Source organism: Myodes glareolus, chromosome 6 (genome assembly GCF_982192425.1).
Source record: "Myodes glareolus chromosome 6, mMyoGla1.1, whole genome shotgun sequence".
NCBI lineage: Eukaryota > Metazoa > Chordata > Mammalia > Rodentia > Cricetidae > Myodes > Myodes glareolus.
Window position 1 is genome coordinate 98,768,492 of NC_142031.1, and position 144,179 is coordinate 98,912,670.

Genomic DNA, 144,179 nt, shown 5'->3' on the forward strand with positions numbered 1-144,179 from the left:
TGATGTCTGGACAGGACAAGTAGGATACAAAAAAAAAAAGACTGTTAAATCTTGCCAACACAGGATAAGATGGTTTTGAAATTTTTCCTGCCTCTGAAAATGGTCTGTCAGTTACTCTAGGCCTTAGCCAAAGTTGGTTGCTTCAATACTGCTAATAAGACTTTGGGTGATTGCCCGGGTAGCCAGTTGTCTCTGTCATTTGTTGCACATTTTGGAAGTTACTTGATTGCACTTCTTGCTTACTCAAGTAATAGTATTTCCCTTCTTGGGTCTTCAATGGGGTTGAAAACTAGATAGTTGTAGGAAACAATAATCATTGAAACATTTATCACATGTTTCTTGCTTCATATTGTTTGTGCTGGTTGTAATTCTAATTTTATACCGATATTTGTTCTTATTGTATATAATTTTGTATTATAGAACTTTCTTATTTAAACAGAAGGGGGAGGTGATGTAGGAATTCCTACTGCCAGCAGCCTTTAAGTTACCTGCTCACTTGGATGTAGCCTCTTATATTATAAATGCCAGTATAAAGCATGCAGCATTCGCTCTCTCTTCCGACTGTGGGATTCTGTTGCTGTTCCCCATTTGAGCAGAGGACTGTGATCTGTGAGTCTACCCCCCCCATAAATAACCCTTTATTATACTTAATTCTGAGATAATGTGGGGTTTCTTTTAAGTGTCCATCTTCAACCAGGCCTAGTTTCATTTCAAATACTAAAAGAGGTATAGAAGAGCTGGGGAGAATGCTTGCCTTGCAGTCATGAGCAACCTCGTTCAGTCCCTAGAATCCATATTAAAAGGCTAGGCATGGTGGCAGGCTTATAACTCCAGTCCTGAGAGGGCAGAGATACAAGAGTTCCTGGGGCTCACAAGACTACCCTAATTAGTGAGCTCCAGGCCAATGAGAGGCATGACCTCAAATGAGGTTTATGGTATTCCTCATACATAACACCACAGTTATAACATAACAGTGACAGCACCCCAGGCTGTTCTCTGACTTCCACGTGGGGACACACATGTGCACATCCCTGAACACACATACATAAAAAAAAACATCTTTTTAAAATAGCCTTTGGAAGTGTGTGTGTGTGTGTGTGTGTGTGTGTGTGTGTGTGTGTGTGAACACGAGCACTTGTGCCCTGGGAGGCCAGAAGCATTGGATCCACTGGAGCTGAAAATTTAGGAGGTTGTAAGCTGTCTGTGCAGGCACTGGGAGCTGATTGCAGAGCAGTATGAACTACTTTTTCCCCTTTGGAGATTGAGTCTCTCTATATGGAGCCCTACCTGTCCTGGAGCAGCATTAGTGCATTATTCAAGAAATCCTCCCAGAATTCCATTTTTTAAAAGGATGTTTTGGAGAAAATTAAAACTAAGGATTGAGATAAGGACTTCTGCAGCCCTAAGTCTGGCCGTGCAGACCCTACACTCTGAAGAATGGCATTGTGCAGAGTAATGTCTCCAGCACATGGACGGCATGCTCTCCCCAGATGACGTCGGATCAGAATCTTTCTGAAGCTCACTGCTCTCTGCATTCTCCTTACAGCACAGGCAAAGTGAAAGCTACTTTTCTTCCTTGTTGGGATAATAATGGATTATAGAAGATTTAAAAAAGAAAACAGAAAACATTTTCTAAAAAGATAATGCAATTGACACAGATGTGTCCACTTATGAAATATGAGGGCATAAATCTTGGGATCCTCTCGCGGGACTCTGAGCGGAGGAACTGTTGTGCCCAGTTGGTAAGTGACTTTGGAAAGCTCTTGGGCTCCCTGTCTCTGAGCATTGGTTTGTTTTCCCATTTCACGGCACGACACAAGTAAACGTATTTTGCAGGCAGATCACCTGGAGGAAGAAAATACGATGGCTTTGTTTTGCAACTTTCCCTCATCCATTCCTTCAGGACTCGTGCTAGGACCTCAGGGATACAATGTGGAATAAGGGAGATCTGCTCTCAGAACTCAAAAGCAGATTGAAGGGGGCTGGAGAGATGGATTGGTGGTTAAGAGCACTGGCTGTTCTTCCAGAGGACCTGGATTCAATTCCCAGCACCCACATGGCAGCTCACAACTGTAATCCCAGTTCCAGGAGATTCGACATCCTCACACAGACAAATGTCACATAAAATAAAATAAATAAAAATGTTAAAAAATATTTTAAAAAACATTGAAGCCTAGGAGAAGGACGCTGTTGCCGAACAATCTTACCTGTTAGTAACAGAAATGGGAAAAAGCCCAAGGCGAGCAGAAAGGAGACCGGACTGGGGGGACATCAAGGCAGTGCTCTCTGAGGAAATGTGGGGGGGACATTTTGAAGGACACTATTTCTGCTCACTAAGCATTTTGTGTGATTCGCCATTGTCGTCTTTTTTTTTTTTAAATTTACTTGCAAGGATAAATAACAAAATGAGAAGTAATGCAATCCACTGATGTTTACTGGATGATTTTATGCTCAAAGCAGAATATGACAAACACAAGAGAAATAGAAGCAGGGGATAGAGAGATGGTTCAGAGGTTAAGAGCACTTGCTGATCTTGGAGAGAACCCCAGTTCAGTTCCAGCGTCTCTACGGTGGCTCATAACTGCCTGTAACTTCACTTTCAGGGGATCTGATGCCCTCTTCTGGCCTCTGAATGCACCAGATACACATGTGGCAGACATGCATGCATACACGGCAAAACATTCATGTGTCTCAGTATCTCTCTCCTGATTTTTGTTTTTTTCGAGATAGGGTTTCTCTGTGTACCCCTGGCTGTCTTGAAACTCACTCTGTAGATCTAGACCAGGCTGTCCTGGAACTCAGATCCACCTGCCTCTGCCTTCCAAGTGCTGGGATCAAAGGTGTGGGCTGCCGCTACCTGGCAAACCTTTTTTTTTTTTTTCTAAACAGGAACATGAGAAGATTATTACATAAATTTAAAGTACAGTTTGTCAAATTCAGTTTTGAGACAAAATGAGGTAAACTTTAAAAATATGAATAGAATTTTCCCCCGTGGTGTTGAGGCTTGAACTCAAGACCTGATGCAAGCTAGGCATGCAATTAACTACTGAGCAGCTATACTCCCAGACTATGAATGGGGTTTATTTTTCATGTTTAAAAGACTTTTTATTTACTTTTATTTTTGTGTGCATGGGTCTGTGTACCACGTGCGTGCCTGGTGCCTGAGACAGGGTCTCATGTCCACTGGCCTGGAACTTGTCTGGTGAGCTAGAGGGCTTGGTCCCTGAGTGCTGGGGCATCTGCCTTTCTCTGTTTCCCTAGGATCAGAATTACATACCAACTTTGCTTTAAAAGAAGGGGGAGGGGAACACTTGCTTCAAAATATGTGTAGGTATCAGAGGAGAACCCAGGAAAGCATGTTCATCGTGTGGGTTCCTAGGATGGAAATCTAGTCACCAGTCTCTGGGTTGGGCACCTTTTCCTACAGAACCACCCTGCTGCTCACCTCTCATTTACATGTGGGTTCTGGAAATCAAGCGCGGACCCCCGTTCTTGCAAAGCAAGCATACTTTGCTTTTGCAAGTACATACTGAGCTATTGCCCCAGTTCTCGGTTAGTCTTTAAAAAAGGTTTATGATACAATTAACAAGGGCTATTGAATTTGGTTGGTGTAGTTAGAAATCTCACATCCCGCTTCTCAGCTCTCTTGTCGGGGACCTTGCGCTGGTCATTTAATCTTCCTCTTGTGAATTTTCAATATACATTCATGGCATTGCCTGATGCCCTGAGATCAAGCAGACACGCTAATGATATTTAACTTTGGGTGCAAAAGGTGACTTCAGTTTTAAGAAGTTGGAGCGGGGGTGCTAAAACAATTGTGGGTTTTTTTGTCTTGTTTTGTTTTTTTCTGATTTTTCGAGACAGTATTCTCTGTGTAACAGTTCTAGTTGTCCTGGAACTAGCTCTTGTAGACCAGGCTGGCCTTGTGCTTACAGACATCCGCCTACTTCTGCCTCCTGAGTGCTGGGATTAAAGGTGTGCGCCACCACCGCACGACTTGTTTGATTTTTGTAAAGAATTCTTTTGGATAAGAACGTAAGCGAAGTTTTAGTTTGTTCTTTCTATTATGTAGTTCTGGTCTTTGGCAGTCCTGGACCTTCTTATATAGACCTTAAAGCATGTGCCACCATAGTTTCCGTTGGTTTTCAAAAGTACAAGGTAAGGGGGCACCTGGATTTGAACCAGGGACCTCTTGATCTGCAGTCAAATGCTCTACCACTGAGCTATACCCCCATTGGCTACTCTGGTCTTCCTCCGCTCTGTGGACACTCTGGACTTCGGACTTCGGACGGACAGGCAGTCCCTACCCATTCGAAAAGGACTTGCCAGTCATGAACAAAGTGTGCGGGTCACCAAGCAGTGTAATCTACGATGCCTGACCAACGAATCTCAGGGCTAGTATACTTTTGCTTCTTGGGGGTGATAGGTGGCGTTCCCGTTCACCACCACTAGCGACTTAAACCTGGCAGAAGACTTTCCAGGTTCCACAATCTACATTTCGTCTTTCCTGGTACTCCTGGTCCCCGGGCGGCTGGAAGAGGTTGCTGAATGGTAAACTCTGTACTATCGCCACCCGAAGAAGCAGCAAGAATTTTTGCTGCGGAGACAATCCCCTTAGCCGCGAGGTCAACGAGCCCCAAGCTCCGCCCACCGTGTCTGCGGGACGCCGGTGCAGTGACGCTACTCTGCCTGAGACACCGGTGAGTCCGCCGCCTATGCTGCCGAGAAACAAGGCGCAGGGGCTGGAGCTGTGATTGCGTCGCATGTGTACCTCAGCACCTGCTCTGTTTTCAATTGCTGAGACTGCTGAGCTCCAGAGTCGGTCGAAGCTCGGAGCCGATTCGTTCTTAACATAACTTGGATTAGTGTCTTGAGAGGGAGCTCAGTTCCGGTGTTGCGAGTCCCCGCCTGGAGACGCGCGAGATGGAGAGCGCGTGCTCGGGTTGTCTCCCGTCCCGTGCTCCCGGTATCCGGAATGTAGGGACTCGGTGTCTCTAGTCTGTGGAGAACCTCAGGCTGTGGACTTCGCGGGAAGAGTCACCCCCTCGAGATCGGGAGGACTGGAGTGGAGAGTAGAGCCACTGTGACCCCTGGGATTGCGTGCTGTCCGCGGTGGCTCAGTTGGCGACCGAGAGAGTTTAACGCTTCCTCTTTTTGCTTCCCTTACAGAGAGGGACCCTTTTGGGCCAGGGAGCTTATTTTAGTTCAGACGGGGGAAAAGACAGCTGTGCAACGTCGGGCACTTTAATAGTAACTGGGGACAATCCCGTTCAGCAAGATGGTGGGCAAGTTCTCTGGCCAGATCCTGACGAGTTCCTCTAGTAAGAGTTTTCTGCTGCAGAGGTCAGGTTTGGGGACTATGTATTATTGATGAAACGAAGACTTACCGTTGGGCATTGCGATAGGGATTAGGTGGGTGTGGGTTCCAGGAAGGGCAAAGATGGGCGCAGTACCACACTCTGATGAATGTTCTCACCATATCACCAAGTGTTGGAGTTTCTCAACATGTTGGGTTTTTAAACATGTTCAGATACTGATAATTTTAAAAAGAAACTGAGTTTAAGTTTGATAGTCCCTACTCCCATATCTAAAATGAAGATTATGTCAGTTTTCTATTAAAGTGACGAGGACTTGCTAAACAGAGACGTACTTGTTCCCTACAGCTCTTAAGTGAGTTCAATACTTAAGAGAATGTTGAATGTTTGGGGGTAAATTTTGTAGTACCATTATAACGGTTTTGTTTTTTCTTTTTTTAATATTTGGTGTGTATGTTTCCCAAAGTCAGTTCTCTTCTGCCACCTTGTGGGATCCTGGAATCAAATTCAGGTTATCAGGCTTGTCCACAGTGTATCTACTTGGCTGGGCCATCTGCAGGCCCCATGGCGGTATTTTAATAATACTTAATAAAGTATGTTACTGGAAGTATATTTTATCACATGTATTTATATTAGGGTTAGGGATTTAACTCAGTTGTAGAGAGCTTGCCTGGAATGCATCAAAAATCCTGCGTTCTCTGCCGTTCTTTTTCTCTTGAGATGCACATAAGTGGTTATTCAGCCCAGGTAAGACACCAACAGACCAAGGAAACGATTCCATCCAAGTCCAATTTGGTGAGCCAGTGAGATTACCGGGATTAAGTACTGATGCGTGGGTATGCCAGCGAGCTACTTCCTGGAAAATCTCCATCCAAGCATGGGTGACTTCTAAAGCCACATCAATGGAGTCCCAACCCCAGTAAACCTTCCTATGTCACCCCTAATAACCACGTGAAACCGCAGCTGGGACATGGGGAAGTTGTGTTTTGGTGAGTGAGCAGGAGTGGATAAGCAGGTGAAACTCACCCCTGACCCATTTCAAGAACCGAATGGTAATAGGCCCATCCTTGGGATATTTTGAGGTCTCATTGGGTAACAAGAGATATGCTGATTTCAAGATTACAAAGGTCTTATCTATCTAGTAGATGGAGTTCCACTAGTCAGGCACCTAGCAGGCAGGGGCAGGAAAATCACTGTGAGTTTGGGCCAGCCTGGTCTACATAGCAAGGTTTCAAACTCTCTAGTATTATAATTCTAAATTAAACGTTAATCATTTCTTTCTTTTCTTTTTTGGGGTGGGAGTGGTTTTGAGACAGGGTTTCTCTGTGTAGCCCTGGCTGTCCTGGAACTCATTCTGTGTCTCAGACCCAGAGATCTGCCTGCCTCTGTCTCCCGAGTGCTGGGATTAAAGGCGCGCATCACTACCACCCAGACTGGCACATATAAAATGTTAAATAGGCATATGTAAAATGTTGAATAACTGTTGAACTTTGGATGGGATCCACACCTGTGAACTTGCTCTCTCAGGTGAACAGATAAGCGAGGTCAGTCAGAGATTGGCTGGTTTGCCTTACAAAGAAGAGAAGTAGAATTCTGCCTCTAAAAGTCAGACCAAGAATCAACACAAATTTACAATTACATTCTTAAAAGAAAATTGAAGCTGGAAATGAAGTGTTTCAAGAGGAGAACCATGGCGAGCTCCAGTTTTATTTGATGCTTGCATATTCAATAGTAAGTATTGTAGATTCTTGAGTATATTGGCCAACACAGTCACACAATAACACGCTCACATAACTGCTAGATACTCTTCATGGATTATCATTATTATTATAATTTTGGTACAGAAACTGAAATGTAGTGTTTTGCTATTCTGTTAAATTAATTGCAGAAGTCCTAAAGAGCTGCTGGAGCTCTTCCAGGAAGCAAGTTTAGGTCCTTGTATGTGCACATTATCTAGGCCGTGAAAAGGGTTTCAGATATATTTATTTATGAAGCAGGCTTATCCTTTTGGTCATAAGCTTATCTGTAAGGTTATTACTATGTGATCGCTGGCAAATGTTTCTGTATACTGACTAGCAGTATAGCTCCAATACAAATACAAAAAGAAGAGAAAGAGCTTACAAGAACAGGACAGTGTGAACAAATTATAAACACATATAGTGTAGAAAGCATTTTGTTCTGTTACACAAAGTCACATTCTGATTTTCTATACAGACCATATCTCTATATTCTAGATCTGCTCACTGGCAAACTGTCCACACACGAAATGTTTTCAGAACATACTAAATGTTTCTTTAACTAATACAGTGGTATGACCTTAATTGTTTTCTCTTTTAAACTGGTTTTTCTTGTCAGGTTGAGAAAGGTCAAACCACAGCTGAACTGAGATACCTGAGATGAGAGCTGTCAATTTGAAGGCAGAGAAGTATCAAATTAGAATTTCATATTATCAATCACTGTCATAAATTGGTATTTCTAGTTATTACTATGACTTGTATAACTTTTACATATGTTTGAGGAATAACAGAAGCTAAAGAATATTGTACAATTGGGTATCTGTCCCATTTTGACATTGTCTTGCATTTATTTTGATAATCTGTAGTTAATTCCAGGTTGCTTTAGTTGAGCCACGTCATTCTTCACTTCCTGTAAACCACTCCATAGCTCTGTCTTTCTTCATAAAATTAGTTTCCTTTTCTTTGTTTGATTGATGGTCATTGGCTACTGAAATAAAATACGCATCTTAAGGTAAATTGTATTTTAAGACAAAAATTTATATATTTCTAAATATTTTTAACTTTTTATTTTGAAACAGAGTCTCAATTTGAGAGTGGTGATCATGCTTTTAATTCGAGTTTGTTGAGGAAGAAGCAGGAGGATTAAGATACAAGAGGCCCTACCTCAAAAAAAAAAAAAAGACCAACAACAAAATGATTGAAATAGGATTTTTTTCGTTTTTTTTTATTATGTATACAATATTTTGTCTGTGTGTATGCCTGAAGGCTAGAAGAGGGCACCAGACCTCATTGCAGGTGGTTGTGAACCACCAAGTGGTTGCTGGGAATTGAACTCAAGACCTTTGGAAGAGCAATCAGTGCTCTTAACCACTGAGCCATCTCTCCAGCCCCTGTTTTCTTTGTTCTTTTGTTTTGTTTTGTTTTGTTTTCCAGACAGGGTTTCTCTGTGTAGCCCTGGCTATCTTGAACTTACTGTGTAGACCAGGCTGGCCTTGAACTCAGAGATCCAACTGCCTCTTCCTCCCAAGTGCTGGGATTAAAGGCCTAGTACATATTTTAATTGTTTGTTTGGAACTTTAAAGTAATAATAAGCCAAGCAGTGGTGGCATAAGCCTTTAATCCCAGCTCTTGGGAGGCAGAGGCAGGCAGATATTTTTGAGTTTCAGGCCAGCTCGGTCTGCAAAGTGAGTTCCAGGACAGCCAGGACTGTGGGAGATGGGGTGGTGGGTAGAAAAAGCTGGAAGCAGTAGTGGTGGACATCTGTAATACCAACACTCCTATAGCAATATGGGAGGTAGAAACAGTAGATTCACCTGGGAGCTTGCTGGTTGGTCAGCTAGCCTAGAGTATTTGGTGCAGCAGCAAAAACAATGGAAGAGCCCACCTCAAGAGGTGGAAGGCAATCTCCAAAAAGCCACAAAAACATAAACAAAAGGAAAACAGGACTGTAATAAATAGGAAGAGCTGAGGAAGAACCGATGAGAATGATATAATCATAATAAAGATGTAACAATGTTGCTTTTGTTTCTAGGAATTGACACCAGGACCTTGAGCCTGGTACATCTTAAACACACTATTAATGGGGTATACCCTCAAGACATAGTAATTCTCTTTGTTTGGTTTCTATTCCTCTGGGACTTAAAGACAAGGTCTCAAGTAGTCAGGGTGGCCTTGAACTCTGATCCTTCTGCCTTTTCCTCTAGAGAGATTTGGTTTGAGACAAGGTCTCATTCTATAACCTAGGCTGGCCTTACTATAGTTCAGGGTGTTCTGGAACTAATGGCAGTCCTCCTGCTCCAGTCTCCTAAACTCCAGAATAACAGATGTGAGCTACCATAGACAGAATTTTGCCTGTTTGTTTGTTTGTTTGTTTCTCAAGACAGTGTCAGACAGAATCTTTTAAACCAGGTTAAAATAAATCAGAATTAATATAACTGGTACCTACGAATAATCCCTATTCCTAATTCACATTCTTAAAGTTTATTTCTCCCATCATTGATGTATGTCATTAATTATGATGTCGAAGCAGAACTGCCATGGGCTCCAGGCCAGCTTGGGTTATATAGTACATTCATGCCTGTAGCTGAGGAGGCCATTAGCTTTAGGGGGGAACCTACTTCTGTTATTTTGCTAAGTGAACATGATGCCATGCTGCTTTCTAAATAATTAACATTATACCCCTAGATTAGTGCTGCTCTCAACCTTGGTCATAGAGGCCTTCTGTGGTGGGCAGTGGTTAATGCATAAATTCATAACTGGTCAAAGTGCTGAGAATCAGTGACTGGTGCTTAGCCCTAAACGGGACATCTGTGTATTACACACACAATTCAGACAGAGGGAAAGAATGTAAGAGCCAAAGGATAGAGAGAAGTGCTATAAAACATTAAGGAAATGTCACTGTGCTAAGAAACCCACAACAGCCATGTTTACCTGCATAAGATCAACCCCATCAACATTCTAGCATAGATGGGAGAGGGGAGTCCTTTTTCTTCAGTAGTGTAGCCACTGGTAAGGTGGCCTTGCTCTAGCAAACAGAACATGTAAGCAACCCTAATTAAACTTGGTGGGTTACTTTAACAACAACAACAAACAAAACTGAGTATGATGGAATATACCTTCACTCCTAGCACCAGGTGGCAGGGACAATTGGATCTCTGTGAGTTCAAAATCAGCATGTTCTATATAGCAAGCTTTAGGACACCTAGGGTAACATAGTAAGATCCTATCTCAGAAAAAAAAGTTTTTTTTAAAGGCATAGAATTAAGAGGTGGATATGTTCTAAAGAAGGGGTTCAGAGGGAGAAAGAGGGCTATAAAAGTGGGGAATGGGAAGGTAGAGGCAGGAGGATGAGAAAGAGCTTGGTGTCGGGATCAGGCTATATGGGATCTTAGAGAATTCTAAGGAGTTGGCCCAAGCTCAGTATGTAGCTGAGGTTGACACCTTGAACTTCTGATCCTCCTGCCTCTGCCTTCTAAGTGCTGATAATACTGGTGTGAATTATTATGCCTTTATTGTGTAATGCTGGGGATCAAATCCTATGGTCAGTGAAGGCTAACCAAGTACTCTGTCAACTGAGCTGTATCTCCAACCCAAATTTGGCTATCTTAAAAACAAAAAACTGAGGTGCCACTGCAGTAACTTAAGGGTAACATGCTTAGATTTTTGTGTGGAAAAGTCATCTGGCTGCATTAAAGTACTGACTGAGGTCTGTCTGTACTGTAACTAGAGTTTTGATGTCCAATAAGTGTAGGTCCTATGTGGCCACATGGAGAAGGAATTGGATTAAAGGCAAATGAACATCTTGTTGCTTAACCTATTTCATTTCAAACTAAGTGATCTTAGTTTCTGCTTAACATGTTAGCATATGTTCAGTGGATAATTGAACAATATCTCCTAGCATTGTATCCATCTTAATTTTGAATTGAATGATAAACAAATTAGCATTTGATTTCAAATAGTTCATCAAGCTCCAGTTTAAGATCTTTCTCCAACCCCCCTCTCTCATTATGTTTGCATTCTATTTATGGCCCAGATGCCATCCCCAACTGTCAGGATCTCACTCCCTGTGTAGCTCAGACTAGCCTTGAACACATGATTTTCATGTCTCGGCATCTAGGTAGTAGGATTATAAGCATGCTAGGACAAATACTAACTAATGTTAACTTTCCTTTTTTCTTTCCTTTTCATTTTTTTGAGACAGGCTCTCACGTAGCTCAGGCCGACCTCAAACTGATGATAACCTTGAATTCCTGATCCACTCCATGTCCAAAGTGCGGAGGTTATAAGTGTATGCCACCATGCCTGGCTTCATGATAGTTTTTTGTGTCTATGTCTGACCCTCATGTATCATGCTCAAATCTTAAGAGATCTGGTTCAGAACTGTCTTGCGGTTGATTTCTAGAGGCCTTGCCCTAACTTTCCTATCCAGTAAATGGTCAGTAAGTTTGCTGGTGGATTTAAGTTACACTGGATCATGCATCATTTCATCTAACTTAGTTACAGTAATGCATATGTGATTAGGAATTAAAGGGGACAGGTATAAAAAAATATAGTGAAGAAAGAACCAGATTAGCTAATGATTCAGTGTAAGACATACTGTATTTTCAAATTCCTATCTGTCATTCCACTCTGTCCCTTACGTTTGCCAGTCCCTGGAAAAACAGGACTAGGACTCATTCAATGTTCTGTTCATACGTTACTTGTCCTGAAAATCTTTTACCAACTTTCTCATTCTACAGAGAGAATTCTGTAGTCTATTATTATGTTTTTTTGAAGATAGGATTATCTAGAGCTTTGGCTAGCTTAGGACCTACAGTAATTCTCCTTCAGCCTCCAGAGTTTTGGGTTTATAATTCTGTAATATTTTGTGCTCCTAAATGTTGGACATATAGCATAGCCCTGATCACATTATTAATCCATGTGCCTTGCTCTGTTTATTTTTGGCCTGGGCCTTGAACCAAGTGTTCAGTGCCTGCCAAACATAGACTCATCCACTGAGCCATATCTTTATCCCTGATTATATCTTTGTTAAGTGCAAAGATTTTTGTTTCTTTGTCAAGATAGGGTTTCTCTGTGTAACAGCCCTAGCTGTCCTGAAACTTACTTTGTAGACCAGGCTGACCTCCTCGAACTCATAGAGATCTGCCAGCCTCTACTTCCCAAGTAGTGGGATTACAGGCGTGTGCCACCACTACCTGACACAGTGGAATGATTTTAAACATGGATGACTGTATCCAGAACACATATAACAATTTAACAAAAAAATGAAGTTCTAAAGTTGATTTTTTTTAATTTTATGTACATTGGTGTTTTGCTTGCAAGTATTCCTTTACTTGTGTATAGTCCAGATCTTGGAATTACAGACAGCTGTAAACTGCCATCTGGATGCTGGGAATTGAACCTGGGTCCTTTAGAAGAGCAATCAGTGCTCATAACCACTGAGCCATCTCTCCAGCCCCAAGTTGATTTATTTTTAAGAAAATTATTTGGTTATAGGTTATCTAACATAGAGATAACCTTAAGAGATGTCTTAAGATGGACATATTCCTGTTGGTGTCTAAGAAAAGGCTTGGTTATTTTTTTCCCCGCTGTTTTAATTTTAAAACCTCAAGTTTGCAGACAGTTCGTGTGCATTTTGGACTAGCTTAGATGTCTTGGGGCTTCAAGCCATGTAAACAGTAGCAGAGATAGTTTAATATAAAATGGGCTACAGGGTTTGGAGGTATAACCTAAATGTAAGAACATGAGTATAGCTTATATAAGGCCCTGGGTTCAAACAGCAACACTAAAAACAAAACCAGCAAAAACAGAAAAGTGGGGGCTGTAGAGATGACTCAGTGGTTACAAACCCTAGACCATTCTTCCAGAGGACGTGGGTTCAATTCCCAGCACCTACATGGTGGCTTACAAACATATGTAACTCCAGTTCTAAGGGATCCTATGTCTTCTTCCAGCATCCATGGGCACTATACTCACATGGTAAGGAGATACACATGCAAGCAAAACACTCATACGCATACGATTTTTTTTTCAAAAATTGCATGTTTAGATAGAGCTGAACCCCTTATTTCTGCTGCTTTAGCTGGTAATAGTGTGACTTTTCTGAGTTTTTCCAGCAGTAAAATGAATATTACAAAACCACTTCAAAACTTCTTGGGCAACTGGGCTTTTAAATGTGATTAGTATAAAGGACTAGTATATCATTGGTACTTTTCTGTGTTAAAATTGCTTTCTGGTACATGTTACTTAAAAATCAAACAAATTTAGCCATGGTATTGCATACTTGTAATCCCAGAGGCAGATGGATCTCTGTAAGTTCGAGGCCAGTCTGATCTATGCAATGAGTTTGGACACCCAGGGTTACACAATGAAACCATGTCTTAAAAGAAGAAAAAGAGAAAGGAAGAAAGGGGAAAAAAATGCAAGTTAGGATAGATGGAAGAAAGTTGCTTTCTTTTGTTTGAAAGGTGTACTGATCACTATCTACAATAAACCACAGCTTAAAAACCTGGAGTCAAAGTCAACTCCTTATATGTCTCTCTTGAAAGATTTTGTTGGTTTCAAGACAGGGTTTCTCTGTGTATCCTTCGCTGTCCTGGAACTCACTCTATAGACCAGGTTGGCCTCAAACTCAGATCCACCTGGCTCTACCTCCCAAGTGCTAGGATCAAAGGCGTGTCTGCCACCACTGCCCGACTTGGAATGAATATTTTATGACTATATATAAACCATCAAGTGATTCCAGCATTATGTAGACTGTAGGGGAAATGTTTTATTAGCAGAGGACACTATAAACTTGAGCAGTTGCTAAGGCAGGAGAGACCGACCCTACTCTAGGAGATGCTATGATTCCTTCTACAATACTGTATACTTCATCCCTAGTTACTTCACATTCTGTGAAGCCCGGAGAATGAATGTAGACTTTTTATTGATTAAATGTATATGTGATCATTATTTTATATCTTTCCATCTAATAGGGGTTTTTGTTGTTCCTAATGATTTGGTTTTTAAATTTTATTATTTACTTTGATGTATACAGGGGTTTTGCCTGCATGTACATGTGTCCTACATGTATGTGTGTGTATAACCAGTGTGGTATCGGTAAAGGCCAGAAAAAGGCATCAGGTACCCTGGGACTTGTGTTACAGTTATGAGCCACCTTGTGGGTGCTGGATTCAAATTGGAGGCCTCTGGAAGACTGGGAGGTGCTTTTCATCACTGAGACATTGCTTCAGTGCTCACCACCTCCCACCCCCCTAATAAGAAACCACTGTGGCTTCCAACTTGCAATCCTCCTACTTTTACCTCCTAAGTGCTGAGATCACAAGACATTGGCACCATACCCAGAAATATTTTTCTTTATATCACTTGTCCTCTGATAGTATCAAAGGATTTTAGAGTTAACCTTAAGATTCACAGCCAGACCATGGTGGCACACACCTTTAATTCCAGCACTCAGGAGGAAGAGGCAGGTGGATTTCTTGAGTTCAAGGCCAGCTTGGTCTACAGAGCATGGTTTACAGAGGGAGTTTCAGGACATCCAGAGTTACACAGAGAAACTCTGTCTCAAAAACCAAAACAAACCAACAAAGACCTATAAATCCTAAACTGGGATTTCATCAACAAACAAGATGAAAGCACAATCCTTCCACAACTCCCTGCCCTGTTTCGCCCACAATGTCTCAAAGACATGTTTTAAATATTTAAAAATTGGGGCTGGAGAGAGGGCTCAGTGGTTAAGAGTACTGACTGCTCTTCCAGAGGACCTGGGTTCAATTCCCAGCACCCACATGGCAGCTCACAACTGTCTGAAGATCCAGTTGCAGGGGGTCTGACACCTTCACACCAATGCACATAAAATAAAGTTAAATAAACCATAAAAAATATTTTACAAAATTTTAAAATTACATTCTCTCTCTCTCTCTCTCTCTCTCTCTCTCTCTCTCTCTCTCTCTCTCTCTCTCTCTCTTTCTCTCCTGAACTCGGGTAATCAGCTAGCAGTCTTTACCCACTGGCACATCCCTTGCCTCCAGCTTTTTGAGTACAGTGACTGGCAAAGTGCCTTTCTTCCTGCCTGTACTCCAGTTTCCTAGTGGGATTGTCAAGGTCTTAAGTATAGAGTATGCTCCAGTGAGATCTACAGGACTGATCTAAAAACACAGCAGTTCCTCTTCTGCTTTCTGTAGATACCTGTTCAAATTATTAGAATTTGCTCCCAACTCAATCCACAAGCATTTCAGAAGGAACTTGGTTCTTGATATTTCCACCTCTGCTTTAGCAATCTTCTTAAAGGCTTCTGCCACCAGCTTATTTTCACTGCTAAAAGCAAGATTTCATCAAAGGCCCATAGAGCATACTAGGTAGGAATTCAGGTGACTGGGGTTTCAAATATTACTCTACCAATCTTGGGCAAATTAACAAAAGCCTCGGTTTTCCTTATTTGCCAAGTGGAGATAACAATACTTAACCTCCAATGGTAGTGTATTATGAATATTAGGGGTTTTCTGTATTGCCTGGGACATTTAAGTATCCAATAAACCTTACCTATTCTGAGGATCAAAGAATGTAAAAGAGCCCTGAAAGATAGGAGAGGGATGATCAATTCTTACTTTATAATTGATCAGCCCTACTTACTGTCAAATATGGGTATGACAATAATGAATGTACTTGGAGATGTTGAAAAGCAAGAAACTATACTGTCAGTAAAATTTGTTAAGTAAATTCTGTGTCCAAAGAAAGGAACAGGAACTAAGGTTCAACCTCTACTGTCAAAGGACTAGAGTTTAGTTTCCTCTTTAGTAAAGAAAAGCTTCAGTAGTCATTGTCCTTCTCATAGAAATATGGTAAAAATAAACCAGTAAAATTCTGAGGTTGTATGTGTCTGTTTTTTTTTCCATGATAGAAGGGAAAACAAGAAATCTTTCAAACGAGAGAAACAGGATCCTATTACAGAGTATTCTAGTACTCTTTCAAATCTAGAAAAGAAATGCTACATATAAAAATAATTTGAGGGGCTGGAGAGATGGCTCAGTTGTTAACAGCGCTGCCTGCTTTTCTAAAGGTTGAGTTCAATTCCCAGCAACCACATGGTGGCTCACAACCATCTGTAATGAGATCTGGTGCCCTCTTCTGGCTTGAAGGCATGCTTGCAGGCAGAATATTGTATACACAATAAATAGATCTTTAAAAAAATAATTTGAAAGTTATGATATATTTCTGGCTAATATTTTCTAGTTGATATATCATTGTTCTAAGTAAGCATTAGATCTCAACAAAAATGAAATATGCAAATAAATTTGATCTGGGATTTCCATCCGTATGCTGTGAATATCATTGATTAATAAAGGAACTACTTTGGGCCACGTGGCGATATACAGATTAATATAAATGGGTTAAACTAAGATATAAGTGTTATCCAATAAGAAGCTAGAGCTAATGGGCCAAGCAGTGTTCTAAATAATATAGTTTCTGCATGATTATTTTGGATCTGAGCTGCCGAGCAGCCAGGAACCAACAAGTGGCCTCCTCACAACAAATATTAAGGCATAACATATCACAATAAGACTAAATGCCAATGGGAAAATGATTTATACTAAATAATAAAAGGATAGCCTTTATATAGTCTACTTTTGTTAGAAATAGAAAAGTATATAGAAGAAACCAATAATTAGGTGGGGATTACAAGTAAATTTATTTTCTTGAAATCATTTTTAAATAAAACATACATTTCATAGAAACCCTTCAAGTCCTAATACTTAGAGCGCTAATACCCTCACAACATACTGAGTTTCAGCTTAATATATGTCAAAATCCTTTTAGTGTTTATACACTACCACAAAACAGGTATAGACAGAATAAAAAGTGGTAACTCAAAGAGAGAAAACTTTCAATACTAATTTAGCTCAGTTATGAAACGTTTGCATCCCTGCCTGGAAGGTGTGACTAGATAAATAGCATGCATTGGTTTAATTCTATTTTACCATTAAAGCATACCTTGAGAATAGCTATTGGCTTGAGAAGGTTCACCTATCTTGTCCACTGTTAATGAATTGTGTAATTCCTGAGAGTGTTTTTCCATTAGCTCTACTGTGTCACTGGATGAAGATGACGATGAAGACAGTCCCAATCTCATGTATCTTCCTTTTTTACCACACAGTAAACAGTCTACTGGTGTGGCACTAGGACCCCGGGGCAGATGAACTTCATCTCTGTTGTAGTTCCTAACAGCTCCACTGTGATGCACAGAGCGCTCTCGTTGCCAGATGTAATGGGTTGGTGCAATGGCCATAACCTATAGTGAAATGGTTACTTTAGAATTTAATAAAAGTATAGAATTGAGTAAAGTACAGAAATTGTACTCCAAGAACAGCTTTTTCTAAAACAGATTAAAAAACAAAAGAAAGGAAAAAAGACTGTTGTAGAACCAGGCGGGGGTGGTTCACACCTTGAATCCCAGCACTTGGGTGGCAGATGCAGGCAGATCTCCGTGAGCTTGAGGCCAGCCTGGTCTACAGAGCAAAGGACAGCAAAGGCTTTGCAAAGAAACTCTGTATCAAAAAACAAACAATAAGAACATTTAGGTTACCAAGTTTAGAGTTTCTACAACGGCATTTCTGTAGAGTGGCTTCTTGGATCTTTAATAGTATAACTGGCAAGGATCTAAATTAGTTCAAGCAGATAATACAAATGAAGAAACCTTGGGCTAGAGAGATGGCTCAGTGGTTAAGAGCACTGGCAGCTCTTCCAGAGGTCCTGAGTTCAATTCCCAGCAAACACATGGTGGTTCACAACCATCTGTAATGAGATCTGGTGCCCTCTTCTGGCATGCAGGCATACATGGAGGCAGAATGTCGTATACATAATAAATAAGTAAATCTTTAAAAAAATGAAGAAAACTTTTAAGTTGATATTTATTTATTTAGTCAGTTTTTTGAGACAGCATCTCTCTATATAGTCCTGGCTGTCCTCAAACTTAGAGATCTGCCAGTTTGTGCCTCCTGAGTGCCAAGAAAAGGTGTATGCATCTGTCAATAATTAGACACCTGCTAGGACATTTATTTTTAAAATTCTGATTATTTCTAAGTGTATGAAAGATAATTTAGTTAATCTAAAACATTACATAATTCTTAACTTTTGAGTGTGTTAGGTTAAAAAATTAGGCTCCTATGTTTGTTAGGCTAATTTTTAAATATTTGCAATTATATCAAGGGTTGTGGTAAAAAAACAAAAACATAAATTCATTTCTTTGTTCTTTAGTTTCCTTATTTGTTACACAGAGATAACCCCAAGAGTATATAATAATTTAGAAGGTTGTGGTGAGGAAAGAATGCATTTTATAAAGCACTTTAGGCCTCACCATTGGGGCTGGAGAGATGGCTCAGTGGTTAAAAGCACTGGCCAGTCTTCCAGAGAACTTGAGTTCAATTCCCAGTACCCACATGGCAGCTCACAACTGTAACTTCAAGATTTGACACTGACATACAGGCAGACAAAACACCAATGCAAATAAAATAAAAATAAATTATTTAAAAAGACCTATCAGGCATTGTTGTAAGGTTTACTAAATAAAGCACGGACTTTATTTAGTAAACCTCTATTTAGTCATAGACTTTCTTGTCCTGGCTCTACCAATTACTGACTGTATGCTACAGAGCAAGTTATTTAACCTCTCTGAGGTTCACTTACTTCATTGATAAAAATGGGAGTGCTAATTATCCCAAAGATTGTTTTGAGATTCAATATTATATATGTAAAATCTTTACCACATAGTAAGCAGCTGGCAAGTGATAGTCATTTAAGACATCAAGATAAGGAAAAGATTACTATGCCAACTCCATGAAATTAAAAACATCAATGAGTTTTAATTCAAAACCTTTAGCTTCAGTTATCAATGACCCACAGTAAGTGAGAATTAGAATAATCCTAAAATGAGAGCCAGACTGAGCCACAGTAGTGGCTTAACCTAGTGATTTTTCTAAAATGTTTTAAAATTTCAGAGCTATATTGGGGGCCTAGGAAGGCCAAGGGAAGGCAGCAGCGGAGGAGCTCAGTTTCAGGGGTGTATATATAAGGTGTATATATAATTTTGTTTGATAAGAACTCTTGCTAGGAAAATAAAATATTACTAGATTAGTTTACTCAGCAAATGGTGGTGGTGTGGCTTTACCAAGCAAGTGCTGTACCACTGAGCCACTTCACAAATTTCTATGCAAGTTTCTTAAATTTTATGTGTGTATTTATATACACATATATAGATAAAATGTAATCAATCTATAAAATAAATACATATAAAATATATACACCCATGAAGATGGGAAGGACAGAAACTATGATTCATATAACTCAGGATGGCTTTGAACTCACATATGGCTAAAGATGACCTTATTCTTGAATTTCTGGTCTTCTTGTCCACCTTCTAAGTGATGGGTTTACAGGTGTATACTGCTATATCCTTCCTTTAAGTTTTCAACTAAAACTATTAATAAAGTGCCATACATAAAAGAAAACTGAAGCAAATGAGAATGTTAATTGTACAAAACTTCCTAAGGTGAGGAAGTAGAATATTAGATAACTATTACGATTGTATTTTTGGGGATTGAACCCAGTGCTTCATGCAAATTAAGCAGGCACAATACCACCGAGTGAGACTCCCCAAGAATTTTTTTTTTTTGAGACAGGGTTTCTCTGTGTAGTGTTGGAGCTGTCCTGGAACTCGTTCTGTAGACCAGGCTGGGGTCAAACTCACAGAGATCGTCCTCCTCTACCTCCTAATGCTGGGATTAAGTGTGAGCCACCACCACCCAGTTTATTTCTTTTGTTTTTAGTGAATGCCTTTTCCTCAGCACTTTTTCATGTCTAGAATATTCTCTTCTTTTGTCCTAGTATGACTTTTGATTTGTGTGTTCTCGGAGAAGCTAGGCGCCCTCATCTGCTACTTCCTAGCTGTGAGGTAATTCATGTGCAGTGATTAGAGCCATGACTGATGGGCTCTCAAAGACTGTGAGGATTGTTTTCACCTTAAATCTTTACAACATTTAACATAATTTTTTTACACTGGGTGACATGATGCCATTTTCATGCGAGTATGTAATGTACTTTAAGCATATTCCCCACACCTTGCTACCTTCACTCTTTTGTGCCTGACCCTCCCTTTTAGTTTCCTTTATACTTTTGCTATTTTTACTTTCTTTTTAAAATCCATTTTACTTATTATTAGTTATTATTTGAGACAGTGTCTCTTTATGTAGCCCTAACTGGCCTGGAGACCAGGCTTGGCCTCAAAGTCACAGAGATCCACCTGCCTCTGCCTCCCATGTACTGGCACTAAAGTTGTGTGTCACTATGCCCAGCCATACTTTCATGTCAGCTGTACATACATGGTTCAATGCATCTCTATAAAAACGTAAGATGCACAAAATAGAGAAAAATGTGGTATTGGTGTTTTTGAGGTCTACAGAATAGTAAAACAAGAAATGAAAGTAAAAAAGATACAAGTATGAAAAGAAGTCAAAGCATCCTTATTTTTAGACGATCTAGTTTCATACATAAAGTCCACAATCCCAAGATTCCATCAGAAAACCCTTGGATTTGATAAACAATTTCAGCAATTTGGCAGTATATATTAATAAAACATAGAAAAATCAGTAGTCTTATATACCAATAACAAACAAGTTGAGCAAGAAACAGAAAAATAATCTTATTCACAACTTCCTCAAAACAAACAAACAAACCTTGGAGGGGCTGGAGAGATGGCTCAGTGGTTAAGAATACTGAGTGCTCTTCTAGAGGAACTAGGTTCAATTCCCAGCAGCTCAGAACTGTCTATAACTCCAGTTCCAGACCTGACACCCTCACAGACATACATGTAGGCAAAACACCAATGTATATGAAATAAAATAAATAATTTTAAAAAACCGTGGAATAAACTTAACCAAGAAGATAAAAGACCTATATAATTAAAATGTATTCTAAGCTTTAAGCATCATTACTATGTGGTGATTCTCCTTAGCTTCTTTTTACCCAGTTATTACCCTAAATTCCTGTTTAAATACCAAATTCCTTAACTTTCCAATAAACCAGTTTGATTCTCTTTCCTTTCTTATTACATGAGAGAATCCAACATTCTTTCTGTTATACAGATCTGAAATCAATAATTTGCTTTCCCAAATATGCTCTAGCCAACTTATTACTATGTCATGACAATTATAATTTTGTAACATTCTAACACTGGCTTTACTTCCAGAGTACTTCTATCTAGTTCATAAACTATAGCAAGTGTTTAGCTCTTTACAGCAATTCCAATAGAGGGTCTCTTTTGCATACCATCATTGTATTATTCTGTCCAATACTATTGCTTCCTAAATTACAAATCTGAAACCAAGCAGTAGCTAACAGAAGTTAGCTATGATAATACTGTAGCAACTACACAGAATACATAAAGCAGCATAAAGAAAAGCTTTCTCTCCAGTCAACTGCCACCCTCTATGATATATGAAAGACGCTGGGATGGAATCTCTCAGTGGATAGGCAGCTACTCTGATATGTGAACCATATCAGTCTAGAAATTAAGCCATCATCAGTGTAAATTAATTTCACTTTAAAGGAACTATCTCTAAAAAGGCAAGAAAGTAAGAAACCAAGATCAGAGTCAGTAGGAAATAGTCTTAATTTTTTCTGGAAAAGCCATGTGTGTGTGTATGTGTGTGTATGTACATGTGTGTATTTGTATATATAGAGCATATTTTATTTGCATATAATTATGGTCCACCTTTCTTCAAACAAGTACGTAAGGGAGCTGAACACAAAATGGGGGAGCTGGAGAGATGATTCAGCTATTGAGAGCAGTTGTTGCTCATGCAGAGGACCTAGGCTGGATGCCAGCAGCACATGGTAGCTCACAACTATCCATATCTCAGAGAATTTAATTCTCTCTTATGATACGGGCACCAGGCACCCATGTGGTACACAAATACACATGCAGATAAAACACCTGTATGCATAAAATAAGTCTAAAAATTAAAATAAAAAGTAATTCATTAAATTGGACTCAAAGGGAAAGTTGAACTAAAGTGAGAAAAAGCAGACAGTTATAAAAATCAATGCAGTTAATATGGTTATAGATAATAGTTCCACAAATGTAGTTTTTAAAAGAAAAGGGGCTGGGTATGGTGGTGCATATCTTTAATCCCAGCATTCAGGAGATAAAGGCAGGAGATTCCTGTGCAGTCAAGGCCAGCCTGATCTATAGTTAAGTTCCAGAACAGCCAGTGCTATGTAGAAAGAGCCTATCAAAAAAAGAGAAGGAAATAAAGAAAGGAAGGAAATAAGGAAGCAAGAAAGGAAGAAAAGAAAAAAAAGAAAAGAGAGACAAATTACAAATCTCAATATTACCTAAAAGGGTAACACATGTTTTTTAAAGAAGTAACAGAAAGACAGGTCATAATTTAACCACACTTTTTAATCTGAGAAATGGAAAGAATAGTTGTACTTTTTAGTTCTCAAGATAATAAGATACAGATGAATCTTCTAAATTACCATTGAGAAGTTTATATGGTGGCTAGATGCCATAAAGAAAACAGAACATTGGGAAGTCATTACACATGACCTTTAGATCTTTATGTTAAAGTCTTCTAGAAAATATCTTAATTTGTATGCGTATCTGCATATGCACATGCCTATGGCACCAGAAGAGTGTGCCAGATTCCTAGGAGTCAAGAGCTGCAGGTGGTTGTGAGCTGCCAGATATGGGTGCTAGTAACTGAGCTCTGGTCTTCTGGATGATGAGGAAGTGGTTCTAACTGCTGAGCTATCTCTCCAGTTCTTCTGAGTTAACGACTTAGGAATAAACAAGATCATTTACTAAGTTAATTCCAATGGAGGCAAGAATAGGTCCCAGGACTGAGCTCTGAGGCACCTTAGTAAGGCTGATGAGAGAAGGGGAACTGACTCGGAAAACCACATGAACACAGTACATCAGAGAAGTAAGTGTGCCAAACACTGCTACTAAGTTGAGGACTAAAGTCTAAAATCTGACCTATGTCTTGGCAACATAAGGCTATCAGGAGGCTGTGACAAAGCCCCTGTTGGACAGAGGGAAGGTTTTATGTAATACTTTCAAAGAGAATGGAAGAGAACAGAATAGAAGCAGAGTAGTATATATGTGGAAATTATAGTGTTCAAATACGGCCTTCTGTCACTCCCAAGGTTGGCAAATAGCTATGCAGATTGCCATTTATTTCTTTTTTTGAGTCAGGGTCTCACTATGCAGTCCAGGTTGACATTGAATTTGAGATCCTCCTTCTTTAGCTCCCTGAGTACTGAGATTATAGGAACGGACCACAACATTTACTGTTTATCCACTTGACCCAAGTAGAGACATAAAAAAGACACGCAAGAAATAGAGACATAAAAATAAGTTACAGGATTCTTTTAATACCTTATAACTGGGTTGAGTTCAATTTGAATGACAATAACTTTATTTTAGAGGCCTCATATAAGTAACTTTTCATCTTTTCTCATTTAATTTAACCTTATAGAGTCTTAGCCTGCTATATAATCTTTCTGTTATTTCCTGTCCTCTTTTATTTCTGAATCCTTGCATATATACAGGGTTGGGCAGTGGTGGCGCATGCCTGTGATCCCAGCCTGGTATACAAATCAAATTCCAGGACAGCCAGGACTGTTATACAGAGAAACCATGTGTCAAAAAAAAAAAAAAAAACCAGGAAGAAACCTTTTTATAAATAAAACCATTTATCTTACTACAATACAATATTAAGAAAACAATATGCTAAGCACGGTGATGCATACTTTTAGTCCCATTTCTAGGACAAAGGTAGACTGATCTCTACATAGAATTTTCTAGGACAGCTAGAGCTATAGAGACCCTGTCTCAAATTAAATTTACAAATTTTCTTTGTGAAAAGAGGTATAATTTTAAATAAATTTAAATTATACACTGGTATGGGAGAATTGTCTGTATTCTGTCAATCATATTTTAAATAAATGCTGATTGGCCAGGCAGGAAGTATAGGCGGGAAAACCAGACAGAAAGTAGAGGTGGAGCAAAGAGAATGGGAGTATTCTGGGAAGCAGGAAACTCCCTCCGCCACTCTTGCCCAGATCACCGAAGAAGCAACATGTGAGCTGACAGCTGGAAAAGGTACTGAGCCACATGGCTAACACAAACAAGAATTATGGGTTACCGTAAGATGTAAGAATCAGTTAATAAGAAGATTGAGCTAATGGCCAATCAGTTTATAATCTTATGGAGTCCTGTGTGTGATTTTCTTTGGGGCTTGCCAGCTGTGTGGTACTGGGTGGGACAGAAACCCCAACAAGTCAGCCCTCATGTTACAATACACCATGCTGTTGGCCTCAGTGTTGAAAACTTGATCATATACTTTAGCAGAAATTATTATTCAGCTCTAGTTTCCTAATTTTATAATAATCTTGAATAAGATGCTTTAATATGTCCACAAACCCCTTGCTGGCATAGTGGTGATCTTTTAGACAGGAAGGGGACACTGCAGTAAGAACAGTATAGAAGTAGTCTGCTCTGAAAAATGGAAATGACAAATTTTAATAACTGATAAAATTCATACAGAAACAGAATATACTCATACATTCATAATAGTGACTGAGGTTAATGATCTCTGTACATGTACAAAGACAGAGAGAGAAAGAGCATTAAAAACCAAAGTGGGGTGGGCAGGACAGAGTGGCCCTATATACTTGTATTCTAAAACTGAGGAGGACAAAATAGGACTATGAATTCCAAGCCAGGCTGGGCTACTTTCTGGACTCTATCCCAAATAAGGAAGCAAAATAAAACCAAAAATAAAAATAAACCAAGGAAAATTAGGTAAACAAAGATTATAAATAGAAACTGTTCTTAAATCCTTACCTCTTCACAGCACCGCCTGCTCACAATAGCCCTATAGTCAATCCTGTCCCAGAGCTGGTCCCTTAACTTTAAGAAATTAGGGAACAGTTTTCTCCAGTTTTTCCCTAAAGCCCATGGAAAAATTTCATACTTGGCTTCTTCTTCATCTTCTTCAACTGTATTAGCCAGGTACCTAACAAAGAGGATCAACAACCCAAGAAAGAAATGGATAAGGGCAATAACAACAGAAAACGAAACAAAACAAAAAAGAAATACAAACGACTTATCAACACATGAAGGGTATTCATATCTAAAGTACATAATAAACATGGTGATATAATTGTTGCATCTTCTAGGTCTTTCTGTATTCCTATAAATTTTGACCTTTGTTCTGGGATGCAATAAGTTACCCTGAAACAGTCTGAATGTTTTCTGACTTCTAAGGTGAATCTGTGGTATGTTCAGCCGACCCCAGACAAGACTTTCTAAAGCATCCCCTTACTACTCCAGGGACTGTGGTGTTGCCTGCCTGAGAACAGCTATGTTTATTGTTCTAGATGAACGACTGTGACCCCCTCTTTGGTCTATCTTTGGATTATCTTTCTTTAGGTTATCTTCAGATAGCTCCTTCACACACATTTGGAAGTCGGTATTTTGCCAAATACTTGAGGGGAAGCAGACATACAAAGAAGCAGAAAAACAAAAATCATGATAAAGAGAAAAACTGACTAATCAAAACCAACCCAAAACTAAACTGATACACAAAAGGACATCAAAACAACTATAACTATTCTTTTTTTTTTATTTTTTATTTTTTATTTTTTGGTTCCCACCTACCCTCTGGATCTAAGACCATATTTGCCTCCTCTTTGGCCCTGGTATGTGTGAGTGCAGGCCACATCTATCCAGCAACAAAAAACTTTTACATTTTGGACAGGGTCTCTCTATGGAGGTCAGGCTAGCCTTGAACTCACAGAGATCTGCTTGCCTCTGTCTCCCAAATGCTGGAATTAAAGGTGTGTGCCACCATGCCAGTTAGTTGTACAAATTATATCTGTACTATAGGTATTTGGAGCTTATGGGTCATTTCATCTCTGTCTCATTTTAAGCCCTACCTTATTTGTCAAAGCTCTATCGAAGCCTGTAAGCGACCCAGTAGAATGTAGCTACAGGCAGGAGGAGAGCTAGCCCTGGTTACAAACTATAAGAAGGCATACTTTCTCAAGTCAAGCCAGGGCACAGAACAACTATAACTATTCTATATGCTCAAAAAAGAGATGCATGAAACTGTACTTCTAGAGATGAAAACCACAATGTGTAGGATGAAAAGCACTGAACTCGATTAATGGAAGATTGAGTACTGGAGAAGAGATTTGTCAATTAAAGGTACAGTAATAGAATCTACCCAAACTGGAATATAAAGATAAAAATTAAAAGTCAGAAATAGAACATTAGTTAAATGTGTGAAAACTTCAGGAGGTGAATTCAAAGTGAACTTGGGATCTGGAAAGTGGCAGGTAGACAAAAACTATTGATAAAATAGATGAATTTCCCCAAAGTTTGAAGAAAATGGGGCTAGAAATGTAAGGCTGTTACAATGCTCACACAGTGTGCAGGAGCCTCTGAGCTTGATCCCCAGCACTGCATAAATAGGTATGTGGCACATACCTATAATTACAGTCTTTGAGAGGTAGATGCAGAAAGATCAGAAGTTCAAGGATATCCTTAGTTATAGAGAAAGTTTGAGTCCAACCTGGACTATAGGAGACCCTTTATAAAAATTTGACAAAAATTATAAACCTGCAGCCAATGATGATACATACCTTTAATTCCAACACTTAGAAGGCCGAGGCAGGTGGATCTCTGAGTGCAAGGCCAGCCTGGTCTACAATGCACCAGATAGTCAGAGCCACACACACACATACACAAAAACCCTGTCTTGAAAAAGCAAAAAAGGAAACAATAACCCCTCACAAACCAACAACAAAACATCTCTTCAATAAAAACAAAACAAAAATCACCCAAAGCAAAACAGAAAACCTACAAATCTACAAAGAAATTTAATGAATAAGAAACAAGAAATCACAAGAAAGTTATACCATGGTAAATCCTAACCAAACTGTTCAAAAGCAATGATAATAACTTAAAAACAGACAAAAAGACACATTAAACTAGAATGTTGTCACACATCTGTAATCCTAGTACTTGAGAGGTTAAGACAGAAGAATCGGGAATCCAAAACTATCCTCAGCTATGCAGTAAGTCTGAGTCCAGCCTGGGCTACATGAGACCCTGGTCCACCCCCCCCCCAAAAAAAAAAGAAAGAAAAGAAAAAAGAATGAAAGGAAGGAAGAAAAGAGGAAAGGAAGAGTGGCAAGAAATTAATATTGGAATAAAGTTAAAATTTCCAATCAGAAACAATGTAGGCTCCACAGGCTTTAACAACAGAAACATTACAAAACACACAAGGAAACAAGATACCATGAGAAGCAAATCCCAAAGTCAAGATAGAATATAAAAACAAGTGTCTAGGAGCTGGAGAGGACCTGGCTTCAGTTCCCGGCACCTGCGATCTCAGCATTTGAAAGGCAAAGAAAGGAGGATCAGTTCAAGATCCTTGGCTACACAGGGAGTTTGGGGCCTGCCTAGGCTACAAATATCTTATCTCAAAAGATTTCAAAAGATAAGAAAAGAGGGCTGGAGAGATGGCTCATTTTTTATGAGCACTGGCAGTTCTTCCAGAGGTCCTGAGTTCAATTCCTGGCAACCACATGGTGGCTCACAATCACCTGTAACGAGATCTGGTGCCCTCTTCTGGCCTGCATGCATGCATGCAGGGCGAACACTATTCATAATAAATAAATACATCTTTAAAAATAGTAAGAAAAGAAAATGAAATTCAGGGTGTTACAAGACTGTAATAAGGAAACATTACATGACTACATACAAAATACAAGCTTTAAAACTGGCTAAAAACCATGCTTAATGAAAAGAAATACTGAGTTAGCCTACAGAAAACATGATCAGACACAAGATGGAAATTATAATTCATGCTACTTCAAATATAATACAATCTATAGTGCAATCTTAAAGATTACTACATAATAAAAGTTAATTGCCCTTTAATGGTTATTACCACAAAACAAGAGAAACATTCAATTTCAGACTTTTACTTAGATTTGCACTAAAGTCATTTTTGGTTTATCTTTAGTTGTCAGGTGAAGAAAACTACAGAATATGTATGATATTATATGAAAATAAAATACTGAAACATATAAATTGCAATTTAACAGTGTCAAGGCTGACTCTAGCTCTTGGAAATACCATATATACATGAATTTGCACCTCAGCAACTCTGCTCCTTTTTTTGTTTGTTTCTTTCTTCTTGAGGCCAGGCTGCTCTCAAACTCATGATTCTCTGGCCTTAGCTTCCTAAATGTTGGGAATACAGGTGTGTACTACAAAACCTGGCTTCCTTACTAACTTCTGCGATCTTGCAAAGTGCTTTATCTTCCTAAATTCTATTTCTACATCAGAAATAAGAAATGCATTTCATTTAACTCAGATGCAGAGGTCAGCCTGGTCTACAAAATGAATTCTAGGACAGCCAGGAAAATCCTGTCTGGAAAAAAAATCAAACAACAACAAAAAGAATACATTTCGTAAGAAAACTAAATGTATAAATATATAAGCTGTGGCGACTGACGAATAATACTCAATGTTAGCTATTACTATTAAATTCTTCCAGTTTAGCAACCATCACATTTCCTACATTCTGGAAGTGTCTTTCTAATAAATGCATAGATAATGCTCCTCTGGTTTGATTTCTTTAAAAACTCTGATTCTAAACGATTCTAAACAGACTTTGAGCACAAACTTCTTCCTCGGTGCTGAGAGCTATTGTGGCACGCCAATGTCTTTCTTTCAGATTTGTTTCTATGTGTTTTAGTGTTTTGCCTGCCTGTATGTGAGCCATGTGTGTGCCTAATGCCCAGAGGCCAGAAGAGAGTATCAGGCTCTCTGAAACTGGAGTTACAGGTGGTTGTGCTTAAACCACTGAGCCAATCTCTCCAGCCCCCACTACTGAAATGGCTTAGTATGCAGTTCCTAGTTTAACACTTAAAATTACGCATGTACATTTCAGCTGCATTGCTGTATCCATGGAGAGGGTAGAAAAAAAAGTCTTTGTCTTTTTTTTTCTTTTTTTTTTGCAGTGGGGGAGGTTTACTAGTAATTGAAACCAGGACATCCTGTATACCAGGGAAACCACGCTACTTCCTCGAATACCACAACTTTCAAACTATATTATGTATTATTTTATTAGTTTGTTTTGAGTCAGAATTTTGCTGTGTAACAGCCCTGACTGTCCTGGAGCCAAAATGTATTTTTTTTTTTAAATTCTTCTTCTTTATGGTTTTTCGAGACAGGGTTTCTCTGTGTAAGTCCTGGCTATTCTAGAACTCCCTTCCTCAAACTCATGGAGATCCACCTGCCTCTGCCTCCCAAGTGCTGGGATTAAAGGCATGTGCCACCACCACCCAACCCAAGATGTATTCTTAAATTTAACCTTTTCCTCTTTATTCTAAAGCACTGCTGAGGCCTGACCCCAGGGTTTTGTGCATACCAGACAAATATTCCACCATTAAGTTATATCTCCAGCCCTGAAATTGTACTTTTCCTTACTAAATTATGACCTATGAATTAGAAAACCACATCATTAAAGCAGCTTAACAGATAACAAGGCTATCATTAATTAATGTGCTATTACCAGAAAATCTGGAGAATAAACAATATTCAGTGTTTGATGAGACTATCAGTGAACACAAAAGTATTAAATATGAATAATTCCTATTTTTTAGATATAGACTTACAAGGAACATATCCACGCTGGACAGTGGTGGTGCATGCATGCCTTTACCAAACTTGGAAGAGAGAGGCAGATAGATCTCTTGAGTTCCAGGCCAGTCTGTCTATAGAGTGAGCTCCAGAACAGTCAGAGCTGTTGCACAAAGAAACCCTGTCTCAAAAATAAAATCCCCACGAAACCCAAAACCACAACCACAAAGCAACAACAAAAACCAGTGGGGGATGGGAGAGGAAGAGAAAGAGAATTGGGGACATTTATATGAGAGCATTGTGAAAAATGTAGAAGACACAATACAACCTGAAGTGGGGTAGTGAACAATAAATCTCTGGCATGTAATGTAAGAGAGGGAAAAGAACATAAAACTATCCTACTAAAGTAAAATATATGCAATTTTCATACACAAGAAGGCCTATTAACAATATCCATAAAAATTTAATGTTTCTGCTTTAAATTATAAATCACATATATTGTAAATAAGCAATAAAATTCATTTAAGTAGAAAGCATACTTACAGAGCAATAAAGAAATTTATCCTGGTATGCTCATTTATAGTAAATTTAGCTCTCTTGAAATAAACAAAGGTCATAGCCAAAAGATACTATAAGGAAAAATTAGAAATTAACATTAATGGTTTGCTTTCTGCAATACAACTGCTATAAAATAGTAAGCTAAAGTGTAAGGCACGATTAATCTTTATGCAATCACCTGAGCACTTATTTTTTTTTGTCTCCTGTAAGTAATCCACCTGAATAGTGTGAGAGTTACTGATAATTTATTATATTTATCTAGGTGTATTTCCAAATTTTATTATAGGTGATGCATTCTAAAATTAAAACTCCATTTTTTCTAACTTAAATTTCAATCTTATAGAGAAGCTGAAATAGTTCAATGAGTAACCAAATATCTTTCACCTAGATTCACCAATAGTTACTTTAAAAAATAATATGTAAGGATAACTTCTAAATAACTTCAGAAATTTGAATAGCAAGGCTTAGTTTCATTGAGAAAACACATTTTAAATGTATTATCACAAAGACACACAATTATCCTATTAGAACGTATGCCAAGATCTAATGGTGTAAATTTGAAACAAGTTAAAATATGAATTTTTATTTCTCATACTTATTTATTATCTAGTGAGGGCATTGTACAAGAAGATGATTGCAAGTGTTTCCCTAATTTCCAAGTAAAGAATTCCTGACATACTATTAAGTATTCCGGGTCTGTTATTTTTTCAAACACTGCCCCCTGCTGTCCACCAGCATTAAAGCACTCAAACTATACTGTTTACCACAACTCTAAAGAAACTGAGGATTTGTGCATATTACTGTTTATTTGGAAACTGACACTGAGATTGTTTTAAAGATTACATTTTGGAGACATATTTTATCTTTACACTTATTTATATATATTTATTTATCAGTGTTGTCATGTGTGAGGCCGCCATCCAGATGAGGCAATCAGAGAACAAATGACGGAAGCCCATTCCATTCTCTCTTCCACCATGAGAATCCCGGGATCAACTCAGGATTTGCATTAGGCACCTTTAGCAGTTGGTGTAGTGTGTATGTATCCTGCCAACCTCACATCAAATGTTTATGAGAAAATGTTAGCATATGCCAGGCAGTGGTGTCGCACACCTGTAATCCCAGTACTTGAGAGACAGAGGCAGGTAGATCTCAATGAGTTCAAAGCCAGCCTGGTCTACAGAGTGAGTTCCAGGACAGCCAGGGCTATAGAGAGAAACCCTGTCTCAAAAAACAATAACAACAAAAAAGTTAGCATGCCTCAGATTTACCTCAAAATAATCTACATTCCTGGGAAGAAGGGTTAAAAGAAAGAAGAATGGCCACGTTGATGATGGCTGTACTTTTAAGAGCCACATGGAAGGTCTTTGTCTTTAAGTTGTGTGTGCTTTAGTTTTTCTAAATTAGTTTCGAGAGGCTGCAGAGATGCCCCAGCCATTAACAACGCTGTCTGTTCTTCCAGAGGACCCGGAGTTTGATACCTAGCACCCACATGGGGGCTCACAACTGTCTGTAACTCCAGATCTTGGGGCTCTGACACAATTTTCTGACCCTCAAAGGCACCAGGTATGCAAATGGTGAACAGACATACAAACAAGCTGATTACCCAAACACATAAAGTTTCTAAAAAAAACTTTCCAAAATTAAATTTTAAAAAATATTTTAGCTTGTAATTGTGTGCGTGTGCTTGTGTGCATATAAGTGCAGATGCCTGAGAAGACCAGAAGTCATCAGATCACCTGGAACTGGAGCTACAATCAGTTATGAGTCACTCAGTACGGGTGCTGGAAACTGAACTCAGGTCCTCTGAAAGAACAGGAAGTCCTCTTAACCCACTCAACCATTTCTCCAGCCTCCCAAATTAAAAAAAAAAAAAAAAAACTTCTAAAACTTTTTATCTTTGGCAATTTAAGTATGAAACAAAGGCCTTCATTTCAATCCTTAGACTTAATCATAAACTAATCTTCTATACTTTCCTTGATTTATTGATTTATATTTTAACTGTTAATGAACTTAATATATGACTGCTCAGTCTAAATTGGTATTTACAAAAATAAAATGGCAATTCTTCAGCTTACTCAAAAATATAGAAACAAATATTGAAATGTATCCATAAAAGAACATTGATCATCGCTGTTCCTAATAAACTAAAGTTTATGGAATATTGATATCTAACTGAGGAACATGTTAAACTAAGGGGTGGGAAATGAGAGATATGAATAAGAATAAAGTAGATGGGCATCTGGGTACATGCCTTTAATCTTTGAGTTCAAGTCTACAAAGGAAGTTTTAGGACAGCTAGTGTTACATAGTTAAGTCCATGTCTCAGGGGGAAAAATGTATAATGATACACACATATGATAATATCACAATGAAACTGATTTCTTTGTATACTAACCCAAAAGAGAATGATCCATTATTTTAAAGATACTTTAATTGTGTCATGTTGGAATGGTTGCACGCACGTGTGTGTACACTCATGCACATGCCCAGAGCTGGAGTTACAGTAGTTGTAAGCAGCCAGATATGGGTAGAAGGAACCAAATTTGGATCCTCTGGAAGAGCACCAACTGCTTTTAATTGTTAAGCCATTTTTACACCCCACAAGCCATTTGCTCTATAGAATAATTCTCAATTTTCACTTGTCTAGTGTTTTTCAAAGTATGTGATAGTTGCTAATCTGTGGTTGTTACCCAGCAGTAAGAAAGCCAACATGGAATAAAGGTTATTTATGCTATTAGAAATTATTTTATATACAGTAATTTAATGCCTCTTGAATTATAGTAATAAAAGTTGATTAAAAGGATAATTAGAACTTTTGGTCTGAGTTACTTATAAAATAAACAAACTTATAGGAGATTGCTTTATGGAGTGAGTCTCAAGAACTTTTCTCCATACCAATTAAAGGTAGTAATTCTTCTTTTTGGTCTACTTAAAAAAAAAGTAGTAATTCTAACCAAATGAATTGAATCTAGCTGACCACAGTGATACATGTCTTAGGAGGCTGAGGTAAAGTGATTGTGAATTTACAAGTTTGAGGTTAGGCTGGGCTGGAATGAGAATGTATCCTTGCCTTCCACCCCCACTCCCTACCCCGAACCCTGTCACCAAAGTATTGAATATTGTTCCCAAATAGATTTGGTAAAAATTAAGTTTAGAAATTCTGCTTTGGGGACCAGTGGGATGGCTCAGTGGGTAAAGGCACATGCTGTCATGGTGGAAGAAGAGAAACAACTCTGTAAATTGTCTTCTGACCTCCACATAACGGTTATGGCATACATGTTGTCACTGACACACACACACACACACACACACACACACACACAATATGACCAAAGAATTCTGCTCTGAAGGAAAGACATAGGCTATTTTTCTAAACATAATGAAGGAGAAAATTCTTATTGGGTATCATAAAAATTTTAATGGTTTAGTAACACAATAATGATAGCTTATGATTATACTGTTTCCAGTTTACCTTGTCTGCAATTTTACAACAGCAGTCCATCCACAAGAAATCTTGAATTAAGTCGTCATCTAAAACAAAAAGTAACTATGACTTATTTTCTTTAAAATGTTTCCTTTTGAAGAGATAATTTCTGTATTGGGACATTATAAAGCTATGTTTGGAAATTAAGTAAAAATAGTTACTAGGTTTAGTTGTCAGTTTTTAAAGTAAATTTATTATTGCAATGACTATCTATTTCCCATCTAATTTGCCTCACTATATATATAATCAACTTTAAAAGTGAATAATGTATCATTTTTGAGCATCCAACAGCATGTTGGGAAACTCCAGCTCTTCCTTCTTTTGCAGAGTACATGGTAAGAGGCAGAAGTGGAATCTGAAGTAAGATAATTCATTTTCTAGGAAATGATAGCTTAATACTGTTCTAAGTGCATCACTTTTCTTAATTACTTCCTCCTTTTTTCATTTTGAGTATTATTCATTTGGGTATTTTTCATTTTGGACCCTTTCCCCTATTTCCTCTCTAGTTTACTTATTACTCAAATAAAAATATAGCTATGTCTACATAAATAACTTCAAGTTTTACTTGGATTTATAATTAACATTTAATTTTGAGAAAACCGATTTTTAGGATAAAACGATCAACAAAATCTTGAAGAATAACATCTCCCACAGAGTGGTGGTGCAAGCCTTTGATCCCAGCCCTTGGGAAACGGAGGCAGGCAAGTCTCTGTGAATTCAAGTTCTACTCCAGGCCAGCCAGAGTTACTTGACGAGACTCTGTCTCAAACAAAAACACAACAGAAAGCAAGCAACACCCAAAAGGTAAATTGTAAAAAAAACCTTGTTTTGATTTGAAAGCATTAAAATAGATAATCTCAAAATATGTTGAAAACTACCAGAATTTAATCTAGGAAAATCCCCTTTGTTTTAGTAACAAAGCAAAAAGTTCTTTTTATTCATTTTGTATGTTATGAATTGCATTATTGTAATTGATATTTGGAAACTTCTAAGAATAACTTTATTTTCTGAGAATTAATTTGTTTGTTAATTCTGTTTCTATTTCATAAGTTACCTAAAATGGTAGAATCAGGTGTTTTCTCATGACCAATTAGGCATACTCAAAAACCTTGTGGGGTGAGGACTGTAGATGACCAACAAAACGGGTATTTTGCTTGCCTCTAATCTGAGCATTTGGTAGATGAGGGCAGGAGGATTAAAAGCACAAGGTTATCCTTAAGTACATAAAAAGTTTAAGTCTAGCCTGGCATACATGAGACCCTTTCTAACACAAAGGTCTTGAGGAGGAGAGAGAGAGTAAAGAAAGGTTTGTGGGCAAACATTTTGCTCTCTTCTTACTAAGGAGCAATGGAACCATATTAACATTCTAGATTCTGGTTGGAGAAATCTTTATAACTTCTCTTTACATTCCTTATATATTTTATCTCATCTTTTAGCTCTGATATTCTTTACATCTTACCAAGTTTGCATGCACGCATATAGCCTTCCTCTATAGTCAAGGAGGGTCTGCTGTGCACCACTATTAGACTGTGCTGTGATCTGAGTCCTTATCAGGAAACATCTCTTATTCTATCTCTTATTTTATTGTCTACGCACTGCAAAAGCAGGGCTCCTTTTCTTGGCTGGTATAAACACTACATTGTAAAAACCTGACAAAAGAGATTTACACTAGGATTCTTCAGTACTTTGCACTATTAAAATGTCTTACACCTACCAAATAATTTAAAGAAAGCAGTCATTTCCTGACGTTGTATAATTAGACAGGGTCCTTTGGGCCGCTTAGATTTGTTATTATGTGCATTTTTTTCAGATGCTTGCCAACTATCTTTGAAAATAGGACGCTTCAGATTGATAGGCTTTTTAGTTTGATGTGACCGATTAGAACCTGATTTTACATGAACAGTGACAGTAGGTGGTGTCTCACAACACATCTGATTGTGCCGCATTGTGGCTTCCCGAGATTTCTATAAAAATAAAAATACAAAATTATTGACCACATCCACTCATTTATATATAAAAACTAGCTGGCTACTACCATATGCAATCATACAAAATGTTGATCTTGCTATTAAAATGTTATTTGTAATACCAAGTCATATTAGAAATTGTTCTTACAGTGCTCAGAAATGCTAGGCCTCCTTGGGTAATGGCATACTCCCTATTGTTCATTTTGCCTTGGTTATTCTGGAACTCAAAATTAAATCTGAAACTTGCTTATATATATTTTACATAGTGTTCCTTTTTCCTGGTAAGTCTTCCTTGGCCACAAAGTTTCCATATTCAATAAGCAATTATTGGTATTTTCTGAACAGTTTTAGCATATGTGCTTTGTATGATTTTCACTAATATGTGTGTGTGTGTGTGTGTGTGTGTGTGTGTGTGTGTGTGTGGTTTTTGTTGAGACAGGGTCTCACTATGTACTTCTTAGCTGGCCTAGAAATCACTAAGCAGATCAAGCTGGACCAACTTCAGGATTCTAATGCAAACCTCTGAATCTCCGACTCATAGTGACCCAAGCAGTCACACTTCCCTAGGCATTCAGCAAGTTATGTACAGATTCCTTTCTGCTCTCAGAAACTCTCCTTCTGAAGGTGAAACTACACCTAAACTAGCTGGATACTGCCAATACTGCTCAATCTGAGAGTCACATACATAGTTTTATATTTTTAAGCTGTATTTAAAAAGAAAACATGGCCAGGGCAGTGGTGGTGCATGTCTTTAATTCCAGTACTCGGAGGAAGAGGCAGGCGGATCCTGTGAGTTCGAGGCTAGCCTGGTCTACAGAGCGGGTTCCAGGGCAGGCTCCAAAACTACAGAGAAACCCTGTTTTGAAAAACAAAAAGATCGAGAGAGAGAGAGAGAGAGAGAGAGAGAGAGAGAGAGAGAGAGAGAGGAGACAGAGAGAGAATATGAGGGCTGGGCTATTGCTCAGTAGGAGGGGAAACTACTTGCCTAGCATGTGTGAGAGCAGAGCTCAAGTCTCAGTGCTAAAAACAAAGTTAACTTTAATAACAAAGTTAATTTTAATAAAGTCAAATAGATCAAACATGTAATTTTTAACATCTAATCAATATAAAATTAATAAAATATTTTACATCCGAAATCTTTTAAGTCTGGTACATTTTAAAACAATAACATTTTTTATTTCATGCACACTCGTGTTTTGCCTGTATCTGTGTGAACATGTCAGATCCCCTGAAACTGGAGGTACAGGCAGTTACAAGGTCCCACGTGGGTGCTAGGAATTGAACCCGGGACCTACTGGAAGAGCAATGCTCTTAACCTCTGATCCATCTCTCCAGCCCCAAGTCTGATACATTTTTGATACTTTATACATATCTCAATTTTATGTTAATTACTAAAATAACTCAAAATGTAGTCCTATAAAAATGTAGTGTATGAATGAATATTTTACACTCCTTCCATTTTATAATTAAATTAAGTAAAAAAATTTGCTGTTGCACCCTGTCAAATAAGTGTTTATGGTCACATGTGGCTAGTGGCTACAGTATTAAGCAGTGTAGGGTTAGATGATAAAGAAGTAGGCAGAGGGGACTGGAGAGATGGCTCAGCAGTTAAGAGCACTCACAGTTCGGTACTCACTGGGGCTCACAAGCATCTAACTCCAGGTCCAGGGAATTAGGTGCCTTCTTCTGGTCTCTGAGGGCACCAGGAAAACACATGCAGGCAAAATAATCGTGTGTGTGTATGTGTGAACAGAAAGGAGGGAGGGAGAGGGGGGGAGAGGGAGAGAACACTAGGCAGAGGATAGGAAAGGAGAAAAACAGTTGTAGCTGCAGCTATGTCTTTAGTCTGAGAGGAACTTGGACTCTATCTCAAAAGTAAACAAACAGAACCAATCAGCCAACAACAAAAATTAAACAGAAGAAATTATAATTAGTTCTACAGTAATTTCTTGCCTTTTATTTTGCTTCCTTCATCTGTCTTCTGGAAAAAACTAAGCAGTCATTGAGATTCGCCAATGGAGTGGGGGCAGGGCTAGGTTCAGTGGTAAAACATACCAGAATACAGAATATTGTGGCCCATTTTTCACGAGTTAAGTGTGACTCAGTGGTAAGTGACTTTCAAATAATATCTTTACCACTGAAACCAATGGTAAATAAGAAAAAGCAAACTTCGAGTATCAGACTATTTCATCTAAAACTTGAGAAAACAGGAAAAGGGAACGTCTGAAATTCCCAAACAGATATTCACTGAAGTTAAAAAAGAATGAAGAAAAGTCGTGGGGCAAGAACGTAAGGACAAGCTGTCTATGCCACTGAGTGTGTAAAATTCCACTTTGCGGGATCTCTTTGGCTAAGCTCTGCTCAGAGGAAAAGAATCAAAGGCAAGTTAAAATATGGGCATTTCTCTAGAGAAAAAGGGAGTGGTGGGTGGTGGGTAAGAAACTACGGCCAATAGGTATTGTGTAGTCATGTCTCCAAACACACACATTCCATCCTAGAGGGAAGCCGCCCAAGACTCACCTGCCCCCGGATCCACCTGCCCCCGACCCGCGGTTCCGAAGCAGCAGGACTGCAGCGGGAGGAAACGGATCGCCTGTGCCGCTTTCCCAGGCATCAGCCGCGCTGGGGTGGGCTCTGCAGGGATGCAGCTTGATTCATGCATGCTGCTCAACCTGGACTCGGGTGGAACCCCTACTTTTGTGCCATCAGCTCCCTATCTGGGAATAGTAGACGCTGGTTTGCGTCACTCAAGGCAAAGTCTCACAACATAAAAGGTAAGAATCCTTCAATTCGCCTGCATGCATTCTAGCGACATTTGAAAAGCCATAGTAGAATTCATAAAGACCATGTCTGAGTTTGTGAGGTTTGGGATTTTGTCCGTTTTTTGTAAATACACCTCAACTTTGTAGACATCTGAAGAAAGCTCTCTCTGGGCGTAGGATAAAGGGCATCTGGCGACAGAATCATAAAATATAAATCGTTTTTCTGTATGAAAATCCAATCCCTGGCAACTGGGGATAGGCAGGCGGGGGACCTATCCTACATCTGGGGTGTCGCGATGAGACAGGACAGCTCAGAACTCAATACTGCGATGCGATTCGGGGTGGGAGCGAGGGACACGGGACCAAGCGGCAGGACTCGCATCCCCTCAGCCCCACAGTGCAGCCCGCGCTACCTGCCGGGCGGCCCGGTCCCTCCAGGGGTTCCCTCCGCTCGCCCCGCGCCGCCAGCTCTGGTCCCCGCCTCCGGGAAGCTCACCCGCGTCTGGGCCCTCGGAGCCGGGGAGGGGGCTCGAGGCCGCGAGAAAGCCCGGATGCGCCGCTGAGGGCTGAGGGGCCTCCTCACGCCGGACTGCGGGAGAGAGCGGAGGGCACAGGCGCCGCCGACACTCGGGACTCGTCACCAAGGCCGTCCGCCCGCCCAGCGAGGGCGAAGGTACCTGCGCAGACCGGCGAAGAGCGAGTGGCCTCCGCTTCAACCCGCAGCCTCAGGCGGTTGCTGGCCCGTCGCTCGCACGGAGTAGCACCCGCTTTCCAGCCTCCAGCTGCCCAGCCGGGAGCACGCGGCCGCCGGAGCCAATCGGAGCGCGGGAACAGCTGGGGGCGGAGCAGGCTCTGTAGCTCCGCCCAGCCCCGCCCCCGCTTGGTCTTCTGCCGTTATTCGGCTCTAGCTCTATGGACCTCTTCGCTGGAATCGCGCTTTCCCGCGAACGTGTCAGTGTGGAACCGTTGAGGTGCCCGCCCCGGACGGGACAAAGACGACACCGTGCTGCCCTGCAGGCCCGGAGCCTCCCGTCGTACCCCCCCACCCGTTTTCCCGCACGCGCCTTGCACTTGTGAGCTTGAGAGAACGCTGCCGCCCCAGAACCGCGTGTGCACAAGTGTGTGAAAGGAGGAAGAGCCCGGCTAAGCTAGCTCAAAGGGTGTGAATAAAGTGACTTTTAGTGAGAGGACTGTGTGTTCTCCCGCTCACAGTTAAATCCTGTGTTTTCTTGAGAGATCTGGGATGTAGCAAGATGGTTAATAAATTCTCGCCTGTCCCATCCCTCTAATGCAGAATCTGCTTTTTTTTCTGCATCCGTTTCTCCATGCTGTTAGTCTCTTTCATGTCTTACTGCCTGCATATTACAGAAAAGAACGTGATTTAAATCATTTGGATGGCTGACATTGCGTCTATGATTTTCTTTTCCGATTATAGCATTTAAGAGCATCTTAGCCTTGCCTGTTGGCAGTACTTGCCAGTTATTAGTTTCTTGCTCAGCAACTCTGAACACCGAAAGCTTATTAACACACAAGTCAACCTACAAGGGAAACTTTTGAGTACTAAGCTTTCCTGAAGGAGGGAGGTCTTTGAGTTGGTTTTTTGTTGTATTTTCCGTAGGTTCTGGAACTCACTCTAGACCAGGCTGGCCTCGAACTCACAGGAGACCCTCCTGCCTCTGCCTCCTAAGTGCTGGGATTAAAGGAGTGCGAAACTACCGCCTAGCTCTTCACTTTTTTCCCCTTAAATCCATGGCCCTTGGGTGAATAAATGTGTCAAGAAAATCTTTAGGGAAGTGGCTGCTTCAGGTTTCATTCCTGTGGCTTTTCATAAGGATCCTTCTCTGCTGTCTTTTTCTTGGGTGTCAGGGATTCTTGTGATCACTAATTTCCAGCCATTAGTATAAAATGTTATTTACTGAGCAATGAATATTCAGCGCATGAACAGCGCTATGCTGCTGCAAAAACAGTTGTGGACAGAGCCTTTTCCATGAGAGGTACAGAAAGCACACACACAGCTGGGCGGTGGTGGCCTTTAAGCTCAGCACTCGGGAGACAGAAGCAGGAAAATTTCCATGAGTTTGAGGCCAGCCTGATCTAGAGTTCCAGGACAGGTTCCAAAGCTACACAGAGAAACGCTGTCTTGAAAACCATAAAAATGAAACACATACACACTTTTTTTTTTTGCAAGACTGGGTTTTGTGTAGTCAAGGATGTCCTCCGCTCAGTTCATACATAGCAGATAACCCTGAACTAACTTCACCTCTCAAGTGTACCACCATGTCTGACAGTGTTCTTCAAATAATCATAATCAAATTTACATTTTATTATATTTTTATATTAAGGTCAATTTATCAAAATAAAGGTATCAAAAAAGTAATTTATTGCTAATATTTTGTCTTAAAAGGTTACAACCAGTGAGGCCTTCATGAATGTTCCCACTACTTTGTGTATAATATGAACACGCCAGGTAGTTTGAGTTCTTGTTTCAGTTGAGCTCCGTAGAGACAGATGTGAGATTCAAGAGTCAGATGAGGCTCCGTTAACACTGGACCATGCTTGCCACTCACAAGACACCCCCCCACACCCGGCCGCCACCCCGTGACACTGCTGGAATTCCCTGCACGCAACACTCGCTGATGCAGCAGGGCCTTGACACATGGGCATTAGTAGGACATCTTTTACCAGCAGTGTAAATGCAGGCAGATGATGTGACCTCAGCATGTCAAAGGAAACATGAATGTGAGCTGGTACTTACTGTGTCATCCTGGGACAAACCTCATATGTTGGACAGGCACAGAGAAAGCATTCTTGGTTTCCTTCTTGTTTCATACCTGAGACTTGGATTTGACTAAGTATTTAGAGCAAGTCCCGGAGAGCTGGAGAGGTGACTGAAGGCAACGGCAGTTCTTTCAGAGAATCCAGGCTCCATTCCAGTTTTTACAAGATCTTGTGCCTCTGCCCTGCCCTGGATTGGCTGCTCCGGGACCTACTGCCCCCTGCCTGCGGGGGATCCCGCAGCAAGCTACTCGGGGATCCGCAGCAATTTTTAATAAATCCATTTCACTCACAATGAACCATTTACTTGGCAGTACAAACTCAAAACCTCCAGAGATAACGACAGTATTATTGAGACGTAAGAATAAAGGGCAATTGGAACTGTGTTGTAAATTTCTTTATAGGGTCAAAGTGCCAACAGCAATGTGAGCAGTCATTTTTGAAATCTGTGATCCATTAAATGTGTAGGTCTCTGACATGCCAAACATCACTCTAGGAAATACTTAAGTAATAAACAATAATCTCTGCCTCAGAGCTTGTTAGGCACCTAAAGGTTAAGGTCAAATTCTATATAGTCTTGAAGGAGCACCCAACACACGTGGCTCTCAGTGAGGAATAACTGACAATTCAAAGTATAGGAAATTCAAAAGCTGAAAGACTAGCTTTCTAATAAAACAGACATTACAGTATGGTAAGGAACTGTAACCTAGGCCTCTGGTGACTAGTTGAATTAACTTCAGTGAGGTCAACAGATCTGTTATAAGAGTCAGACTTTTATCCTGGTAGATTAAGTCTCAAAAATACTCACTGACAATTTATGAATGTGTTTACAATCATTTTCATCACATTACCCTCTCTCCTCCTGGACTCTTTGTCCCATGCCCATTTTTTTGTTTTGACTCGCTGACTTCAAGTCATGAATATGCATGTGGCCCTAATCACTGGCTCAGGGGCAACGGAGCACTGGCCACGCCACTAAAGGAAAGACCTAACCCCCAGGAGCCAGCAAGTTCAGTTAGGAGTGGGAATTTGTGAGTCCATCAACCATCCAGGCTGAAATGCTAACAGGCTCAATTCATGCAGATAACCAGAGTCCATGAGTATAACGTCATCTCATGTCCAGAGAAGACAGTGTTTAATAGCACTGTTCTCCATCCTTCTGCCCCTTTCACTATGTTCGAGACTTGGGTTGCTAAATGGGTTTAGAGTGGAGCACTAAATAGTCAGTTATTCTCAGTCCTGGTCTCTGCCCCTACCATACCCCTGGAACATGTGTGGTTATTTTAAGACAGGGTCTCTCTTAGCTCAGGCTGGCCTCAAACTTACTGTGTAGCTGAAACTTGGCCTTGAACTCCAGATCCTCCTGCCTCCAACTTCTAAGAATCAGATCGCAGGTCTCACTACATTTGGCTAAGAAGAGCTTATTTTGCTGTTAGTGATTTTTTAAAAAGATAGTGTCTTGATCTATAACCCAGTTTAGGCTCAAATGCCTCAGACTTGTGTGTCACTATGCCTAGGAAAGACTTCCTGCTGGAGTGGGACACTGGGTCTCACCATGAGACTTTAAAGGCAAGGACTGGAGAGATGATGCAGTGACCAAGAGCACCTTTGTTGTTTTTGCAGAGGATCCCGATTCCCAGTACCCATGTGGCTCACAACCACCTATAATTCCAGTTCTGGGGATCCAACACCTTTTGACTTCTATAGGCACCAGACACACATGTGGAACACACACATACACACAGGCAAAAGATTCACACACATTAAATAAGAAAATCTTAAAAAAGAACAAAAACAACCAAAACCACAAAACTTCTGAAGTAGCAAGTAGTTTGATTTGCTGTGCTTGAGTAGGTTCATGAGTTCTGTAAGAAACGAAGTTTCCAAGGCATTCTTGGTAGCTAGCACTTATCAGAGGGTTACATACTTAACATGGATGATTTAGCCTTGTAGGTCACACCTACAGTCAGGAAGCTAAGGCAGGAAGACTAGAGCTTAAGCCAATCTAGACTTAACTCTGTCTCAAAACAAACAAAAACAGTGACAACCCTCAATTAAAAACCTCATTGCATTTGCTCAGCACTTAAAACTTTTCATCTAGTGATCAGACCCCGCAATCCTCCCGCCCCTGACAGGTCTTAATATGTAGACCAGGCTTCAAATTCAGAAATCTTCCTGGCTGCATCACAAATTCTAGGATTTAAAGCAGCCTGTACTTTATTTTTTTGTCTTTGTGATTTTTTGCCAGTAAATTAGCATAATAACCTGTGATAGTTACATGTGTTCAGCTGTGATATACTGTTTAGGTACACATATGTACCAAGTATTTATTTGTCTATGAGATGCTGTAGTTTTAAGACATCTGAATAATTTTTCAGCATAGTAAATGTCTATTCTTTAACAACCAATACTAATTTGCTCACTTTTCTTTAGTTTTAATTTGAATAAGTTTTCATAAAAATCCAGTCTATAAGATACTGATTAATGTGGATTAATTAGCACTGAGATTAACGCTTATCTTCTTGAGCTACCTCAAATACTGACTACTGAGAAATGACATCTAAAAGCCTATTAGCAACCGTCTGACTTACATTTCAGTAGTTATCAAATCACATTAGATAAAGGTGTGTGTGACCTAATAGAGCATGGCTACAACCATGTCTCACTGTAAAACAAAACACAGAATAATCATTCAGACTTTGTATCAATTAGACAACTTTTACTAAATGAGAAAACTACATTTAAAATGTGCTTCAAAACAAAATGGAATTAGGAAAAAAAAGATGTATGCATTTTAAAGAACTTTTACACTGTGCTGAAAATCAAATGTTTCTTGCAGTAATAGAATATGCGCCAATCCATAAAATGTTAACAGAGTTCTCAATTTAACATTCTCAAAGACAATATAAGGTTTCACATCTATGGTAACACATAAGAAGGGCATTAATATAAATATTATGTCCATCCCTATGAAGCTTACAAATTTGACAATGTTCAATAAAAATACTTTAGAATCACATCCAATAGTGTCACTTCCAAAGAATCACAGATCTGTGCCTGTTGTTAAGTCCTCCTAAAATCTGTGTTGACTTTGCTACTCCTTGACATTTGTTAATGCTAACCCTTAAAAAAAGAGAACAGGAAAAGAATTGTTGCAATAAACTCTTGATCATGTACAGAAATTATTGCTACTATACTTCACTACAAAGCATGTCTATACATATTATGACCTTTGATTATGAAAACATGGAGTAAAAATCTTTAGTGACAAAGCCTTACAGCCAAAAACAACATTCACATGGCAATTATTAGACAGTGAAGCACCCCGATACTCAGAGCTGATAAATGTCCCCCTGACCAGCATTCATTTAAATACATCCTTCACATAGAGAGGGAAAGAAGAGCGTCAGCTTTTCAAGGCTTGTCAAAAAAGGATTCTCATGTTCTGTGGATCTAAAAACAAACAAACGAAAACAAACAACAACAAAAACCCCAAAAAACAAAACCAATGCAGGTGAGGGTAATATCTGAAAGTTAAGCATGCCAAAAGGTGTTTCGTGCGAATTAAAACCTAAAGCCAAGGTACCACATAATCACATTACCAACTAGTTTTGGGTAATACTATATGAGCCTTATCTTAAATGAAATGCTACTGCACAATAGAGCATCAATAAATTAAAAATTAGAGTGCACAAATCCAAATCAGTGGCAATTTTGTAAAAAGCAAAATATTCATTCATTATCAGCTGCAACATTTGCCCAGTCACACTGTTTGATAAAAATCATTGGATCAGATAGTTTGTATATTTTTAAAACCTATCAACCTCTAAAATTCCTTTTTACTATTATGAGGCATAAGTTTTCTTAGTAAGATCAAACAGCTACATAAGTAGATAAGTGAAGGAAAATAATAGTTGGTGAATGTCTTTAAAGCTCTTCCCATATTCCACTTTTTAAAATGTTTAGGGAAAAACAGGAAAAGTAGTTGCCATTATTCTAGCAAAAACAAACAAAACAAAACAAGTCCAAAGTAATTAAACAACCAAGCAACACTAAAACCATGTGACACAGGTGGAACACCATGCTTTCATCTGGGTAACTACCACAGCTAGTTAACTGGGATGCTTTTCAACTTTAAAAATTGTGATACCAGAAGATATAACTTTATGGATACTTTTGAATTTGGATTTAACTTTGTTGAATATTATAACAGAGTATACTTATTACAATACAGTGTAGCACATCTTTCTATTAGAAAAAAATTTAAGATCCTTTACCCGTCTCCTTAAATTAAGGTGTGACATCATAAAGGGTGTCAAATGGCTGGATGGTTTTACAGTGCACACTTATATATTATGAAGTATGTCCTTAACAAATCTGATGGTTTCTTTACAGAATTCCTTTCTTCACCTTTTCTTCGGTGGATTAGCTGTTCGAGGTGGAGTGACAGGACGCCCAGAATTCAATCCACCATACTGGTACTTAGCTTTCTTTTCAGATGGTTTCAGTATCTTGGAAAAAATAATTTATTAACAGTATTATTCTTTTAATAAATGACATAAATTGTTAAAGTTCAATGAAAATATAGAAATAGTTCAGCAACATTCCACAAACACTTCTTAGACTTAAGGACTGGGTAAGTTTGGCAGAGCAGCTCAGTAAGGGCTTAGCATGAAAAAGTGCCCGGATTCAGCCTCTAGCACCGCCCTTAGGAACACTTACTAGTTATATTTTAGTAACAAGAGCTTGGGTACACAGTCTCAGCAACTGCCAAGTCAATAAATTTAAGCTGAAATTTCCTCCATTAGTTCACCTCATTAGAGAAAAAAAAAAAAAACACTACTGGTCTGAGAAAAAAACCCTAGGTTCTTACCTTAATTCTGACCCCACCCCACCCCACTCCGGGTTTATCCATTCCGCAGCTGGGCTCTGGAGTTGTTTCAACTTTTAGTTATTATGAACAATGCTACAAGATTTTGGGTAGACCTAAGTCATCTGTTAACACTACATCTAACTTTTAATGACTTGCCAAACTGTATTCTTAGAGCAGCTGCAGCAATCTGCATTTCCACCATTAATGTATTAAGTTTTAAAGTGTTCTGAGTCCTTGCAAACATTTTGTTTCTTAAAGACAGGTTCTTGCTATGTTGCCCCGGCTGGCCTCAAACTCAAAGACAACTGCCTGCCTGTTTTCTGAGTACTAGGATTAAAGGCATATGCAACCATGTCCTGCATAAACATCTGTTACTTTCATTACACTCACTACAGGGCACAGCATAAATAGAGCACTACCTGTTAGAATTAGAAAATGCCATCATTTTACAAGACCAAATATGGAAAATATTTATGTAATGTTTCTTTTTTTAATATTTATTTATTTATTATAGAATATTCTGTCTGTGTATATGCCTGCAGGCCAGAAGAGGGCACCAGACCTCACTACAGATGGTTGGGAGCCACCATGTGGTTGTTGGGAATTGAACTCAGGACCTCTGGAGGAACAGGCAATGCTCTTAACCCCTGAGCCATCTCTCCAGCCCTTATGTAATGTTTCTTAAAACCACTCTGCATACTAGAGTATCCCAATAAAAGAAATGCATTAATCCAACTCCTCTATTAATCCAACAATCGCTGAAGGACAAGACTTGGTTAGAACTCTTAAAATGTAATGAAGACACCAAGCACTTAGCATTCATTTGTTGATAAAAATGGTCTAATACGACAAAGGAAAGAGCTATGGAAACTGTGGTAGTTTGAATGTAACTGGCCCCCACAATCTGACAGGGAGTGACACTATCACAAGATGTATAGCTTTGTTAGAGGAAGTGTGTCACTGTGGGGATGAGCTTTGAGACACTCTCAGGATACCTCCCAGGGTGTCTGTCAATTTCCTGATACCTGCAAAATTTAGGACTCTTTCAGTAATTACTCCAACACCATGTCTGCCTGCATGCTGTCATCATGATAATAGACTGAACCTCTTGAAAATATAAACAAGTCACCCAATTAAATGCTTTCTTTTTTTCTTTTTCTTTTTTTCCAAGACAGAGTTACTCCGTAGCTTTGAGCCTATCCTGGAACTAGTTTTTGTAGACCAGGCTGGCCTTAAACTCACAAAGATCCGTCTGCATCTACCTCCTGAGTACTGGGGATTAAAGGCATGCACCACCTGGCAAATGTTTTCATTTTTAAGAGCTGCCATGGTCATGATGTCTCTTCACAGCAATGGAGCCTTAGCTAACTTTCTACACTGTGTCAGTTCTACACACCAGAAACCCAGCTAATACTAAAGTGAAACTATTCACAAGAGACTTCTGGATTGAACATGCATGGAAAGTTCAGTTTCCTTATAGTGAAACTAAGGGCACACACTGTTCTCGATGGAGTCCAAACTCAGGCACTCATGCTAAATGGCAAGCAAGCACTTTTCTCACTGAGCCATCTTCCCAGCTTGCCCTTCCTATTCTTTTAGTAGTTATGCACTATCCATATGTCACAAAAAAATTATTTAAACACTTGGAACAAGAAAGGTGCAGCCTAAACGTTTCTAAAAATGTATTTGGTTATACAGATCCAACATTAGGAAGTTTATTACCCAAACCAGACAGAAAGTTTTAATCAGTGTGAATGGTAATGACTTTTTTCATTTTTTGGAGGGGGAGGGAGATCCACTTCCACTGATGTATTTGGAGATTGAACCAAAGGTCTTGCATGTGGTAAGAAAGCATTTTACCACACAACTGTATCTCTAGCCCTGAATGGTAACAAATTCTGAATTAAGCTGATTTTCAACACATTCTGCTCAGAGAGAGATTATTTAAAAAGAAAAATTACTCTGACAATAGTTTTAATGAATGTCTATAGTCATTAAAGACCTACCAAGCCAGACAGGGCAGCAAATGGCTATTATCTTGATATTCAGGAGGGACAGGCAGGAAGACTGTAAGGTCAGGGTCTGCCTGGGCTACATAGGAAGATCCTGTCTCGAAAGGAGAGGAGGGGAGGGGAGGGGAAGACATTTATATTTCATGTCTTACCTGAAACGAACACATCAAAGTCTCATCCACACTCATCATACCGCCAGCATTGTCAAACTCGCCACAGTAATTTGGGGCAGAAAATAAGGTTACCAATTGTCTTTTAGCAAAAAATTCATACCCATCTTCCACCACCTGTCAAAAGAAATAAAAAATAAAAATCCTCATCAGTAGGTAATTTTTAATCGTCTATGCTAATGCAGATTAATGAAGCAAAGGCCAAACAGCAGCAACTTTTTCAGGTGCCAAGGCTCTGGTTTTACGCCTGGAGACAATTAAGAAAACAAAACAAAATGAATCTTCCCGTTTGCGCAAACTCCCACACAGACATATAACTTCGTTTTTTAAACCCACAAAACCAAACCAGCAATGTAAAAAGAGGTCAAAGGGACTGAGGCAATGGCTCATTGGTTAGGAGCACTTGTTGCTCTTTCAGAGTACTTAAATTCAGTTCCCAAATACTAACATGGCAGCTCACAAACATCCATACTGCTACTTCCAGGGGTTCTCATGTTCTTTTCTGATCTGTTAGGCACCAGGCATGCTTGTGGTACAAGCACATACATGCAAGCAAAACATTCACACATAGAAAATGAAATATATACCTTAAAAACAAAATTAAGACAAAAATATTTCCAAAATGTATTACAAGCCAATTATGTTTTACAGATCATGAGCACTGTAAGTATGCATTCCTGAGAACAGTGGATCAATAAGGATTTGATCGTAGTTAAAATAATTAACAATGTATTATTAACCAGCTTACAATCACATTCTACAGCTGTCTCAAAAAATTTCCCATAGTGTCCCATAGTGTGGCATACGCCTTTAAACCCAGCACTTAGGGTGCAGAGGCAGGCAAATGGATCTCTGTGAGTTCAAAGCCAGCCCAGTCTATAGACAGAGCTAGTTCCAGGAGAGCTAGGGCTGTTACACACACAAAAAAAAACCCACCTTGAAACAAAAACACAAACAAAAATTTCTCACAGCACAGTTTGTTTTGTCAAAAAACAATACCCACACATTTGGGTAATAGACTATATGAGTTCTAGATGCTGGCCTCCTTATCTACTCTTCTTCCTACATAAACAACATTATCTTTTATTTTTAATGAATTATTCTATTTTATGTGTATAGGTGTTCTGCCTTCATGTATGTCTGTGCATCATTTGCATGCCTAGTGTCATCCATTGGAGGTCAGAAGAAGGTGTATGATTCCCTAGGACTGGAGTTTCAGTTTGGAGCTGTCATGGGTGCTGGGAATCAGATGTGGGTAGGCTCTTTGGAAGAACAGTCTGTAATCTTAATTACTGAGCCACCGTGTCAACCCCCTAACATTACCTTTCTTAGATATCAGTTCCTATATTTGAATGCTTGGTTCTCAGAAGATGGAACTGTTGGTAAGTACGAGGTGTGACCTGGTTGGAGGAGGTGTATCATTGGGGGTTTTGAGGTTTCAAAAGTCCAAGCCATTCCCAGTCATCACACTCTCTGCTTCATGGAAGCTCTTAGTTATTGCTCTAGCACCATGTCTGCCTGCCTGCCATCACACTCCATGCCATGTTGTTCATGAACTCTAGTCCCCTAAAACTGCGAGCCCATTGCCTTGGTCATGGTGTCTCTTCACAGCAACAGAACAGTAACTAAGATACATGGGGAGATAGGGGCTTATCTATTTATCTACCTATGAACAAAAGCATGTGAAATTAACAAAATAGCCAAGAGTCTTAATACTGCATACCTGATGAGCTCGACAAATCAAGTCTAAATCATGACGATTCAGAAATTTACTGACTACATCAGCTCCAAAAGTAAAAGAAACACCACGATCATTTTCTCCCCAGCCTTGTACATCCTTATCTGGGTCAGACCACAGTAAATCACAAAGTAAACCTTTAAAAACCAGAAAAGGAAAGAAAAAAAAAGAAGAAAAAGAAGAAGAAAGCACAGAATTAGGCACATATATATGTATTTCTCCTGCCTTCTTACACTTTAACCATTCTTTGTTGAAGCAATCAGACAAATAAACCTTTCCCGGTTTCCTAAGGTACACTCCCTGATGATTTCTGCACACGTGAAATAGTGTGCGACACACTCAAGCATAGTAGCTGGAACCTCTGTTTAGTTTCTCGCTATCATTTCCTGATAGTCAGCTTACCATATTCGTTACAATTATACTACCAGCCTCTTGTGTCACTTTATTTACTTATCATTAAGTCACACAGGGCTAGTCTTTTCCTGTAATTTTTTTCCATCAGGATTGTTCTGATCACTTTGGATTCTGTTTTTCTACTTTAAGTCTGCTTTTCTAATCTCTAAAGTATTAAAAAGAAATATGGTGAAGAACAAAATCAAATCAGATCCTAAATTTGAGAAATGTCTGAAGCTAGGAAAAGATCTAAGGACTATATATATTTCAGAAGACTGAACAGAAAATCAAACAGCAAAATAAACATTTTCAATATCTCAGAAACTTTCAATTAAAATATCCCCCAAACAGAAACTTACTATCAAATGTTAACTGGTTTCAGAGATGATACTAAGTTTCTGAATGACTTTCACTAGGTATAATTAGGTTCAAACATGTGAGCATTTCACATAAAGCAATTAACTAAACTTCTGTATATACTTACCTGTATCGGGGACATCAGTGGGTCTCATGATTCTCCGAATCTGTTCCATAGATTGTAGATCTGGTGACAGTCCTATAAATAAAAAGAGACTTGATATCTAGCAGAACACTTATAATGTTGTCTTTTCTATCCTTCTACCAAGGAAATAAATTAAGACTCCAAGGAGGAACTCCATTATTTTCTTCCCAAATGCCCTTATCCTTCAAAATAAGCCATTCAGTTGCAATCTTTCCTACTACTTTTGCAACTTCATGACCACTAAATCTTGAAGCATTTTTACTTTCTTGGTCCCCTAAGAACTTTCCCCCATATCCTACCTCAACATGCTTGGTACATAGATCAGGATGGCCTCGAACTCACACAGACATACCTGTCTTAGAGCATGTCTTGCCTCTACCTTATTTGAAAAGTAAGATATCTCATTAGCCTGGAGCTCATTGGTTAAATAAAGCTGACTTTTCCACAAAGATTGAATTCAGGCTATCAGGTTTTCACGGCAAGGATTTTACCAAATATACTATCTCCCTAACTTTTGAAAAACTCTGTGTGTACGTGGTATCATAGAAAACTTTACTGTATATTCTCAAGTGAGTTCTGATGCATGTGAAGTTAGAAAAACTTCATCTAATGTAGACGAAATTATTCATTATTTTCAGAAAGTCCCCAGGCATTAGTCATAGCTATTTACAATCTTCAGAGCATGAATCAGAAACAGCTCCTTTGTGTGAGACACCAAAGAGCACTGAAGTAAAGCTGGGTGCCGAGGATGGAGGTCTGAAAGCGTTTGATATGAATTCTAATCTCTGTATTCTCATGTCCTCATTTCCTTATGTACTGATGCTGATATACTGCATAAAACTTAGAAGTTATGTGAATATTAAATTATGTTACATTTAAAGTTTGATAAAAAGTATTTAACATAGACAGAAAGATAACTAGCCTCTCAGTTTTACTGATGGCAGAGTATCTTTTCATCAGAATCTGAGGCATGGTCTAGATCCACAGCACAACAAGGAAAATTACCCAACTTGTTAACCAGGCCTAAACTGAAGCAAAGGGAAAATACATTTTAAAACCATCTAGTTATCTTTTCTTTTTTTCTTTCTGCTAGCAAATACGGCCTAGGATGGCCCTGAGATCCATCTCTCTCCGAATTCTGGAATTACAGGTGTGTAAAGACCACTCAGGTCAATACTTAAGTTAAAATTTCATTATCAATAATCACAAATTTCTAATTACTAAAGGAGGTCTCCTGCTTGTTTTTGAAGACAGTTTCTCTGTGTAGCAGCTCTGGTTGTCCTAGAACTCACTTTGTAGACCAGGCTGGCCTTGAACTCACTGAAATCCGCCTGCCTCTGTCTCCTGAGTGCTGGGATTAAAGGCCACCACTGTTCCCCTCTGTAGGAGGTCGTAAGCAGGCCTAGAGCAGTTTTTGTTCATTCATATCATGACTTTGCTTCTGTTTGAGACAGCATCTTCCTATGTGGCCCTGACCCTGCCTGGCCTGCCGTCTGCCGTCAGAATGGCTTTTAGTTGCTGTGTATCTCCCGCACACTCATATTTCCCACAGCATCTTAATTAGTAGGTCTCTTCTAAATAGCAAATTTATTACTCCACCTCCATGACAACAGAAGATTTTCTCATCCACAATGGCAGCTATAGGCAGACAGTTAAAACAATCAGTGAATGTCTTCCACAATTTAATATTAAATCTTCTTTTGCCTATAAAAAAGTGAGAATAATGAATCAATAACCACTCTCATTACTTATCTCAAAGACAGAATATGATAGCTTTAATTTTCTTCTTTGTGCTACCTTAGCACAAACACAGTTCATTCACGAAGCACTTTTTTCATGTGCTGGAGATGTAGCTCATGTTTCAGTACTTGTACAGCATGCATGTTTATCATTATACTTAACTTTTTTACTCATGTTTTAAAAAGAGTAATAAAATAAACAATCAATATCACCTATAGGATTATAAAGACTTTAAAGACATCAAATGGCTTTATCTTACAAAATCACTGTAATGCACTATTTTTTAAATTGGCTAGTAGGGTATTAGCTAATTTCTCCCCATTCAATGTATTTACCTAGCAAAGTAAGTAGATAAAATAAGGAGCTGGTCCATGTTAACCTAATGCACTGACTAATGAGGTATAAACCTACTGCCATGAAAGGAACACTTCCAAGTGCCTAAGTGGTATTCACTTCAGAGCAAATTACAACTTGGTACTACAGCAAGTGAAAAGATGCAAGGCTATAATTTCCCCATAACCCAGCTTCAACTAAGAGTTACCCGATTTTCTTGATTGGGCATTAAGTTCAACTACCAAGCCAGAGAAGGGATGAAAGTCACAGCTATTAATTTCCTGTTTTTATGTTCAAGCCTACCTTTTAATGAGTAAGTGTAACTTATAGAACATTTACAAGCTGTTTTCCCACACATGGTTTCATCTGAAGTTTTTTCTACCCTAAAGGATATTCAAGTCTCACTTTATTTTCTAAGAACATGCCTCAATTTCTGATGTAGCTTACAAAGATGGCTACAGTTTGATGTGCTTCAACTTACTTTCTCTGTACAAGTCTGACTTAACTCAGATCACAAGAATGTAAAAATCAAATACAGAATCATTACAACATAAAACATGTGTGTTTGTTTAAGAGTAACTTGCCCTGAGTATCAGCAAATTCCAGCGTCAGAAGTGACTGGCATACATGACACATTCACAAACATTTGTTGCTATAGGAATCATGAAGTTATGAGGTTTTTTTTTTTTAAGATTTATTTATTTATTATGTATACAACATTCTGCCTCCATGTTTGCCCACATGCCAGAGGAGGGCGCCAGATCTCATTACATATGGTTGTGAACCACTATGTGGTTGCTGGAAATTGAACTCAGGACCTCTGGAAGAGCAGTCAGTGCTCTTAACCTCTGAGCCATCTCTCCAGCCCGAAGCTATGAGTTTTTAAGGGGGGAAAAAAAAAAAGATTCAAATGGGTAGTTTAGCAGTAAAAATAATTTAATTAGAAAACTACTATAAATGTATGTAAATAAATTAAAATTTTAAAAATAAACTTTGACTTTTAATTAGCATTTTAGTTATTTATTTTTATTTATGGTATATATGTGAGTCTGCTTGTTTGTTTATGAACTACATGTATGAAGTGACTGCCAAGGCCACAGAGAGAATCCCCTAAAACTGGAGTTAAAGGCAGTTTGTAAGCTCCCTGATGTGGGTGCTGGGAACCAAACCTGAAGAGCAGCCAGGGCTCCTAACTGCTGAGAATTTTAGGTTAAAACAAAACAAAAAAACCCAACTGGAAGTCATCTTCTGATCTCCAAATGTGTGTCATGATACCTTGTATGTAGGGTGTCTGTGCACATGTTTTCTCACACACACACACACACACACACAACCGAACAAACAAGCAGCAGAAAAGCAGAAGCCACTGTCTGTGGTGTGCTGAGCTTGTTTCGCTTGGGCATCCTACTGGGTAAACTAATTAAGAGGACCACCTTGAGCCAACTAAGCTGCAGACAATCTGGAACATGAGCAAGGAGATCCCAAGAAAAAATTTAACATGTTTCCTAGCTTTACATTCTTTCTGGGCTTTTGCCTGAGATTGTATTAAAAAAATAAAAATGAAAACATCACCGATCACCTGAAAAGCAATTCATTTGAACCATAAAAGCATGTGGAAACTAAATGCGCTTGTAAGCTTTAAATCCCACTTACACTCATCGTAGAATCCATAAATGCGATTGATGCTGGCACACTCATGGTTCCCTCTCAGAAGAAAGAAGTTTTCTGGGTATTTGATCTTATAAGCCAACAGCAAACAGATGGTTTCCAAAGACTGCTTTCCTCTGTCTACATAATCGCCTAAGAAAAGATAGTTGGCTTCTGGTGGAAAACCTCCATATTCAAATAATCTCAGTAAATCTGTATATTGTCCATGAATATCTCCTAAAAACAAATTAGAAAATTTGATTAGTTTTACGTAACTTCTATGACAGTTAGGAACTCTGTATACTTCCTTCCCATTACAGCATAAGTCACTATTCAGACTTACTGCTAACAAACACCACCATCCACGTGCGGCCAGTCACTTCTAAGGCTCATTACAAAAGCTGTAACTTTTATCATGCTTGCAACCTCACACCATCTCCCCTGCCTGATGATGGAGCTGCTTCTTACAAAGAATAAAGGTGACTCTGGCCAGCAGCTCATTTAGTTGGAGTAAGGGCCCGCAGTTCTGCAAACCTACACAGAACTGAACCCATTCACAGCTCAGCCTACAGATGATCAAGGCCTAGAGAAACTCAGACCCTGAAGAACTAGCAAAGCTGAGTAGAAATTCCTATCCTATAGAAACTGAGCTGAAAAACTAATGTTGTATACTACAAAAATTTCAGGCAATTTCTGATAAAATAATTGGAACAGTTACTCTTATTAGTTGATAGCTGAACTTAAGACATATTGCTACACCAAACATCAGGAACTAAAATAGATACAAATGGGCTGGAGAGATGGCTCAGCCGTTAAAGGCTAGGCTCACAACCAAAAATGTAAGAGTTCGGTTCCCAGCACCCACGGCTGTCCCTCCAGCCACAAAAAAACACAAACAAACAAACAAGTAAAAAAAAAACCCATAAAATAACTTTTATTACCTTCAAGTTATTGCTATATTAAATAACAATTGCAGGGGTACTTGTACGACATACAATCACTGACTTAAAACGGTTTAGCTTACAAGATTCTCACTTTATAAAGCACTGTGTGGTCTAGACTGCAGTTTGAATTCTGAATCTTTTTGTCAAGCTAGTGAAATGTGATACAACACTTGGGATATGCTAGGTGGCAGCAGCAAGCTATAGCTATCCATCAGACACTGCTTGTGACCATACAACTGATGCTTTACGGTGTAATGTATCAAACTATAGTGTTCAGCATTAGTGTTTTAAATGTATTTTGGGCTTATGTTATTTCAACTTAATGTTTACTGGGATATAACCACACCATAAATCCAGGAGGATCTGTACTTCAAATAATTTTTAGATCATCTACAAATGACCAAATTACTTTATTTATAAATCATAAGAGATTGAAGATCGCCAGGAGTTTCAAACTACTGGTTTTGATGTAAAAGTGATAGTCAGTACACTTATCAACAAACATTTACTCTGCTACTATTTATCTGCTGAATACTGTACAAAGCACCACATGTGATTTAAGAAAATCCCACAGAGAAGAGAATACAAAGCACTTAAGAAATACACTAAATCTGTGGGACCCTGAAACTAACCATAATGATTCTGCAATAGTCCCTAAAGCAAGGACTTCCAAGTTGGGACAACTGGTCCACCTTGAGGCCTGGATACCAGGGAATCCTTGCACAAATAGTTCCAGTCCAAAGAGAACATGGTCACCTACCCCTCCTGACTCAACATACATGACTACCTCTACTACTGCAGTCCCCCAGTGACTTTTCCCCAAACCCAGTCACCAATTAGGAGTCGCTGCCCAAAACTGCTTCTCTGGCACTATCCTGAGAGTCTGATCCTTGAGGCCTTCGGGTTGCTAAGGCTGGAGATACCCCAGCCCCTACTTAACTCTGGAATTCCAGCTTGAGATATCATAGAGCTCTGAACGCTGGCATCTAATGTCTTCCCCTACCTGACCCCATTTGTTCTTAACAAAAAAGACCAGAAGCAATCCCTAGAAAGGGATGAAGTCCTCCTCCAAACTGGGGTGCCTGAGGACCAGGACCTTTTCCTAACAGGACAATACTGAACTCAGAGGAACCCTGGAATGGGAGGGGCAACAGTCTGGTATCGTCCCATTAGTGAGTATCTGAGCACTTAAAAATATACACTAAACATCAAGTTGCGTGGCTTCAAGGTAAATTACTTAGAAACAAGAATGAAGGGTTTTCACAAACACATAGCCATTACAAAGAACACAGGTTTTATAAATTCCAACCCTTAATAAAAACTATGAATTGTTTTAATTCAAATCTACAAGTTTTCTCTAAATCACCCTCAATATCAATACGAGAGAATATATGCTTTAGAAAACTCACGCACGCCTTAATCCCAGTACTCACTCGGGAGGCAGAGGCAGGCAGATCTCTGAGTTCAAAGCCATCCTGGTCTACAAGAGCTAGTTCCAGGACAGGCCCCAAAGTAACAGAAAACTTGCTTTTTTTTGGGGGGGGAAGGAAAGAAAGAAAGAAAAAACTTACTTCCTGTCAGGCATAGTGGCACAAACCTTTAATCCCAGTATTAGGGAGGCAGAGGCAGACAGATCTCTCTGTAAGTTTGAAGACAGCCTAGTCTAAAAAAAAAAAAGAAGAAGAAGAAAAGAAGAAGGAGGAGGGGGGGGAGGAGGAAGAGGAGGAGGAGAAGGAGGAGGAGGAGGAGAAGAAGAAGAAGAAGAGGAAGAAGAAGAAGAAGAAGAAGAAGAAGAAGAAGAAGAAGAAAACTCATTTCTAACTTTGACCATCTACATACCACAAATCTTCAGTGGTGCTTCCAATTCCAAAAGAATAGGTTGGCTGAGAAAGATTTCCCGAGACTTGATACACAGTCCTCGAACTTCCGCTTCAGTCATCTGCACAATCTTTCCTGGGCGGCATCCTCGTACTGATAAAACAATGAGGAAACTGGTCAGTTTTCCAGAATAATCCATAAAATAATAATGCTCTCTAAAGAACTACACCCATATTTTGAAGACCAGAAAAAGTCACACATGGACTGGGTTATATGGCTAATAGTAAATTTATTTTAAGAACTGTGGCATTAATTTCCAATGTTGCTGGTTTCTGATGATACTCCTCAAATCTGGACAAATTAAATGTAGTTCTCTGGGGCTAGAGAGATGGCTCAGTGGTTAAAACACTGGATGCTCATCCAGAGAAACTGATTTTGATTCTCAGCACCCACATGGCCGCACAAAACTGTCTGTAACTCCAAGATTCGACATCTTCACACAGACATAATTTTAAATGCATTTCTCCGGTGCCCAAGATACTCAAGCGATTTCAAGGTTAGCATCTTAAGGTCTATCCTGCTCTCATCAAAGTCTTTTAGTAAGCAGGAAGCAGACACAGCAACACAGCATCACTAAGAACCAGCAGCAAAGAAAGAGAGACGAGGTGATTCCACTTCCCACAGTTCCTTAAAGTCCCAGCAGTGCCAAGGCTTATCAACCTGCACTTCTAGTTGCTCCTTAGAATACCGAAACGTGCCATATTATATACTCCGCCCTGCGAGTTCCCATTTGCAAACTAAACACACATTTTTCTCCCCTATAAATCTTTATCAGAATGAAACAGGCTTTTAAAAAAAGATATTCATACATTAGAACTATACATTCTATGACCATATTAACACCAAAATACCAAGGAAGAGGTAAGAGAATACAATGTACAAAAGTGTTTTAGCATATATACCAGTTAATAAGACTACCTTAAAAGCATAAGGATCTATTTAAATTCCCAAACCCCATGTTAAATAAAAAGCAGAGTGAAGTAATCCCTGCACTGGGGAAGCAGAAAACGGAGGTGGATTCTTGGTGTTCCTTCGCCAGCCAACCTACCCTGCACAGAAAAACCCAGGGGTGGGTCACACCTGTAGTCGGAGAACTTATGTAAACCTGTGTTAAGGTTTGTATAAGAAAGTCGGTTTAGCTGGTTGTTACTTTTGAATTTCAAGGATGAATTCGGGCCAATGAGAGACTGTATAAAAGAAAAAAATAAAGTGGACAGTAACTAAGGAATGATACCCTACACATGCGCATATATGTGTATATTGCATGTGTGTGCGTGTGTGCACACACACACAAAACTACCCTTGAAATTCAAAGAAAATTCTGGAAAACTAGCTTCAATACAGCAACAAATTTTAATTTGGCATTGGTTTGTTGTTTACCTGTTTAAGTTAGGATCTCACGTAGTCTGGGCTACTCTGAACAGGTGATGGCCTTTAACTCCTGACCCTCCTGGCTCTACCTCCAAGAGCTGGAATAAGCAACCACCACCACACCTGGTTTTAGCATTAGGGTTTTATTTGCTAGTGTTTATTTATTTTTCTCACTGTCTCACTGTGTAACTCTGGCTGACCTTGAACTCAACAGAAATTCGTCTGCCTCCTAAGATTAAAGGTGTGTGCCACCTTGTTTGGTTTGGCATTAGTTATAAATTGGGAGACCTTTGGTTTAAGAGGAAAAGCATTCACCTTGAAAGATTAAAGATCTCTGAATGAGTAAATGCAGAGCTAAAAATGATTGTTCAGAAGAAGTTATCAATTCAGCAAATACTTGAAAGTCCACTGTGTACATAAGTTGTTAAAGATAACAGCAATGAAGTCAATGGAAACATTTTTGGTTGTCACAAAAATTCAAAATTGGCACAACGGCATGTGTCTGAGGTGAAAAAAATCCTAAATTCACCTCAACCTAAACACTAGCAAGATTCCCAATAACAATGAGATTTGTAATTTATTACCTACAATTTATTAACAATAAAACACTAAGCTCCAAAGTTAGTTGAAACTTAACAGCAACTATAGTAAGTCAGAAGTGTGGGTCATCTTAATAGGTCAGTTTAAAGCGGCTATCTTCTCTCTCTGTTATCAGTAAATATGTGTTTAATTTTGTGTGTGTGCTCATCTGTGAGTCATGCAGAGGCCAGAAAAGGACACTAGGCATTCTGCTCTGACACTCTGTCTCATTCCTAGGACTTCCCACTGACCACAAGTTAGGCTGGTACCCAGTTAGCATGTCAGTCTCACCCCCCTAGTATGGAGGTTAAGGCACAGGTGGCTTTTAACATTGGTGCTGGGGGTCTGAACTTGAGTCTTCATGTTTGAGCATGCCATTTCCCCCAGCTATAGGTTTAATTTTGAATTCCCAAGTAATTATGTGGCTTTGACTAACATATTTACAAGTTTAAAACTTTAACTTAGTCATGTTAACCTACAAAACTAAAAATTTTATCAAACAGAGCCACGCTGCAGTGATTATTGCTGGTTGCCTTCCGACCAACAAGTTTTTGGGGCTAACAGGCTTTCTCCCCACCTAGTAGCACATAAAGGTGCATTTCAGACAAAATCCTATCTAAGGAGTGGATTATAGAAACTAACGGTTCCAAAAGCCTTTATCAAGAGACTTCAAATTTAACTGGTTAAATGTTAGAAAACTAGGGGAGCCCTCAGAGCAACCCAATCCTTTCATTTCAAAACCACACCCTGAGTATTCCAGTTCTAAGAGCACTTCATATTTCTCGGTCATCTTGGGTGGGGGACAGTGACATTATAATCAAGAAATCAGCTCTTCCTTTATGTGGAGCAACTAGACTAGCCCACAGTATTGCCAGTGTTTGAATGGGTCCAGGTATAAGGTCACACCATATTATGAAGGCACAGCTAAGTCTGCATACTTTATCAGGCTCAGAACACTATCATCATCTATCAGTTAGTACTGCTAGCCCAGAAATTCCAAGTTAACTTCACTGTACAGTAAGAGGTGAACTAAACAACTCAGGACTACAGCACTCATGTTTCACACAACCGTAGGAAGCAAACAGCAACGGGAACGGTTCAAAAGCAGTCATCAAGAAAGTCCTCTTTCCACTTTGTACATAAAATTTCCTGGTGAAAACCTTCAGCCTGAAATAAAGTTAAACTAAGTAAGACGCCAACATAGCAAACATCTGCTGTTACCACCAAACAAAAACACTCTAAGGTATTATGTACAGATAACCAAGCTAGAATGACTAACTCAATTAATGGTCAACTATCACACACCCAGTATGCAACTTTTCAGCTCAAGATACAATGTTTGCAACCAAACATCCCTTTGTGCCCTAACAGTGTCCAAGGTCAGCGGTCCTTTACTATGGAGTAAAGTGACTTGTTTCTGAATTTTAGAAAACAGAAGTAAACTCGTTTGTTTGTAATCCTTTCTGTGAAACCTGCTACCACTTTAACTGTGTCTAGTGATCTGAAGTATTCCACTGAATGACTCCACCACATATTTCCGCTTTGGTGCCTCTATCAATATCACCAATACTTTCAAGTACATTTCTCTTCAGCATGTCTGGAACACTGAGTAAATCAAAGTCACAGAGAAAGTTGAGTTTTAAGAGTGAGACGCCAGCACAGTTTTACATAGTGATCGTATCATTTTATAATAAAACTATCACTATTGCTCTGTATCTTTGTCAACTTTGGCTATTATCTGTATTTTAACTTTTAGTGACTTTGCTGGATATAATATAGTAGCATTCACTGAAATCTTAATATGCATTTCCTTGATGACTAAGCTTGTTGAGTGCCTTTTTTGGATACTTATTTTGAAGCAACTGCTTGCCTACTCTAAAAACTTGATGCTGGACTTTTTCCCATCTCTTAATGCTGTTTCAATGAAAAGTTCTTCAATGAATATAAATTTTAAAACAATTTTAATTAAGTTAACCTTGCCTTTCACTTCTTAATACTTTGTGCTTTTTCTCAAGAAATCACTACCCTTTCTAAAGAATTTGTTGATTATTTTTTGATATTTGGTTACAGCTACTTTAATTGTATAATTCATCTTGAATTAGGTTGTCATACTACTTGAAATAAAAGTCAAGGTTAATTTAGGTTTTGCCTGCATGTATATTTGTGCACATGTGCCAGATCTCCCGAAAATGAAGTTACAGTTGTGAGCTATCATATAGGTGCTGGGAATCCAACTTAGGTTCTTTGGAAGAGCAGCGAGAGCTCTTGATTGTTGAGTCATCTCTCCAGCCCAGAGTTCATTTTTATCCAGGCACAGAGACAACTGATTTAGTAGTACTGATTAATAGTGGCAGCTTGATAGAAAACCACTCTTACTGAGCTGGGGCAGCGGTAGCGCACACCTTTAATTCCAGCACCTGGGAAGCAGAGGCAGGTGGATCTCAGTGAGTTCAAGGCCAGCCTGGTCTACAAAGAGAGTTCCAGGACAATTAAGACTGTTTCATAGAGAAATCCTGTCTTGGAAAACACTAACAACAACACACTCTTACTGCTGTGTCTCTTTCTTACATCACCACCACACTATCACCATTTTTCATATTATAAACATTTTGACTCTGATCTTTAAAATTCTTAAGGTACTTCTGTGCTTTCCAAAGCTTTAAAGTTGGCTTGTCTCTATGGGATACCAAGTTTGTAGGGTTTATGGAGTTTATGGAAAAATGAACTGAGGGGTCTGGTAGAACTGATGTCTTAATTTCAAGTCTCCAACCCTTTCCTTCCCTTTTATCTGTCATTTACCCTCGTTCCAGTGTGTGTGTGTGTGTGTGTGTGTGTGTATGTGTGTGTGTGTGTGTGCGCGCGCTAGTTGCTGAGACATCTTGCTAGCTCTGGTCATCTTCCTCAGCAATGTCCATTTTTCCTTCATAGTCTTTACTGTGGCAGCCTTGTGTATTTTTTCATCAAACTGATTTTGGGAGGGCTACTTTAAATGTCTGTTTCATTTTTCCAGTATGTGATCACACACACACACACACACACACACACACACACACACACACACACACAGGAATATATATTTTGTATACTGACTTTGTGTAGTATTATAAAATTTACAGTTACTTTTGGATTTTTTAAAGTCAGTCATATCAGTTATAAAGACAGCTTTATTTCTTTTCCAATCCACGGTGGTTTGAACAAGAATGGTCCCCAAATGCTTACATATTTGCATGCTTAGTCCCCAACTAATTTAAAAAGGACTAAGAGGTATGTCCTTGTTGGAGTAGGTGTGTTGCTGGGGGTGTGCTCTGAGGGTCCAAAAGCCCAAAGCTCTGTTGTTCAGTCAGCCCCCTCCCTCTCTGCTACCTGTTGATCAAGATGTGAAGATGTAAAGTTCTCAGCTACTGCTTCAGTGCCATGCCTGTCTGCTTCCCACTATAATGAACTAACCCTCTGAATCTGTAAACAAGCCACCAATTAAATGCTTTTGTAAGAGTAGCCTTTAGTCAGTGTCTCTTTACAGCAATAGAAGAATAACTAAGATAGAAAATGGTACCAGGCTGTGACAGCCTGATCAAGATGCTTATTGGTGAAAAGTAGACTTTGGGGACTTGGATTAAAAAAGCAAGCGCATGCTGTGGGTGAGGCTGAACAACCCAACCTAGCAGGAGCTTGGAAGAGCAGTGCTGAAGGCCAATGTGAACTAGGCAGGCCTAGCTCACTGTTTCCAGAGGGGAAAAAATATCATTAGCTGATGTAAAAGTCATTCTTGTGATAATTTGGCAGAGAAATGTGGTTTCTTTTTGCCTAAGGCTAATTGAAGAGTTGGATTAATGTCACTGGCAAAAGAGACTTCAAAGCAGTCTAGTATGAACTGTGTCGCAGTTAATAGTGATCACCCTTATGTACTCTACAATGGAAAGTGGAGAAGCAAAAAAATGTACAGTTTGAGGGGGAAAGGAATGCTAGAAAACATAATATTGGAGCCAAGTCTTGTGCTCAAGATGAAAATGTTCAAGTCTGGGCTGGAGAGATGGCTCAGAGGCTAAGAGAACTGACTGCTGTTCCAGAGGTCCTGAGTTCAATTCCCAGCAACCACATGGTGACTCACACCCATCTGTAATGAGATCTGGTGCCCAGAACACTATATACATAATAAATAAATTTTTTAAAAAAGAAAATATTCAAGTCTGATGCTTACAAGGAATGAAGCGAGTGGTGACTTCAGGCAAGGCCCCAACCAGCTAACCTTGCAACCTATGAAAATAGTAAGTCTGAAATTTCCTTAGCCTAGAAACCACCAGGTCAGAATTTATGCAAATACAAGTTATGGAGGGGGCCCAAGTAGGCAGCAGAACCTGGCAGCTTCAGCCACATGGTTCCGATTTTAGTCAAGCATACTAGAAAAGAGTTATGGAACCTTCCTCAGTGGTTAAGGAATGGCACTGATGTCAGGCATTTAGCAAGGAAGTCCCTGCATGGAGGCTCAGAGAGGCCACTGCATGAAGCTGTGGAGGTGAGGCCTGGATTGTGAAGGAGATCCCAAGATATTGAAGGAGTCAGAGTCCTGGGCTACCTGCCAAGGAGAGCTGCTAACAGGGAATGGAACTAGCCCAAGAGAGACAAGTGTATTACACCCAATAAAGTTGAAAGGAGTTGGAGACCTGAAGAGTGCTTTGACATCAGATGCAGGTGCATGCAGAGTTTGGAGCTTGCCCTGCTGAGCTGTGGACTTGCTTTGGTCCAGTATTTCTTCACTATGCCCTTTCCTTCCTTTTGGAATGGTAGTGTATATTCTGTGCCATTGTATGTTGGAAGTATGCAATTTGCCTTTTGATTTTACAGTGGGTTACAATTAAAAGATTGTCCTGCGTCTCAAAAGAGACTGTATTGATTGAGACTGTAAAAGACTATGGGGTCTTATGAAGTTGAACTAAATGCAGTTTGCCTTTTGATACCATTACAAGTTTATGGGAGCCAGGGGGTGGAATGTGATTCAAATGAGAATAGACCCCCTAACCAAACATATGCATACTTAAGTCTCCAGTTTATAAACTGTTTGGAAAGATTTAGGTGTGTCACTGGGAATGGGTTTTGAGGTTCCAAAAGCTCAAACCAGGCCCAGTCTCTCTGCCTGCTTCCTGTGGATCAGGATGTAAAGCTCTCAACTACTGCTCCAGCAACATTCCTGTTTGTTTTTCTCTATAATAAAGTGGTGTACGCCTTTATTCCCAACATTCTAATCCCAGCATTCAGGGAGGCAGAGGCTGGTGGATCTCTGTAAATTCGAGGCCAGTTTGATCTACAGAGCAAGCTCCTGGACAGCTAGGGCTCTTACACAGAGAAATCCCGTCTTGAAAGGGGAAAAAAAGTTCCTTTGGTCACGATGTCTCTTCATAGCAATAGAACAATGACTAAGACATAATATTTAATTTCTCTTCCTTCCTTGCTGAATTGGTTAGAGTTTTCAGGAGCAGAATTGATGCTGTTTCTTTCTCCCATCATGTTTTTAACCTGTTTGGAGGAAATGGCACCCAGCAGCACCTCACCATCATATTTTTGAGATATAAATATTTATTTCCATTGAATTTATCATGAAAGCACTAGTAACTGTTAACTCTATGTACCTTATCTTGAAGAAATGCCTGTTCTACTTTACTAAGAATTTCTGTCAGGGGGAGGGGAATTTTTTGTTTTTACCAAATACTTTTTATCGAGATAATCACCAACTTTCCCTTTTATATTAATGTGATTTATTTTAATGGAAGCTCTGAGTGTTAGAGTAAACTGGTCTCCTAAAACAAGTCCATCAGTTCACGACATGGTATCTTTATTAAACATGTTAAGATTCAACCTGCAAATAGCTTGCTGAGTTTTTAAGATCATAATTATTAACACACATTAATGGGTTTCACAATGATAAATATTTTTCAAGTTTTGGGGGATTGTATTCATATACTGGTTGATTTCTTGTTATTGTCGGGTTTTGCTAAAGTGCTGTGTAAGCTTCATAAGACAAGTTGAGAAGAGTTATTTTTATTCATGTATGTGTGTATGACCCTGCATGAATGTACCACATATGTGTAAAAGTCCAATTGAGACTGAAAGAGTATAATTGGCAGTGTCTCTCCTGTCCGCCAGTTCCCTAACAACCACTCTGAGGCTTAACATTAACTACTGTTTGGCTTATCAACTCAGGCTTATTATTAACTAGCTCTTACAACTTAAATCAACCCATTCCATTTAACCTGTGTACTGCCATGTGCCCTGTGATTTACCGGTAATGCTCTGGCAACTTACTCATTTGGCAGCTGCTGGTGTCTCCCTGACTCTACACCTTCTTTCTCCCTGTATCTGTTTGGATTTCCCACCTAGCTATATTCTGTCCTGCCACAGGCCAAAACAGCTCTTTATTAACCAATAGCAACAAAACATATTCACAGCATAGAGAGGGGTATCCTACATCAGAAGATGGTTAGGTTCCTTAGAACTGGAGATACAAGTAGTTGTGAGCCACTGTGTTGGGTGTTGGGAACAGAACATGGATCATATGCAGGGGCAGCAAGTGTTCATAATTGCTGAACAACCTTTTCATCTGTCTTTTTATATGTATCTATAAGGTAGTAAATGTTAATATCTGTAGTTTAGATCACTACTAAAACAATCTAACCCAGAAATTTAAGGTGTTTCATACAAACTCATTTTCTTGAACAATATTTTCTATTTTTCTGTCAGTTGAGCTAAAATTTTCATTTAAGCCTTTACATTTATTAGCATAAAGTTATTTATATCTTATTGTCCTTCAACAAAAGTCATACTTCTCTCTGAAGTATGGCAGGCATCAGGTCTTTTCACCCCTTAACATAACAGTTTGTAATACTATCCCCTTCAGGATCACAAGGGTCACCGGACTTGGATACAAACATTTAAAAGACAATACTCAACTATTCCAATCTCTTCTAAAGCATTTATTTTCCGTCAGCACAATCACAAATCACATGTGTTCATCTCAGCTCTATACTAGCACTCTTGGTACTATTGTTTCCTTTATCTTTACTGATATTAAGTCTTTCTAGACACATAAACTTTTAATCTTTTCATCAAGAGGACACTTACATTCTGCTACTGTTTCTTTCTACTTTGATAAAATACTTATTCCACTGTCTGAAGCAGCTTGCTTTTTGTGTATGAAGGCCAGAGGATAACTCTGGGTGGCATTTTCCATGTGCTGTCCATTTCCTCTGACCTGGAATTTGCCAAGTAGGTTAAATTAACTGACCAGTTATTCCCCAACCCTTCTCTGCATCCCCAGTGCTGGGATTACAGGTCCACACCACCACATCGAGTTAGTTTATTATGCAAACTTTCTGTGTCTCCTACTCAGATCTTCTCGAAAGCTTGCTGAGATATCTTCACAGGCCAATTTGTGTGATATTATTCACCCTCAATTTCCAGGTATTTGAGTGTTTCCTATTTGTTCTACCAGTTACTAAAGCTATAGTAGTACACTATGGGGATAAGGTTTTCTCTATATGTCTTTTTAGGTCTAGTGATTTTCGATTTTTGTGTTGGACTTAAAATTTTTAAGAAATAAATATTTATTTCTATTGAATTTATCATGAAAGCACTAATATCCTTCATTATCTCTAGTGACACTGAAGTTTACAGCTTCACCTAGCATTGTCAACTCAGGCCTCATTTGATTAATGTGTACGTGACATAGTTTCCCCATTTTTGTATTTATCTGTTTTTCTTTTTTATTTAACTAAAACTTTGTTTGCATATGGGTGTTTCCCCTACATGCATACCTGCATACTACTGTGTGCCTGGTTCCTACATAGGCCAAAGAGGGTGTGGATCCCTGAGACTGGAGCTACAGATGATTATTATCCACCACATGGATGCTGGGAATTGAACTCAGGTCCTCTGAAGAACAGCCAGTGCTTTTAAATGCTAAGTCATCTCTCTAGTCACCTCCCTCGACTGTGTTCCTAAATTTAAAATATGTCTTTATATTCAATATGTAAATTTCTGAGTTTTCTACACCTGTCCCCACCCCCCTTAATTTATTGAGAAAGGGCCTCAGTATGCATATCTGACTACCCTGAAACTTAGTAGGTAGACAAAGATGATCTTCAACTTTGGTTTATACTTCTAAGCTCTGGTAGCATTCTTTTTTTTTTTTTTTTTTTTGATCTATTTCGTTGGTTGGTTTTGTTTTTAAAGTCAGGATCACATTATGCTGCCCTGACTGGCCTCAAACTCAGAATTTAACAAGCGGAAAAATTTTCAAGTGGTTCAACTGTCAGCTAAGTGAGGTAAACCACTTTACCAATGGTAGGTCAATAATGTTTGACTGGAATAATCTGAAACAATATCTCGAGACAAAAAATTTAAAGACTATTAACCTGATTGAGGACACTGGGGATGATATGAACAATTTAAAAAAATGAGAGCGAGATGATTTTTAGTGGTTGATTTTTGGAGACAGGGTTTCTCTGTGTAGCCCTTGGCTGTCCTAGAACTCACTTTGTAGACCAAGTTGGCCTTGAACTCAGAGACCTGCCTGTCTCTGTCTCCCAAGTACTGGGACTAAAGGTGTGCGCTACCACCTGGATTTATAATTCCTTTGTAATTTGTCTTTTAACGTGTTATTATGTTACATATTGATTATTTCCAAATATAGAGCTAGTTGGAAGCTGCTTAGTCTCACAGTAAATGGGTTTTGATATGGAAATGCTTTTGCACTTAAGGTCTGAAGGAACTAGAGTGAATTGGAAAATAATTTGCTGAAGGTGTATGAGGATAAAGATCTTGCTTATTTTAACTTTTGATAGCATGGGAAACAAAAATGCTATTGTCAAAATGACTTACACTATGTTTACAAACTGTAGTGGGGCGTTCTTACAATTTTAAGTTGAACTTATTATGTAGCAGTAAGTGCTGGGTAGTGAGGTCACATGTACACCTGTATTCAGAAACTTGTAGTCTGACATGGGAGCATCTTGAAGTTGAAGTGAGCATGGATTACATATCAAGACCCTAACACTATCCTGTACTCAATAATGATTAAGAAGAATAATTTTCATGGGTTGAAGAGCTTAGCAGTTATGGCCATGTGCTGCTTGGTCTTGTAGACGGTCTGCTTGGTCCTAGCACCCAGCTCGCTGCAGCTGCAGTGCTAAGGGTCCCATACCTCTGGTTCCCACGGTACCTACACTCAGGTGCTCATAGCTACACAGACACAAATATATGCATAATTTTAAAAATTTAAATAATATTTTCATTCAGAAAAATTTTACCATTAAACAAAATTAAAGTTACAATCTATTACCGATATAATCACAAAACTAAAGCTGAATGAGATCATGAGAGCAAATGAAGTTGGTTATTGATATTCCTGGTTTGAAAACATAAGGTACCTTTTCTGTAGAACATCTGTATCAAAGACTTTAAAGACAGCTAAGTTTTTCCCCCTCCCTGTTTTATGTGTATTTTCACTACCATCAGTTGTACCATTTAGCAGATTCTGCTATAGGTTATACTAAATTGTTTTTTCTCAGCTTCTTTGAAAACATTTTTGCCTGTATTTCCACAATGGCTATCCTACAAGCTAACTTTGGAGTCACTTTGGTTTGAACACTTGGTCCTCCAACTAATTATCATGTTAGTAACACATGTCACCTAGTCAAGGGTAAGAAAAACCACTCAAACGGGCTGGAGAGATGGCTCAGAGATTAAGAGTACTAACTGCTCTCTTCCGGAGGTTCTGAGTTCAATTCTCAGCAACCACATAATGACTCACACCCATCTGTAATGAGATCTGGCATCCTAATGTGCAGGCAGAACACTGCATACATAATAAATAAATCTTTAAAAAAATAAAATTAAAAAAGGGTCCCAGGTTTCTTTGGGAACACCTTTTTTTAAAAAAAAAGAAAAAGAAAAAGAAAAACAGAAAACCACTCAAGGATGGGAGTGGTGGCACACACCTTTAATACCAACACTTGGGAGACAGAGGCAAGAGGCAGGTGGACCACTGAGTTCAGGGCCAGCCTGGTCTATAAAGTGAGTTATGGGACAGCCAGAGCTATTACACAGAGAAATCCTCTCCAAAAAGTATAAATATGTTCTAAGTAATGAATACGCTCAATTAAAATAATATACTTAGCCAGGTGGTAGTGGAGCACACCTTTAATCCCAGCACTTGGGAGGCAGTGGCAGGAGGGTCTCTGTGAGTTCAAGTACAGCCTGGTCTACAGAGCGAGTTCTAGGACAGTCAAGGGTTGTTACACTGAGAAACCCCGTCTCCAAAAAAATCAAAAAACGACTAAAAATCATCTCACTCTCATTGAGACGAGCCTGTTCTACAGAGCTAGTACCAAGATAGGCTCCAAAGCTACATAGAGAAACCCTACCTCAAAAAGCAAAACCAAACAAACAAAAAGATCAAATACTTATAGATTATTGTTAGCATTTGGCAGCTCCTATCTGTGTGAAAGTGTATCTTTCAAGATTAAATTCACAAAATCTCATACAGATCAGTATCAACAGATGAGCACTTACAATCAAATTTTATGACCAACATTGAAACCACTTACTTGAATCTTAGGTAAAATGTTGAATTCTCTCCAAAAGAACTCCATCCCAGTAATTACAAAAAACAAACAAACAAACAAACCAAAAAAGAACCCGCCAAACTGTACTCACTACCATATTATAATTCTGTTTGAAAAATTTTCAATACAGATTTGTCTTTTAAGCTAAAATGGATCTGTGAAATCTTACATGCACACTAGTGTTTGTCTTTCACTAACCATCACCTGTACCTTCTCCAAGTTACTCTTAAGACTCCCTTCTCCAAAACAGAAAGGACAGCAAGAAAACAAAAAGAACCAATTCTACCAGCTTTACATGTGTGTCTCACGAAATCTTAGTAATCTTCACTAACTACTGATATTTTTCTCTTCCATTTATGCCACTCCTCCCCTCTTCACTCCATCACTATTGTCAGCTAATCTAGATTTCCTAAATTCTGTCTGTATAAGTGCTCCCTCTGAGCACAAAGGTCTATCTATTAGAAACCAAAAGTAAAACTTTACAGTGTTTTTCATGAATCCTCAAAGAGATCTGTGACACACTATAAGTAAAAGCCATGCCCCTGTACACTGGCAAGCAGTGTAGTACAGAGAGTAAAGAATGTTGATAAACAGGTTGGGATGAAATAGTTCTGGAATAAAGAAGTAACCAGTTCAAAGCATGAACTCCTGTATTATTTTGACATTTGTATTGAGGGGACAAAAGCAATATGCTTAAAACGGTTGGCACTTTGACACACACCAGGTCAGAGCTATCAACTACTGAAAATCCTGTGTGTTCACTGCCATGCAATTCAGTAAAACATTGTGATAAAACCAGTAAGAATGATCAATTAAGTCCAGCTCTTGCAATTACGTCTTTAACCATCTATGAGAAAAGGCAAAGTATCCAAACATATGTCTGCTGCAATACAACACAGTAATTGTCTCAAAGAAAAGCACAAGACTGACAAACTATAGCTACCAGACTTACAAAATTAACAGATACTTTCAAAAACAAACAACACCCTGCCATTTCAAAGAAAATAGTTCTTCTGCAGCCAATGATAAAATTCAAGATTTCAGTGTCAAAATTTAAATACTGGAAACTTTGTATCTATTCTCATAGCTTATCCAGTCTTAAGGTCTCTTCTGATGAGACTTCCATGGCTAACAAATAGAATTCTTGGATCTGTTGACATTTAATCAACTATATAATTCAGCTGAACCATTTTCCAAATGATCAATGTCTATCGATAAGTCACGCATAGGACTTCTCTATCTTTATGGATCCTACTTTGTCTAGAGAAAATAAGACCCGAAATGGTTATTTACATATAGTTACGACAGAAGTGATGTCCAGGTTAGTTTTAATTTGTACCTGACCAAAACTAAATCCCAGGAGACTCAAGAATCCAAACATACCCTGACTAAACCATTTCTTGCCTACTGACACTGAAATTAATTAATACTCAATGGCAGTGTATTCATATAAAAATACCTTGATGTTTCTATTTACTGGTATGAGTGTGCCACTGTGGCCAATGAGAACTAGTCTGTTAAGTGATAAATGTAGGGTATGGTGACATACACTTGGAATTCTAGTTACTTGAGAAACTAAGTCAGAAGATTCAAAATTCAAGGCCTGTTTCGGATACCGGGCAAGCTCAAGGCCAGAATGGCTACAGAAATTAAAAGGGCTGGAGAAGTAGGGCATCTGCCTAGCATGCGAGCATAAGGTCCTTAGTTCAACCCCTAGCACTTAAAAGGTGTGTGTGTGTGGGGGGGGTAACAATTTTTTTTTTTGCTAGATGCAATTTAAGGTTTTCTTCATGAATAGAAACTTAAATACATTTCTAAATCCCAATCAATTCTTTTCTTGAATTTGGAAACATCATAGAAAACTTTCTGAGCTAGATTTAAGTAGCAAATTTAAAAATTATATAGGTTGTTTTTCTCAAACTAGCATCCTTTACTTGCTGGAACTAATTAACAAGGGGGTGGGGGTGATCTATGATTTAGTTAAAAAAAATACGCACTATCTAGCATAATAGATAAAACTCTCATCTAGAATACTCAAGAGAAGGAAGTCTACCTCCAATGAGCTACTTTTGAGCTTGCTCTTATTTTTAATGGGCCCTGCCTCACGCCCACACACAGTATGATGACCGATGCGGAGGTGGCCGAAGCAACTAGCCCCTTCAACTTTTTTTTTTTTTAAATTGTTGGGCCTGAATTTAAGCAATTTTAACCAGTAAAGAAACTTTAAACAGTCTGCAAGTTTTTCAAAACGCTTAACAGAGTTATCATTTTGACAAGGCAATTCTATTCCCAACAATACAACCAAGAGGGCTGGAAGTCTAGATCCCTGCAAAAACCTGAACCCAGAAGTTGAGAGCAGTATTGTCCACAATGGTCAAAAGGGAAAACAACTGAAATAATCATCAACCAGTGACTACTTCTGAAAACTGGTACATAGACAAATCGGAGTATTATCTAGCCATGAAAGGAATGAAATACTAATACATTTTTACAACATGGATGAAACTTAAGAAACATTAAAGAGGCCCAGGAGTCTTTGATCTCAGCAGGATCTCTGTGAATTTGAGGCCAGCTAAGGGCTACATAGTGACAACTTGTCTCAAAAAAATTTTAAAGAAAGAAAGAAACTAGTTACAAAAGACCACATCATATACACTTTAATTTACATAAAATGTGCACAAACAGGCAAATCCATGGAGACAGATGAAGGGGAAAAAGAGAACTGAGCTTTTTTGGGATATGTGTGTGAAAATACTCTAAAACCGACTGTGGTACGGGAATTACATCTCATAAAGCTGTCATTAAAAGCCAAGGTTTGGTGCTGGAGACACAGCTCAGCAGTTAAGAGCACTGGCTGCTCTTCTAGAAAACTAAGGTTCAATTCCCAACACCCACAAGGTAACTCACATCTGTAATTCCAGTTATAGGAGATCTTCTGGCCTCCGAGGGTACCATTTGATTCTCCTCCCCAATGCATAGTAGTTCTACATATCCCTTCTGACTTCTTCCAAAATAAACAGCATTTATAATGGGACCTAAAGCCCCTAGGGGATTTCCACTTCCCCTCAAATATCTAGAGAACAACTAATTTAAGCAAAAACCCTTTACTAGGCTTTCTAGCTTACCTATACAAACTAGTCTTAATTTAAATAATCAATCAAGATAAATCACAAGAATATTGTAAGCTATGCTACAGGATCACTACAGGTGACAGAACAGAAGTTATTTTTCATTTTAAGAAAAACTTAAAGCAAAATAAAATAATGAAGAAGCATGCACCTTCTAAATAATGCACCAGTACTTTTATATTGTATTAAATAATAGCGTAATTTATTTAAATGTCCTTAAGGTTCTGTGAAATCATAACATCAAATAAACCCATAAAATGTACTTACTAAAAGCACATATGCCTAACTGGCAATCAGATATAGTTTCTTTATCTTTTGTTAAAAGGAATATACCATGACACAGAGTAAGCATTTTAAAACATGACTAGATCCTGGTCATTTTTTTTCCTTAACACAGAAAGTTTTACAAAGCCAAGTTTTTTTTTTCTTTTGTTGTGTTTTATTGACCTATAATTTGCTATGCAGACCAGGCTGGCCTCAAACTCTGAAAGATTTGCCTGCTTTTGGCTACTCAGTGCTGGGATTAATGACATAAACCAGCCACATCTTTTGCCCAGCCAAAAGCAAACTTAACTGACAGATAACACTGCATATTTTAGGCACAACATAATGTTTTTAAGTATATACACTGGAATGGTTGAGCATAATGAATCCACAAATTTTATCTCACAAGGCTATCATATTTGTGCTTACAGCACAGAACATATGTTCTCTTCATTTTTCAATACAACCTCTAACCTTGCTATGATAGAAGTCTTCTGAAACTTATTCTGACTATAATTATACATCTTTTACTGGTCCAATTTTAATGCTACTTTCACTTATGATACAAAAAAAATAGAAGTTACTCTGAGAGACAACTTTGCAAAATAGCAACACTAGGATGAGTTAAATTAGCACGAAACAAAAGTCGACAAAAAAAATTTAAGATTAAAATTACTCATTAGAAAATCCAAGTCTTTGACAGCTATTTGAACAGAATTGGATTTGGGGAGAAAGGGAGGGACTGGTAATATTTCAGAGTAACAGGGACATGTCAAGGAAAATAATCTTCAATTGGATAAAAACAAAAATGTAAAAAAAATGCACTAATAAACTGTATCTTCAACATCAGAAGAGCAAGAAGGCCAGAAAATGCTGAACTCACTTGTTTATACTGAGCTCCTTGAGTGGAGATTTGTCTTATCTTTGAATTCTTGGTGCCTGGCACAGGAGTCAATAAACACTTGCTATATTAGAAAAAAAGAACAATGTATCTTGACAAGAATTATTACCCCAAAAGGTGGGGGTGGGGGGCAGTGACTGAAGCTTTCTCTACAACTTTCACCCTACTAGTTAAAGCATCTGTAATCACATAAAGGTACATTTGATTTAAAGGGATCTAGATCAGTTTAAATACATGAATCGCTATTAGGTGTTTATGAAAATTTTTAAATGAGAATAAACTGAGATACAATCAGATTAAAACTTAATGTAACATTTAAAATATATGAAAACATTGGTAGGCTTAAATTCCCTTTCTCCGAAGACTAACAAGATATAAAACTTTTAAATAACTCTATTTCCCTTATAGAGCCAGTCATGCACTATAAGCATAAATTTTTTTCTAAGCAAATTTCTCACATACCCAGCAAGATATCCCTATCAGTTATAAAGACCACAAAGTCCCGAGTAGTGAACACAACAAGCACCAGGGGGCCTCCCAGGAATAACTTGATACTAAAGGAAAAGGTAAATAAGAAAGAGTTCCTGGTTTAAAAAAAAAAAAAAGAGACAACTTCTGCTGCTGGAAGGCTTTAATATCCGAAGCAAATATACAAAGGTCTTTACAACGGATAGAAGCGTTGCACTTTAGTTGAAAAAAAGTCCCTACACGATCGCCTTTGGTAAATTTCCAAACATATGCAAACTGCTTCGCTATAGTAAACAAAAGCAGTACACAGGCATTCATTAGGTGTCCAACAAAGAGGGCTCTTAATCATTCAAAGAGATATTTTTTTTTAAACACACTCTCCAAACAATTAGTGACAACGCGAATTTTAGAGTAAAAGGGTTCTTTTGACCAAGACCCGCCTTTAACTTTAAACAGTATCCCACAACAGATCAATCCGTTTAACTACCGGTCTCTCCATCAAGTCTTTCCTCCTTAAGTTCCCAACAACACAAAACTAATCACTAAACAGCATGAGAGCTCGGAACTTCAAATGCTGCGAAGACTTGTAAAAATACCCTTTAAGCCCAGGAGAGGCTGTTACAACAGACATTTTACTAAGTTTGTGCAGAAATTAAACTCAGCTCAAATATGTTATAATTTTAAGCCTCCTCCCATTATAATCCCCCTTCGGCTCCACGTAGTCTCGCGTTTCGTATTTCTAACGGACATCTCCAACCCGATTCAAGACTTTTACTATTTTTTTTGTACGCCAGACAATAAATGGTAAACTATTCATCCTATCCTCTCCTTACGCCGTTCTAGAGCATCCAGTTAAAAATAAAATGCAAACGATCCGAGCCCCGGATCGTTTCTTTTCTTTTTCTTTCTCTCTCTCTCGCCCTCTTCTTTCTTTTTTTTCTTATGGTAAAATTCACTACCGGAACGAAAATCGGAGGCAGCCAAGGGCAACCAACGCACAAAGAGAACAGAGAAGAAATACACATTCCACGGACACACAATGCGCAGCGGCAGGCATCGTCGCCCCTTCTTGGGAAGGGTTAGCGGAGTCCCGCCGCCTCCCGGGAAGGCTGTTCCCGCCGATGGGGCCCGGGCCTCGGTCCGGCCTCTCCGCCGGCCCGCCCGCCATCCCGCGCTCCGGGGCTTCCGGGGTCACCTAGCCCGCCCGCCCTCTTGCCCGGGCTCGGCTCGAGAGGGAAGAGCCCCGCGGCCCGGCGCCGCACTCACCCTCCAGCAGGCGGGTGATGAGGCTGTCCACGTTCAGCTCCCCGTCCGCCATCTTGTCGGCACCAGACTCTCCTCCCCGCAGCGGGAACAAGGGCTTCTCGGCGGTGGCGGCGGTGGTGGAGGCGGCGGCGGCTCCGCGTTCTCACCTACGAGTCACGCGGCGTTTCGACCCCGGCTCCAACTCCCCCTGGGCGCGGGCCCTCCCCCCACCCCCTCCCCGCCGAGCAGCGAGGGCGCGCTCACACGCCCGGCGAAACCCACTAGAAATAAATAAATAAACAAGCGGGGGCCCCACGAACCGGGCCGCGTCAGACCCCAGCCGCCACCGCCTCCTCCTCCTCCTCCTGCTGCTCGGCACCGCCCAGCTCCGCAATGCTCGCCGGCGCCGCGGGTAGCCCCGCCCCCAGCGTCACTCCCCCCCCCCCCCCGCCTTGCGCCCGCCCTGCTGCTGCGCTGAGCCGTGCGCACGCGCACCACGTCCCCCTCCGGGCGGCTCAGGCTCCCGGCCCTCGCCTCCGCCGCAGTTACCGCGCAGGTGCGGTTTCCTCCCGCGCCCGGTCCGCTGCGCCCAACTGTCGCGACTGCGCAGGCGCAGGGCGGAGCCAGACTTGCTGCGCCGGGGTGAAAGCGGAGCCCGCGTAGGCACGAATGACCTTCCTCTTCTCTCCTTCCTAGGGCCTGAGGTTTCCTCTGATATCGATGGCGTTCCTCCCGCCTTGCTTTCTTTTCTTGGCTTCATTTACTGCTTTTGCAAACAGTTCCTCATGTTTCCGTTAATCCGGAGACATGTGCTGTTGTTACCCGTGTTGGAAACCCAGGTGTGTCGTAAGCAGAAGGAGACTTTTCTTCTGAAAAATACTGACATGGCAAATGAGGTGTTCCTCATTTTTTCCCAGAGTGGCTGACTCTCCAGGTTGCCCTGGGTGAAACAAGCATCAACGCCGCAGTAATAAGATTTTATACGCTCCCTTCCGTTTTCTGCTTCTGTAGCCCTTTCATCACATCTAACATCTCCACACGCGCTAGATACCACGTTTCTGTTCTTTGCTTTATTATATTGCTAATCTTCTTATCTTGTGATAGTTTAAACATTTTTCTCCTGCACTTGGTTTCTAGGGGATAAAATCACACGTGTTGGGCTTGACACCCATCTAATCCCTGCATGCACTTGGGCGGTGGAAGCAGAAGATTCCAAAACTCAAGGTCATCGTCAACTACAAAACAGGCGGGGCAGCTTGTACTAGAGGAGTTCCTGTCTTAAACCAGCCAAAAACACCACATTGATCTTTGTGTCTGCACCATCCACTAAGTATCTGGTTCATACAAGACAGGAAGAAATAGAAACTCGGGAGCTTGAAAAGGTTCATTTTCCACCTTTCCTTCCAAGATCTAAAATTGCCACCAAAGGACAGAAGAGTAGCCACGGGAAAGATTTAAGCAAAAATTTGAGGAGGTCAAGTCAAAGCTTTTTTGTTTTTGTTTTGTTTTTCGAGACAGGGTTTTTCTGTAGCCTGGCTGTCTTGAAACTTGCTCTGCAGACCAGGCTGGCCTCGAACTCACAGAGATCCACCTGCTTCTGCCTCCTGAGTGCCGGAATTAAAGGCGTGCACCACCACCCGCCCGGCCAGGTCAAAACTTTTAACTATTCCAAGCGTGTGCTTCCTGCCTCCACCTCCCCTAACTCAGACTTAATGATGTTGGGAGTGTCCTGGCTCTAATGTATATGTCATGCAGCATCATCTCATTTAATCCATACAGCAAGTGCTGGGTGGCAGGTACCGTTATTACCTCTACTTGTGGGTAAGACTGTCTGAGACGCTAAATGGGTTAGTTGCCTCAAGTTGCCATCACAGCTGAGATTCAAACCCAAGAATCTAGTGCTAAAATATGTACTAAATTGCAATATTCTTTCTCAAACGTGCATGTGCTTTGACACAAACTAAGGTGTGTGCATGTGTTGTTTTGGAAAAAAACATTATCTAGTCAAGTTCTTTACATGTCCAGATGAATGCTCAAATTTGCTTTAAAAAAAAACCTTAGTTATTTCTCTATTTTAATTTAGCCTGTATATTGATGCTAGTGTAGATTACACAAACTCTGAAGTAATCTGTGAAAACTAGCAATTTTCATTCCCCAAAATTTTAGAGGTAAAGACATGATGGCTCATTTTCATTATATTTTATTCAAGTCTACTTTATTTATACCCAACTTTATTCCGGAAGAAAGGATTTTAGTTAATTTAAATAAATGCTTCCAGTTGGGGTGAATTAAGAAAAAAATACAGGGCCTGGAGAAATGTATAGTGATATTTTGTTTGTGTTTTAATAAAACTTGCCTGAAGGTCATAATGCAGAGCTAAGCCACTAGAGGCCAGGCAGTGGTGGCTCACATCTTTAATCCCAGTATTTGGGAGTTCCACACCTTTAATCCCAGCACTAGAGAGGTGGAGTCAGGAAAGGATATGACTGGGCAGAGAGAGGAAGGAGACAGGAACTCCGATGTAGTCAGGTTTGGTGGAGATAGTTGCAGTCTGAGGATACAGTCTGAGGATGCAGTTTGAAGATGCAGTCTGAGGATGCAGTGCAGTCTGAGGGTGCAGTCTGAGAATGCAGTGTGAGGATGCAGTCTGAGGTGCAGTCTGAGGATGCAGTCTGAAGCAGTCTGAGGTGCAGTCTAAGAACAGGATTCCCCTTTGGTCTGAGCATTAGTAGAGGTAAAAGTTCTCTCTGGTGGCTGGCTGCACTGCTTCTCTGATCTCTCAGCTTTCGCCCCAGTATCTGGCTCCAGGTTTCGTTTATTAAGAACAATTAGAATTCACGCTACAGAGATGGTTCAGAGGTTAAGAGCACTGGCTACTTTTGCAGAGGGCTTGGGTTCGATTCTTAACACCCACATGGTGACTCACAACTACCTGTAACTTCAGTTCCAAATGGAAAAAAAAAATTAAAAAGGAAAGGACACGACTGTTCCTGGGTATGGTGGAGGAGAAGGTTTATTGGAGATAAAGGAGAGAGCGTAATCAGAGGCAGAGACATCTGGGAGAGTCCAGGGGAGACATGACACTGAACATAGTGAGGAGAGGGGGTAGGGAGAGAGGGGAAAGAGGGGAACCAAGTGCAGCATCCAAGAGGGTGAAAGGGAACCAACCAAACACAGGAAAGAGGCTCTGCTTTCCACTCCCATCAGATTTTCCCAGTAAGAATGCAACATAGTTGGGTTTGTTGTCTTGTTTTCTTATGGAGAGGTGCATCTTTGTTTGTTTGTTTGTTTGTTTGTTTTGGTACTTCCTGGCTTGGAACTTACTGTGTAGGCTGTCCTCAAACTTAGAGATCTATCTGCCTCTTCCTCCCTAGTACTGGGATTAAATGTGCACACCATCACACAGGGCTGAGAGAACTTTTATTACTAGTGGTCCAAAAAACTCTTCTGTGGAATGTCCCTCCAAAAGAAATGTAAGGAGCCGGGTAATGGTGGCCTGCACCTTTAATCCCAGCACTTGAGAGGCAAAGACAGGTGCATCTCTGAGTTTGAGGCCAACCTGATCTACAGAGTGAATTCCAGGATAGCCAGGGCTACACAGAGAAACCTCTCTTAGGGGAAAAAAGGTCAGAATTTAGCAAGGTGGTGGTAGTAAACACCTTTAAATCCCTGCACTTGGGAGGCAGAGGCAGGCAAGTCCACAGAGTTCTAGGATAGTAGGATTACAGAGTGGGAAAGTCTATCTCATAAAACAAATAAAAAGTGAGAACCCTGAGCCCGGTAGTGGCACATGCCTTTAATCTCAGCACTTGGGAGGCAGAGGTGGGCAGATTTCTGTGAGTTCAAGGCCAGCCTGGTCTGCAAGAGCTGGTTCCAGAACAGACTCCAAAGCCACAGAGAAACCCTGTCTCAGAAACCAGAAAAAAGAAAAGAAAGAAAGAATTCAATGTCTGTGAGTTTGAGGCCTGCCTGGTCTACAAGAGCTAGTTCCAGGATAGGCTCCGAAGCTACACAAAGAAACCCTGTATTGAGACCAGAGCAATGTCCCTGTGGACTGTCCTCAAAGAAGACACTGGAACACAATAAACATTAGCCTTGTATGTGTGTATATATAAATGTATAGTGTATGCACATATATGTTTATATATACTTACATATATTTACTTACATATTACCATATATGTTATGTACATTATATATTCCATATAGTAAGTATAACCAAGATGACATGTGTTGAGGATTACTTTCCATTGTCAGCTTGACTGAATTTGGAATCATTTGGGACACACATCTCTAGGTACATCTGAGGAGGGCTCACCCTGACGGTAGATAGCACCATCCTATCTATCACCTAGGGCCGCTGATATAGTAAAGAGGGAAGGGGGAAGCCAGCTGAGTATTGAAATTCAATTCATTCTACTCCCTGACTGTGGATGTAATGCAACCAGCCTCCTTGTGCCCCTACCTCCGTCATGATGGACTGTCTCTCTTAAACTGTGACTCAGAACAAGTCCATCCTCCTGTGTGCTGCTTTTATCACAGTAACGGATGCAGACACTTTTTCTTACAGCTGACTTATCATGAGAGTAAGCAAACAGGTAGCAGAGCGTGAGAGTTATGATGTCAGAGCTTTGCTGCCCTGACTTAATCCATTGCTTAGTTATTTGCCTAGGCAGGGATTCACACAGTCAGGACTGGCTTTGAGCTACTGATTGTCCTCCTGCTACCCCATGAGAACTAAGACAAGATGATGTGTCTCTACCCTGGACCAAGATGGCTCTGGAGTGGATGAAGCAATATTCTGGCTGTCCTTCCATCAGTACTATTTCTTTCCGTCACGTCTGCAGTAGGTCTTGGGTACCTGAGTTTCATTTTAAGTGTACCTGGAGGACATACATTTTAAGGAAACAAATGTCAAAATCTTCTGAAGCCAGCTCAATTTAAGAAAATTGAAATATCAGAGAAAAAACAAGCTGCATCAGTGAGAAATTACCCCTCTCAATATAGATCCCAGTATAGGTGGCCTAGGGCCAAGGTGTTTCTCTCTCTCTCTCTCTCTCTCTCTCTCTCTCTCTCTCTTTGGTTTTTTGAGACAAGGTTTCTCCGTGTAGCTTTTGGAGCCTGTCCTGGAACTAGCTCTTGTAGACAAGGAACTCATGGAGATCCACCTGCCTCTGCCTCCCAAGTGCTGGGATTAAAGGCGTGCACTACCAACACTCAGCTTCAAGGTATTTTTCTTAAGATTTAGTTTAGATTTCATTTCAGTGCACAGATGAGAAAATAACCAGCTTGGCAAAGCTATCAGTTTCCCAAGTTATGGTGGTTTGAATGTCAATGGCTCTCATAGGCTCATGTGTCTGAAGACTTGGTCCTCAGTTGGTGGAACTGTTTGGGAAGGATTGGGAGGTGTGGCCTTGTTGGAGAAGGTGTGTCAGTGGGGGTGAGCTTTGAGATTTTAGAAGGCTCATGTTATTTGCAACTCCAAGTCTCTCTGCTCTGCATCCTGGTTGTTTTAAGATCTCTAAGCTACTTCTTCAGTGCCATGCCTGCCTGCTGCCATGCTCTCCACCATGAGTATGGACTCCAACCCTCTGAAATGGTCAGCCCCAAATTAAAGATTTTCTTCTATAAATTTCCATGGTCATGGTGTCTTACCACAGCAATAGAAAAGCAACTAAAGCCGGGTGTAGTGGCTCACACCTTTAATCCCAGCACTAAGAAGACAGAGGCAGGCAGATCTACATAGTGAGTTCCAAGACAGTCAGAGCTATCTCAAAAAACAAGCAAATGAGCAAAAACTAAAATATATAAAAGGAAACTGGGCATGAAGCATGTCTTCAGTCATTTTAGATGCTTCCCATTTCTTATATTTATACATACATATGTGCTTCTAGCTACATACACTATCCAAGCTTAGTCCAAAATAATTAAAGCAAATATAACCAAATGCCTTTTCCCTGACCTTGTTCAAAGACTTCTTAGCCTGCCCCTCCCTCCACCCCCAAGGAAAAACAGACAGACAGACAGACAGACAGACATACACACACACACACACACCACACATACACGTTGGGGAGTTGATTTTCAGTGGAACATTTAACTTTAATCTTGATCCTTCAAGATAAACTGAATAGAAAACAAATCCCCAGTGAAAGAAGGGGTTAACTAGACTTAGGAAACTGTTAACTAGAGGGCAATTAAAATTAGAAGAGCGGTCACCATCAAAGATGACTATATATTGGGTGAAGAGTTGGGTCAGTGGCCATTCCTTTTATCTTGGAAAGAGAGTACAGAGGCAGTAATGCTTAGGTCGGCCTGGGTTTGTTACAAACTCTGTCATCTATATATGTAAAATGTTTCTCTTTCAGTGTTCTCACAGCTTGCTCCTTCAAACAGAACACCAAAAGATCACTAACAGCTACTTTTTGGTGAAAAAAAAAAATAAACTAAGTGACAGTTTGTTTCAAATGAAACACTTACACTCTTTTGTCACTAACACAAGTTGGTCTCTCTCACAACCAAAACTGTTCTCTCCCCTTTTCGCCTTTTCACCTGGAGGCTTCCCTGAATGCTTTCCTAAATTTCTCTTCCAGTCGACTCCTAAATAAAGTAAGTCTCTGGTCTCTTTCTCTCTTCCTTCCTTCCTTCTTCCCCACTCCCTCACAGCTTCTTTTTCTCCTTTTGGTACCAGGAATTGAACATAGAACTTCACACAAACGAAGCAAGTGCTCTGTTATTGAGCTGGATCCCTAGCCCTAGATGAGTTTTATAAAAAGTTATGAAGTCAATAGATCATCTTTAAGAATACATTAAAATTAGCTGGGCGGAAGTGGTGCACACCTTTAATTCTAGCACTTGGGAGGCAGAGGCAGGTGGAGCTCTGTGAGTTCAAGGCCAGCCTGGTCTACAAGAGCTAGTTTCCAGGACAGGCTTCACAGCTACAGAGAAACCCTGTCTTGAAAAACAAAACAACAACAACAACAAAAAATTGATAGTTTATATCTCCTAAAGCTTAAACTCATGTATCTGTGAATGTAATAAATACTGTGATTAGACTTATCATTAATAGATCCTTTTAGTTAGAAAATATTGATTAAATATAGTATTTATGAATTATTATTTACACTTTAAGGTAGGTTTAGTTTATTACATATATTCTTTTTTTAAAAGTTTACAATTTCACATACAGACACATAGAGAGTCTGTATGTGAATGTTCACATGTAAAGAACAACTTTGTGGAGTTGGTTCTCTCTGTCTTTACATGGGTTGCAGGGATTGGAGCAGCAAGCACCTTTACTAAGTGAGCCATTTCACCTCTCAATACATAAGTTCTTAACTGAAATATACCCTGTGGTCCTTGTTAGTCACAGAACTCTTCTTTTTTTCAAGACAGTGTTTCTGTTCTAGGCCTCACTCTGTAGACCAGGCTGGCCTTGAACTCCCAGAAATCTGCCTGTCTCTGCCTCCTAAGTGCTGGGACTAAAGGTGTGCACCACACCGCAATACTTATAGAAATCTTACAAAGAACAGACTTTTTTTTTTTGTTTGTTTTTGTTTTTGTTTTTTGAGACAGGGTTTCTCTGTAGCTTTGAAGCCTGCCCTGGAACTAGCTCTTGCAGACCAGGCTGGCCTTGAACTCACAGAGAGCTGTCTGCCTCTGCCTCCCGAGTGCTGGGATTAAAGGTGTGTGCCACCACCACCCGGCTTGTTTTTTATATATTTATTGAGCTCTATATTTTTTTTCTGCTCCTCTCCCTGCCTCCCTTCTCCCCTTTCAATCCTTCCCCAAAGTCCCCATGCTCCCAATTTACTCAGGAGATCTTGTCTTTTTCTACTTTCTACTTCCAATGTAGATTAGATCTATGTAAGTCTCTCTTAGTGTCTGCATTGTTGTCTAAGTTCCCTGGGATTCTGATTTGTAGGCTGGCTTTCTTTGCTTTATGTTTAAAAACCACCTATGAGTGAGTACATGTGATAATTGTCTTTCTGTGTCTGGGTTACCTCACTCAAAATAATGTTTTCTAGCTCCACCCATTTTCCTGCAAAATTCAAGCTGTAGTTATTTTTTTCTGCTGTGTAGAACTCCATTGTATAAATGTACTACATTTTCCTTATTCATTCTTTGGTCAAGGGGCATTTAGGTTGTTTCCAGGTTCTGGCTATGACAAACAATGCTGCTATGAACATAGCTGAGCACATGTCCTTGTGGTATGATTGAGTATCCTTTGGCTATATACCCAAAAGTGGTATTACTGGGTCTTGAGGAAGGTTGTTTCCTAATTTTCTGAGAAATTGTTGTAAATAGGAACGGCGGGCCACTTCGTGCCGTCCGACTAGCTTTACCTGAAATAATTACACAGACAATTGTATTCATTTAAACACTGCCTAGCCCATTATCTCCAGCCTCTTATGGGCTAATTCTCACATCTTGAGTAACCCATTTCTAATAATCTGTGTAGCACCAGGAGGTGGTGGCTTACGGGGAAAGATGCAGCATGTCTGACCTGGCGGCTGGTTCCATGGCGTCTGCCTGACTCTGCTTCTTTCTCCCAGCATCCCATTCTGTCTACTCCGCCCATCTAAGCTGCTGTCCTATCAAAAGCCAAGGCAGTTTCTTTATTAACCAATGAAAGTAACACATAGGCAGATGACCCTCCTACATCAAGAAATCACCACACTGACATCCAAAGGGGTTGTACCGTAAGCTTGCATTCCCACCAGCAATGCAGAAGTGTTCCCTTTTCCCCACAGCCTCTCCAGCATAAGTTGTCATCAGTGTTTTTGATCTTGGCCATTCTTAAAGGTGTAAGATGGAATCTCAGAGTTGTTTTGATTTGCATTTCTCTGATGACTAAGGATGTTGAACATTTCCTTATGTGTCTTTCAGCTATTTTAGATTCCTCTGTTGAGAGTTCTCTGTTTAGGTCCGTACTCCATTTTTTTTTTATTGGATTATGTGATCTTTGGGTGTCCAATTTCTTGAGTTCTTTGTATATTTTGGAGATCAGACCTCTGTCTGATGTGGGGTTAGTGAAGATCTTTTCCTATTCTCTAGGCTGTCATTTTGTCTTGTTGACTGTGTCCTTTGCTTTACAGAAGGTTTTCAGTTTCAGGAGGTTCTATTTATTAATTATTTCTCTCAGTGTCTGTGCTGCTGGGATTATATTTAGGAAGTGGTTCTCTGTGCCAATGCATTCAAGTGTACTTCCCACTTTCTCTTCTATAATATTCGGTGTGACTGGCTTTATATTGAGGTCTTTGATCCATTTGGTCTTGAATTTTGTGCATGGTGATAGGTATGGGTCTATTTTCATTCTTCTACATGTTGATATCCAGTTATGCCAGCACCACTTGTTAAATATGCTTTCTTTTTTCCATTTGATATTTTTTCCTTCTTTATCAAAGATCAGGTGTTCGAAGATGTGTGGATTGATATCCGGGTCTTCTATTCAATTCCATTGGTCCTCCTGTCTGTTCTTATGCCAACACCAGGTTGTTTTTAGTACTATAGCTCTGTAGTAGAGTTTGAAATCAGGGATTGTGATGCCTCCAGAAATTCTTTTTTTGCACAGGATTGTTTTGGCTTTCCTGGGGTTTTTTACTTTTCCAAATGAAGTTGAGTACTGTTCTTTTGAGGTCTTTGAAGAATTTTGCTGGGATTTTGATGGGCATTGTGTTGAATCTTTAATGAACAGACTTCTAAAGTGAAATATATAATGGACCAAGTGACTATTAACTGGATTTGATTTTGCACAAAAGGAGGTACTTTGAGAAAGTCATTGACCGCATGGAAGAATGAACACAAATGAGCTGGGTTGCAGGAAAGGAATCAGATTAAAGGTGGAAGACCAGAGTAGCTGAATGACCTTAGCCAGATCCATCTTCTGACTCTGGGTATTGTTAACTACAAAAGATTTCCACTACTAAAATGCTCTTGTTAGCGTCTTCTACCTGACCAGACATTGAGTCTAAGACACAGATGGAACCTACACATATAATAACGGTGTAAAACTGTAGGAACTGCCTCAACTCCAAAAGGTCAATTATTTTGGAACTTAGACTGTGTTTTCCCACAGAGACCATTGTACAAATGGTAAATTTCCAGATTGGTCTGAAAAACCTATCTGATCCTTAATATAACTATAGGAAAGTGATTATAGCAGTGTGGACTTCAGCCATCAGTCTCTGAAACGTCAATGTAGAGTTGGGCGGTGGTGGTGCACCCCTTTAATCCCAGCACTCGGGAAGCAGAGGCAGGCAGATCTCTGTCAAAGCCAGCCTGGTCTACAAGAGCTAGTTCCAGGACCTGTCTCAAAAAAAAAAGAAAGAAAGAAAGAAAGAAAGAAAGAAAGAAAGAAAGGAAGGAAGAAAGAAAGAAGAAAAGAAAGAAAGATAAATGTAAAACATTCCCCATGGATTCTAATTTGGCATTTCAGGGACGCTGTGGAACAATCTTTTCTTATACTGTGGATATGTGTTGCTTTCATTGACTTAATAAAGGGCTAAATGGCCAATCATTAGGCAGGTAGAGGTTAGGCAGGACTTTCAGACAAAAAAAGTTTAGGAATGAAAAAGGTCAGAGTCACCAGCCAGATGTAGAGGAAGCAGGAGATGAACATGCCGTGCTGAAGACAGGTACTGCCACATGTCACAGCATAGATTAGAAAATATGGGTTAATGGGCTCATGAGTTAGTAACAAGACGAAACTATCGGCTGAGCATTTACACTTAATAGTAAGTCTCTGTGTGGTTATTTGGGGGAGCTGGCAGTCCCAACCCCCCCCTCCCAAATCTTCCTACACAGGGGGTTCTACTGCCCTGATAAGCATGAAGGACATTCTCTTCCAACTTTCAGATGGTCCTGACTTGGCCCCATAGCCTGGAAAGGCAGGGATGCTCCAATAACTCTGAGCTTACTGCAGGGTGGGCTCAGCATAGCCATGGTGTCTAGTGGTTTGGTTGCTAGGAAGAAGCTGGCTTCTAAATCAAAGGGTAGGGATGGAAGGGCAAAAGGAAATAGGAAGTGAACAGGCTGTGTTAGGAACTTTAAAAAAGACACAATTACTTTTTCTCCTTTTTTCTGAGACAGGGTTTCTCTGTAGCTTTGGAGTCTGTCCTGGAACTCACTGTGTAGACTAGGCTGGCCTCAAATTCACAGAGATCCTCCTGTCTCTGCCTCCTGAGTACTGGGATTAAAGGCATGTGCTAATTACTTTTAATTAGGAGCTGAGATCTATAAAGCTTAATCTTGTTGACCTAATCCTGAAGCTGGAACAAATATCTGGACCTTGCTGTTTCTATTCTTCTCTGAAACTCCCAGATTTTTATTTGGGAGATACCATGCTTTGCAAGAAATTCCTTTTTTAAGCCTCTCTCCTTCCTACTCTGAGATCTTAGAACCTGGCATCCCCTGTCCACCCACATTCTTTATTTTATTTTCCAGGGCAACCAGAACAGCAATTACCACACTTTCCCGTTGTGTCCCCATGTGTCGAACAGCGCCAGCAGCCCAGAGGATGACATCTCTCTTGCTCGCAAGCCGCTTTTCCACTGCAAGCTTACACAAACCACCAACAGAATGTGATGAGCAACCCCAAACTCTAGTACCAAGGTCAGCCCTCATAGCAACGCTCTGTGTCCTATCTATGCCCATACCATAGATACTGCTTTTTTTGTTGGAAAGACCTGCAACTGGAGATGCCACATGTTGTTTTGTTTTTTAAACAAGGCCTCCTGTCATTCAAGCCGCCCTTAAACTTGCTATACAGCCAAGGACGACATTGAACTCTTGCCTTTACCTTTGGAGTACTAGGATTGTAGGTGTGCACCACCACGCCCAGTTTTATGAAGTGCTGGGAACTGTGAGGAGTGTGCATTCAGCCCACTCTGAGAATGCTTACAATAAGAAGCTCTTCTTTCCCAGTAATGGAAAGGAAGGCTAGGAGGCTTTAACTTGCCTCTAACTGCCTAGGACAAGTTTAGGTAGCAGCTATGGAGTCTGTAGGGCAAGGAAGAGGGAATAAGTGTAGGGGCCTGGGGCAGTGGATGCAGCCATTTGTGTTGATAGACACAACAGGAAGGAACGCAGGCAATTCAAGCCAGGAGGAAGTCTTCTAGGAAGTGAACTACGGGAAGTGATTCCCAGCCTCTAATAGGAGAAGGACAGGGAGTCTCCTGCTCTTTCCTATAGTTGCCTGGTCAGGTCAACATTATCAACATTCCTGAATAAGAATACCTTTATTCTTATTCTCCTGATAAGAAACCTTTATCTTGCTGGGCATAGTGGCACAGGCCTTTAATCCCAATACTCTGGAGGCAAAAGTAAGAGGATCTTTGTTAGAGATCAGTATGGTCTACAGAGTGAGTTCCAGGACAGCCAGGGCTTCATGGTGAGACCTGGTCTCAAAACAATCAAACAAACAAGAAAGAAGGAATGAAAGAAATAAAGAAGGAAGAAAGGAAGGAAGGAAGGAAGGAAGGAAAAAAGGAAGAAAGAAAAAAGAAGGAAAGAAAGAAAACTCATCTAGCCTGGTGTAGTGGAACACACTTTTAATCCTAGAACTTGGGAGGCAGAGGCAGGAAGATTTCTATGAGTTCGAGGCCAGCCTGGTCTACAAAGTGAGTTCCAGGACAGCCAGGGCTGTTACAAAGAGGAACCATTGTCTTGGGTGGAGAAACCAAAGCAAAGCAAAACAAAACAAAACAAAACAAAACAAAACAAAAAACAAAAACCTTCATCTTATGCAAGTCCAGCACAACTTTCTAGAGGTGTGGGCTGGTTCCTAAACTTTTTCAGAATTCCAGAGAGGTCATGCAAGCCTTTGGAGCATCAGTGTTGAAAAAGGATTTGACCTGAGTTTTGAAGCATTGGGTGATTTACATCAGTGACTTGCAGTTAAAATGGCTGTTGGGTTTGTTGTAGAATCACTTTGGGGAGCCAGCTATGGTGGTTCACATCTATAGTACCACTTTTTGCGAAGTGGATCTTGAGTTCAAGACCAGCAGGCCTATGAGGTGGGTTCAAAGCCAGACTGCAAACTGAGTCCCTGTTTCAAAAACAAAAAAAATTACTTAGGGAACTTTTCCCCAGAACAATCTAAGTTATTTTGAGACATTGCCCCTCACAACACTATCCTCTCCCTTCCCCACTTTTCACTGATATGGAGCTCAAAAAACAAACAAAAGGCAACACAGCAGAACTTGTTAAAGAGACTCATTCTGGTAAGGGGACAGTTGGGAGGATGCTTCACGGCCTCGGGGGAAGTTTATACAAGGGTGGGGAGACTGTGTTGTGTACGGTGGGATAATTAAGAAGGTAGTCCTGAAGGACCTGAAATGTGAGGCAGGAGAGTGGAAACCTGATGCTACTGACACAGGAAATGATCAGTGCTTTGTGCACTTACTATGTAGTTATTGTGTCTCCTCTGTGCTGCGGATAGAGCAGAGCCTTTTCCTCATCAGGTTTCTGTGCTGGCAGGAGAGGGAGGCTATCAAATCATCTTCAGCACTGACACCACTCCAACCTGCTTTTCCTCCTTCACCCTCCAACTCCCACTTCACCGGAATAGCACGATTGCACCATTTACCAGCTCACATCCTTCAGCTGGTGCACTTTGTCCTCAGGATAACGTCTGAATACCTCGCTGGGTGTACGAGACCTTGCCCAATCCAAGGTGTGTCTTTGCCTTTTCTACATCTTTGTCCTCCTTAATCTGGCCCTGCCCTCTGTTCTCTACTCCTGCCAAACCCGCCGTTTTATGCGTCGTGCTCCCGTGGTACTTTGGACCCACTGTAACTTCTTTGCCCTTGATTCCTATAAAAAGTGAGCAAGACAGTTGGCGTGGAAGTCCAGGGCGCAAGCTTTGGAGCCACGTGACCTCCAGAGCTGACCTTTAACAACTGGGCCAGATGATTAGGAGTTGAACAATCGATGGTGCTTCCCTGTGTTAGAACACTCTGAGCTGGTTATTTCATTGCCATGTTTCCTGGATAAGCGTCAGAATGCCCACTCCTCAGGGTTATGTATTAACAGTGAATCCCTTCCAAAACACTTCCATAATAACCTAGACATATTAAGTCCTAAAGAATTCACTGTCTATAAATTTTATATCATCTCCCTGAGTTTAAATTTAAGGAAGAATGAGATTATATAACTCTGGTGCTCTCTCATGCTCTCTCTCTCTCTCTCTCTCTCTCTCTTTCTCTCTCTCTCTAGTGTATGTGTTTCTCTCTTTATCTCCCTCCTCCTTTTTTCTTTTTCTTTCTTTCTTTTTTTAAATCTCTTTTCTTAGACAAGCATGATGGTATACGCTTGCAATTCTAACACTGGAGAGGCTGAGGTAAGAGAATTGTGCCTTTGAGGCTAGCCTGGGCTACATAGTGAGCCTCTGTCTTAAACAAACAAAATTCATTTTCTTTTGATAGAAGGCACTTCAATGATGGCATAGATGCATTTTCTATTAATGACTTTATTTTTCTGTTTAGCTGTTACTTTATTCTTTTATTTCAGTATCTGGACAAACAAGAAACTGTACAAATTCTCTAAAGTGTTCTTTTTTTATCTACATTATTTCTTTTCACTTTTTTTTGTTTTTGTTTTTTTTTTCAAGCCAGGATTTCTCTGTGTAGCTCTGGAGCTATCTGGGAACTAGCTCTTATAGACCAGGTTGACCTTGAACTCACAGAGATTCGCCTGCCTCTGCCTCGCAAGTGCTGGGATCAAAGGCCTGTGTCACCGCCACCCAGTTCCACGCTATTTCTTTAGAATAACCATTACTGTATGTGTTTGCATTGCTAAAATGGGGTCTTATTAGGCTAACCTGACCTGCAATTCTTGGTCCTTCTGCCTCCATCTCTCAAATGTTGGAATTACAATCATGAGCTAGCATATATCTGTCTAGGAACCATTGTTTAACAACAGAAGTAATTTCATAGCTCCTTTGGACATATTCATAGCTTGTTCCCCAAGAAACTTCATCCAGGGATGATTTCCATGCTCAACTATAGGAAATTACTTTTAAAATGGTGTTTTGTGTAACTGAATACTTCACAACCATGAAACGGTGTGTTTCTCCACCATCTAGCCATTATTGGCATTTTAATCATTTCTATTTATTTTTGCTATTTTAACAGGTATATAGTGACAGGCTGATGGCATGCTACTTTTCTATTTTAATGAGCGTTCCTGTATTTATAACTTATGAACTTCTTGTTCACATCTAGTGATTACTTAAGGAAGATAACTGGGTATTGACTATTCATGCCTAAATCTATAACTTTGTGCCAGTTTCCATATTTTGGATGGTGTCTTCTTGTTCTAATTGCTGCAACAGAATATCTAATAGCGGCAGTTAAAGAAGGAAGGTCGATTTTTGCTCTCAGTTCAGGGTGCAGTCCACTATGATAGAGAAATCACGACGGCAGGAACTTGAGGTCACTTGTTCACATTGTGTCTGCACTCAGGATGAAGAGGGAGATGAATGCTGGAGCTCAATTTACTTTCTGTTTATTCAGCTCAGGGCCTCCGTCCACAAAATAATGATCATTTATATAGATCTTACCTTAATTAACTTAATCTAGTTAACTCCGTTTCAGAGACCTGTCTCCTAGGTAACCATAGGTTCTGTCAAGTTGACAACCCTTGTTCGCCATCACAGCTGGGCACCTCCTATTGTTTATGTTTAGCATATGTAGCTTCCTTCATTCTACGTTTTCCTTTGGTTGTTTTTGCTCATCTGTTTTGACCTCGTGAACTTAGTGAGCTACAGTAAGTGAAATAACGAAGTGTTAGAAGTTGGAGGGATTTTAATGGCAGGCTCCTCATTTACTTGTTTACCTTTTGAGGTGCTGAGGATTGAACCCAGAGTCCTAGATGTGCTTTTTACCACAACCCTTGTTTTTTTTATTTTATTTTGATATGGGGGATTCAATATGCAGCTCAGGTTGGCCTTGAACTCACACTATAGCCTAGACTAACCTGCTACAGTCTCCTGTCTTTGCCTCCAGAGTGAAGGGATCACAGGTGTGCACCACTGTTCTGCTGGAAGCTGCATCCCAGCCCCTGGCACCCATATACCCAGAGTCTGGGATGTTCTGGTAGAAGCTGCACCCCAGCCCCTGGCACCCATATACCCAGAGTCTGGGATGTTCTGGTAGAAGCTGCACCCCAGCCCCTGGCACCCATATACCCAGAGTCTGGGATGTTCTGCTGGAAGCTGCACCCCAGCCCCTGGCACCCATATACCCAGAGTCTGGGATGTTCTGCTGGAAGCTGCACCCCAGCCCCTGGCACCCATATACCCAGAGTCTGGGATGTTCTGGTAGAAGCTGCACCCCAGCCCCTGGCACCCATATACCCAGAGTCTGGGATGTTCTGCTGGAAGCTGCACCCCAGCCCCTGGCACCCATATACCCAGAGTCTGGGATGTTCTGCTGGAAGCTGTACCCCAAGCCCCTTCCTCCATCTCTCTCTAAACCCTGCCACATCTCAGAAAATCTGCCAAATGATGACCCCTCCCCAGAGATGCTCAAGACCACTCCCACAGCATATTTAAACTGCCCTGCCCACCAGAAAACAGACATGAGATTTTCCAGTCTCTCTTTTCTGTCTCTTCTCCAGGGGATGGAAAATCATCTGGAGCGTTTTGTCCATTAAACTTGGGCTTTTTCTAATTTAGTTTGGTTTGGTCTGATTTGGATTGCTGCATTGGCAAAAAGGTTTATTGGGGTGAAGGAACTTTTCAACCATCACATCTGGTTCCTTGTTTCATGTATAGATGAGAGAATCACGAGTCTGAGAAAACACTGCAAAATTGTTTTTTGTTTTATTTTGTTTTGGTTTTTTTTTTTTTTCGAAACAGAGTTTCACCGTTTATCTCTGGCTGTCCTGGAACTCACTTTGTAGATCAGGCTGGCCTCAAACTCACAGAGATCCACCTACCTCTGCCTTCCTAGTGCTGGGATTAAAGGCGAGTGCCACCACCACCCAGCCAAAACCATCATTTTTAATAGTAGTTAAAAAGAAAATTTCTCTCATACCTGGATTGAGTGGAATATTTAGCCTTTTGCTTTTAAAAGGAATCTTGAATTTTCTACATAGAATAGAATTTTCTGATTCACAAAAATGTATAATATGTTTAGTCAAAAAATGAGAAAAAACCCACATGATTAACATAGCTTAACATATTTTGTAGACCAAGAATTCTCTCTCTCTCTCTCTCTCTCTCTGAGTGGGTGGGTGAGTGGGAAGTTTTGTCTTTTCTTCTCAGAAGTCTCTTCATGTAGGGGTAGGTGAGATGGCTCAGAAGCAAAGCATCAGCTGCACAAGTGTAAGTTCTTGAGTTTGGAGTTCTGTTACCCACATGAAAACTTCGGCACAGTGGTGTGTATCTGTAACTGCAGTGCTAGATTAAGGGGCCAGAGATGGATGGAGCCCTTGGAGTTCATTGGTTGGACAGCCTAACTAGATGGATGAGCTTTAGATTCAGCAAGAGAGCCTGTCTCAAAAATACAGAGAAGAAAAGATAATTTGTAATGTTGACTATTTCCAAATTTCTCCTAAGAACAACATATTAGAAATAAATGCCCATTGCTGGGGATGAACTTAATTTATGGTATTTCCAAATAGTAGTCACTGTGAATTCACTAAATGTCATGTGCTAGGAGAATATTTAGTGGCATAGTTATGCATACATTAACACTGTAAAGTGAGAAAAGCAGACCATGGTTAAAGAAGACATCACATTCAGTAGAAGAACTGGAAAAATACAATATCAAGGAGTCCATCTAGAGATGGGTGTGGAGGCGCACGCCTTTAATTCCAGCACTCGGGAGGCAGAGGCAGGTGGATCTCTGTGAGTCTGAGGTCAGCCTGGTCTGTATAAGGAGTTCTAGCATAGCACTTGAGAAGTGGAGACAGGAGATCCATGAAGATCATTCTTTCTTACATATTAATTAAGTTGGGAGCCATCCTGGGCTAAGCGAGATTTTTTTTTAAACAAAACTAAAGGAAATAAACAAAAGGAAAATCCACCTTCTCATAATTTCTCTACAGACTTAATACATTTCTTTTAAATATATTTTAGAGTTTAATTATTTTCAAAGGGTTTATCATATTTTAATTATGAGTATGTGTGTGTGTGTCCATGTAGCTGTGTCCATGCTTGAGTGGCAGGTTCTTTAGCAGTCCAGAAGAAATTGCCAGATGTCCTAGAGCTGGAGTGGTTCGTAGTTGTGAGCTGTCTGATATGGATGCTGGGAGCCGAACTTGGGTCCTTGACAAGAATGGTATGTGCTTTTAGCCACTGAGCCATCTCTGCTGCCTCAATTCAATACACGTCTAGTGAAATTTCTATTACCTTCTTGTTGTTTGAGAGGCAGCCAAAACCGACAAGCTGATACTGAAATGTGTGTGGAAATGAAAAAGATATAAAATATCCAAGGCAAAAATTAAAGCCGGCAGATCATATGCTCAGGGAACAGACAAACGGATGGGAGAAAGCTTAGAGTCTACATACAGTATCACACGTGCACAATAGAGGAGAAGCTGAGTGGTTCTTTGTGGTCCAGGATATCAAACCTGCTAAGCAAGTACTCTATTATTGAGCTATATTGAGCTATATTGAGCCTGGAGAGTCTTTTAAATCAATAATTCTGTCTTAGAGATTTTGCATTCCTTCCATATATATTTATATCTTTTACTTATTTTTATTTTATATGTAGTGATGATTTGCCTGCATGTATGTAGGGTGTTCTCACTCTGTAGCCCAGGCTGCCCTCAAACCTACAGCGATTCTCCTATTCAGCCTCCCAAGTGCTAGGATTACAACAAACATGAACCACCACTCCTGGCTTCAATCAATAATATTCTTATTACATTATCTAATCTTCTCATAAAAGAGCTTTGGTCTCTACTTCATATTCTATGATAATTCACTTGGAGTGAATTAGAGTCTAGATGACAAAGCACACAGCTTGTGGATAAGAAATCAGAATATATTCATAATTTTAAGGCCATCAAAGATTCTTAAACATTGAAAAAAAATACTAACCATGAAAGGAAAGACTGATAAATAGGATTTCATAAAAAGCAAGAACTTTTTATTCTATTTATTTATTTTGTTTTTTGAGACAGGGTTTCTCTAAATAGCCCTGGCTGCCCTGGAACTCACTATGTAGACCAGGTTGGCCTCAAACACACAGACATTCACCTACTTCAGCCTCCCAAGTGCTGAAGGTGTGTACCACCACGCGTGGCTTTTCTTTATTTTTTTAAATTAAAATAAAATCACATTATTTCCCCCTCTCCTTTTGTCCCTTCAACCCCTCCCATGTACCCTGCCTTGCTTTGTCTTAAATTCATGGCCTCTTTTTTCAATCATTTTATATATTATAGTATAAATTATATTATTATACAAATATACAGCCTGCTGAATCTGTATAATGTTACAAATAAGTATATAATTTCAGGTCTGGCCACTTGGTCTTAGATAACCATAAGCTCCTCCCTGAGGAAGACACATATGTGTGTGTGCATGTATACACACATGTACACACATGTGTGTGTGCATGTACACACGTATATATCTAACTACTCAATTCCTAAAACCTAAGCAAAAAGGTAAATAACCCAATTTAAAAGAAAGACAAAAGATTCTAAATATTCATTAAGTATCTAAGAAGGTGGACAACGCACATTAGGCATATTGAAAACCACAATGTGGCTAGTATTGAAAGACAGATACTATCAAGTGTTTGCGAAGATACAAGCCCACTAGATCTCTGCACATTGACAGTGAGAATGTAAAATGATACGCTAATTCAGAATATTCATATGACTTTGAAAGCCAGATTTGAACCTATCCTATGACTCAGCAGTTCTAACCCTAGAATGTATTAAAAAGAAATGCGTGCATATGACTACTAAAAGACCTGCCCTAAAATGTTCACTTTTAAGCTTACTTGTAATAACACCCACATTGGAAACAAGCTACGTGTCACACAGCAAGAGCCGATGAACAAAACCACAGCAAGTTTGTGTGGTAGACTTCAACAGGTAAAAAACCACCTGCTGCCTGTAAGAACACAGATGAATGTCACATAGACGTAAAAATGATAAGTTGTGCGGTGTCCTTTGTATGAAGTTTAAAAACACCTCAAACTAAGCCAGGTATGATGGTGCACTTGGGAGGCAGAGGTAGGAGGATTAAGAGTTCAAGGTTACCCTCAGTTACAAAGGGCTTTATGGTTAGAATGGCCACAATCTCAAAGCACCAAAACAGACTAATGATTCTTAAATGAAATGAAAATCTTAAAACTAATGAGAAGTGTTAAAAGTCAGACACGGATTTACCTCTGGGGCACCTTGCGTAAGCGGGGGCAAGTGAGAGCTTGGTATAATGCTGGGCACTTTGTGTGGACATGAGTGGTAATTAAGCAAGCATGTACTTACGTGTGTTATGAATAGGGTGCTACAGGTACAAACCCTCAATAGGCAGCATTGCAGGGCATTTCAGTTGGCTTCTTTTTGCTATATTTTCTATATGTAACCTTTACCCGGAACTATTTAAAAAAAAAACTAAAGTGAAAGCATTATCAATTGTAATGAAAGGGAAAAAACAATATAAATGGCTGTGTGTGTGTGTGTGTGTGTTTAACTAGAGCTAAATCTCAGGTACCTATCTCCATTTATTGGCCTGATCTCTGAACCCAGCTAAAAATAGTTTGGAGTCCTGCCAGCTGAGCTGAGCTATGTTTAGCAGAAAATGAACTGGAGAAGAATGGGATAGAGCTGAGCTCACGCTTTCTGTCTGGTAGGGATGCTCAGCAGTGCTTTTTAAGCCAAGTCAAGCCAGCCATCAGGAGCCCAGGCTGTCCTCTCCTGGCCAGCATCTGAGTGTAGGAGTTACACTCTCAGTTAGTGGGAGGTGGGAAAGTGAAGGAGGGATATAAAGGATCTCAGAGTAGCTGAACCCTGGCTAGTCCCCTATAAACCCACCATTTTTCCTTTTCTCCTCCCCTGGTTAGACTAGCTGGTTTCTTTCTGTTTTTGTAAAAAAAAAAAAAAAAAGAGAGAGAGAGAGAAAGAGAGAGATTGAGAGAGATCGAGAGAGAGAGCGGGAGAGAGAGAGAGAGAGATCAACTTTTCAACAAGTCAGTTTTTATTTTGTTTTGTGTTTTGTTTTTGTTTTTTGTGACAGAGTTTCTCTGTGTAACAGTCCTAGCTGTCCTGAAACTAGCTCTTGTAGACAAGGCTGGCCTTGAACTCATAGAGATCCAGCTGCCTCTGCCTCCCCAGTGCTCTGATTAAAAAGGTATGCATCACCATTGCCCTGCTTGTTTTTTTTTGTTGTTGTTGTTGTTTATAGATGTACAAGTATGTGTGTTTGGGTACACGTGTGAAGGCCAAAGGCCAGCCTCAATCTCAGATATGTTCCTCAAACATTATCCACCTTATTTTTTTTTACTATGTTATTTAGTGTGTGTGTGTGTGTGTGTGTGTGTGTGTGTGTGTGTGTGTACATGCACACACACCATGGCACATGGTTTGTGGGTCAGAATATAACTTTGAGAGTTAGTTTTTTTTTTTTCTCCTTCCATCACGTGAGTCCCAGGGATTAACTCGGGACTTTGGATTGGGGGACAAGTGCCTTTCTTTAGCCCCTGTGCCATTTTACCAGCCCCCATTTCTTTCCTTTTCCTCCCTTCCTTCCTTCCTTCCTTCCTTCCTTCCTTCCTTCCTTCCTTCCTTCCTTCCTTCCTTCCTTCCCTGGCCTGTAGTTCTCCAGGTAAGTTACTCTGTCCAAACATGGAGTTCCAGTGATCTACCTGTCTCCATTTGCCAGCTTTTATGCACGGATTCTATGGATTGAGATCTGGGGGTTGATGGGATTGAACCCAAGCCCTTGTGCTTGCAAGACAGGCACCTTATTAACCGAGCCATCTCCCCAAGTCCTCAACAATTCAGTTTTAAACGTTATGCTGACATTTGGGGACAACAGGTGCAGAAATGTTTTCACTGCAAGGACAAAGGCCTCCCTGGCGGCTCTGCTGCTGACTCAGCCTAGCCTGGAACTCGCTCCACTTATCTTCTTCCTTCTGTGGTCAGGGTAATTATCCACGTCACCGCGCTGCTCGGAGGCTAATGACTGTTCATAAAGGGCTTTGAAGTGTTCAGATGAAGAGGCAGTGGAAGGGTTCTGCTGTAAGTTCTCCCTTCAGAGTCTAGCAAGGTGCGATGGTGAGGTGCAGCTCTCCCCTTGTGCTGTGCTGGTATGGTATCTCCCTGGTTCCTTCTGACTTACAGTTGCTCCCCCTCTGCCAAGGAGGGGACTCTAATTTAAAATTCTGTTCACTTTTTAAAGGACAGTGTGAATATAAGGCGATATGTCATTAAAACATTTCAAAGAGGGGTTGGAGATTTAGCTCAGCGGGAGAGGGCTTGTCTAGCAAGTACAAGGCCCTGGGTTTGGTCCTCAGCTCCAGGGGAGGGGGAAGACAAAATAACAAATATTTCGAGGATGATTCCAAACAAGTTGTTGAGGTCAATCAAGAACTTTTATCTTGGGCTTGGGGAGATAGTTCAGTCAGCGAAGTACTTGAGTTCTATCCTCAGAACCCACAGAGAGAAGCCGGCATAACTGCCTGTGTTTCTGTAATCCCACCTCTGGGAACAGAGAGACAGAAGTATCCCTGGGCATTGATGGCCAGGTGGCCTCACCCACCTGATGAGTTCCATGCCAGTGAGAAACCCTGTTTCCAAAAGCAAGGTAGTCCAGGCATAGTGGTACATGCCTTTAGTCCCAGCTCTTAGGAGGTAGAAGTAGACAGAACTCTGAGAGTTCAAGGCCAATCTGGTCTACATAGCAAGTTCCAGGCTAGACAGAACTACATAGTAAGACACTATCTCAAAAAGCAGAAACAAAACTAAAATAAAACAATAACAACACAACAACAGCAGAAAACACCAAACAACAACAATAAGGTTGATGGAGCCTGAGGAACAACACTTGATGTTGACCTCTGACCTCCATAGGAACACACGCACACACACAAGAGCTTTCAGTTCAGTAGTAGGATGCAACTCTTCCAAAGCAGGGTAAAAATATGTCAAACCTTGGGATCAAAGGTGACTCCAAAGCTTTAAGTCAAGCTTTGTAGATGCTGTTAGAAACCTGGCTGGGAAACGGCTTAGGGTGCCATACAATCTTTTCCAGCCATAAGAATCGGAGCGCTGACATATGAATAATAAGCAACCTGGGGGATGGTTGTAAGATTCTGTCGAGGGTGTGCTCTCTTCATATCGTAACCAAAGAACGTGATTGTGCTTGATTTTGAAAAACTCCAAACTGTGAGTCATCAAAATTGTGGTCACTGAATAACGACATGAAAACTGTCAGCAGGGGTGACAGCGATGGCAGCGAGCAAGAGAGGGCTGCACTGATAGCGCACACATCATTTGATCCCACAAGAATTCTAGAGGACAGAACCCGATGTGTTTCTGTTTTATAGACACACTGAGGCTTAGAGAAGCTTAGCAACTGCTTCAGGGCTATACAGCTTGGCAGCTAACCGTGGTTTCCAGAACATAAATGCGTATTACAGTTCTCCAAAGAATAGGCAGAAATTTATATTTCCAGTCCAAAGGTAGAGAGAGATTCTGGTTCAGAAATAGGATAGAGAAGCCGGGCGGTGGTGGCGCACGCCTTTAATCCCAGCACTCGGGAGGCAGAGGCAGGTGGATCTCTGAGTTCGAAGCCAGCCTGGTCTACAAGAGCTTAGTTCCAGGACAGGCTCCAAAGCTACAGAGAAACCCTGTCTCGAAAAATAAAAAACAAACAAAAACAAAAAAAAGAAATAGGATGGAGAAATAAAATGTGTGTACATTTACATGTGGCTTGTCTTTGGTGTAGGGTCTCGCTCTAAGGCTCAGGCTTGCTAGATAACCCAGGCTAACCCAGGACTCTTGGTTTTTAGTCCTACTGTACTTTGGGAAATAGTGGTGTAGACTTAGAGTAAAGGCTGAGAATGACACTTTGCCACTGTGTCTGCAGCATTGGCCCTCCCTGTCCATCTGAATAGAATGTCATTTGCCCAGGTGGAATCATTCTCCCCTGTCATGTGATTGGTTCCTCTCTGTTGGACATTGCCTACTTGAGTCAGAGACTATCTGTGCTCACTGGCTTGAGACTCCCATGAGATCCAGCCCTGTGAGTCTCCATGAGTTCCTCATGAGGATCTTTCTATCCCTAGCTTATATAAATAGAAGCCAACTGCTTCTGTAGTGTGGCTTCTCTTGTGTCACCAAGGAGGTCTCTTCGGTGTTTAAGTTTGTAAGTCACCTGAGAGGCTTCCTAAAGTGTAGTTACCTTGAAGAAAACTGTGTGCCTATTAAATAATCCAATAAACTCTTTGGTTCATCAATTTGGATGAGAATGGAATCTTGTCTTAGGTCTGTTGGTGCCCTCTCTGCTTGAAGGTGAATAAATGTTTCTTTGCTTCTCCCCAGGAAATGTCTGACAACAGATCCTATGCTGAAAAAGGACGCATTTGTCTTCCATTGCTAAGGAAAATAGTTCTGTAATGCCAGTTTTGATTTGTGTAGCTTGTTTATTTAAAATTTCAATTTCTTCATGTGAATTTGGTTCCTCTGCCCCCACCCATCATTGTTTTGGGCAGGGGAGATAGTTTTGGCTCTGTAGCCCAGGCTGGCTTTAAACTGGCTATCCTTCTTCTTTAGCCTCTGAGGTATTAGGAATACAGGAATATGCCATCTTACTGGCCTTAATTTGGTTCCCCAAATACATTGTCCTAGCTTCACGCAGGATTGCCTGCCTATAATCCCAGTTCTTCTGGGGACAGATGCAAGAGTTTCAGGCCGGTCCATTTGGCAATTCTGTCTAGAAAGAAAAATAAAAGTAAGGATTGAGTAAAATTAAGGATTGAGGTGTAGCTCTGTGGTAGAGGGCTTATGTGCCATGTACCTTGTATTCCCAGGCTCCCTACAACCACCAATCCTACCAGGAAGAGCCTATGCTGACCAATAGGTATGAATAATGGATAAATGATAGTGAACTTATTAGTCAGTCCTTTATAATTCTAATTAATCTCTTTTTCAGAGCCAGCTCTATCTTAAAAGAGCTGGGACCAATGAAGTCATAAACCCTTGACCTCAGACTGACATACTTTTTTTTAAATTGATATTTATCGAGCTCTACATTTTTCTCTGCTCCCCTCCCTGCCTCTCCCTTCCCCCAAGGTCCCCATGCTCCCAATTTACTCAGGAGTGCTTGTCTTTTTCTACTTTCTATTTTCCATGTAGATTAGATATATGTAAGTCTCTCTTAGTGTCCTCGTTGTTGTCTAAGTTCTCTGGGATTGTGGTTTGTCAGACTGACACACTTTAAGAGAAGAATGTGCAAGGGCATACGTGTGTGAGAGGGTGCATGTGCATTCTATGTGCACGTATGAGCGGGAATCAGAGGTTAACCTTGGATGTTGTTGCTCTGGAGCCGGCCACCTTTTTTTTTTTTTTTTTTTTTTTTTTTTTTTTTTTTTTTTTTTTTGCTTTTTGAGACACTGTTTCATTGTGTGGCCTTGGCTATCCCGGTACTTGCTGGCCTTGAACTCAGAAATCCACCTGCCTCTCTCTCCCGAGTTCTGGGATTAAAGGTGTGCACCGTCACTGCCTGGCCCACCTTGTATTTTGAGCCGTGTTTCTCGCTGAGACTTGGAGCTCACTGATTTGGCTAGGCTGACCAGACAGGAAGTCCCAGCAGTCGTCTCTGACTCTTCAGGCTGGATGTTATGAATTTTTCACTCATGTCCTCATATTTGCATAGCAAAGATTTTACAGCTTGAGCTATCTGCTTTTTAGCTCCCCCTTTTCTTTCCTCCACCCCTTTCATTTTCTTTGTTTCTTTCTTTCATTTCTTCCTAAAAGTCTTGTAGCCCTGGCCTTGAATTTATCAGGACAATGCTCCCGCCTTAGCCTTTCAAGTGCTGAGCAACAATGCCTGGATCTAACTCAGATTTTAAGGCCTGGTTTATTTTTCTATTAATATGTATGCACACCAAACTGAGAGAAACATAGAAACTCTACATTTCCGTCCTTACACAGGGGAAATTTTATTTACCTTAATAAAACTGTTCAAATGGAGTCACTCTCTTGGGTCCTTCCTTTTTAGCCTTTGCCATTCAACCTCGGTGACCTCCGAGACACTGAGGCACATGGCAATACAGTTTAAACATCCTTGTCTTTTTGCTTCTTTGAATGCCATTTGTCATGGTTGGCTTGAGTCAGAGCCTTGTAAATTTGGAAAAGATACACAATGAACTTGGCCAGGGCCAATGTCATGAAGGTTGAACCAGCCCATATGGTACACCCCTCCTTCCTTATCACACGCTTTAAAATCAGGGCAAATAAAACCAAGTGGCATAAAGCAATCATAATGGTCACGGTCTCCAAATGAGGAAGCCGTGGGGTATTTGTCACTCGCTCGGGTCACAGTCTCACAATGGGAGGCTGTTCTTGTTGGTCTCCTTCCTTCTCCCTGCCCTTCCCTAAGCCTGCCCTTACTGTCCGCCTTTGCCCCTGTCCTATTCTCTACCCCCCCCCCCCTTTTTGGGGGATTGGCTCCTGTCATTCAAGTTTCATTTAAATACCACCACCCTTCAGAGAGGCACTCATTGAGTACCTCATTAATCACTCTCAAGCACATCGTTTAATTGTAGACTCTGCACAACACTTACCAACTACTGATTTATTTATTGAGGGGTATTTGAAAATTTATTTGACACAGTGTTTGCCATAGTTCCAGGCTGCCTGGAACTACATATGTAGCTACAAATGACCCACATTTGTCTCTCAAATGCTGCGATCATAGCTGCGATTAAACCACCAAGTCTGGTTTAGGAGGTGCTGGGGACCAAACCTAGGGCCCTGGATATGTTGTGTATGGCTTTTACCAACTGAATTATATCTCCAGACTATTTTCAATGAAAGTCTTTCTTTCCAAACTAGAATATAAACCCCAACAGAACAGAAATCTATTTGTTTGTTTGTTTGTTTATTTATTTATGTTCATTCAAGACAGGGTTGCTCTGTATAACTCTGGCTGTCCTGGAACTCACTTTGTAGACCAGACTGGCCTCAGACTCAGAGATCTGCCTGCTTCTACTTCCCAAGTGCTGGGCTGAAAGGCCCAGCTGACCAGAGATCTTTTCTTATATCATGTTTTTCCTGTCCAGACTCCCCAAACTATGCCTAACATGGGGAAGATGCTCCATGCGTGTATGGGGAGGAGAGAGGGAGGCAGAGAGGGAGAGAGAAAAAGGAAGACAACGGGGAAGCTATTTCTGACCTGAGACATTAAAGGCAAAGCTATTTCTTTGCTTAGTGGTAGACTATTTTGTTCTATCCCCTTTGGATTCATATCAGAGATCTTAAAGGCGTGGTGAGCACAGAGCAGACACGTCAGACAAGGCCCTCACCGGGGATCTGTGATCGTTCACCCAGTCTCATAGTTCATTGCCCTGTGAAATCAGGCAAAAAGAACTTAAATTCTTAAATGCTTGAATTCAAGTAGCCAAGTTTAAAAGTAGAAGTAAAAGCACTTGCAATGAAGGTTGTTTTCTTGTTCAAGCAATATCAAAAAATACCTTGTCGGCCGCAGATGGGGTAACAATAAAATTCCTTCTGAAAAGTCTGGGAATAGGAAATAGGATTATCTTCTGAGAGTTAAAGCCATGAGGAGGGGGGCGGGAATTAGGATAAACCAACTAAGGGAATCAACTGACATGAATCACTAAGGAAGTCACTGAAGACTAAGCATGCCTGTCACCTCAGCCCCAGTGACCTGGGGGTAATGCAGGTCGTAAGCTCCACAGTGTGCTTACTAACTGGGGGAAAGTTGGCCAGGTGCATGAAGAAGACTGGGAGATTGTAAGAGGGAGACAGGGAGGGGGGCGGTGAGCCCAGAGCCTGGGAGACCTCACCCTGAGAGGCCAGGAGTGGGTAGAGGTGCCGCCTGTCAGGGAGGCTGGGATTTTGGCCCAAGGGATGGAACAATCAGATCTGTGTGTTAAGGCTATACCTTGATAAATCATACACCTGCCTTTTCTCACTCAGAATTCATGCTCTACATACAACATGGGAACTCAGTGTGGGGACATACATACCTGAGGACTCCGTCTGTCTATAAGAAGCCACTGTCCTGGGGCTGGAGAGATGGCTCAGAGGTTAAGAGCATTGCCTGCTCTTCCAAAGGTCCTGAGTTCAATTCCCAGCAACCGCATGGTGGCTCACAACCATCTGTAATGGGGTCTGGTGCCCTCTTCTGGCCTGCAGGCATACATACAGACAGAATATTGTATACATAATAAATAAATTAAAAAAAAAAAGAAGCCACTGTCCTTATACAATGTCTTGAAAGTTAGCTTGCTGTATTTCCTGTTACAATGGAATGGGCTCGAGTTCCAGCTATGTAATAGTCTCTTTGAACTTCGGTTTGTATGTGTCTACCCCTGGTTGTAAAGTTCTAGAGACTTGTGCCTTGCAGGAGGTCCATACCATAAGTCAAAGAGTATTCGAGAATTTACACAACAAGCAGACTCCGAAGAAATACCTCTGCTAGGGGCTGATGAAGCTGGGTCCCTTCCTGAGAATAAATAAACCAGCAGAGGATCTGCATGACTTTGAGTGTGTGTGTGGGGGGAATGAGAGGCCAGGAGTGACTTTAGCTGGCTCACTTTCAAGATCTCACGGTGTCCTGGCAGAGGAGACACGAATCCTGCAGTCCTCAAGCCGGCTTTTACACAAAGAGCCAGATAATAAACAGAGCAGGCGAGCCTGGCAGAGGTGCACGCCTTCAATCCCAGCATCGGGAGGCAGAGGCAGTGAATCTCTGTGAGTAGGAGGCTAGCCAGAGAGAGTTCCAGGACAGGATCCAAAGCTACAGAGGAGACCTTGTCTAGGAAAATAAAAAAATAAAAAGCAAAGCAAAAGAACCCGAAAAACCACGGTAGGCTTTGTAGGCTACAAGTATGTAGTCTCTGTTGGATTTTGTTGTTGCTTTCTTATTCATTCATTTATTCATTTATTGTGGTGCTGGGATCCAACACCAGACCTTGTAAGTGTGGAAGTCATTCCCTCAGGCCTTTTTTATTATTATTACTTTTTATAGCTCCTTGAAAATATAAAAGTAGGCGGGCAGTCAGGGCGCACACTTTTAATCCCAGCACTCAGGAGACAGAGGCAGGTGGATCTTTGTGAGTACAAGGCCAGCCTGGTCTACAGAGTGAGTTCCAGGTCAGGCTCCAAAGCTACAGAGAAACCTTGTCTTGGAAAAACAAAATAAAACAAAAACAAACAAACAGAAAACAAAGGCAGAGGCTCAGCAGTTTGTAGAATGACTTGAATGCACCCCAGTGTGTGCACACAGGGAAACCAGATCTTCCGGACCGATCAACAATTGGTTTGCATCATTTCCTTCACGGGGCTGGGGAATGGGAAACAGGCTTTCTGAAAGAACCCAATCTCACTACCTTTGCAGCTTGTTTTGGGGGGAGTAAGCAGAGATGATTTAACTATATTATGCTTTCCTAGAAATCACCCCCAGTTTCACTGACAGAAACTCAGAATGAATGTGTAGGTAACAGGCAGATGTCATTGACTGGAAGGTGAACTAGGCTGGCAGAGCAGAGCAGCTGGCGACAGAACTGCCTGTTTTCACTTGTGACAGCGATTGTCATGTGTGTCGTGGATGGGGACAGGGAGGGTGGGGGGTGCTGTGAGGTTGGGAAAGCCTTTAGCTCTCCTGGTTTGAAGCTGCAAGTCTCCAATCTACAGTTCACGTCATGTGATTTGGGGTCTTCTTGAAACCTCTTTAAACAGATGGAACTTTGACAGGTGGGAGAGACTGGCTCTGGAGGGTGTTTCCATGGGTTTAGAGGTGGAAAACGAAAGAGCAATAGAAAAGTAAATGGCTCCTGAGTCAGTAACCCTGAGCTTGGCCGGTTCACAGGCAGGGCTCGCTGTCTTCACTGGCAAGAGGCTGCCCTGAGAAACACTGGCCAGAGCAGGGCGCCTTCAGGTTCCACTCGTGAACTTTATTCACCTGAGTAACTTTTTCATGCCTCTGGATAGATAGGCTATCCTAGTTCAGTTTCCCTTGCTGTGATAAAACACTGACCAAAACCACCTTGGGACGGGAAAGAATGTATTTGGCTTATAGGTTCCAGTCCATCACAGACAGAAGAAACCAAGGAGCTCAAGGCAGGACCCTAGAGGCAGGAACAGTAGCAAATACCATGGAGGGGTGCTGCTTACTGGTTTGCTCCCCATAGTTTGCTCAGTTTCTTTTCTTCTACAATCCACAACCACATGCCCAAGACTGCCACTAGCCACAGTGGGCTGGGTCCTCCCATACCAATCATTAATCAAGAAAATTGTTTACAGACATACCCACAGGCCCATGTAATTGAGGCAGTTCCTCAAACGAAAGTCCCTCTTCCCAGGTGGATTTAGTTTGTGCCAAGGCGATAAAAACCTAACTAGGCCATAGGTATAGAAAAGAGTTATGCAAACCAAGCAATTACTGATAACAGATTACAAACAAATTTGTTTCAAAACAATTCTTTGGTAGACATATAATTTTACCATTTATTGATGATGAAAGCAAATTTGCATACTATTTTTGCATACTGATATTAATATTTTTATTTTATGTTTCTTAAAAAATATTAATCTATCATAAAATGGTGGTACATATATTTAATCCCAGCACTCAGGAGGCAGAGGTAGGTGGATCCCTGTGAGTTTGAGCCCAGCCTGGTCTACAAAGTGAGTTCGAAGACAGTCAGGGCTACATAGAGATATCTTGTCTCAAAAAATTATTTTATTGTGTGCCATTGTGGACTGTGGAGGTTGGAGATCAAGTTGTGGGAGTCAGTCTTCTCCTTCTATCATGTGGGGCCTGGGAGTTGAACTCAGTTGGTCAGGCATGGCAGTGAGTACCCTTGTCCATGAGCCATCTTGTTTCTATATTTACTCGGATAACTAAATCTTGACTAAATATTTGCTATTGGTGAACACAGAGCATCTTCAATATCTCTCAGAGTTGACTGATATTTTGGTTTTATAAAAGTCAAAGGTGAGGATGCTGCTTAGTACACGACACAGAATGCTACAAATATCTTTTTAGGTCACTTTGGAAATTGTTGGAAATTTTATCCTGATATCAAGCCAAAATTAATTTAGTGATTTTTAAAAGGTAAAACACTAAGCTAGCAGCCTAAACAGAAACTTTAAAAATCAAACATTATAATGATAATATAATCCAAGATGTACTAATTTAATGCTTACAATGCTGCAGAATGATAGTAAGAAAATACTAAGCTTTTGTTTTCTACAGTAAGCCATTTCTCCATTGCCTGCAGAGTTAAGTCACCAGAAAACTAACTTACAATAGTCTTGAACCCGAGCCGAGGTGATTCAGGCAGCATGTGCTGGTGTGCAAATGGACGTTGTGTGGTGTCAAGTGCACGGGCTGAATGTTTAGAAGCAAGACCGCAGTGAAGTCACGTGACTACATACAGGAGAGTACCATCATAAACACCTACTCTGGTCATTGTGCATTTGGAAACCTTTTATGTTGTCAGCAATTTCAGTGATGTGAACATGGATAGGGTAGTAATCTATAGCTGAAGAAGCCGGAAGTTGAAGCCATGTTGCTGGATTTATGGGGGATGCTCCAAGATGGGGACAGACCACCAATTTCTAATAAACCAGAAGCAAACTTTATTCTAGGAAAAAAATTAAAAAATAAATCCCCATGGGGTACAAAAAGCTTATCAGCTAGCTGAGACCACAGCCAGAGATGGATTTGTAAGGCTGTGGCAAAGGCTAGTTTTTGAACTTCTCCTTTTGTAGCAAGTGTTTACAATCTCAAGGTTCTTTGTAATTTCCATTAACAGAGTTTTCAGTTAAACTAGTGTTTGTATCTAGTTCATTGTCTTTCCTTGGCATTCCTTGATAGTGTTTACCAAGGCTCTGTACCTCTCCTGACACTGCCAGTTTCGCATGGCAGGGAAGGGTATGGGGCAATGTAAAACCAAAAAGTCAAAAGTCATATATATCCCATCATTTAAAAGTTAACTTAGCTCACATCAATTTCTGGTCATGGGTGGCCAGCAGGGTCATCTAAAAGTTGATCCTCAGTTTGAAGAGCGACCCTAAGTTTGCAGAGGGCTGCTTCAGCCTTGCAGATGGAGCTATGGGAGCCGGGCCTGCCTGGTCTACAAGAGCTAGTTCCAGGACAGGCTACAGAAACCCTGTCTTGAAAAAAACCAAAGCCAAAAGAAAAAAAAAATAGAGCTATGGGTTGTAAAGCAGAGTAACCCACTGTTAATTGTTAATCCTTAAGCTGCTGAGAAAGCTGCTGACAACCTGCTCTCATTCTCCTGGGCTTACAACTTTATATTTCTTTATTTCTTCATTCTTATTTCTGGAATCTACATTTTTATATTCTTATTCTTGGACTCTTCAATGTTAAGTCCTCTCTGGATGAATGAATCTCACACTCACTGAGTTCATTTCAAAAGGATCGAAACAAAATAAATTCTTTCGGAATCTGAATCTGGTACAAGTAAAATGTCAGATGATAAAGCCATTCTCCACCTAATGAGGATGGATTGAATGCAAATTCATTACCACAACTTCTCTAGTAAGACAATGTAAATATGGACTTCTTTGGTTTTGTGTACTGTGTGTTTGTTTTGTTTTTTTGACACAGTGTCTCACTGTATGGAACTGGCTGGCCTGAAATTTGATTTGTAAGCAAGGTTGGCAAAGAGTTTCCAGAGAGCCTCCTGGTTCTGCCTCCAGAGTGCTGGGATTAAAGGTGTGAGCCACCACACCTGGCTCAAATGTGGAATCTGAAAGTAGATTGATAGCATCAGAAAAGCAGAGAAGTGCCCGGGAAAGATTCAGACTCACTACCACCCACAGAGTAGAAGTGCTGTATCCCACACAATCTTGCTGATGAACTCTGTGTCTGAGATGACATGCCGAGGAACTGAGAGTCCCCAGTTAGAACTGCAAACAGTTCTGAGTGGGGATAGACCCTAGAGAACCTGACCATGTACTCTGTGACCATACCACCCCAACATGCCCCGTCTCTTCAGAAATGCATCTAATGAAATGTGTTGGATAGTTTTATGTCACCTTGACGTAAGCTAAAGTCATCTGAGAGGAAGTAAAACTCAATTAAGAAGATGCCTGCATAAGATGGGGCTGTAGGCAAGCCTGTAAGCTATTTTCTTAATTAGGGATTGATGGGGGAGAGCCCAGCCTATTGTGGGTGGGAATATCTCTGAACTGAGGGTCCTGGGTTCTATAAGAAAGCAGGCCGAGCAAGCCATGAGGACCAAGTCAATAAGCAGCACCCCTCTATAGTCTCTGCATCAGCTCCTGCCTCCAGGTTCCTGCCCTGTTTGAATTCATGTTCTGACTTCCTTCAGTGATGGACTGCAATTCAGAAGTATAAGCCAAATACTTTAGTTTCTCCCCAACTTGCTTTTTGGTCACGGTGCTTCATTAGCTCTTTAGAAGCCCTAAGTAAGTCATAAAGAATTTGAATCCCTGAACTAAACAGCCCTGTGGGTAGTGATACGGGAGAATTGTCTGTATTCTGTCAATCATTTTAATAAAATGCTGATTGGCCAGGCAGGCAGTATAGGCGGGAAAGCCAGACAGGAAGTAGGGGTGGAGCAAAGAGACTTGGAGTATTCTGGAAGCAGAGCTCCCTCTGCCACTCCTGCGCAGACCACCGAAGAGGCAACATGTAACTTGCCCAGCTGAGAAAGGTACGGAGCCATATGGCTAATGTAGATAAAGATAATGGGGTAACATAAGTTATAAGAGTTAAGAAAAAGCCTGACCTAATGGACCAATCAGTTTATAATCTTATGGAGTCTTGTGTGTGATTTTTCCTTGGGACTTGCCAGCTATGGGGTACCGGACAAAAATAGATACCCCAACAAACCAGCCCCTCATGTTACAGATGGCGCCCAACGTGGATGCGGGAGAATTGTCTGTATTCTGTCAATCATATTTTAATAAAACGCTGATTGGTCAGGCAGGCAGTATAGGCGGGAAAGCCAGACAGGACGTAGGGGTAGAACAAAGAGACTGGGAGTATTCTGGGACACAGGAAGCCCTCAGCCACTCCTGCACAGACCACTGAAGAGGCAGCATGTAACTTGCCCAGCTGAGAAAGGTACGGAGCCATTATGGCTAACATAGATGAGAATAATGGGTTAATATAAGTTATAAGAGTTAATAAAAAGCCTGACCTAATGGGCCAATCAGTTTATAACCTTATGGAATCCTGTGTGTGATTTTCTCTTTGGGGCATGCCGACTGCGGGGTATCAGGCGGGACAGATACCCCAACAAGCCGGCCCTCATACTACAGGGTAGACTAATCAGCATCTTGTGGTGTCTATAGTAGACAGGTCACAGCTGGAGGAACATTCATATGGTCTAAATTCTGTTGAATTAGGTCCCCTTTTCTTTTCTTTTCTCTTCTTTTTTTCTTTTCTTTTCTCCTTTCCTTTCCTTTCCTTTCCTTTCCTTTCCTTTCCTTTCCTTTCCTTTCCTTTCCTTTTCTTTTTTTTTTCTTCCCAAGATAGTGTTTTTCTGTGTAGCCCTGGCTATCCTGAACCTTCCTCTATAGACCAGGCTGACCTCGAACTCACAGAGATCCACCTGTCTCTGCCTTCTGAGTGCTGGAATAAAAGGTGTGCACACCCCACACAGCTGTCTAGACCCCTTAACTACCAAGAAATCAATCTCAATATTCTCCCTCTCCTTCTCCTTCCTGCCTTTCTGTCTGTCAGTCTGTCTGCCACAGGGATCTCAGTAGCCTTGAGCTCATTACGTAGCTGAGAGTTATGAACTCCTGGTCCTCTTGCTCTCACAACCCATCAGATGCTGTGAGGATAAGGATGTTCTGGTACACCCAAACCTGCTCTTCTTCTCCACCCTCACCTCTTGCTGACTCTTCCTCACACAGTCTCACTATGTAGTCCTGGCTGACCTTGAACTCATGACTTTCTTGCCTTGGCCTCCAGAGTGCTAGAATTATAAGCACTCACTACTACGGTCTGTTAAAGATTTTGTACTTTAGCTTCCTTTCCTAACATTCAATACAGTGTCTGATTATTAGTAAGCGTTCAGTGAATGCTGTTGCTGTGTTGAGCAGAAGCTTGAATCTAAATTCCAGGGTAATAGGAGAAATACTGAGTGAACAAAACCTTCTCAGCCCTTCCAGGGCACGGTGGACAAAATGATGTGAAAAGCAAAGGCAAGCTTGGCTGTTTCTGTTGTGATTTGTTTTGCTTATAGGTGGCCCTTCCCCACCCCCACCCACTCACCCAGCACAGGTCAGTATTTGCTAGACACTCACTGGATATTGCTCCCATTGTTGCCGTCAGCAACAATGATTTTCTGTTTGTTTGTTGGCTTGTTTGTCTGAACAGAGTTTTAGGATGAAATAAGAACAGCTTCGTGTTTGAAGTTATAAGTACGACGGGTGATCTCACCCCGGGAAAAGATGGAGTGAAATTCTATCTACCTTATGATTATTGTGGTTCATCAGATCTAATAGCTGTTGGGAAGCATCTATTTGCTCTATCTAAATCATTTGGCTCTCCTCTCTGAAAAGACAAAAAAAAAAAAAAAACAAAAACAAACCCACGAGCCTTTACTTTCCATAGTGCAGAGAGTTGTGTTACTTATTGATAAACCACCCACAGGACAAGAAAAGCCGCAAAGAATTAAATGTTATAGTCTCTTAAGAAATGTTTTCTTTCAGTATTGCATAAATATTTTTGTGCTTTTTGGTACGTTTCGAAATCAGGCAACCCCGTGACATTTCAAAGTGAAATAACTACACAGTTTTTTACACTGAGGCGAGGATCGCTTTTTTTTTTTTTTAGAACCAGTATAATTAACCACATAGGACACATTATCTATTGTCCTCTGACCTTTATGATTTAATTTTGTATTCTGAAAACATTTGCTTCTAAATTTAGTGATGGAAACGAAAGGAATGTGCTGGTTGTTGCTCAGGCTGTAGGTTACAGCGGAGTATGCAGCTCGCATAGTTTTCAAACATGGATGCTAAAACACCCATGTTGTGTATCTGCTTGCTCACGTGAAAAGCTTAATAAAAGCCCCATTTTAAGATGCACCAAGAACATTTCCATTCAAAACCCTGGAAAGTTCCACATAAATCTGTAAAGTTCAGTTGCCTGGTGGGCTGTCAAGGAGAAGTATGTTGTCTCCCTGTGATAGGGGACAAGAGGCAGTGACTGGGGAAGTCTTTGAAGAGGCCACCACACCCCATTCCTTCCATCCTGACCCCCACCATCACTTCCAGACACCAAGAGATGGTCAGTCTAGATTAGGAGTTTAAAACAAGTTCCTTTCAATTTGTATATTTCCTAAAATGAAAGCCAAAACTCTTCCCTTCACTATACCACTGCAGAAGGGGCTTTTTAGGGCCCACATGTGGAACAGGTTGGGGGTCAAGGATACGTCAAGGAGCCTAGGGGGTGTGTGGAATGAAGTGTGGTACTCTCTGCCCTGGTGTGCCACTACTAGAACTTAGGTTACATGCCCTGTCTCAATGTGATGCCACAGAACAGGCCAAATCCACACGTATGGCACTGTGGGCTGTATCCTGTGCAGGGTACAGAGCCAAGGGGACAACTGGAGACTTAAACTCAGTTCCCTAGGCTGCGGCTGCCTCCTTAAGGAGGAGAGGGCACTTTTGGAGTTTTATCTGCCCAGATGAGGTGGGGCTGTCTGAACTGGTTCATGGTCAGGAGCATGTACTGTTTCCAACAAAGATGTATTGTTTCTGGGAAGACTTTGGAAGGTCCTCCTTCTCATCTTCTAGGTTCCTGTGCTCTGGAGGCTTTGCAGTGCTCCTGCCTGGGTAAGGGTACCAGGTTCAGTCCAAGGAGTGACATTACCATGTAGTCAAGTCCTCTGTGGACCCAGGTAAGGATGTGGGTAACTTCCTTGGCACCCACTGGAAAGTGTGAGTGCCAGACACTCTACTGTGGAAACTTGTTCAGGACCTGGGTGCATAATGTACCTCTCCATCCCACAAGGCTCCTCTCTCATTCTTCCCTTTGCTCTGCATGGTCACTCAAAGAAGATCCATAGATACTTCCCTCTGAGGGGGATTTGCATCTGTATGTATGTATGTATGTATGGGTGTGTGTGCATGTGTGTATATGTGGGTACATATATGTGGGAGTGAAAATATGCATGTGTAGGCCAGAGATATACATCTCATATCTTCTTCAATTGCTTTCTACCCTATTTTTGGAGACATGATTTTTTACTGAACCTGGAGGTTACCAGTTCAACTAGACTGTGAGCCCCAGAGATTTCAACCTCCTCATAGGCATGAGCAACCATGCCTAGCTTTTTTGTTTATTTGTTTATTTTTTTTTTTTTGTTTTTCGAGACAGGGTTTCTCTGTGCAGCTTTGGAGCCTGTTCTAGAACTTGCTCTGTAGACCAGTGTAGCAGGAGGAGCGGGCTGCTTATCGTCCTGGCCGCCCGGCTGTCTTACACCCGAAATAATCACACAGAAACTGTATTCATTTAAACACAGTCTGGCCCATTAGTGCTAACTTCTTATTGGCTAATTCTTACATCTTAAGTTAATCCATTTCTATTAATCTGTGTATTGCCACGTGACTGTGGCTTACCGGCAAGATTCTAACCAGCGTACATCTCAGGCAGGAGATTCATGGCGTCTGCCACTCTGCCCTTCTTCCCAGCATTCAGTTCTGTCTACTCCGTCTACCTAAGTTCTGTCCTATCAACTAGGCCAAGGCAGTTTCTTTATTCATTGTCCAATGAAAACCACACACAAACAGAAGGAATTCCTATACCATTTCCCCTTTTCTGTTTAAACAAAAAGGAAGGCTTTAACTTTAACAAAGTAAAATTACATATAACAAAAGAGTTATCAAGCAAGAATTAGTTACAATATTTATATATTTTTTATCTTTTATAATAACAAAGGAAAACTATAACTATCTATTCTTTAACTCTATCAAAAACTTTAGAAGGATATAATATTACCTATGTAAACTGGAAGTTCACTATAAACAACTTCCAAAACTCTAGAATTGACAGAGACATCTCGCTGCCTGGACAGTCACCCAAAGTTCTGTACTGTTGGGGCATCTATCTTTAGACTACAGGCCCATAGTATCCAGCAGACTTATTCATGAAGCAGGAAATTTTAAAGACAGTTCAGTCCCTTTCTTCTGTGTCCTGCAGAATGTCTCGCAGACTCTTTCATGAAACAGGAACCCTGAAGGATCATCTCACCTTTAGGCAAGTCCAGCAGTCATTTATGTCCCTAGCGCCATTTGCCCCTTCTCACTGGTTCCCTTTATCTTTTCAAATAGTACCCCCTCTACTTTTATGGCTTAGATAAAGTTTTAAATCTAGTTCCCTCCAAGCCCATGCTGGCTTCACACTCACAGTGCAGCTAAAGATGATCTAGAACTTCTGGTGTTCATTCCTCTACATCCTGGATACCAGAATCACAAGCATGTACCACCATTTCTGTTTTTATATGATACTGAAGATTGAACCTAGGGCTTCAAGCATGCCAGGCAAACACACTACCCTACATGGTTAAAAATTATGCTTGTTTATTCTTTTGTGTGAGTATGTGGTGTGTGTGGATGTGTGTGGATGTGAGCGCACACGCACGCACGCGTGTTCCTATGTCACAATGTACATGTGGAGGTCAGAGGACAACTTTCAGAGGTTGGTTATCTCCTGCTGCCAAGCTGTTCCAGGGATCAAACTCAGATTGTCATGCTTGGTGGCAAGTGCTGTGGCCTGCTGAATCCTCTCATTGACCCCAAACCTGTGTGAATTAAAGACAAGTTTTGGTAGCCTGCTCCATGTTGCCTTTTGGTTTTATGAGTCCTTGAAGGAGTGTGCAGTCCACTGACACAGGTCTCAGTAGCTCAGAAATCTCCAGAGAAGTCTAAATGTGGATAAGGGTCCCCAGGGTATAGACCAAAATTGATTGAGGCCAAATGTGCACAAGTAACTTGAAGAAACATTCCGAAACCATCTTTGCTTTTTTAAAATATTTATTTATTTATTATGTATACAATATTCTGTCTGTGTGTATGCCTGCAGGCCAGAAGGGGGCACCAGACCCCATTACAGATGGTTGTGAGCCACTATGTGGTTGCTGGGAATTGAACTCAGGACCTTTGGAAGAGCAGGCAATACTCTTAACCTCTGAGCCATCTCTCCAGCCCCAACCATCTTTGTTTTTAGTTACTGTATTTATTTGAAAACCAAATCATCTTAAAGAAAAGGATGAGTTTTTTTTGTTTTTTGTTTTTTTTTTTAGCTTTTCCTAGACAGGGCCCTATTATGCAGCTCTGGCTAACCTGGAACTCACTATGTAGGCCAGGCTGGTGTTGAACTCGCAGAGATTTCCTGCTTCCACCTCCTCAGTACTAGGATCACAGGCGCTGGCTTCTACGTGGCAGAGTACGCGGTTCTTATGTTTACCGCGAGGAATCAGTGTTAGATGTTGAGGACGCAGTCTGTGGGAGCCTCTTCTGCCTGCTTGCCTACTGGGGAAGCAATGCATTTAGCTCACTTCCCTCTGCCTAGCACAGGTTTAGGCAGCATCAGCTGCCATTCACTGTGTGCACGTGTGGCTGCACCTGCTGTGCCTTAGATTTTCTATGAACTTTACCTTCCCTCTCTAGTTCATCATGTCCCTAGTTCTCTCTTTTGGCCTTCTTAAGGAAGAGGAGTGTCTGTTGATTTTACCCAGGCTTTGAACCCCAGCTCTCCTGTTGGCCTCCTCTCTCTTCTTCTACACCCAAGGGAAACCCTCTCAGGCTGTGTGTAAGATGTTTCTCACCTCCAACTTTTTTCTCTTATTGCCTATTTCCCACTTTCCCTCTCTTTTAATTTACACCCCTGGATTTCTCCCTGAAGTAAAGCCATAGCCTTCCTATCCCTGGAGGCTCTGCCCCTCTGCTTGCCACGGTCCAGCAGCTGTTTTTGTACAGGCTCCCTCCCTGCCATTACTCAGACCTCAGCTCAAATGAGCTTCTTTGATGTCTCTCAGGCACAGCTGGGACTGCTTTCTGGTGAGTTCCTGGCATTGAGAACAAGGCAGGTCCTCGGCGAATCCTTGTTGCATTGTTCCCCCAAAGAAGCTCCATGAGAGAAACTGAGTTGCATAATCTCTGCTAATCTGTTGGGCAAGAAAGAAGCTAAAGAGGTAGGCAGTGGTGGCACATGCCTTTAAACCCAACACTCAGGAGGCAGAGGCAGGTGGAGCTCTGAGGCTGTCTGGTCTACAGAGTGAGTTCCAGGGGGATCTTTTATCCTTGTAAACTTTTATCCATGTACCCAGGGCTACAAGGAGAAACCCTGTCTCAAATGCTGCCACCTCCCACACCCAAATGAAAGAAGCTAAAAGCTAAAGAATAAACAAGGAAAAGGGCACGCCAAAGAGGGAACCAGGCTCCTTTCAGTACAGAAAACAAAACAGACAGCTGAAAAGGAAGTAAGGGGCCAGGGGCCAGTAAGGATCAGGCCTAGCCTGAAGAAATGGACTTGGTTTGTTTATGTGTTTGAGACAGTGTCTCACCAAGTAGCTCTGACTGACCTGGAACTCCATATATTAACCAGACTGGCCTTGATCTTGTGGCATTGACTCTGTCTCTGCTTCTACCACCATACCCAGTAAAAGGAGGGTTGTTTTGATGGACAATCCCTCCACTGCTACCCTATTCTCCTAGCCTCCCCTTCTCAGTTTTCAGTTTTTGTTGTCAAAATGAAAACTGATTAGATGGGTGTCCACCCCACTTTGTATTAAACAATTGGACAATTGTTTAGGGCAGAAAAAAAAATTAAGACCCATAATTTTGTCTGAAAGGGTTTAAAAGAAAGAAAGACAGGAAAACCAGCAGTACTTTCCAGCATGTTCTTTGCCTCCAAAGACGTCTCTGCTACTCTCTAAGGTGTTTTGCTCATAATCGAAGGAATTACTTGCCGTGGTAGAAACTGATAATATACAAAGGATGCTCCAGCTCGGAACCCCATTGTGTTACTGCTCATGATTTCCTTTGTCAAACTGGATCGTCTGCTTCCCCTGCCAACTGAAATCCAACACATTAAGTCATAGCTCTACCCGGGGGAGAGTTTCCACATGTTGTCTTTCCCCTTTCTTCTCTGCTGAGTATTACATGCACCAAGTGAGATCGTAATTACACAAATGAGGAACGGAGGGAGGTTGCTTGCTAGCACCAAGAGGCTGAGCTAGGTTTCTCTTGCTTTGCATACTTCCCTGCAGACAGCCAAAAGGCATTAGTCATATGATTGTTCGGAATGTGCAATTATCCGAGACTAAAATGACCTCACCAGAGTAAACAGCACTGAATGCAACATACCTGTAATTCAGGATTGGCAGGGGAGAATGAACTATGTATTAGTTTTTTGTCACTCTTGCTCCCTCCCCCTTCCCACAGGCCACCAGTGAGGTTATTATTCTTCTCTAGTGATGGTGCTCTGTATGGAAGAGGAACTTTCTCTAGCTTGTCCTGGAACAGGTTAGGATTGTGGCTACTAGGGCTTTGTGGGTGTGAAATCAACGCTACCATTTTTCCATCTCAGCACAGTTGAGCTCTGTAGAGGCTCTGTGTTCTTACCACTGATTTTCAGTGTGTGATGCTTCCCCGGCCTGACATGCTCTTTTCCTTGGTCCTTTCCCTTCTGCCCCGTCTACCTAGTCATTCCTCACCATTTCAAATGACTTCTCCTAAGTGACTTTTCTACACACACACACACACACACACACACACGTCCTGATTTGTGACCCACCTGACATGGGTGCTGGGATTTGAACATGATCTTTTGCGACATTCTCTTATTCATCTCCATAGCCCTCTTGGTTTTTTGCTTCTGCCCCAACCCAAACACTTTGAGACAGGGCCTTACTGTGTAGCCCAGGCTGACTGGGAATCACTATAGCCTAGGTTGGCCTCGAACACATACCATCCTGTTTCAGTCTCCTGAGTGTTGGGATTACAAGAGTGGGGCACCACTCCCAGTCTTCCTTAAGTAGTCTTTGCTGTAGACTATTATTTTAACTAGGCAAAAAATGTGTTATATTTGTTTATGCTGAAGAATATGACTTTAACTGTGTAAAGTCCTGTTAAACATTTGTTTCTGCTGCATGTGTTTAAATTATGTAAAGGTGGGCTGTATCTGTTTCACCTTGCCTGCCTAAGGCACCTGGTTGGTCTAAGCTAGGCAGAGAAAGGATAGGCAGGGCTGTCAGGCAGGGAATATATAGGAGGAGGCCTCTAGCCTCAAAATGAGCAGAATGAGTGAGAGGGGGGGGAGAGAACGTGGGAGACGCCAGCCAGCAGACAGGAGAAGCTGTGAAAGTAAGATGTACAGAAAGAAAGGTAAGAAGCCCCAAGGCAAAAGGTAGATAAACAAGTTAATTGATAAAAGAGCTAGCCAGAAAAGAGGGGAACATTCAAAACTAATAAGAAGTCTCCCTGTCATGATTTCGGAGCTGGTTGGTGGCCCAAAGGAAAAAGACTGGTACAAGTCTTCTGTTCATTCACTTTCCAGTTTGCAGCGTAAGTAAAGGTGTACCAAACTCAGATGATGCACTATATAGTGTGAAAGGCATGTGAGTTTGGAGTATGGCTGGGGCCGTAGTTGTGGCTACTGTGCTTGCTTAGCATGTGCAAGATGCTGGGTTTGATCCCCAACACTGAAAAAAAAAAAGTTTAAAATTCTTGCATCTCTTTGATGAATGAAGACTTTTATCAAAATATATGGACTCATTTCATCCTAATAATGTCTTTCTCTCTCTCTCTCTCTTTCTGTTTTTTTCTTTTGAGATGGGGTTTCATGCTATAGACCACACTAGTCTGTAATCTACATCCTCTTGCCACAGGTTCTAGAGGCTAGGACTACAGGTATGTACCACTAGATCTAGCTACATACTTTTTGTCTTAAACTCATTATTGATAGTAATAACTACATTAGCTTTTAAGAGGGTGTTTACCAACTCAATTTCCTCCCTCTTATATTTCTATTTCATGGCATTCTAGTCCTTGGAATTTTGTAAGCCTCTTATATAAAATATTTAGTTAGATGGGAGGTGGCAGCACACGCCTTAATCCCAATACTCGGGAAGCAGAGGCAGGCAGATCTTTGAGTACGAGACTGGCTTGGTCTACAGAGTGAGTTCTAGGACAATCAGGGCTATACAGAGAAACTTTGTCTCAGAAAACAAAACAAAGACAAACAAGGAAAAAATAGAGCTGGTTTTCGAACTTTTTTTTTTTTTTTTGAAGATAGTTGTAGACCAGATTGGCCTTCATAGAATCTATCTAGCTATCTGGATATCTATCTGAAGAAAGTATTGAACTCTGACCCTTTGTCTTCCATTTCCCCAGTGTTGGGATTATAGACAAGCATGTCATATATACTACATAAATTTCTCTCTCTGTGTCTCTCTCTCTGATTGGAGATGGAACCCAGGACTTTGTGCATGTCAGTTAAAGCTCCATCCCTGGGCTCTCTCAACATACCCTCCTCCATGTTTTCCGTAATGCTGGGTCGACCACACGTGTTTCCTTTTTCCTAAGCAGGTCTGGTGTGCTGCTCATGGGGGAGGATGGACTGGAGCTGATTTCTGTCTTGTTCTCAAAGTTTCTTTAAACTGGGGAAAGGAGAAGATTCCTGAGGGCATTTATAATGATCCTCTGTGCCACTAGGAAAGAAGACTAGCTCAGGGGGGAGGGGTACTTTATTCTATAACAATTCTCACTGGTCTCTAAGGCAGTTTGCTGGCCAAGCCACAGGTTCTCTAAACGATGAGTCAACACGGGGTGTGAAACTGGCTCCAGAAAAATGGAATCTGCAGTTTCTGCTCCCAGGCTGGGGGTGGTAATTCACGGGAAAGATTCTTCTGAGCTGCCCTGTGGGACAGGACTTTATGAGGAAGCCATTCTCCCATGACTTGTCTGTTTACTGCCAAACCTTCCTTAATTTGGAGTGCCAAGTAGAACTCAACTGTGAACAAACACAAGAAGAGGGAAAAGAAGGACTTGGAGATATAGTTCAGGGGTAGAGGGCACAGACAGTTTCTCTGGGCAGCCCTGCGTGTGCTGGAACTTGCTCTGTAGACCAGGCTGGCCTCAGACTCACAGAGATACCTTCCTTCTGCTTCCTGAATGCTGGGATTAAAGAAGTACACCACCACCACCTGGCCTCCTTGTATGATTTTTAAAATTATCATGTATATAACAAGATATAATTTTACTGTTCTCAGAATGAGTTTCTTTGTGGTCTCTGTTTTTTTCTTTTCTTTCTTTCTTTTTTTTTTTTTTTTTGATATCCTGCCCCGGTGAAAAATATAACAGTTAATAACTTGAAATCTGGTGTTTCAAACAGACTGGGTTTGAATAGCTTGAATTCTAACTATTCCTTGTCCAGGCAGTTTGATCTAGAACACATTTCTTAGTCGTGTCTCCAGTCTCTTTCCTCATGTTCCAGGTGGGCCTAAATACACACATAGCCTTATCTAGAGAATATAGTGAATAAACACAGAGAAAACATTTGGCCTAAAATCGGCATTAAAAACCCAAAATAGATATAAAACCTAACAACCATTGTAGGTTTGCTTTTACTTTTGTAAATAAGGTGTTACTCGGGAAGGTTTGGCAGAGAAAAGGGTCTGGTGTGGAACTAGGCCCTAGGTAAGAATTTATATATTTGCTTCAGGAATTTAGTCTAAGCATGGTGGGAATCCTTTTGAACTTCGAAGTTGCCCTGAGGGTGTCTGAGAGGTGGCTCCACAGGTGAAGGCACTTACTACCAAGCCTGATGACCTGAGCTTCATCCCTGGAACACACCTGGTGATAAGAGAGAATGGACTCCCACAGTGTGGCCTCTGGCCTTCACACAGGTGCTATGGTTACACACACACACAAACACACTAAAATCAAGTTGCCTGAGGGTTCGAGGAATGTGACTTATGCCCTGTGTGTGTGAGATGCAGGCCTGCGGACTCACAGGGACTGATGAACTCTGCTTCTGTAGACCTCCTTAACAAGGCTTTGTGATCTCCTCCCCTCCAGTTCTCCAGTCCAATTAGTGAGCTGTCAAGTGCCTTGCTTGCTGTCAACCTTCTCATTATCAGGAATCCCCGCTTTCCAGGCTAGAGGAGAGCCTGTCCCCACATGCTGCATTAGAGTTAGGATTATGTGTTCGTATGTGAATGAGATTATTTATAGGTGATACGTAACATCAAACTTGGGGCTATTTAAAAAGTATATCATTTCTTTTATTTTTGAGATTATAATATAATCACATCATCTCCCCCTTCCCTTTCCTCCCTCTAAACGCTCCCTTATACCCTTCCTCACTCTGTTTCAAATTCATGACCTCTTTTTTCACCAGTTGTTGTTACATACACACACACACATACACACACACACGAACATATATATGTTCCTAAATATGACCTGCTCAATCTGTATGTTTTCAGGCTATTTGGACAATCAGTTGATATGCTCTTTCCTGCTCTCTGCATTCCTTAGTGGCCTGGTTCTTCAGCACGTCTAGTGTTGTCCTTGTTTGGCTCCTGTTTGGACAGCCACGCTGATGAGACTTTATGGGTGTAGCTTCTGATATTCCTAGGAGACAGGAGACACACTCTCACAGCAAACTCCCTGATCTGGCTCTTACAATTTTTCCACCCCCTCCTCTGCAGTGCTCTTTGAGCCTTAGATTTAGTGGTGGGTGTATAGATGTATCCACTGAGTCTCAGCCCCACAACTCAGTGCTTTGATTGGTTGTGGTTTTCTGTAATGGTCTCCATCTGTTGCAGAGAGAAGTTTCTATGATGAGGGGTGAAGACAACACTTATCCATGGGAATAAGGACAAATGTTTAGACTGTAGTTAGGGATTAGTTGGTTTAATAAAGTGGTGATTGTAGGCTCTCCTTCAAGAGATCCATGTCTTCTCTAGCTCTGACTAGGTTTCCCTCTTGTTGAGCAGCTCTTAAGTCCAATGAGAGAGCTGTTGGTGACTGCCAAGGCATTCATGCCACTACTGCAGCTTTAGGATTATCAGGCCATGCAAGTCTTCATTGTGGTTTATAGGCATCATATCTGGATAGGCCTGCTGGTTGCTTCCCTCCTTTGCAAATTTGCATGGAACCTTTTGGTACCATGAAAGCTGGTCCTCTGGGAGGAGGCTTTCAGGTCAGTTCCGGCTCAGGGAACTAATCCCAGCACTTCAGGCAGGGTGCAAGATGCTGGATTTTCTTAAAAACATTTATTTATTTATTGTTACTAGTATGGGGGGTTTGTGTGGGTGTTACAGCACATGTGTAACCCTCAGAGGACAGCTTGCAGGGTGTCAGTTTTCTCCTTCTCACATATGGATCCCAGGGACTAAACCCAGGTTGGCAGACTTGGTGGCAAACGCCTTTACCTGTTGAGCCATCTTGCTGGCTCAACATAAAACAAAAAAGATAAAGATGGTATCCCAGGGTTGAAGTGCTTGTGTAGCAAGAACAAGGCCCTGAGTTTCATGACCAGAATCAAAATAAATAAATAATAAATATTGCTAATGAAACCTTTAAGTCTCCGCCTTAGATACCAACATCTATAAATAACACGTTTCCCTGTGGGAAACTTGCCCTCAGTTCCAGACGACTGCCTTATGAATAAAACATGGAGGTGTAAACCATTAGGCATGCAGGGCTACATTCCTCCACATGTTACTGTTGGAAGAGGAAGGAGACTGCCCAGAGTGCAGGGACATGCGTGCACCTGAACTCTTCTAAACCAGAAATCAGTCAGCACAGCAAGGGGATACTTGTTCCAAAGAGCAGTACTGGCTCCTTCATGACCACCGATGACAAGGACATGGAATCAGGTTTGGCATCATGGCCACTCCTGTGCCCATGCTGTCTAGATGCTTTACTACTGTTTGAAGTATTTCCAGAGGAGAGATGTCTACCTAGGGCTTTCCAGAAACTTTGAAATGTCTGATGGGCCTTTCTGTGCCTGTAGTATCCCCCTGAATTGGGCTGGCTAAGGCTAGTTCTCCTAACTCTCTTAGCCAGATCCCTGCCAACCTTCTCTTGTCAGTCTAACCTCTGGGGTGTGAGCGTGTTGGGCAGGGATGTCCCATCGTGGGAAGGTTGGTAGGGAGATGCTAAGAGTTTGCTATTGCCCACATTTCCTCCTGGCTGTGCAAAGAGCAGAGAAGACAGAGCCTCTACTTTCAAGGAATTTGCAAATTAGTGTGGGGAGTTGTATATTAAAACACAAAACCAGTCCACTGGATGGTGGTTGTGCACGCCTTTAATCCCAGTACTCAGGAGGCAGAGGCAGGCGGATCTCTGAGTTTGAGGCCAATCTGGTCTATAGGGTGAGTTCCAGGACAACCAAGACTACACAGAGAAACCATGTCTTAACCCCACCCCCCAAATGGGAATGATAAAAGCAGCTATCTGTTTTAGAGTTGTCCTGAATATTATGTTACATGATAAATTACTTAGTGCTCATATATAGTAAGTGCTCAAAAAATGTCCGCTCTCCTTATATTTCATGAAATCCAGAATGGGATCACGACTGGTCTGGGCTGAGAGGGAACTTGGTACCACTTCCATTACCACTCACTGTGCTTGGCTGTTTTCGGTCTCTCTGTCTGTCTGTTTTGCAGGAGAGGGGGGCAGTCAGGGAAGGGGTCTTGAAACAGAATCTCACTATGTTGCCCAGGGTGGCCTCAAACTCACAGAAATCCCCCTGCCTGCTCTCAGTCTCCCAAGTGCTGGGATAGCAGGCTGTCAAGTTGGGAGCCTAGGCCCCTGCCCCTTGCATCTATCCCAGCCCCCAGGCCTGGTCTGAACTCCAAATCCCAGGGAGGGGTCAGGACCACTCCCCAGAGTATTTAAGTGCTCCCCCAAAAGAGGAACACGTGGTCTCCCTTTCTTCCTCCGGGGCATCGCGTTCCAGCGGCTTTTTGGTTCCCCCTCGGGACCACCCGAGAGCACAGATCTCCCATTAAACCTGGATATTTCTTAATTTGGCTTGTTTTGATTTGGCTTGATTGGGAATTTTTGTGTCGCAGGGAGCTCGCATTAGGAAATATTCCCAACACAGGTCATCAAGTCCAGCCCTGCTCAATCTTTTCAGACCCGAAGTAGGAGTTACTGCTCTGCGGGTCACGGAAATAGCTGAAGTGGGCTGGTCTAGAAGGGCTTTGGGGATAGTAGGCATGGTAAAGGTGCACCACTCTGCTTATCTTGGCTCAGTTTTATACAGGGCATCTAGCTTCGTAAATCCAACAGTTGGAACTTCCGCTTTGAAAAAAATTGCTAAGAAGACTGGGATTCAAGACAGATGCAAGTTCATAATTGGGAAACTTCGAGTAGATTTGCAAGGACAAAGTGACAAGGCAGAAATGGTGCACCCATGGGAGACGTTGAAGGCTAGACCACGACAGTACGGCACAATGACAAATCTGAATTATGAATCTTCCTCCCTCCCTCTTCTACCTCCCTGCCACAGATCTTACCTAGTCTAGGTTGGTCTCACACTGTCTACAAGGCTGAGGATGACCTTGAACTACTGATTTCCCTGCCTCCGCCTCCCACATCCTGGGATTACAGGCACGAGCTACCATATCCAGTTTCTAAGGTGCTGGCGACTGACCTGAGGGCCTCATGCATGAGGTGGGGGAGCACTCTATCGATGGGGGAGCACTCTATCGATGGAGGAGCACTCTCAGCCTCTGAACTTAGTGAGATTTCCTGAAAGTATAAACGCTGCCGAAAGCTCCAGCGAGGCTCTTCCTGGTAGTCCCCTAAAGGGTCTCTTGATTCTTTGTGTCTGTTTCTTTTCCCAGAAAAACCTGCAGCAGTCAGCGAACTTACTTCTAAATCCTCCCCGGAGCCCCAGGAGTCTGGGCTGAAAGGCAGAGCCTCGGGGGATCTCCAGTTAGCTTTGCATTTGAATGCAGGCCCTAGAGAGCCGTGGACGACCTGAGAGCCCTCCCGTTGATCCTGGGGGTTGACTTTAGAGGACTCTAACTGGGTTTTTACTTAGGGTAGTGTTTACTTTGCTGGCTTAAATAACAGGCTGGGGCCCTGGGAGCGTCCCAGTGAAAGATTCAGACTGAGGTCACCACCAGCCTCTTCCCTGGCAGGCCTGTTCCAGCTGGCATCTTGAGAATGGTGCCACTAACGTTGAGATTTGGGTGTGAGACACGGTGTTTCTCAGGCGACCAGTGGACGGTGTAGTTTACCCTCCAGATCAATGTGTGTTTGGCAGCAAGTAGATCAGTCTCCTTACCGCATCCTCTGGTGAATTAGGTAACTGGGAAAAAGACAGAAAAGGAAACGCTTGGCTGAGGACCAGTGAGATGGTTCAGCAGGCTAACATGTTTGTAGTGCAAGTCTGACAGCCTAAGTTTGATCTCTGGACCACAGTGAGAAGAGAACCAACAGTACACAGTTATCCCTGACTTCTACTGACTCGTGTAGGGTGTGGCCCATGGGCACCCATAGTCAGACACATTCACTACATTTTTACAAAATTTAAAAAAATGGCTGACACTTTTTCTCAAGCGTGTTTAAGTTTTTATTTATTTATTTATTTGTGTGTGTGTGTGTGTGTGTGTGTGTGTGTGCGCGCGCGCGTGTACCATGGCATTCAAGGAGACAGCAGAAGACTCTTAGGGAATTGGTTCCCTCCTCCTACCACGTGGGCCCCGGTGACTGTACTCAGGATGTCAGGACTGGTAGTGAGTATCTTTACTTGCTAAGCCATATCAACAGTCTATTATTCTCACTTTAAAATAGCCTCATGGAATTTCAGGTGCCAGAAAAATTACCTGCGGATGGGAGAAACTGAAGCCGAGGGAAGATAAGTAGATAAACACCTGGTCTAGGGTTACACGGCACCTGTGGATCTGAGCTGGGACTAGAGCGGGGTCCTCAGGTCCTGCTGGCGCCTTTCATTCTTATTGGTCTGTCCTTCGTCAGTCGTGGAGAACTAGAACTCGAGCCTAAACCAGCCAAGATCCCAGGAAACCCTGGGAGTTCTGATTCACTTCCAAAGCCAGTTTGTTTCCTAGGGCCTGCTGCATGGGTTGCTGTGTCAGTTAAGGTTTACCATGTCTCACAGAAAAGCATGCGAATTACCACAGAGAGGAAACGAGCCCGTTTCAGTTTCCAGGGTTTATACATACAGGACACCTTGCTTTCCCTCGCTCTCTTTCTCCCTCTCTCTCTTCCTGGCTCATCCCTAACCACCAATTCCAGTAACATGCACTTCTAAAAGAAAGACTTAGATGTGTATGTTGGTAAAATCTTTTAATGTTTTTTCCGTCTCTAAATTTTATATTATAATCACCATGATGTTCTGTGAGCATAAACATTTTGCAAATTTCACAGTATATTAAACTTGTAGAGTAACGGCCTTAATGTTTCTAACGAGGAGGGGAAGGAGAGGGCAGGTCGGATGAGGCAAACTAGGGTTTTGAAAACATAGGCAGGGTGTTTGAGTGTACAAGCAAAATAGTTATGTGACGCCGTGGGTGTTTCGTACTTTCTGGAAGCTAACAAGCTCCACACGTGAACTTGATGGAGGTCCTCCAAACTTTGGACTACATAGAAACCTTTCAGAAGTCTGAATACGGTCCAAGTCAAATTATAGGGTGTGAATGAGAGGCTGGGGAGATCAGAGGAAATGACTTTGGTCCCGGACCCCAGGAGGCCAGGGCCGCTTGTTGCTTCTGCCACTAGAGGTTGTTTCCTTGTTTACATATAGCTTCTACCTAGTGGATTTGCTTTGTTGATAAAAAAAATAAATCTATGCACATAATGTCCCAAGCACTAGGATCTGCATGTATGAGTGTATACACATGCCACACACAGACATGTTACACACATGCACTTATTGTATGAGATGCCAAGCTTCTGGAGAAAGGCATGTAGGAACTAATATTCAGGTACCTAGAAAAGCCCTCCCCCGACCCCCAACTTGGGCAGTGAGACAGCAGGGCTGTAGCCACAGGTTTTGAAGTTAGCAGGAGGTGCGTTTAGATTTCAACTGTATTTTCTAGCTGTGTGATTGTGGGCTAGTATGACCCAGCCCAGGTGGAGCCCCTGGCTCAGTGCCTGTCCTGGAGGGGGTGCCCAGGAAATGCCGGCTATTGGTTCCAGCTCTTAAAGGGGCTGTGAAACCAGAGGAGGGAGGTAGATAGGGTTAGAGGTAACACTAGCACGGCAGATAGGAAGCCAGAAAGCAAGATGAGCTGCTCTGGGGCCTGGATGAGTTTCCTGGGGCTACTGTGGTGAATTGCCACTGACTTGGTGGCTTACAACAAGAGTTGATTCTCTCAAAATTCTGGGGGCCAAATGTCTGAAAACCAGTCTCGCATCAAAAGCAAGGTGTCCCCAGGGCCATACTCACTCTAAGGCTGGAGGAAGAGATTTGCCTCATGCCTTTTCCGGTTTATGTTGGCTGTTGAAATTCCTTGGCTTTTATGTGTTGTTCCAGCCTTTGCCCCAGGCTCTGCATGGTCTAGTTGTGTGTGTGTGTGTGTGTGTGTGTGTGTGTGTGTGTGTGTGTATGTATGTGTAAAATCTCCCTAATTTTCTAACTGATAAAGATATTCAAAATTACACTCAGGGTTTATTTAAGACAATCTTGCCTTGTCTCCACCCTTTGTAACATCTGCCAAGATGCCCCCCTTTTCCCTCTTTTCCCAAGACAGGGTTTCTCTGTGTTATGATTGTTTTGTCTCTGTAAGAGACAAGTCATGCCCACTCCTTTCCTGCCTGCAGCCTCAGACCCCACTTGCTTCCTCCCTGTCCCCTCTCTTGGAGAGGCTCTCTCTCTCTCTCTCTCTCTCTCTCTCTCTCTCTCTCCCTCCCTCCCTCCCTCCCTCCCTCCCTCTCTCTCCTTTTCCCCTTTTTCCTTCCCCTCCATAACCCTCCTAATAAATATCTAACATTAGTTTGCATGGTGAGCCTCTCTGTCTCTCTCGCCCACCCGCCGCAGTCACATGGAGATCTGCCGCGTGGCCTCGCGCACTGCATCTGCTTGGGATTGGCTGCTTTTGGGACCCCAGAAGCTTGCAGCAAACCCATCTGCATGGTGTGCCTATCTGTCTGCCCCTTGCCCACTTGCTGCCCACATGGCTAGCCCAGGGGACCAGCCACCTTGGTTTGTGGATCTGTCACTGGTCTCAACCCTGTAGCAAATCCATAACACTCTGTGTAGCCCAGGTAGTCCTGGAACTCACTTTGTAGACCAGGCTGGCCTCCAATTCAGAGATCCACCTGCCTCTGCCTCCTGAGTGCTGGGATTAGAGGTGTGTGCTACCACCGCCCATTAAAGAGCCTTTCTTACAAGGTAAAGTCTACAGAAACATTAATGGGATTAAAACCTAATACATTTTTTCCTTCTCCTCCTCCTCCTTCTTCCTCTTCTTTTTTTTTTTTTTTTTTTTTTTTTGAGACTGGATCTCACTGTGTAGCCTTGCTGGCCTTGAACTCACAGAGGTTTGCCTGCCAATGCCTCCTACGTGCATTACTGTGCCCAGCGCAAGACTGGGATAGCCATTATCCTGGGAGAGAGAGTGGTGGGACAGGACAGGAGTGTGATGAGAAGGGGGTGGATGTCGCTGGGGCAATGGCAGATGAAGCCACGGCCAGCCTATGTCATTAAGGATCTATACAGGGGAGCCCAGCACCAGTTTCTGGGCAGGGCATGTTAATGACACAAGTGACTTGGACATAAGAGGAGAGTAGAGAAGCCTCCGAGGCTAGCCTGAGTGCCCTGGAAGGGCTCAGAGCAGAGGTAGAATGCACGAGAGGCCCAGATCCCCTAAGCCCTTGCCTAACCTTTCTACCCTGGGCTAGATTGCACCGGGTGTAATAAGACACTCTCCCTTCCTCACCACCAACTAGCTGAATGGCATTGGGTAAACCACTTCAGCCCTCTGGGCCCCGTTTTCTTATCAGTAAAAGGAGTGCAGGAGCATCTTCCTAAGGGGATAAATTGGAGGATTAATAATGCAAGGGCGATAGTCTGAGAACCTGCCTGCTCAAATAAACATTGGTTTGTCTTCCTGATAGGTCAGGCGGTTAGTCTGGCCATCAAGGGCAATGCTCTTCTGCCTGGGGGTGAGACAACAGTGCTGCATGGGAGGACCTGTGGAGGGACGGCTGCCTTACCAGAACCAGTCTTCTACCTCACAAGAGGCTCCCTGCCACAACTCTAAATGTTACTTCCCCATTCTCCCTGGCTTCTGAGCTCACAGGAAAACAGCCAGAGGGATTCTGCTCGGCTGCTTTCCTTTCTTTGTCTCTAAACTGAGCCTGAGGCAGCTCGGTCCTGAAGAGAAAGGTCTCTGAGTCTGCTGGGCCTGATCCCACCATTGCAGTCCATCACCTTTGACTTCTGGGAAACAAGTCGTCTTCCTGGCTCTTGGCATACCACTCTGTCCACAGCCTGGTCCAAGGGGAATGTTGTCTAAGGATTTGTGGGGGCTACATAGCAAGGGTTGTCAGGATGGGGCCTGAGGCAAAGGGGAGCCTGCCTTGTTAAAGCTTTAGCTCTGCTATTTGTCTTTTAACTTCAATTTCTCTTTGCAAAGTACAAAAGTAATAGTACTTGCCTCATAGGAAAGTTATGAGTTAAATAAGATTATATTGCTTATTGATTACAAAGCCCAATAGATGGCTATTTTTAGTAGTTCGGTTTTATTTATTTATTTATTTATTTATTGTCTCATGTAGCCCAGGCAAGCCAACACTGGCACTGAATTTCTGATCCTCCTGCCTCTATCTCCCAAGTGCTGGGGTTATAGGCCTACGCTACCACAGCTGACTTATTCTGATGCTGGGGGTTGATCCAGGGCCTTTTGCATACTAGGCAAGCCCTGAACTAGGTTTCCGATCCCCATTAAGGGGGGGGGGGGGAGGTAAGCAGAAAAGAGGAAAAAGTTATCTATAAGAGATGAGGAGATAAAATGGACAGCCCTTGCAACTTTCCCATGACCCCGGGTGAATGGGGAACAGGCCTGAATCCCCTGAGAACTCCGCGCTAAAGGTGAGCGAGACACTGGGAAAAAGCCTCTCTCTAAAGTTGTCTTCTCCAGGGGCCTGGATGGGCATGGGACTGAAGCCCCTAGACAGTGACTCCTCTGAACAAACCTCTGAGTACTCTGCCCCAACAGGAAAGCAATACAGTAAATCATTAATCAACATGTTTGCTCATGATATTTAACGTCCACTCGGAGCCCTATGGGAGTGAAGCATGGGGCAGGGGAACCGCAGTGAGTTGAATGAGCATTCTCAACATGGAAGCCCACTTCCTGGGAGCTGTAGATTTGGAAAAAGGAGGTCTCTTTGCATAAACACAATCAGGGTATGAATCTAGAAGTGAGATTGTTGTAGACTGAAACAGCCTACTCAGGCTCATGTTTTGAAACTACACGGCCCTTCAACTGGTGGTGCTATTATGGGAATTTCTATAGATCTTAGTGATAAGTATTGGATCCCCAGTTATTGGTTCCTCCAGTGATGCAATAAGACAAATCAAACTGAATTAATAAGACCAGATTTAACAAACAGAGCAAAGCAAAGCAGAGCACTCCCTGGTGACTCTTGGGAAGGCAGGACACACACACACACACACACACACACACACACACACACACACACAGAGAGAGAGAGAGAGAGAGAGAGAGACAGAGACAGAGACAGAGAGACAGAGAGAGAGACAGAGAGAGACAGAGAGAGACAGGGTCACAAGCCAAGGCTGGCACGGCAAGGAAAGCGTCTTCCAGGCAGGGACTTCTGAAGAAGTGTGGTCTTGTTGATGCCTTCCCTTCGGTTCTGATGGGCAGATTTGGGACTCAGGCCTCTAGAGCTGTGAAGGAATAAATTTCTGTCGCTCTCAGCCACCATGTTTGTGGTAATTGATTACATCAGCCACAAGAAACTCAAATACGCCATGAGGAAAACAAGAGTTCAGGTCTGAGGTCTGTCTGAGTTAAGTGTTGAGGGCCAGGTTTTTGAGATAGACCAGAGCATGCACTCAGAATGTGTGCACAATCGGCCTTCCCTCTTGTCTTAGGGTCACGGTTGCTGCAATGAAATACCACAACCAAAGCAACTTGGTGAGGAAAGGGTTTGTTTGGCTCACACTTCCACATCACTGTTCATCACTGAAGGAAGTCAGGACAGAAACTCAAAAACAGGGCAGGAACCTTGAGGCAGGAGCTGATGCAGAGGCCAGGGAGTGTTGCTTTCTGGCTTGTTCCTCATAGGTTGGTCAGTCTGCTCTCTTATCGAACCCAGGACCAGCCAAGGTGTGGTCGTTCCCCCCCCCCCCCCCCCCCCCCGCCAAGTACACTAGGCCCTCTTTCCTTCCTTAATTAAGAAAATGGCTTCCAGGCTTGTCTGCCGCTGACCTTATAGAGGCATTTTCTTCAGTAAGGTTCCTTCTTCTCAGGTGAGTATTGCTTTTGTTAAATTGACGTAAAACTAGCCAGCACGCCTCTTCAGTCACCTCAGTCACTCACTGGCTTCTGCTAACTTTGATCATGGCAGGTATTATAAGGCCTCATTGTGCATCTGCCAATCACGGCTCGAGGCTCTGAGCACACTGCAGTGAGCAAGGCAGGGAGACTGTGGTCCTCACAGTCTCTGTGACTCTGCCCTTCTGCCCATCACACTTGGATTTGACAACAGAGTCACGGATGCTCTCTGACCTTATCCTTATTCTTGCTCCACTTGTTCCAGCTTCAGCTAGTTCCTTGTCCAGGCTTGTCTTGGCTGGCACCTCTGGATCAGTTGGTGCCCACTGCTCCGTGTAGCTAGCACCCTGCCAGGGATCTCACCTACCGCTTTCCTTCTACTTTTTCCCCTCCTCATTAGCATGATTTTTAAAAAACTCATTCATTTAATAAACATGGGGTCAGAAGCAGGCGGACACCCGAAGCAAACATCCTTGGTAGTAATGTGTCTAGAGGTTCAACTTTGATTCAACCAGACCCCAAGACAGTTCAATTTTTATACAAAGTTCAGAGGGAAGGTCAACCTTCACTTACACCTGGGCTCCAGTTCAGCACCATCTCAGACTATGTGACCAAGTGGGGTGAGCACAGGTCTTGGAAGCGAGGCTCCACCATAAGCAAACAGGCCAGCCTCCTTCCTCATCTCTACAGCTCTGATACCTTGGCTCGACCCTCCCCAAAAGAGAAATCTTCCAATTTTGCCAGTGGCTGGGTGGCTTGGCCTTAGGTCTCAAGCTGTTTGGAGTGGGATTCCAGGTGAGTGACTGATCCATGAGGTGATTCCTAACCTCCACCAGAGGTGGGAAGAGCAACACAGGAACTAGAGAATGGCTCAGGGGAGGAGCCTGTTCATGGTGTTCACAGTTGGTAAGTGGGATTGAGTTATAAGTAACAGCGCTGAATTCTGACACTATTTTTTTGTTTTGTTTTGTCTGTTTTTGAGACAGAGTCTCACTATGTAGCTCTGACTGTCCTGGAACTTGCTCTGTACACTGGGCTGGTCTTGAACTCACAGAGATTTGCCTGCCTCTGCTTTGAAATGATTTTTACTTACTAGACAGGGCACAAACTGGATATGTGACTGGATGTCCTTGGACGTCTGATCCTTTTGCCTTCATCCCACAAGTGCTGGGGTTGTTTGGAATTGAACCCAGGACCTCTCACATGCTGGACAAGTTCTCTATGAACTGAGCCACACCTCTGGTTTTCCCTGACAGTTGGTCTTCTAACATCTTGCGGCATTTACCTTCTGACGGTAGTTTCCCATTGGTTCATCGGGTTTTGACCCGGCTCTGGCTCTCCTAGCATAGATCCAGAATCCAAAGGCTATCAGAGATTCATAGTTACTAGTCTGTCCCATCTGCTTGCCTCTTACAGTGGTGTCACCTGGAGAAGGTTAAAGCAGGCCATAGGGACTGGATGAGATGCCTATTATTATGCTTTTGAGATGAATGAATACCAGCTTGTACTACCTGTCACAGACTTCTAAAAGAGGGACATTTGTTGGGTTCTTCTTACTCATTGTAGCCTCAGCCAGGTTAATAATTACAATGTGTAGACTGTAAACAACCTCTGCTGAACACAGCTTATTTTGGTGTGTCTAACACATGACCAACATGCCCTGCTCTCCACGACTTGACCTTCAGGTCATCTTCCATTTTGACTCTCCCTCCCTCCCTTTCTTCCTTCTTTTATTGTTTGTTTTTCAAGACAGTGGTTCTCTGTGTAGCCTTGGCTCCTGGAACTCTGTAGACCAGGCTGGCCCCAAACTCACAGAGGTCCGCCTGCGTCTGCCTCCCAAGTGCTGGGATTAAAGGCATGTGCCACTGCTGCCTGGTCCTGTCTTGGCTTTTCCGTAAGTAGAAGAGGGTGAAAGGGAATTCCAGAGATAAAGGAGTAGGTCTAGGCCAGTCAGCGATCAAATGCATCTTGTTTTGGAGCAGGTGGTTCTGACAAATGGCTTTTCTCCTTGTTTCTCCATACAGTGCCGTGGAAAGCTGATGGGAATGGGAAGAGAGAGCAGGAGGAGATTCCCATACTGAGGATCTCTTTGTACCAAGCACAAAAGTAGGCACTTGGTAGATCTTATCTCATTTAAGGCTCACAACAATCCCCAGAGTTAGGAACTACTACATCGTTTTATAGATGGGGAGCTGAGGAAGAAAGGTCATGAACCCGCCTAGGACCATGTCCTCAAGATTGGGAGCTGGGGCTGGAACCTGTGTGCTAACATGGATGCCGAGTACGGATGAGGTGATACCACAAAACCATCATTTGAAATCAGCTTGGAAAGCTGTTGAAACCGTGTTTCAAGCCTGGGGCATGTGACCTCTGTGCTGGGTGCAAGGGCTGACTTGGACCTTAGAAACCGTGAATTTCCTTCTTAATGGAGGGTGAGAAGTTGGAAAGAAGATGCAATTGGAGCTAGAGGGAGTCGCCCGTGAGTCTGCTGTTGTGGGTGGTATCTTGTATTAATTAACATTTCCAACGTTCTTTGAGATATAAAGATGAGAGGCGGCATTGCTATGGCAAGTATGACTATATTGCCCAAAAGGCAAAGATTATCTTGGGACATGGCCAGGGCCTGGCTGATGCATAGCACGGTCCCTATGTCCCACATGACAGGGCTTATCCAGAAAAAACCCTGTGTCAGAAACAAATCCCTTTAGATATTCTGATATGAAATGGGGGGGGGGATAGATAGATGTCTTTAGTGCCTGAGCAGAAGATTCCAGCCCTCAGCACAGCATCCATGCTCTCTGGAGGTATTGGTGATTATCACTTGTACCTGAGTGGGAAGGAAATTCTAGGTTTGGGGTTGACCAGAGGGAAGAAAACCTAAGGGCCTTAGGTCTCAGAGGTCACAGTGGAAAGGCCACCACAATTTGCTTGGAACACAAAGCTGGAAATGCTAAACATTGGTGCTCTGAGCTCGGCAGGCTATCCCTTGCAGCTGAGGACTGCTGTGATCCTGTAATTGTCTAACTCTTCTTCTACACGGTCACTTTTCCAACTTAAAACCCCTGAAATTCTACACCCAACATCAAGTGGTAGGCTCTTCCCACATATCTGGCCATGCCTCCACGAGTGTGTAATCATTTGGCCGTGGTTTCCCCGTGTGAAAAATGGCCCAGTACTGGTCAACCACTTGCCCATTGGGCTTAAAGCCCCTTGGTTGGACCTCCGGCACCACGTGATGATGTAGGGGTTTGGTTTGTGCCCACCTGTGCTCTCGGCCCCTGAACTTTGAATGACGACCCAAAGTCAGCTTGAGCTGTGGTCCATGCTGAACTCCAGGCCGAGTGCCTCTTGGGTGACTGCGCTTCCCCGGTCCCCGTTCTCTTGAGGACGGGTGGATAATGGCCTGAGCTGACATTTCTAATTTCTACCAGCAAACAGGCAGATTAAAAAAGTTTCTATCCAGCCAGGCTCCATACTGCCAGAGTCCTGCATGCCCCTCCGTTTTTCCCTCACTGGCAGCCCCACCCCTACCTGCCTGTGAACACTCTTTTTCTCGCTCCTATTCCTTTTCTCCCTCATATTCTGTCTCTGCCACCGCTACAGCTGCTGGTCCTGCAGTAACTGGCAAAACTGGCCAGATCCCAGGCGGCTGTTAACATTCCCAGCCCTTGCTCCTCACGGCGGCTGGCGCACTGAGTAATTTTTCTGTCTACTTCACGTATGAAAGAATGTGTGAGTGGTGTGGCCACACAGATGTAATTCTGTTTTAAATGTATTTTCTATACGGGCCTCAATGTCTCTCTTGTTATTAGTATCTAAAATTCCTGCCGTGGCTCTGAAAACGTGGTTTCTCCAAACAACACGTGACTGCTGCCATTTTGACTATACTTACTGTTAAATGTTATAATTGTCTGTTCGTTGTATCTCATTCCAGACTAAGAAAACAATAAGTCTCAAGTTTTAAATTGATATGCACTCTTAAATATCTTACAAAAAACTGTATGTGTAATCCAACCCTGCTTTAAAATATATCAAGCTGTTCTCCACTATTGTCAATTCTACTGCTAAGCTTCTATTGCAAATGGTTTTGTCTTTCACAAGTTTAAATATTGCCTGTTAAAAATCAGTACAGTCAAGCTTGGACCCAGCTCTCCAGGCAGATTCTATACTGTAATCATAACTTATCTATACCCTATAAACAGCCCTCAAATGCTCAGAGATCTGAGGAATATGGCATTTAAATGTTTAATTATTAAAAGACTTTTTATAACAGAGAGACAGGTTGGCTCCTAGCAGCAGCACTCTATTTCCTCCAAAGAAGACAGAAGACAGATGGGCACAGAACAGTGTCCATCAACAATTCGCTTCATCAAGTGAAAGCGCTAACCACTGGGAAAAACTGCCTTTCGTCTAAACTGATGATCTCCAGATGTGCATAAAGAATCAAATGGAATCAACTTGCCTAGCTGCTCAGACCAAGGTAGACTTGTCTTCCTACAGATTTTCTAGCCCACAGGATCTTCTGGAGCCTGGCAGGCTCTGCTTCTAACAACAGAAGACAAATACAGTCCTGATGCCCTTGCCCTCAATGACCATGGAGGACACTGAGGAGCGGCTCTAGGTAGCCGATAGAGTAAGTCCTCTGTCATTTTTTAAATCAATAACTCAAGTGAAAATTTATCCTTCTTAAAGATCTCTGATGCAGTTTGACAGCTGAGAAGTTTTGTCAGTTTAAAAGGACAGCCTCACCAAACAAATTTCATAGTCTTAAGATATACAAATGCAATTTATTAAAATGTGTACCTACAAGTATAAAGTTGTGAGGACAAATACAAGTTATCAAATTTCTCTCTCACGCTGCCTTTCATAGTATTAACGATACTTTTCATTGTGTAAAAACATCTGTCACAGTCATTCTGACATAAACATGCTGCTGTTTACACAAATGTAGATGTCTGAAATTTATGTCTTCACAAACTCAAATAATTCTTGTGAGTCCCAGCAATTAGCTACCCCAGGATGTGACCAGCACCCAGCTATCTCAGGCACGATCAAGACTTTGATGCCCACAAATAAACAGGAAGCAGTCTTGAGAATCAGTTACCCCAATTCCTCCCACCTGCTATGCCTAACTTCTGCCTTTTTATTACAAGAAAAAGATGGGAATGTAATCTGCTGGCCTGGTCTGTCACCTGGCTACCCTGTCCCTTTAAGAGACAAGCCCCACACATTTCCAACCTTTCCCTTCTGCCAAGGCAAGGGGATCTCTCTCTCTCTCTCTCTCTCTCTCTCTCTCTCTCTCTCTCTCCCCCCCTCCCCTTCTTCTGGAGAGGCAACTTCTGCCTCTCTCTCTTCTCCCCTTTTATCCCTTTCCCTTCCTTTCCCTTCCCCCTCCATAACTCACGAAATAAAGTCTATACCCAAGTTTTTTTCTGCATGGCATATCTGTCTATCTCTCACCCACCACAGTCTTCCACCCACCGAGGCCTTGGGCGCCCCTAATGGGACAGGTCCTCCACCGTATCTTTATAAATGATAACACAGGCTCTTGCCCAAAGTCACTCTTTTTTCTTTTCTTTTTTTTTTTTTTGGCAAGGTTCAATTCTCCAATTTTTTTTTGATGAAATTATCTCTGATACCAGAAATGCTACTGAAATGTAAAAACAAGACAGGTGATGATGAAACATAGGTTTCTTCAATAAAAAAAAAATCAACCACAATCAGGAAATCTTGAAAGTAAACTGTCTCCTACTAGATCAATCTATTATCCATGTAGTTGCCTATTCATCTATTATATATCTATTTGTTATATATCTATCAATTTATCTGTCTATTTATCATCTCTATATCATGTATCAATTATTATTTATCATCTACTATCTATCTATTAATCTATCTATCTATCTATCTATCTATCTATCTATCTATCTATCTATCTATCTATCTATCTTCTGTCAGTCTGTTGTCTATTTTCTTTTTTTTTAAATTGAGCTTCACATACTCTGCTCCTCTACCTTTCTCTCTCCTCCCCTTTATCCCTCTCCCAAGGTCCCCATGCTCCCAATTTACTCTGGAGATCGTGACTTTTTCTACTTTCCATGGAGATTAGATCCATGTATGTATCTCTTAGAGTCCTCATTGTTGCCTAGGTTCTCTGGGATTGTGATTTGTAAGCTAGTTTCTTTGCTTTATGTTTAAAAAACACTTATGAGTGAGTACATATAATAATTGTCTTTCTGTGTCTGGGTTACCTCATCCAAAATGATGTTTTCTAACTCTATCCATTTGCCTGCAAATTTCAAGATGTCATTATTTTTCTCTGCTGTGTAGTACTCCATTGTGTAAATGTACCACATTTTCCTTATCTATTCTTCAGTCGAGGGACATTTAGGTTGTTTCCAGGTTCTGGCTGTGACAAACAATGCTGCTATCAACATAGTTGAGCACATGTCCTTGAGGCATGATTGAGCATTCTTTGAATATATACCCAAAAGTGCTATTACTGGGTCTTGAGGAAAGTTGTTTCCTAATTTTCTGAGAATTTGCCACACTGACATCCAAAGGGGCTGTACCAGCTTGCATTCCTACCAGCAGTGCAGAAGTGTTCCCTTTTCCCCACAACCTCTCCAGCATAAGTTGTCATCAGTGTCTTTGATCTTGGCCATTCTTATAGGTATAAGATGGAATCTCAGAGTTGTTTTGATTTGCATTTCTCTGATGGCTAAGGATGTCGAGCATTTCAGCCATTTTAAATTCCTCTGTTGAGAGTTTTCTGTTTAGGTCTGTACTCCATTTTTTAAATTGGATTATTTGTTATTTTGATAACTATTTTTTTGAGTTCTTGCATATTTTGGAGATCAGACCTCTGTTTGATATGGGGTTGGTGAAGATCTTTTCCCATTCTGTAGGCTGTCATTTTGTATTGTTGACCATGTTCTTTGCTTTACAGAAGCTTTTCAGTTTCAGGCGGTCCCATTGTTTAATTGTTTCTCTCAGTGTCTGTGCTACTGGGATTATATTTAGAAAGTGCTCTCCTGTGCCAATTCATTTAAGTGTACTTCGAACTTTCTCTTCTATGAAGTTCATTCAGTGTGGCTGGCTTTATGTTGAGGTCTTTGATCCATTTGGACTTGAGTTTTGTGCATGGTGATAGATATGGGTCTATTTCATTCTTCTACATGTTTATATCCAGTTTTGCCAGCACCATTTGTTAAATATGCTTTCTTTTTTCCATTTGATATTTTGAGCTTCTTTGTCAAAAATCAGATGTTTGTCAGTATGTGGATTAATATCCAGGTCTTCGATTCAATTTTATTGGTCCTCCTGTCTGTTTTTATACCAATACTAGGCTGTTTTCAGTACTATAGCTCTGTAATAAAGTTTGAAGTCAGAGATTATGATGCCTCCAGAAATTCTTTTATTGCCCAGGATTGTTTTGGCTATCCTGGGTTTTTTGCTTTTCCCTATGAAGTTGAGTACCGTTCTTTTGAGGTCTGTGAAGAATTTTGCTGAGATTTTAATGGGTATTGAATTAAATCTGTAGATTGCTTTTGGTAAGATTGCCAATTTTACTATATTAACTCTACCTACCCAAGAGCATGGGAGATCTTTCCACTTTCTGGTATCTTCAATTTCTTTCTTCAAAGATTTAAAGTTCTTGTCATACAAGTATTCTAATACATGTATTCCATACAAGTTATAAAATTCCGAGATATTTTATGCTATTTGTGGCTATTGTAAAGGGTGTTGTTTCTATGATTTATTTCTCAGCCCATTTATCATCTGTGTACAGGAGGGCTACTGATTTTTTTTTTAGTTAATCTTGTATTCTGCTACATTACTGAAAGTGTTTATGAGTTACGGAAGTTCCTTGGTAGAATTTTTGGGATTGCTTATGTAAAATATCATATCATCAGCAAAGAGTGAGAGTTTGACTTCTTTTCCAATTTGTATCCCCTTGATCTCTTTTTGGTATCTTATTGCTCTAAGTAGGACCTCAAGAACTATATTGAATAGGTATGGAGAGAGTGGACAACCTTGTCTTGTTCCTGATTTCAGTGGGATCGCTGGGAGTTTTTCTCCATTTAGTTTGATGTTGGCTGTTGGCTTGCTGTATATTGCCTTTATTATGTTTAGGCATGTTCCTTGTATCCCTGTTCTCTCCAAAACCTTTAGCATGAAGGGATGTTTTATTTTGTTAGAAACTTTTTTGGCATCTAATGAGATGATCATGTGGTTTTTATTTTTCAGTTTGTTTATATGGTGGATTACATTGACTGATTTTCATATGTTGAACTATCCCTGCATCTGTGGGATGAAGCCGACTTGATCAAGGTGGATGATGGTTCTGATGTGTTCTTTGATTCGATTTGCTAGCATTTTATTTAGTATTTTTGCATCAATGTTCATGAGTGAAATTGGTCTGTAATTCTCTTTCTTAGTAATGTCTTTATGTGGTTTGGATATCAAGGTAATTGTAGCCTCATAAAAAAGTTTGACAATGTTCCTTATGTTTCTATTGTGTGGAACAATTTGAGGAGTATTGATATTAGTTCTTCTTTGACAATCTTGTAGAATTCTGAGCTGAAACCATCTGATCCTGGAGCTTTATTCGGTTGGGAGATTTTGATGACTGTTACTGTTTCTTCAGCAGTTATAGTTCTGTTTAATTTGCTTATCTGGTCTTGAATTAATTTTGGTAAGTGATATTTATCCAGAAAGCTGCCCATTTCCTTTAAGTCTTCCAATTTTGTGGAGTACAGGTTTTTGAAATATAACCTGATGATTCTGGATTTCCTCCATGTCTGTTGTTATGTACCCTTTTCATTTCTGATTTTATTAATTTGGATATTCTCTCTCTGCCTTTTGGTTAGTTTTGATAAAGCTTTGTCTATTTTGTTGATTTTCTTGAAGGACCTACTCTTTGTCTCATTGATTCTTTGCTTTGTTTTCTTTGTTACTATTTAGTTAATTTCAGCTCTCAATTTGATTATTTCTTGCTGACTAGTTCTCTTGGGTGAGTCTGCTTTTTTTTGTTCTAAAGTTTTCAAATGTTATGTTAATTCACTAGTGTGGGATTTTCCCAGCTTCTTTATGTAGGCATTTAGTGCTATGAACTTTCCTCTTAACACTGCTTTCATTGTGTCCCATAAATTTGGGTTTGTTATGTGGTCATTTTCATTGAATTTTAGAAAGTCTTTGATTTCTTTTATTTCTTCCTTGACCCATTGATGATTCAGGTGAGCATTATTTAATTTCCATGTATTTGTGGGCTGTCTGGAATTAATATTGCTCTTGACTTCTATTTTAAACCATGGTGATCTGATAAGATACATGGGGTTATTCCAATTTTTTGTATCTGTTGAGGTTTGTTTTGTTACTGAGTATGTGGTCAATTTTTGAAAAGGTTCCATGAGGTGCTGAGAATGTATATTCTTTTCTGTTTGGATGGAATATTCTACAGATGTCTGTTAAGTCCATTTGAGTCATAACATCTGTTAGTTCCCTTATTTTTCTGTTAATTTTTTGTTTGACGGACTTGTCCACTGGTGAGAGGGGAGTATTGAAGTCTCCTACTCCTAGTGTGTGGGGTTTAATGTATGATTTAAGCTTTAGAAGTATTTCTTTTACATATGCGGTGCCCTTGTATTTGAGGCATAGATGTTCACTATTGAGATTTCCTCTTGATGGATTTTTCCTGTGACTAGTATGAAATGTCCTTCTTTGTCTCTTTTGATTGATTTAGTTTGAAGTCTATTTTGTTAGATGTTAGGATAGCTACACCAGCTTGTTTCTTAGGTCCATTTGATTGGAAAATTTTTTCCCAACTCTTTACTTTGAGGTGATATCTGTCTTTGAGGTAGAGGTGTGTTTCTTGTATGCAGCAGAAGGATGGATTCTGTTTTCGTATCCAATCTGTTAGCCTGTGTCTTTTTATAGGTGAGATGAGTCCATTTATATTTCGGGATATTAGTGACCAGGGATTGCTATCTCCTGTTAATTTAGTTTTTATTGTTGGTGATGTTAATTTGTGTGTTTTTTTCCTTCTTTGGGATTTGCTGCTACGAGATCATCAATTGTCTGTGTTTTTGTTCATGTAGCCAACTTCCTTGAGTTGGAGTTTTCCTTCTAGTACTTTGTGTAGGGCTGGGTTTGTGACGAGGTATTGGTTAAATCTGGTTTTGTCATAGAATATCTTGTTTTGCCCTTCTATGGTGAATGAAAATTTTGCTTGATATAGTAGTCTGGACTGGTATCCGTTGTCTCTTAATGTCTGCATAACACTTGACCATGACCTTCTGGCTTTCATTGTTTCCAATGAGAAGTCAGGTGTAATTCTGATAGGTCTGCCATTATATGTTTCTTGGCCTTTTTCCTTTGAAGCTCTTAATAGTCTTTCTTTATTCTGTATGTTTAGTGTTTTGATTATTATGTGGTGAGGGAACTTTTTTTTTTTTGATCTAGTCTGTTTGGTGCTCTGTACACTACTTGTATCTTCATATGCATATCTTTCTTTAGGTTGGGAAAGTTTTCTTCCATGATTTTGTTAAATATATTTTCTGTGCTTTTAAGTCGAACTTCTCCTTCTTCTATACCTATTATTCTTAGGCTTGGTCTTTTCATGATATCCCATATTTCCTGGATATTTTGTGTTAAGCTTTTGTTAGATTTAATGTTTTCTTTGACTGATGAGTCTGTTTCCTCTACTGTATCTTCAGTGCTCGAGATTCTCTCTTCCATCTCTTGTATTCTGCTGTTTATGTTTGCATTTGTGATTCCTGATTGTTTTCTCATGATTTCTGTTTTTATAATTCCTGTGGCTTATGTTTTCTTTATTGTCTCTATTTCAGTTTTCAAATCTTGAATAGTTTCTTTAATATGTTTGATTGCTTTTTCTTGATTTTCTTTAAGGGATTTGCTGATGTCTTACAATTTTTTGTTTCTCTTTTCCTCAATTTCTTTGAGGGAATTTCTCATTTCCTCTTTAGGAGTCTCAAACATTCTTCTGAAGTTACTTTTTGGGTCATTTTTTTTGCTTTATTTATATTTGCTTGTTCAAGTCTTGCTGTTGTAAGATCTCTAGATTTTACTGGTGTTATGTTGCTCTTTGTGGTGTTGTGTGTGTTCTTACCTTGACTACTCATTTTTTCCTCTATTTGGTATGGTTGGGGATGTTTGTAACTCTGGTGACTAATCTTCTAGGTGCCAGTAGATCCAAGGCTCAGATGGTTATTCCTTGTGGTATAGTCAATGCCAGGGTTCTAGTTACCCCATTGGTCACTTTGTGTTCCTGGAAGTCACTCAGTACTCCCAGGGTTTGCTCTGCTCCTGTGGAGTTTGCTGTCTCAGTTCTGCTCTGGTCTATGACTCTGGCTCAGAACTGTTTTTGTAAATGTCCCTGGTCTGGATCTGCTCCTGTGGAGGTCCCTGGCTTGGGGTTGGTCCTGCAAAGGTCTCTGACTCTGATCTTCTCCCTCAGATGTCCTAGACTCGTGTGTGCCCAGAGATCCTGGCTCAGGCCTAGTTCCTCAGAGGTCTCAGACTCACACCCAGACCCACAGGAGGGGTCCTGGCTCAGATATACTTCCTCAAATGTTCCAGATTTACACCCAGACCCACAGTGGTCTCTGGCTCTGGCCCACTCACTCAGCAGTTGCTTCCCTGTACCTGCTCCTGTGGAATTCACTGTCACAAGCCCACTCTGGCCCAGGTTGCTGGCTCAATCCTGCACCTGTGGAATTCACTGCCTGAGGTCTTTTCTGGCTCAGGTTACTGACTCAGTCCTGTGCCTGTGGAGTTTGCTGCCTCAGGCCTGCCCCAAAGTCACTCTTTTGCTTGGGATTGGACCTTACATTGTGATGGTATTTACTTGCCTAGGAGGCATAGATAGGGACTAAACGGCAGTTGGGGCCTGGGGTCACTTAGGGATGGAATCAGATACACAAGGGACAAGAAAGAGGCAGAAAGGGGTTTTAGAAACAGAGGGAAACAGGTGAGTCCCCAGGGCATGGGGCACAGCCAAGAGGAAGCAGCCAGAGTTCCACAGATATTGAAATGGAGGTTTAGAACATTCTACATTTTCTTTGTTGGGTTCTATGGATTGAGCATTGGTCCAGTGCTAAACATGTGTTATCCTGCTAAACTGTACCCTAAGGGTGTCTCATGTAGCCCAGGCTGACCTGAAGTTAAGTAGGTAGCAGGAATGACCTTGAATTTTTGATCCTTCTGCTCCAAAGGGCTGGAATTATAGGTGTGTGCCATCAAACCTGTTTCTGTTCTGTGCTGAGGGGTTTGAACCCAGGCTTTCATGTGTGCTGGATAAGCACTCCACTAAGTTGTGTCTTCAGCCCCATCTAAACATTTCCCTTCTGGAGA

The 144,179-nt window shown here is 41.2% G+C and overlaps 3 protein-coding genes, 1 long non-coding RNA gene and 1 other non-coding gene across 10 annotated transcripts; 1 reads left to right on the forward strand and 4 right to left on the reverse strand.

The window, feature by feature from the left end:
- The first annotated feature begins 1,670 nt into the window (after positions 1 to 1,670).
- On the forward strand, positions 1,671 to 7,067 carry Trmt61b (tRNA methyltransferase 61B). The gene is given in 8 exon segments (XM_087907565.1): positions 1,671 to 1,742; positions 4,470 to 4,700; positions 4,878 to 4,933; positions 4,935 to 5,072; positions 5,263 to 5,351; positions 5,354 to 5,388; positions 6,806 to 6,861; positions 6,863 to 7,067. Coding segments are annotated over 8 exon segments (882 nt in total).
- Positions 4,162 to 4,233, reverse strand: Trnac-gca (transfer RNA cysteine (anticodon GCA)). Its single transcript has one exon. It is a non-coding gene; the product is annotated as a tRNA-Cys (tRNA).
- On the reverse strand, positions 6,983 to 39,328 carry Spdya (speedy/RINGO cell cycle regulator family member A). 6 transcript variants are annotated; one of them, XM_048431171.3, is made up of 8 exons: positions 39,223 to 39,328; positions 35,531 to 35,780; positions 33,805 to 33,863; positions 30,315 to 30,400; positions 24,957 to 25,128; positions 17,045 to 17,342; positions 15,242 to 15,367; positions 6,983 to 8,039 (listed from the first exon to the last, which is right to left on the reverse strand). In XM_048431171.3, the coding sequence occupies exons 2-7, from the start codon at positions 35,760 to 35,762 to the stop codon at positions 15,288 to 15,290; spliced, it is 927 nt and encodes a 308-aa protein (XP_048287128.1). In that variant the 5' UTR covers positions 35,763 to 35,780; positions 39,223 to 39,328; the 3' UTR covers positions 6,983 to 8,039; positions 15,242 to 15,287. The 6 variants fall into 6 exon arrangements, with proteins under 6 accessions (XP_048287128.1, XP_048287127.1, XP_048287126.1 ...); XM_048431170.3 differs by having other exon boundaries at positions 15,242 to 15,370; XM_048431169.3 differs by lacking the exon at positions 15,242 to 15,367 and having other exon boundaries at positions 6,983 to 8,036.
- A 4,687-nt stretch (positions 39,329 to 44,015) lies between these two features.
- Positions 44,016 to 76,330, reverse strand: Ppp1cb (protein phosphatase 1 catalytic subunit beta). The gene is made up of 8 exons (XM_048431164.3): positions 76,144 to 76,330; positions 57,512 to 57,643; positions 54,735 to 54,965; positions 52,608 to 52,712; positions 50,991 to 51,062; positions 50,099 to 50,250; positions 48,358 to 48,492; positions 44,016 to 45,831 (listed from the first exon to the last, which is right to left on the reverse strand). The coding sequence occupies exons 1-8, from the start codon at positions 76,193 to 76,195 to the stop codon at positions 45,727 to 45,729; spliced, it is 984 nt and encodes a 327-aa protein (XP_048287121.1). The 5' UTR covers positions 76,196 to 76,330; the 3' UTR covers positions 44,016 to 45,726.
- Positions 76,331 to 100,710: 24,380 nt separating this feature from the next.
- LOC146894436 (uncharacterized) lies at positions 100,711 to 104,462 on the reverse strand. Its single transcript, XR_015738004.1, has 3 exons — positions 104,301 to 104,462; positions 102,257 to 102,426; positions 100,711 to 101,020 (listed from the first exon to the last, which is right to left on the reverse strand). It is a non-coding gene; the product is annotated as an uncharacterized LOC146894436 (long non-coding RNA).
- Between the last annotated feature and the right edge of the window lie 39,717 nt (positions 104,463 to 144,179).

Bases quoted from the DNA above. Each gene is read 5' to 3' on its own strand.
- Ppp1cb (XM_048431164.3), bottom strand. From the start codon at position 76,195: ATGGCGGACGGGGAGCTGAACGTGGACAGCCTCATCACCCGCCTGCTG. The intron at 50,251-50,990 runs GTAAGTATATAC...TGGTTTTTAAAG, and splicing joins CACTGATGTCCCCGATACAG to GTTTACTTTGTGATTTACTG. The intron at 45,832-48,357 runs GTAAGACATGAA...ATTTTTTCCAAG, and splicing joins CTTTGATGTGTTCGTTTCAG to ATACTGAAACCATCTGAAAA.
- Spdya (XM_048431165.3), bottom strand. From the start codon at position 35,762: ATGCGGCACAATCAGATGTGTTGTGAGACACCACCTACTGTCACTGTT. The intron at 25,129-30,314 runs GTAAGTATGCTT...CCTCTTTGTTAG, and splicing joins ATAAATTTCTTTATTGCTCT to GTACCTGGCTAATACAGTTG. The intron at 17,343-24,956 runs GTAAGGATTTAA...ATTTCACTATAG, and splicing joins GCAGGCGGTGCTGTGAAGAG to GTTATGGCCATTGCACCAAC.